At 50.2% G+C, this 136,986-nt stretch overlaps 1 protein-coding gene across 6 annotated transcripts; it reads right to left on the bottom strand.

Annotated features, from left to right (window-relative positions):
* Positions 1-33,944: 33,944 nt before the first annotated feature.
* NRP2 (neuropilin 2) lies at positions 33,945-124,658 on the bottom strand. Of its 6 annotated transcripts, none has more exons than XM_037397718.1 (17): positions 124,309-124,658; positions 112,510-112,687; positions 95,386-95,567; positions 90,794-91,024; positions 90,063-90,218; positions 88,044-88,213; positions 86,818-86,973; positions 78,206-78,350; positions 77,554-77,903; positions 76,281-76,425; positions 72,414-72,530; positions 69,747-69,899; positions 59,658-59,920; positions 57,650-57,746; positions 55,157-55,198; positions 38,045-38,113; positions 33,945-37,416 (listed from the first exon to the last, which is right to left on the bottom strand). In XM_037397718.1, exons 1-17 carry the CDS (start codon positions 124,379-124,381, stop codon positions 37,112-37,114), a joined length of 2,832 nt encoding a protein of 943 aa, XP_037253615.1. In that variant the 5' UTR covers positions 124,382-124,658; the 3' UTR covers positions 33,945-37,111. The 6 variants fall into 6 exon arrangements, with proteins under 6 accessions (XP_037253615.1, XP_037253617.1, XP_037253616.1 ...); XM_037397720.1 differs by having other exon boundaries at positions 33,945-37,365; XM_037397719.1 differs by having other exon boundaries at positions 55,178-55,198.
* Between the last annotated feature and the right edge of the window lie 12,328 nt (positions 124,659-136,986).

The following is a 136,986-nucleotide window of genomic DNA, read 5'->3' as shown; positions in this document are numbered from 1 at the left end:
GCTTGTGCAACAGCTTCAGGTTCCTGCCTGTTTAAATTTAAAAAGCAAAGCCTTTGCTTTCATGCTGTGCGACTCTCGGTGGAAGAAACCCCCTGCAACCAGCCAGCAACTGTCCTAGGGGGCTCTTGCAAATGTGATTTTCAGGGCCTGCTACTGTGATGCCTACCAGGTAGCTGACACTGGTTAGGCTGCTGGTACAGATGTAAAGGCTGTCAATGCTGACCAATATTTCCTCCTCATAGCTTCCTTGTGTTCTGCAGCTCCACATTTTCTGGGTGCGTATCATGGACTTCAGCCACTTGCATCTTTCCCATTGCAGTCATGTTGATGCAGTGGGGCCCTTTGCAGCAGGAGAGAAAGTGCTGCAGTGAGAGGGTCTTCCAAGCTGCAGACAGGTGCTGTGAGCCTGTGCTGTGGCCCTAGGTCTGTGACCCAGTAAGGCTTGCCAGGAGCACAGCTGGCATCTGGTGCGGCACCCTCCCCTGCCTATATAGTCCTTCATCAGAACATCCGTGTGGTACCTGGTACAACGGGGTATAGCTCATACTAAAAAGAACTTCACACATGCAAAAAAATCTTGGTTGCTCTTGGGGTTTAAGTGTGTTGGAGCATTTCTCTTTAAGCTCTGGATTTCTTGCACTGAGGTTTTGCGTGTACCGAGAGTGGCAGTGGTCATGAAGAAATGCATTGGGCCCAGGCTCCAGCTGGAAGGGTGGCAGCAACTTTGCCTGATGCAGTGGTGCCAAAGCACTGGCAAGAATACAGAGGATGACTTATGTCAGATTTGCACCGGTACTCTGCCAAAGTTTGATTTTGAGCTGTGAGTCTCGGTTACAGTGCTGCCACATCAGCAGAGCTTCTCCATGTTTGTGCTGGTGGAATTTGTGCAGAACTAGACCCTGGAAGTGTTCACAGATATTTCCTGAAGTGACTATTGTCACCATTTATTCTTGGGTACCTGGTTACAGCTTCCCTGTGTCTCTCCATGGTGGTGCTGATCCCTTCCAGTGCTAGGACTGCTGCCTGAGGCCAGGGACCTTGTTCTTCCAAGGTTCTTACAACCAGTTTTGGGCAGTCTTCAAAATAATGCCTTTGTTGGATTTTATTTTCCTTTGCTAATGAAAAATGTTTTTGCCATCATCCCATTAGGATGAACCCAACTGGGATGGGGAGAGAGGTTTAAGGGGTGATTCTTTAAGTGCCTAGAAGCATACAGATGAGTTAAATACAAGACACATGAGTCATCTAGGGTTGTTCTTCACATATTCCTGCTGCCTGTTGGTGCAGACATTTAAACTTACTGCCTGAATCAACAGAGGATGCTTCCCTAAGTGTGTAGTCTTCTATAATTTGTGCTCTCAGCAATTTGCATGCATTTGCTATGGCTGCTTTAGTAAAGAGCTTTTTCAGTCCAGCTGAATGTTCAAAGTCAGTAAAGTCACCTGACATATCTGAGAGCACTTGGTTGCTGGTTTTTTAGTTTGGGGTTTTTTTCTTTGGTTTGGTTTTTTTTTCCTGTTTTTTGGGTGGATTTTTTCCCCCAACCGGTTTAATGCCTTGTTTAATCCTGCAGAACTTAATTTTTCTGTTAACCAGCATTTGCTCAGTGGAGCCAGAGAGTTTCCTCTGTTATTAATCTCAATTTTTCTGCTCTCCCTTGGGTCCTACTATTTAATAAAGCTTTTGAGGGTGGTTTTTTTTCTCCTCCTTTTTTGCCCAGTGTTTTGCCCATTCCACACTATGTTTTTGTCTTGTCTTCTCCATCTCCTTTCCCCTCAGACTGCAACTAAAATTGTTGCTGAAGAGATTCTGGTAGGCAAAATTAGATTCCTGGAAGTCTGAATTGTTCCTTGTCAGACCTTATCCTCTTCACTCAGCTCCTTTATTCTACCAGCTCTGGCCAGGTACAAAGCCTTGCTTGGCAGAGCAATTCCTAATACCCCTAATTAAGAAATTAGAATCAGTCAAGCTCTTGTACAAATATATATGTTGTCTGAGGTAGGCCCTTTCAAAGATGATGGAGATGAGTATCATGACAAATCTGTCTTGCAAGAATTTGGCAAAGCTGCTGTGGTATTTCGCATCCCTGCAAAGCTGGCTGCCTGTAGCAAATTGCCTGTGATGACACGCCAAAAAGGTGATGCCTTCATCAGACACCGTTTACCATCTAAAACGCTCAAAAAGCTAGCAGTTCTGCTCCCGTCGGTTCCCGATTTGCTGTGGTGTTGGCTGCTTTCATGCAGCCCTCTGCTACGGGGAGCAGAGTGTTTCAAGAAGACCACGCTGTGTCTCTGAGTATGTCCCTGCTTTGGGGCAGACTTGCCCACAGGCAGCACTACTGCCATCTGCCTTTGCCAGGTGACAGAGAGCGGGGCTGGCGGGTGGCAGCTTAACTCTTAATTAATTGAATACTTGCAGGCACTCTTTTACTTAATTTCTCCCCAGTAACAAGGGATAGTTATCTGCAAGCTTTCTACCTGTCTCTGCCTGCTTCTGCCTGGATTTTATGACTGGTGCTCTTAACCAGCTTCTGTATCAGGTTGCTCTAAGCGGAGTTTGTAAGAGGCAAACGAAGCATGGATCTTCTAGTGCCTCTAAGTGTAATCTAAACTGTACAGAAAATGGTGGAGGATATGCGCAGAAAAGAGCAAGTGGCTCAATGTGATGGAATGCATTCAGCACCGGTGGGTGACACAAAAAGACACTGTCCTTGTCTTTCAGTGCTGGTGCCTGCATGTGCTTTGGAAGCCCATCACACAGGCTGTCAGTTTCCCGTGCACCTCACTGTGTCTGTGGCAGCTGGCAGCACAGCTGGCTTCACCATCACCTTGCATACTCTGCGCTCCGCATCTTCCTCCTTGTCTGTGCTGCCCAGTGGCTGTCTCCTCTGGTGGGCATCCTGCAGATTTTGCTGTCTTGCACCCCAGCCTAGCGGGGTTCAAGTGGATCCAATCTCTTGCTAGCAGCTCTCTCTGGTCTGCTTTTGTCTCTTGTCCAAAGCTTCGGTTTGCAGTCTGTGGAGGTATGACAGACTATATTTTTCACTCTCTTGCTGCCTTATCAGCACCCCCCCCTACTCTGTTGCTCACCCTGTCCTATATGGGCAGCCATCCAGGAGCGAGACTCCCTGGCTGGAAAACTGGTGGATTTTAAACATCGTGTTCCCACCATGTTACTCTCTGGTCTTGTAATTGAAACACAGCCTGTGATGCATAATTCTTAACTACATCAGAACTATGTAAGAAAATCCTCTTTCTGCTTTGGTCATCTCTAATGCCATAAAAATAAATCCATTTGTTCATGTAATTCATAATTCAGACTTGTTTTCCTTCTGCCTCCTTTTTTAATACCAGCTGTTTGGAACTTGATTTGCAGCGGAAGGTGGTGTTTGATGGAAGGGATACACTCATGAGAGCAAACGGCTTCAACCCCTTGCACTCAGAGTATTAAGTTTTATGGCTTTCCCAGTGCTATAAAAGCAACACATCCGATTTTATTTTTCATTTTGGACATAATTCTGTTTATTTTTCTTGCAAGGTTTTATACCAAGATAAGCATTCTCAGAGGTTTTTGTTTACTCTGGGAAAATGGCTTGGCAAAGAAAAGTATTACTGTGCAAGGCTCGCATTGTGGAATTGGTTTATGGCTGTAATTTCTGTGTGAAAGATGCCAGACCATTAACAAATGGAGAATCAAGTTTTCTACTTCTATTTTCAAACAGGTAATTTGCTGATTATTTACCTAGGTATTGTTCCTTGCTAATAGCCGATCAGAGTCCATGGCGTGCTTATAATAATCCTGCTGTCATGATCTATGCAGGAGAAAAATGCAGCAGTGAGAGGAGGGCAGCGGTCCGAGACCTGCCCTGCTTTCTTCTGCAGTTGCCCTGGCTGCCTCACTGTGGATGCATACGGCATGCAGCGGTCAGCAGAGGCCCAGTTTCTCAAGAGAGGTAAGCTAGCATTAACGCAGCTAACTGCGAAGGTCTGTTTTCCCCAGCTGCAGGGCAGGACTTGGGTGGATGCCTGCTGGCTTGCTGTCTGGGCAGAAGGGGTCTGCCTGCACACGCACAAATGCACAAAGGTGGAAGAGCATCGTCATTACGGATTCAAGTATGGCTAAGGCAGGACTGTAGTATGTCCTTTCTTGAGATTCAGGCTATTTTCTGCAACCCAAGACCGGGACCTGAAAGCCATGTTTTTGAATTGTTTTAACTTTACAGCTGTAGTCTGCTCCGGGTCTCAGAGCGCACCACAACACAATGACCGCCTGTCAAACACTCCCTGATGGCGAAACCTCTCTGATGGATCAGAAAGCTTCACATCAAAAAGGTTTGCACTTTCTCTTTTCTTCACCAATGAACACTTGTTGGCAGTGCAACACAGCTCTCCTGTTTAGTCCCACCCTGTCTGAACTGCCCCCAAATGGAGCTGTGTCCTCCAGACCAGCACTGGGGTTGACACTAGCCCTGACCTGTGCCGGGCTGGCAGGGCTGTTTGAAGGGACCTTGGTCAGGAGTGTGGTCCCCAGCAAGTGCGTGGGAAGTGCTGTATGTGGTGTCAGGCCCTGGGAAGGAGCAAGTAGCGAGAACCCAGGCAGACAGCCAAGGGCAGGGCAAAGCTGCTGCAGCTTGCCTCAGAGGGTGACTTGACCTACTTGGTCCACCAGCTTTAGTTTTGCATTCCTGAATTTATTCCAGGATGCTCTACAAGGAGCAGCAGACCATTGTAAGAGGTTTTTGTAATATAACTATTGCCTGAATTTTTAATAATCAACCCAAAGTCATTCCTGACCTGTGCTGGGTTTTTTCTAGAGTGTCCATGCTGACACTGCTGGTGGGCACCTGGCAGCAATGACAGTGACAGCGTGTGAGCTGCAGGGCTGGGGCTGTGCAGGGGATGCTGAAGAGCAAGACGGAGCCCTCAGTTCCAATTGTTCTTTTCAAACCCAGAAATTACATTCTGCAATATGTGTTACAATCTGTGCAGAGGCTCACATGTGCAGAACCAATGCTCCCCAAGCAGCGTGAGATAAGGGAAAGCGTGGGGAAGTGGAATATCTTTATTACTTTTTTCAAAGGGAGATTCTCTTTCACTTTTCATTTCCTCTTGTGTTTCCTTTCTGTATTTGTGCTTTAACATGAGGTTTGATTCTATCTTGATAGCATTCAAATGAAGGCTTACATATTTCATCAGGATTGTCTCTTTTGTTTTCAGGCCTGAAAGTCCCAAACAATATGAAGCAGTCACAGCCGCGTACACATCTGGAGTCCTTTCATCCGCTCCAAACGGGCACTTTCCTTTATTCCTATTCACCCTCATTACTTAATTTCCTAAAGAGGCTGCAGCTCTTTAATGCCTGAGTGATGTACGTCAAAATGTCTCGCTAGGCTCTTCCACTATGTGGTAATTCAGTATATCCTGTTTCCAGAGCTGAGGAAATACGTTTCCTTCACTTTAGCTCATTACTCTTTAGGAAATTGCTTTTCTTCAATTATCCCGACAACCTGGATTTTGACAGCTCCAGACTCGCTGGGTGAAGTTCCTGCAGTCTCTGCAAACGCCTTTTTTCCTTGGGACTTCTCTGTCTGTCATCTATCATGTCCTTCCTAGAGAGGACCCTTTATTTGGGACTTCTTTTACCTCTGCCAATGGAGGCTGGGTGTCAGGACGCAAGTTACAATACTGATCTTGAAGGTTTACAAAAAACTTGCGGACTGTCCCCTCTCTGAGAAGGTAATGCGTTCGTTGCTTTGCAGGCTCACAGAGATCTCTGTAGGTGAACTTGTATTACCCACTCCTGGGTTAATGTAACTTTTATGGCCAAGTTTTATAAAAAAGAGTCATCATTTGCATTGTCTGGAGCAGGATCTTAAAGAAAGCATTAGCAAAGATAAACTACAGGGAGCACCCCTCAGCACTTCCTAATCTAAAAGCCACTTAACCTATCCAGAGGAAAAACCACAGATTATCTTGCAGAGAGCTGTCATGGGAGCTTTCACTTACAACCAAATACTGATGAGCTGAAACTCTGGCGGTCTGAACATCACTCTCCTTCCTCCTTTGCGCTATTGCTTATGCATGTGGGAAGATGGGCTTCCCCTTTCCCACACCTCGTGGTCCCTGAGCCCCCTCCCCAGCAACAGCTGAGGGAGCCAGCGCAGCCCTCGCTGTGCTGGTTTGCTCAGTAACTCTGGCATCTTCTTGCTGGCCCTTTCCCAGTGCTTTGTGGTGTCCTCTCATCTTGTCTTAAAAGGCTCATGTCCAAAGGGAGGGTGGCCCCATGCTGAGACAGCTGGTTATCCCACAGCTAAACCAGAAATGTCCTGTGCTGCTCCTGCACATGCTTCTTGATGCGGTAGGCTGCTAACAGCCACCTCTTGGGGACACAGAAGAGCACGTGCCTATGAGGAGTTCCCATGCCATGCGAGGGAGGAGGCGGCACAGATGGAAATCTAGACCAGTTCATAAGAACAAAACACTGTATCAACATGAAGGACTATTCTTGCATTTGAACCCCAGACCTTAGTGAGCTCATTTCTTTCCTCAAAACTGCTTCACTTCACTGGCACAAGGGTCACGATTCCAAACTGCCCCACCTCTCCTAGAGGCTGTCCTGACCCAGTCAGCCATCTGTCTGCTGCAGAAATCCCATCTGCAAACAGAGTGATGCTCCTTGTTTTCAGTTTCCATCAGCTCTATGTGACAGGCTGGAGAACGGCAGTCCTTGGCTCCCCCCAGCCTCGCTCGAGAAGTAAAAGGCTCCTGGCCCTTCCCTTTCACCACATCCCACCAAGAGTTATGTACTTTATGGCCTTTTTTAACCAGCCGTTCACCAGTGACACTGGGTAAAATGCATTTATTCACTGGAGAGCTGCAGACACATGTTGATGTTGCTCCCTTCCTAACTGCTGCTCTGAGCATGTATCTCATTTTCAGGTGTAATGAACCTCTCGAAGCTTCTCCTTGTCTCATCTTCAATTCTGAACATTTTTTGGCAGTTTCCTGTGACAGGCTGATGGGAAAGAAGCTTTACTAGATGAGTGTACCTCTTGCTGATTGTTTTTTTCCTCTTTTGTGATGAAGAAGCTCCTGTTGGGTATTCATCACCTGGGCTCCCTTTCAGGAGAGAAGGCAGACCGGCTGGTGGCAGATTCAGCTTTAACAGGCTGTCAGGTAAGTGGGCCTTGGGGGCCTTTTAGGGATGTGGCAACTGTGCCTGTCTGGCTCCGCAGCGGGGGTACCAGCTGCCCTGTCCTGCTGGTGTGGCTCTTCTGCAGGCTTCACCGGCTTGCCTTACTTTGGTCCTGGTTTCGTAGCTATTTTGTCACTTTTAAGGCAGCCTCAAACCCACAGGTGTGCTCTCCCGTTGACAACTTCTTCACCTCCTGTTAAAACCAGACACCAAACTGTGGGGAAAATTAATGGCACCTGCAAATTACACGCACTTAAATACTGAGCTGCATCATTTGCAAGTACAATCAAGTATTTTGGTATCTAAGGTCTGCACCTCATGCATCTGCATATCTTAATCATGTGAACAGCTGGAATTTGCTCCACAGGCCTGCTCAAGTTGGCAGGCTGGCATGCTGGTGTGGCTGTGCAGAGCATGGTGGAGTCGACTCCTCTGCACATCTAGCATTGTGCTTGCAATGTTGGTGATCCCTGCTGAAAAAAAGCAGCTCTTGCTCTTCCCCTGTCCTCCAGTGGCTTTAGGAACAGCTCTCTGTGGTTCCCTTCACCCACCTGATTGTTGCTGAGGACCCAAGATTCACCTTGGATCTCACATCAGGGTATCCCAGCCCAGCTGTGATCCTGCACCCCAGCCAGAAGATTTAGGTGAGATTTAGGTCCAGGAGACCTGCCTGGCCTTTGCTGAGCCCAGCATAGCTTTGGCCACTTATGAAGAGGACCTACATGCCCTTGGCCAAGGGTGCGGTTTTCTGAAGCCCACCAGGCCCTCTACATTGCCTCAGCTTTGCAGCAGGGCAGCATGTGCATGGTGTGCAAGCAGTTAAATCGAGCAGGGATGTGCTGCTCTTCCTCTCTCTGTGTTGTTTCCCTCCAGCTAATCTCAAATCATTTTGAAAGCTCATATTTTGATCTCCCTGTATACAGAAAACTTAATAGCTCCAAACCCTCATCCCAGCAGCACACAGGATCATCATTGCTGTGCTCGCTGTCAACACGCATAGCTTTCCATCATGTCCTGGGGCTCAGGGCTGTGGGCAGAACTCTCCCGTGATACTTGCAGCTCCAACACCTTCGCGGCCTCTCCAGCAGTACCTCATGCCAGGGAATATGGGTGGAGGTTGGTTGCTCACCAGCTTCATGTGCCCCTCAGAGACAGGCAGTGGGAATTTCCTGGAATTGTGGGGAGAGGGAGCTGCAGCAGCAGGGCAGGGAGAGGGTTGTGTTGCTGGCTGAGGCAGCAGCTTGGTGTTGCCATGCTCATGGCAGCCCTGAGCTGGAAATAGCGGGGGCTGTTGGGGTGAGGGCACGTGGGGATTTCCAGGGTAAATGGAAAATGCTGTCCTTTGAACCACCCGGAAACCACCCCAGGTTGTTTTGTAGGTGGCTGGAAAGTTGGAGGCTCATGGCACTGTCCCGTGCCTCGGGCTCCTTGCTGCCCACAGAAGCACAGCTGTCTCCAGGGCTAAGTGCACAGTCCAGCACTTAGCAGGACCAACACTGGCTCTTCAGTGTAATGGACATGTGGAACACAACACACAGAAAATCCTACTTTTAATTCTAACATTTGTTTGCTGGAGCAGCTGCTTGACCCCCAAGCCCCTCTTGCCCTCCATCCTGTAGGGGCATAGCTGAAGGGCTGCCTGCAGTTCCTCCTGCAGCTGAAGCCAGTGATGTTTCCCCAGCAGAGCAGCCCTGTGCTTGGCCAGGGGATGCCAGTTGCCCTCCTCCTGCCCCAGCTTCCTCACCTCTCAGAAAAGGCTGAGGCTGCCATCTCTGTGGTCCAGCTGCGGGCAGTGCCATGCAAGGCTGGTGTTCATAGCCTTGCAGCCTGGCCCTTGTGCTGGCTAGCAGGGAAGCACATTTCTTCGGTTGGACTGCTGAGAAAATGCTGGGCTGAGCATGCAGGTGGGACAGGCAGGGCAAAAGCTGCTGTGGGGCACCTGCCCTGCAGAACATACGGACGGTGTGAAAGCATTAGACAGGCGAGCAATCCATGATCAAACAGAGCAGAATTACCTGCAAAGGCAAAAAAATCGAAGCGTGTCAGGGAAAGCAGGAACACAGAAGGGATAAAGAGCTCAGCGTTAGCCTCCTCTTGGGAGGAGCGTCAGGGCAATAATAACTTGCCAGGGCTTTGATTTCTGGTGAATGCCTATGACATGAGTGATTTGTTCGCTGCTGGCAGAAGATTTTGTTGGGGGTGAGGAGACCAGGGTGAGGGTCAGCTCTCTCCAGATAAGGAACTGTTTGATGTTGTGGCACCTCTGCCATTAAAGTGGGGAGAGCTGACGGGCTGCTCTGCAATGGGCACTTCAGTCCAGCAGCTCCAGCAAAGTCCTGTTATTATTGTTTCTTATTATTGCTGTAATTGTTGTTATTGCTATTATTTGTTATTATAGGTACCTGCCAAGACACATAGGCCAGTTTTTCTGCCTTCCTAAATGCCAGCACCGATTTTGTTAGCCATGAATCCATGGGCATGTAGGTGAGCAAGCCACAGCCTACCCTGCCTGCGTGCTGATGTGGGGGTGTTCATAGGGGGCTCCTTGGCGTGAACTGTACCAGGCATATGGGTGTCCATGCACATATCTGTAAGACAGACTGTCATTTCTTAACTGTCTTGCTCTTTCCTCCATACTGCATTGCCCAGAGCAGGTAAAACTGAGCTCTAGCATGTGGAGAAATGCATTTCTCCATATCCTTTTGGATGCCCAAGCCTTGGTGTCTCACAGGACTGTGGGCTGGGTGTGTTTGTGTCAAGTTCCTGATACATCCATGGGAAGTCAGAGCTAAAAGAATTTAGAGTGATGACGTTTTCAGGTGCAGAAAAACTAAGGCCTCCTTTGCATGGGACTTCTGTCCTGGAGCATCAAAAGTAATTTGGAAATCAGGTGTCCCACACTGTTTACAGGGAGGATCAATGTACATTTACATCCATGCCCCAGACCACGCAGACAAGGGTAGCTGGGTTCGGGTTCCCTTAAAAGCAAAGCAAGACATTGCAGTGACTTAGCTGGCATGGGATTGAGCCTCAGGCCAGGAGAGATGTGTCTCTATAAAACAAGGTCAGAGCCAACAGTGCTGTGGCAGACGGGCAGCCAGGGCGCAAGCAGGAGTACCATTGGCAAAGCTCTTGCAGACACTGATTTACAATTGCTGCTGTCTTTCCTGGCACAGAGGTGCACGGAGGAGGTGGGTGATGTCTGGATTCAGCTGATTCACAAGGTGGAAACAACCAGACAAGGTCTCTGCTGTGCCTGAGGTCTGTGGCACCCTGTGAGCTCAGCTGACAGCCCTCCCTGGGCCCTTTCCAAGTGCAGGCACGGCATGTGGAACCGGCTCTGAAACACACCGCACATGATGGCAGGAGCACTGCGAGACCACAGGAAAGCCTGGGTTGCAGATGAGGCTGTTAGCTCTCTTTCAGTCACCTAATGTACAAGTCCTTCTGAGAAGACACTGGCTTAATCTCAGCTCAACTGGAAAAATGCCGATGACTGGAAATGTCATCAGCTGCCTGTGGGCCAGGCTGGCCCTGAGCTGATAAGGAGCAGTGCAGAATAAAAATGTCAACACAAAACTGGAGAAACACTGAGGCCAGTTGCATCTCTTCTCCATCCTGCAGGAAGAGGGCCGCTCCGCTGCCAGTATTTCCAGTGGCTGGATTTTCCCCAAAGCCTAAGCAAGCAGCTCGTCTTGCTAAAGCAAGAGAGCAAGCGGCTGATCTCAGCGCTGCAGACAAAACCTGGAACTTTGGCCCCAGAGACTCAAAGAAGAGGGTAAGTAAACCCTACTTTTGTTGCTTTATAAACTTATTAAGGCAAATTTGTGATGTTCTGGGTTGGAACCTTGTTTACTTGAAGCTCTGGTAGATGGTGGGGGAAGGAGGCCCAACCAGGAGAGGTGACCCTCCTTGGCCACCACATTGGAACACCAAACACTGCAGCCCTTGGGCAAGGAGCAATGGCAGGAGAAACTACCCAACCTTCCCTCTCTGGCAGGAAGGACACGTTAATTCTCCACGGCGAAGTAGGTACAGAGCTCACACCTTGTGATTTCTGGAGCAGAACAGTGTCTGAAAGTGTCACCTGGGCCTTGAATCTGTCCGTGTCTCTTCTCCAAGTTTACAGAGGATATAAAACCGAAGGAAGTTGAGGGAAATATACATGCACAGCCCGCTGATGGTAAGTGCCTTATGAAGGCATGAAAGCAGCCTGTGAGCTTCTCCATCTGTGTCTCAGTGAGGAGTTTTTGAAGGAGAGATAGGAGCTGGAGAGAAGAGAGGCAGAGAGCGGTTTACAAAGGCCGCAGCTGACGTCAGCACTGGCTTGATGTCACCGAAGCACGGGGGTTAGCTGGGGGGTGTGCCTGTGTTCCTCGCGCCTGGATTTTCCCCTGGAAAAGGACCCAGCCCTGGCCCTTGCTTGCTCTGCCCCGGCGGAGCCGCCCGGGCTGGTGTCCCCCGCCCCGCGGTGCCCGGCCAGGCGGGCGGCTGGTGGCGGCTGCGCTGCGCCCTGCGGGGGTGCCGCCGTGGTTGTGGGTGGCCGTTTAGAGGCGGCCCCCGCCCCGGCCGGGGGTGCGGGCACAGGCCCCCGCCAGCTCAGACAAGCCCCCCGGCCGGGCTTCCCCCAGCTCCCGCTGGCAGAGCCCAGGGTTTACGGGGTCAGCTGAGAGATCAGGCGCCCCGGCTCTGGCCGGTGCCGCTCTCGGCCCCACATCCGCGGGCCCCGCGGGCAGCCGAGCGGCGGCTCCCGGGTTACAGCGGGCCGGGCAGGGCCGTGCCGGCCGCCCGCTCAGCCCCGCCGTGCCCATGGCCCCGCGGAGCGCTGCCCGCCCCGGCCCCGCTAGGTGGCGCTCGGCGCACACGCACCGGCCCGCGGGCCGCGCTCCGCCCGCCGCTGCCCCGGTGGCCCCAGCAGAGCCGCGGGGGCGAGCGGGCGGCGGGCAGCGCTTGCCCCTGGCCCGCTGTGCAGCCCCGGGGGTGGCGCGCCGGGGTCGGGGCGGGCGCGGCCGGGCCGTCTGTGCCGGGCCCCCGCCGGGGCGGGCGGGCGCCTGCCGTGTGGGGCTGCCGCCCCAGCCCAGCCGCACCCGGGCGGTCCCCGCGCTGAGGAGCTGAAGGTGGGAGCGGGGGTCGGGGGCAGGTACCGAGGGGCGGGTGGGAAGCGGTGCTGGGACAGCAGAGGGACACGGCGCGGCCGTGGCGGTTGGTGTGGCAGATGCCACCCCGCTGCCATGTGCCTTTGAAGCGCAGTGGCAGAGACTGGTCCGAGGGGAGACTTAAGGGTGCGCAGAGGGGTGGCCTGGCAGGCGCTGAACTCCTGATGTGTGGAAGGAAGCAGAAAGAAAAAAGCTTTGCTGGAACCCTTGTTGTCTGAATGGATAACTTAATCAGTGACATTAAGTCCTCCCAATTATTTCTTGCCACGGGTACTGCCTATTTATTAATAGGCATCTAAATCCATCAAGCAGTTGTCACACAGCAAGTAAACAAAAGCACCCCAGAGTTTTGATGGAACCGCATAAAAGTAATCAAAGTGGTTAATTATTGCCATTAATTACTGGCTTTGCAGATGGGGTGGCCACAACGAGTCGCTTGGTGCCCTGGGTGTTTGACAGCCAGGGCAGTGGGGCTGAGGGCAGTGGGGCTGGGGACAGCCAGGGCAGTGGGGCTGGGGACAGTGGGGCTGGGGACAGCCAGGGCAGTGGGGCTGGGGCAGGGGGCCCTACCAGCAGCAGGACACTCGTGGGGGGCCCGACGGCTGTGTGTGGGTATGCCCAGGCTGGGCTATGGAGGTTTGGTGGAGGCCGCTGGGCAGCGGTGGCGTGGGGTGCCGCTGTCCCCTTACCTCCCAGAGTGACTCGCTTCATCAGCCTTGGCTTCCTGCTCAGTCAGCAGCTGGGCAGCGGCTGAGGGGCTGCCCTGGGAAAGAATATGGTTCAGAGGCTGGAAAACTTTCCCTGGAGGAAGCCATGAAGGAAGTTTAAACTAATTTAGCATAACAAAGGAAAGGTTAAGAGGTGACTGAATCATCATCTCTAAGTACTTATTTAGGAATGAGACTTCTGGGAGCAGAGGGCTGTTTAATTTGGAGGACAAAGGCATAACAGCATCCGATGCCTGAAAGATGAAGACAGGCAAAAAAAGGGGCGTCTCCCTTCTTAATGCTTAAGGTTATCTACTAATGTGCTAGGGGATAGTAGAGTTTCCATCCTTCGATATCTTTAAATCCAGATTGAGGATGTTTCTGAAAGAGGTGCCTGGGGTCAGGCAGAAATTATGGACTTGTGATTCTGTGGCCTGTGTCTTGCAGAAGTTCGTATTAAATGACTTTCTCTGATCCTTTGGCCTTAAGATCTATACATCTCTTGCGATAGCTAACAGCTGCTGCAAAGCTGCTAAATCCATCTGGTAGTTTGTAGATGACAATGACACGATACACTTTGTGTCCACCTACCCTAAAACATGGTCCTGACATCTAGCCGGCACCACTGTGCCATTGCAGACAGACAGCAGAGCATCCCTTGAACCCCCCTTTTTCCCGCAAATGGCTTTCAGTGGTGTAGCATTTTTCCCACACTAGTTTTCTGTCCAGGGATGGCTCAAGACTTGCTGCTGCTGCACAGTTTGATTTCTGTGGTCTGGGGTCTGCTGTTTGCTGAGGACTACTGAGGTATATGGCATCATCTGCAGGGGCTGTACGGCTTTACTTCTGCTGAGCTCTGGCTACTCTGAAAAGTGGCTGTCACTGCAACAGTAGGAATGGATACCTGCTTTTACAGAGAACTTCACAGTTTGGGAGAACGAGTCCTCTCTTGCCCCCAAGAAATGTTCAGGCTTCTGTTGGCCAAGTCCGAATTTGCCTGATGGGGGCACAGACCTAAAGCTCTCAGCTGCCAAATCCTCCTGATCCAAGTCTGCTGCATGGTCTGAATTTCTTCTCCTCGGAGTCCTTGAGTTGTTCAGCTGAATGTTGTGTTAATGCTGGGCTTTGAATTTGCTATTCCTCCCTTGAATTGCTATGCTCTGTTGCCCAACCATGCAGTAGCTCCTCAGCGGATGTAAATCAGTTTAGCTCCGCTGCCTTGGCTCCTCTGTCACGTACCCTGGCTCCCACCATCTCCCCGCAGCCCTGTGCCTGGAGGCAGCCACCACAGCAGCCTTACTTGCCCCCACGGGCCCTGCATAGGAAGGTGAGGTTTAGCTGGAGATGCCAATCTCCAAGCCCAGTTGGCTGAGGCAGAGCTTTGGTGGAGCGGTGCTCTTGGTAGGACTGGGCTGTTGTATCTCCCACCCTTTGGAACAGGCAGGTGAATTGTTGCTGTCTGTCAGGCCCCTCGGTGCTGGCTGTGTGGAGGATTCACCCCGGTGAACAATGTTGCCACGAGCAATAGGTAAGACAGCAGCATCTCGGCACTAGGTCCTTGACTTCAGCAGGCTTCCCAGCGGATTCAGGCTTACAGCATGACTCAGGGTATTGCAGTGTATCCTTAAGATAACATCTTTTGCTTGCCAACGTGTAGGCTGGCTGCCAAAGGTGGGGGAGGAGATCTGTTGTGAGTCTTTTGTATGTGCTCATAGTAAATAGATACATGCCAAATTGATTGCATTTGCCTTTCTATTTCTCCACTAGGAATGGAAGGAAGGGAAGAAGTAGTCCCCCTTGGTCTTCCCCAAACCAGTGCCCCGCACCGCTTGGTTCCTTGGGTGCCTGCAGCCACCTGCCACTGCTGCAGCCAGCAGGTATCCCAGAAACAACGGCATCAGGATCCAGTTTCTGCAGCGTGCTTTGAGATCCTTGACCTGCCAACCAGAATGCTCTCCCACTCTGCATCTGAACATACTGCTGGGTGAGAGAGGTGCTGGTGCCCCTGGTTACGGGTGAAGGGAACTGGGGCAGCAAGGCAGAGTGATGTGGGGGTGTCACTGGCTGGGGTCAGCCCTCGTCCTGCAGAGCTGGGCTGTGTGCTGGGCCAGCTTAGCCCCACCTCATGCTTGCAAAACCCCAGGACAGCATCAGTTTTTGATCTACTGCCTCGTTGCCAAACCATTAACTTTTCCAGTTTAAACGTTTAATACGATGGCCTTATTTTGAAGACTGCCAGCTGAGCTGCCTCTGCTTAGGACTATCATTTCCAACTGTTCCCTGGCAAGATGCTTTCTCAAATGATTTAAAACAAAATAATCAAAGTTGTAACCACATCTGTGGCTGCCTTTATCTCTGGGAGCAGGGAAAATTAGCTTGGGGGCTGTGAAGTGCTTTCTGAAATGGAAGTCTTCTCCTGCAGACAGCACAGCTCCTGGTGGTGGAAAGACCAGCCGCTAATGTGGCTCTCGCTGGAATTCCTGGCACTGGTTGCTGTGGCTGCGTGAAAAGAGCAGTCTAAAAGCCACCTGATTTAGGCTGTTATCCTAAATCAGCTGTGAGTTCTCTTTATGCACACCATTCAGCTGTGCTGATACATTGGCAGGCCGACCCAGTAAGGAGCTCTATAGTGTTAGTGAGTGATTTTGCCTAAATGCTTCTCTGTTTCTATTAGCTCTTCCTAGGCAGCAGTATCGCTCCTCCGCCCTTTCCTAGCACAGCTGGCAGAGGAGGAAACAATACAAATGTTTGCCTCAGTGGAAGAGAAAAGCAAAGGTACAGAGCGCATCTGGAGCTGTCTCCTGTGCATTGCTCCTGAATTATCAGGCCAAATCGTCTGCTGGTGTAAAAAAAAAAACATCCCCCTCAATGGCATACCAATGAGGGTTACACCTTTTTATTGCAGCTGAGGCTCTGTCCCCGTCATCTCTAGGAAAAGTTGATTAGGTCCAGTGGATTGCTGACTTCTTTTATGAAGAAGCTGTAAAAAGTTCTTTTCTTCTGCTAGTGCTTCTCTCTGGGGAGTTGTTGGCAGAGAGAGGCAAGTCTCTCAGCAATAATACATTTCAAAGTTATTATGCCAGCAGAAAAGAAACACAAGGATTTGAACTTGGTAATATATATTTTTTTAGGACAGGCCAGAACACTAAAGGGACCCTTGCGCCTCTGCACTGCACAGACCTCCCCGGGTCTGCAGGGCGCCTGGCTCGCTGCATGGTGGGACAGTGGCAGCTGCAACTGGGACCCCATTTCGGGGCTAATCCTGGGGGGAGATCATAAATGCTCTTAGTTTCGGCTGCTTGGTCCTGCCACTGAGCCGGCTCCTGCACTGGCTGGGAGGGACGGAGGTTTGGATGGAGCTTGCCTGGCCTCTGGGCATGTCCTTCATTCTGGCTGCAGACAGGCTCACCTTCCCCCTCCACCCCACTGAGGTAACGAAGCGACTGGACACGGTGACACATTCACGTAAGGAAGAGAGCAGCTGAGCCCGAATCTTTGTGCTGCTGTGGTAATAATAGTGCTTTCATATAGGAAATGAGTAAATTGTCAGCCGAGACCTCCTCTTTTTGTAATGATTATCCCTCCACTAATGATTTGATACAATATTGGGTGACGTTGAGTGCTGCAGTATTGATGTTTAATGTAGTCCAAAGCAAGGGCTCAGGAAGCAGTAAAGATTTACTCCAGCTAATGTGTGAGGGCTGGATTGCGCCTGGGCCCCATGCTAGCCGATGGCCCGACATCTTTGCCATGGTGTGGCAGCCTCACCTAACAGCAGCTGCATTTCTGGCTAATGATTTAATGAAGGCTTCGCTGTATTTCCAATTACTGGAAAAAGCCATGATTCTTTTCTGCTACGTGTTATATAATCAACACTTGACACTCCGTGGAGCCAGGAGAGAGCACCTCATCTCTCTCTGTAAGCTCCTAATCAGTCTGCAGCAAAGCCTGCCCACCCCGCAGTGACATGCTGGGCTGTATGGAGCTGCTGCCCATGGAGCCAGGAGGTGGCTTCCCAGCTGGGGGGGGGATAGCAGAGGTAGAGCACTGCGCTGGGGCACCTACCCAGCCCCAGGACCCTCTTTGCCCCATGCATGGCTGAGATGGATGGAGCTGACGCAGGCTGGCGCCACAAATAAGGTGGCGTGGGAGGAAAACTTGGAAGGACAAATTACTGCGAGTATTGATTCCCCCAGCTGCTTGCAGAGGGATTTCACTTAGCAACACTGCCAATGACATTATGTGCAGGATCTTGTCCACGGCTGCTTCGGTGGCATTAAGAGAATTACTTTGGCCTAATGAATAAGAATAAGAATATTTCAACCTCCTCCCTGGAAAGTAATGGTGGATCATCAAGTGTGCAGCCAAGTTCAGGTCTAGTCACTTGCCAAGTGAATGCAAATGACAGGTTGTTTTATCTAATGGAGGCCATGGTGTGTTGGCCAAAACTGTTGTCTCTTTTCTCTGTGGATTGGTTTTCCCCCCACCCCTTCTAAATCAGACTGTTGCTGTTCCTGATTGGCTTTTTTTGATCAAGCAGAAGAGTATTTTGCTGACTCTTGCACTGAAATCAGTCTGTAAATTTGCACCAAAACTCCTCAATCAGCTGTATTTTATGCTGCGCTGTGGGAGGAAGCAGGAGCTGGTGTGCTAGTGGTCACTGCCAGCCTGCAATGGAGCCAGAGCTCCCCGTGTTCTTCCAGTTCGGAGCTGGTGAGACGCTCCTCAATGTCATTGCTGCCCCATCCCACCGAGACCAAGGGGACATTGTACAGCCAGCCCCTCACCCTGGGATTGGGCCCTTTGCTGGCACAGTGCCATGGGAGCACCTGGGCTGTGGTGTACTTGGCTTTGGGCAAAGCACTCACTCTTCCAGTACACCAACGCCTTAGCTGTTCAGCTGGGCACCCGCCAGCTGCTCGGCTCCAAAGCTCACCCCTCCTCTTCCAGCACAGCCCGTGGAAGTGCCAGTTCCCTGAGCTGCTGTTAGCAAGGTGTTTGCAGGGTAAAAGCCCCTGCGAAGGGCCAGCCCCTCCGCTGCTGTGCACGCACACAGCCTGAGTGCCAGGTCAGGTGCACTGAGCTGGGGGGTCCAGGTGGTGCAAAAACAGGGCTGCCCCCCCAGCCCAGCGCAGGGTCCAGCAAAAACTGGTGCTGGGGACTGGGTGGATCCTCTCTGATCAGGGCCTTAATTTAGTGCTACACTTACAGAGACTTATTAAATTCTTTGAACACAAGCCATCCCTCACCACAGCTCACAAATTACACGAGCATCAGACAAAATGCCATCATGAACAAATATTTTCAGATGGGACATGGCATTTTGCTTCATACAACAGCGATGAATTGTCATAGCAATGGCTGAGGGTGGGGTTTTTGCCCTGTTCTTCCATAAAAAAAACAGCAAGTGTTTGCAAAGTAAACTCTTGACATTTCAGACCAACCACCTTTCAAATGAAATGGCTGTGACTGCTTACTGGCGGTTAATCCTTGCATGGAGATTTTTGCTTAAAGAGCTGGAGAGAGGTAGGGTTTTGTTTGTGTGTTCAGAATCAGGGTTCTGTCCTAATTAATTTCTTAGTTGACAGGGAGAACAGGTTTCTGCTTTGTTTCGCCAAGTGTTTTGATGTATGAGCAGAGATGTCGTGCGGGATGTGTGTTTGCAAAAGAGGCTGATGGGAAAGATCAAAACTGATTTGTTATGTTTGCAGAGAAAGAGGCTCCATATCCGCAAAACAGAGCAGGGAGTGACTGAAAGCCCCAGATGCTGGCATTCTGGAGCTGAAATTGTGGCTGTAAGCTGGTGACCAAAGTCCTGTTGACCGTGCAGAAGCCATGATTTCATGCCAGGTGTCTGTCACATCCTGGTCCGCCCCTCCCAGGCCCAGTGTCTGACCTGCCCTGGACGACACAAATCAGCACAGCTCTGGGCCCCTCTCCTGCAGGATGAGCTCAAGGGCTTCTCCTGCTCCAAGGCTGAGCAGAGCAGGGACTGCTGGGTGATTTGGGAATGAGCTGGGCTGGATGAGAAGCTAGATAGGTCTCGGACCATTTGCAAACAAGCTGCAAAATCATGCTGACAATAGGCTTGCAGAGCCGCCTTTTGGCTGGAACCACGCCTGGAAAATGTATTTCCCAAGCGGGGACTTCAGCAGTTACAAATCCCTGATTGATGTGGTTGGAGGACATGGCAAACACATGACCTCTTAACCATGATCCGCCAGGCTGAATTCTGCTATGTGCTTCTTTAACCCTCTCTGACACCACCCAGAATCTTCTGCCTCTGAGTGTCTCCAGCATCGGCCCATCCTGGTGCAACCCCCCCCATCCCCACGGGCACAGGCAGATGGGAGCTCCCTGGAGGAGAGCTGACCCAACTGCTGGGAAAACGGCAGTGGAGAGCATGGGAACAGGGCAGGAGCTGTCTGCGTTGCTTCCATGGAGAGCCCGAGAATGACTGCTTGGTGCGAGACATCGCCAGGGCAGTGGCACTGATGCTGCTTGGGGTAGGACAGGGGATTGTCATCTCTTTCCTGACATGTGACTCTTTCTGATGGCTGTCAGTCCCTCTGGCTCTTTTTCTGCTGCCTAATCCTTTGCTTGCAGCCTTTGTCCTTTGTGGCAAACCACTGCCAGTGAGGGTGGGCTGTGGTGTGGGCGCCTCTGCTGGGATGGGTGGAGGTCCTGTTTGGACTCCACAGCCAAAACCTGTGCTTTCTAGCCATGGCAGCATGGCTTTGGAGAGCCTCAAGGGCATGGGCACTATGGGGGGAACTCCCTGTCCCACCCTGCTGATTGCTGAGCATGTTCAGCCTTCACAGGCAGGCAGCAGCAGGGGGCTGCCATAGTCCACGGGCTGTCCTAACCTGTTTCTAACAAGCCTCTGAGAGCACAGCCCTCCTGGACTGACTGTCATCCACAGCAACACCGTGGCTGGGCCTGAAGTTGGTGCCAGCTGAGGTGCTTTGGCCAAGGTGCACGGATGGGGAGCTGGTCGCTCTCACCACTCCAAAGGGCCATGGCAACACCTCCTGCTCTTGGCGTGAGCCGGCACTGTGCTTGGTAAGTTCAGAGGATGTTTTTAGGCAATTCGGGCTGGGAAGGATTCAAGAGGCGTTCTTTATTCTTCCTCTTTTTAAACAATAAATAATGGCAAAATCCATCCCCTGCCTTTTTAAAAAAAACAGCTCCTTTTCCTGATGGATAGATAATGAGATTCTCAAACTCATAAATCTGCTCCGACTTCATTACCTGTGTCTGTTGGAGATGATGTGAAGAGAACTTCATACAGAGGGGACTCTTGAAAGGTTACAAAGGGAACCAGCGGTCTTCAGAAAATCTTCATCCAGAGAAAACAGCCAAGAAAACCAGCGCAGAAAAAAGCACTCGAGCTGGATGAATAGGTGTCAGAGCTGAATGCGAGCAACACAGGATGCCTTGCTGTGAAAGTGAGCTGAAGCTGGTCCTCTGCGTGAATAGCTCTGGTGCAGCAACTGACCTGTGGCTGCCATGCACAACCCTCACCCCCAGCACCAGGCGTGCAAGGATGTGGCAGGCACCCTGCCATCACACACTTGAAGCCCCTGTGCTGGCTGGGGGGCCACAGACAGTGGCAGTGTTAAAGCAGAAAGCAGAGCTCAAATGCGCTGTTACTTTTTTATTTTCCCTCTGGTGAATGTGCCACCGTTTCAGCCTCTGCCCCAGGGCAGGGAGGCTGGTGAGGGGCAGCCCCGGGGCTCAGGCCCTGCTCCGGGCTGCTGGGTCCACTGGGTCCACTACAGTGGACAGCCCCATGAGTGGGGTGATGGCACATCACGGCCTTGCCACATGCCCGTGCTGCCCCACCTTCCCACTGGGCTCTCACGAGATCACCAGTGGGTGTGTGACATGGGAACGAGGAGGGATGCGAGAAATGGGCACGGGAAACAACTGTTTTTTAAGCTGGTTGGTAGATCAGTGGGAATCTGACCGGCTCCCAGGTGATCTGGTGGCAGCTCTGTGCTTGGTGTGGAGCCCTGGCCCAGGGACTGGCAAAACCCTGGAAAGATTCCAGTAATTCCTGAGCAGGGTGGCCATTTCTCAGCTGAGACAGGTGCCTGCTCGATGCAGCTGCAACCAAGAAAGCATCAGGTAAATAAGGATATGCCAGCCCATGCCTTTCCCTGGGGCCAGTCCCAGTGCTGTCAGGGGGCTGTGATTGCCAGGTGTGGTGAAACTGGGCTGGAGATGGTGCTGGAAAGTGCAGCCTGCTCCAGGAGCACAAGCTGTCATGCAAAGTCATGTCTGCGGTGTGATGCAATGATGTCTTGGTGATGTCATAATGCAAGCTGGCAGTTATCTTAGTGGTAGAGAGTCAGGCTTAAACTTTTCTCTCCCTGTTGCAAGGGGGAAATTAAAAGGCACTTTGCTTGCTGTCCTTTCTCTGCTCCCACTGACACCTCACCTTTTTTGAGCCAGGGAGGCAATCCAGAAAGCAGAGTTGCAAGCAGGGAGAGAGAAGGCGACATCTTTAAGCTGTGATCGTTGCAGAAGAATAACTGATCTCAGGCTCTGTGACTGCCAAAGAGTGATGCTTGAGCAATGTGGCGCCAGGAATCCTGAAGTCACTTTTGTAGCGCTGGAAAATGCAGCTGCTTTGGGATTTCAGCCCAAGACGGCTGTTATTATCCGCTGTGCAGAATGAAGCTTCTGTTGGGAGCTTTTACAAAGGCCATCAGTCTTCCCAAACAGTAGTTGTTTTTATCACCTGGCAGTAATGATACTCTCTGGTCCCTTTAATATCTGAGTGTGTTCCCAAAGTGAGACTGGGAAACTCATTTAGGGCTCGCACCCTCTGAGGGAAACAGCTTACAATTTTCTGCCAGGTAGCCCTTACCGTTGTGAGAATGGGCACAGCTCACCTAATAAAAACCTTGCTGACAGACACGACCTCCTGGAGGTTTATCTAAGTCATTTGTTGTGGAGCAGAGCAACATATATCATGGCTGCAATATGCGCCAAGCAGCAATCCTAATGCACGCGGTGTCTCTGCTGTAATTGATTTGCAGGCAAGACAAATACCTGGTGGAGAGTGTGAGTGGCTATGTGTACTCTCCCAGCTAAACCATTATAATGGTGTGTGAAATGGTATTGCTGAAGCCTGTGGCTAAAATCCAGCTGGTGGGCCGGCTGGCTGCATGCACTGGGTGGGGCACCCAGGCTGCAGTTCAGAAAAAGGTGCATTAAAAACTGGAGCAAAAGTGATGACCCTTGCCAACAATACATGTGCAATGTTGCATGTGCATTGACTTCCAGGTTTTGGCCAATGCTGAGATTTATTGTTCTTCCAGGTAAATGTTGGATGAGGAGAGGCCTTATCCACTTGCTTGTTTCAGTTGGTACATGCAGCAGGTGCCCTGGGTGGGAGGCAATGCCGCCTGCCGTCTGAGACCTGTGTGTCCAGACCCACCCTTTCCCAGAGATGGGGTGAGTGATGGGACCGACGCCACTTAAAATCACAGGGTTTTAAGTGAATTAGGGATGGCTGAAGTTGATGGGGATGGCTCAGCGTGGCCCCGTGGTTCCTCTCCCACCCTGGCTGTAAAGCCTGGGATGGCTCTTGGCACACCCAAGCCCCCTGCACTAGGAAATAGCCCTAAATGTTGTTGCTCATCTGGTATCTCACAGGCACGGGTGGAGGCAGCCGCGGTACTGGCTCTCCATCGCTCAGTGATGGGTGGATGTGGGGTACGGAGGTGCCCAGAGAGGTGTGAAACCTCTAATACCACTAAGCAGCCTCCCCAAAGATACGGGCTGGTGGGGGGAGCGGGCAGCAGGGAAAGGCTGCCATCTCCCAGCGAGCTGCTTAGTTTCATCGGCTGCACGGGGTGGCTCTGCGTCCCCCTGCATGGGATCAGGCAGTATTAGAGACTTGATCCTTGGGAGGTGCTGTGGGGAAAGTCTTATGATGCGAAATCGGAGGAGCTCAGCCTGTTTAGCTTATTAAAAAGAAGATCAAGAGGTGACTTAATTGTGCTGTGTGAGGTACCTTCACGGGGAGAGAAAGGCAGGTATTAAAGGGCTGTTTAATCTAGAGGAGAAAGGCATTGCACGAGCCTGCGCCTGGAAGCTGAAGCCAGACAAATTCAAATCGGGAATCAAACAGACCTTTTAAAACGTGAGTGTTAACAAAGATTAAACTATGCAGGAGAGCAGCCCATTCCCTCGCCTTTGATATATTTAGACCCAGACAGGATGCATTTCTGCACCATACACTTTTGCCAAGCAGGAGTTACCAGGCTCGGCACAGGAGTAATTGGATGCCAGACCTGGCCCTGCATCAGGGAGAGGTCAGCGAGATGATCTAATGGTCCCCGCTGGCCACTGGTCCTCCCGTGCCCCGCAGCTGTGATTTGTGTGCCTGCGGCTGGCTGGCTGACAGCAACGCAGCTCTACCAAGAAAAATTGGTGGGGAAATGCAAGGAACGTGGCATTGTGTCAACAGGGAGAAGAAGACAACAGGCGAAGACTGACAGGCATGTGGAGAGAGTAAAAGTATTAGAAAGGAAAGGCTTTTAGTCAGAAAATGGCTTTTTATAAAAAAACAGATCGTGGACTTTAGCAGATGTGGACTTTTTTTTGTGCATAGCCACCCCTGATTTTTCTCACAATTCCTTAAAAATAAAACCACCTCTCAAATTTTATATTGACTGGAAAATGAAGGTTTCAACAGGAAAACCTCATTTGGGGAAAGAAAAAGACAAACCATACCCCAATTTATGTAAGAAGGGTACAGTGAAACAATACCTGAAAACCTCAGCGAGACCCAAGAGCAGCTTAGGAACCACTCACTTAGCGCTAAAGTATGTTGTGAACTTATTTTCCTCTTTATTTTTCATGATTTGCTCCTGAGGGCTGGCAGGTGGGTATGGCTGCAGAGAGGACCTGCCATGGGTTACCCCTTGTAATTTTTAATAACGCTGGGATTCGGCAGAGCTCGTCTCTCACTCGGTGCCTGGAGTCACTGCCCCAGCCCTGTGGGCTGGCATGCCAGGGGCAGGATTTTGAGATGCAGCAAAAAAGCGTGGAGGGACATGCTGAGCCTCAGATGCCCCCAGGCTGAGCAACAGGCTCCTTCAGCAAAGGATGAAGCCTGCGGAGGGCTCTTGCTGAGTTGTTGTTGTTCAAGGTGCTTTTCATAATATTTAAAAAATGCGTTTGCCTCCGCTTGCAAATATTCAAACATCTTTAAAGTGCCTGTAGTGCCAAGCTGCTTCTTGCTCTGTTTTAGGAAAAATAACCTTTCTTTAAGGAAAAAGACCCACAAGCCCAAAGTTAACAGCGAGCAGACCAAGACTAAATTAACACCAGCAAGGTTTCAGCTGCCCCTCCAAAATATTGTGTCTCACAGCAAGGGGTCTGGGAAAAGATGGGAGAACAGATTGTTTTAGTGCATCTTTGTGGTTTCTCTGTGGCACAGATGAAGCTCAGGCTGGGTCCCTTTCCCCTTGCCAAGCCTGCAGTGGGGACTCCCAGCTCCCAAGGGTGGACAGTCGGAGGCATAGGCTCGGCAGTGCTGTGAGCTCCCATGGGTCCAGCGCTGCAGCGGCGATGCAACTTGGGACACAGCAACCAGCCAGTTTGAAGAAGCATGACCTGCAAAACCAGAGCACAAGCCCAAAAGGGGACCCTGGCAGTGAGAAGGAGACAAGGGACAGGGAAGGAGAGCCTGGTCCTTCTCTACTGCCATAAAGGTGGAGGTGAGAGAGCAGGAGAGTTAGGAGCATCAGCTGTGGTGTCATAGCTCTGTGAGGATTACGTTGGCCAGCTTCAGCAATGGAAATAGGCAGCTAACAGTGAGCTCCTCTTTGTAATAGAAAACAGTCAAAACAGCTTGAAAGCTATTCATAATGAGAGCTCTGAGAACAGCCAATGCTACACACACACAGAGCGAATACTGTCATTAAGTGCTCTTTGAATGACAGTCCCAGCAGTTCATTATCCCACATCACTGCTTGGGGAGGGTGGAGGAGGAGAGAGAGGGGTGAAGTTTTTTTTAAATAACGTTTCCCCACCCCCACCCCCCCCACCCCAAAATAATCTCCACTGCAAAGCAGAGCAACAAAGGAGCAGTATAAAGATGGCATCCTACCTTGCTGGTGCCTTCTGAGGCTGTAGTGTGGGGCTCTTGTTAGGAACCGGTCAGGGAAATTTGGCACGGACTGGCAGGGGAAGGGGAGGGCCGCCTGGTGAGCATGGCTGAGGGCCCTCCGCAGAGCGAGGTTACGCAGGATTACCCCCTGCACAGGGATCCGCTGCTGTGGATCAGTTAAAGGTAGGCCTGCGGGGCTGCAGCAGTGGTGCTGGGAGGGCAAAGGCCAGGCTGTGGATAGGACACATGCCTGCAAGCCTGTCACTGCTAACAGCAACCTGCGCACCTGGGCAGCAGTTTGTTACGCTCGCTCTGCGTGGCTGATGTGGCACAGTGCAGCGTGGCACGGCGTGCGGGATGCTCTGGGCAGGCAGCCTGCTCTGCTCTGCTCCTGCACCCCATGTGGGTCACCCTGCATTGGGCCAGGGAGGCAGGAGTGCCAGCAGTGTGTCAAAAACCTGCACAGCAGGACCATGATGTTTCTTGGGGCATGGAGCTGGCTGGGGGCATCTGTCTGACCCATTTGCCACATGTGCAGCCCATCGCGGGGTGCCTGCAGGGCCTCGCTGGCTGCGATAGCACCTGGCAGCGCCTGGGCTTTTATAGTGCTCCGGGCATTCCATAGCCACCTGACATAGGGCACCTGGGAAGGGGACAGGTCTCCAGCTCTTCCTTTTACTTGCATGGGTTTTTATTGTTCAGCCCACAGCTGGCACTGCCACGGCTGATCACACCCACCCCTGCCGGCTGTGGAGCGAGAGCCTGCACAGGGCTCTGGCCCTGGCGGCACATCTCCGACAAAGGCTTTGCCAACCAGTGCCACCAAAACACAGTTCCAGCCTTGATTTTATTTCTTTTATTTTGTTAATGAATTGTATTTATCTCCATGCTTTCCTTTTTTTTTAAGATATGGTTTCTAGGTGTATTTTTTCTCTCTGGAAACGCACACAGAAGTTTACTCTTAAGACCCTGGCTAACATTTCTGACCTACATTAGGCAGTGGCCCCAGCCGACATCAGCTCCAGCCCCACCACCCGTTCACATCGAATGATGCACCGAGTGCTGGGAGCCTCCTCCTCCTTGCGAGCAGGTTGTGACTTACGTGGATGCAGGTGGGTGTGCCAGGCTATGTCTGAAGCCCCTGCACATAAGTAGTGCCCCCTGCACATGGGGACTGTGGGACAGGGGGGCAGCCAGGAGGAGAGTGGGTCTCCCAGCTCTTGTCTTGCAGTGGATCGGATCCTGTAGTTACCTGTGCTCAGGGAGGAGGTGCAGGATGCCGAGCCTGATGCGGGCAGAAGGCTGGCAGTGCTGTCTGCATTTGCAGTCTCAGCCAAAGTGTATCCTGCCGAGGCTAGATGGGGGCATCAAGAGACAGTGTTTTATGATTAGCCTCCTTGTTTGAAAAGGAAGTTTGTTTTTGTCAGGGACAGCGTTACAGTGCAGCTGGGGTTGCCTGGGCATCCCCACATGTCCAGAAGAGACCTTTTACACCCTGCTTGCCCCATTAGAGGAGCCCAGCACCTGGCTGCTGCCATCCAAATTTGTCAGGACATCTCCTGGGCATCAGGAGTAGCGTGGATGGGGCTTGTTAAAACTTGTGCAAATATTTTCCTAGCTGCCAAGTTGCCTGGGCAGCTGCAATGAGTCACTGTGGCTGCACTGTCGCTCTGTCCCCGTGCTTCAAAAGCATTACCTCCCCTTCATCTCCAGTATCTGGGGGAATCATCATCACTTATTCCCAAATCGGGATGCTTAATCTCTTAAATTCCTGCAACAGTGCTGTGTTCACAACCTTGCCATTATCCCGAGGCTGATAACCTCAGGCAGAAGTGTTCATTTTTTAAGTCATTGAGCAATGTCCTGTTTGTGACACCGTAGATATCCAGAAATACAAGATACGGCAGGCCTTTCCATCCTCCCAAATCACCTGCCGAACCCTCCACTGTTCGACCCAGCCTCACTGTCCTGCTTAGCCCTTGAAATAGATCCCGGTTTAGAGCAGCTCATCTGCAGGTCACACTACAGCCCCCTCCTCACGTGCTGCAGTCTGGCATCACTGCACAGCGGGGCCTGCCAGGGACTGCAGAGTGCTGTTTTAATGGTTTTATCATGACACCCAAAGCATTACACCGGCTCGCTCCCGAGTGTGGCACTGCTCTGTTTTAATGAGCTTTGCAGATTGCATCGGCAGCGTGGACCCGGCTGTTTGATGGTGGTCAGCGGGGCTAATTAATCTGGTGTGCGCCCAGAGCCCTGTGCCTGCCTGCGGCCCCGGCTGGGGCGATGCTGATAGCGCAGCTGGGCTGTGGCTGAGATGTGGAACTGCTTTAGACAGTGTGCTTAAAGGGGCCTGTTCTCACCCAGCTCTCCCCTGTAAATTGAGGCTACCACTGTTTCTAATGTCAAAGACCAACTTCTTCCTTTGGGGAAAAAAAAAAAAAAAAAAAAAAAATAATAAAAGACTGCTTTTGAAACAGCCCCCAAGTAGCACACTGTGACTCTCTCTGTGATGCTGCCAGGCCCCGATGAGGATGCTCCTCCTTGGTACCTGTGTCTGCATCTGACCTCGGCAGAGCTGGCAGGGCTGATGCTGGGGGTCTCTGTCCCAGGGAGATGGGCTCATGTGCTTTGTAGTCCCTTTCCCCCCGAGCCCCCGAGGCACACGGCCCACAGGGTGCCTGCGGGAAGGCTTAACCACCCTGCTGCGTTTCCCCCAGCCCTTCAGCGTGTGTTGTGCTGAAGCTGGAAGGAGCTGTTTGGATGGCATTGAGGTGTTTGTATATTTGAAGTTAAGAAAAGGGAGAGTTGCCGAGATGGCTTTTCCTTTCCAGGAGAAAAGCCAGAGCTGGGGCTGGGCTTTTCTTACTCCTCCTTCCCCCTAAACCAAAAAAACCCCAAGTTTTTAGCTGCTTCAGCAGGTAATCACTGCCTGTGTGTCAGTGAGCCATGGAAAACCCCCTTTGCTCCATAAAAACTGGCAGACACATCTGTCACCCTCCTTTTGACGTCTGCCTTACCGCAGGTTGGCAGGGAAGCGGCACTTTCCAGGCACTGGGATTTTATTGCAGTGACAGCAACAGGCAGTGGCGGCGGGGCAGCCGTGGTGGGAGGCAGCACAGGTCCCCTGCCTGTCCCCATCCTCGTCCCTGTCCAGGCTGTGAGGGATGGGTGGCCCCAGCGCAGTGCTCGGCTTGGCCTTGGCGCAGGGCTGGGGGTGTCTGGGCAGGACCCCCAGCACCTGGGAAGCCCTCCCGGCAGGGGCTGGGCTTCCATTGTCCCCCACTGCGGGTGCAAGAGAGGGGTGCAGCGGGGACAGGTGGCTGCCAAGCCCACGGCTCCTAGTGACCCTGGCTAAAATGGCGTGTCACCCATCGGACGGAAGTGTCAGGCTTGGTTTTCTGTGTGTTTGCAGGGTGTCTCCTCATCCAGCAAAATAAATCGATACATAAGAATTGCCGGGCGAGACGTGGTGGCAGGGTGCCAGTCCTAGCCCAGCCAATTAATTTGCAGTTCTCATTAATCTGGGCTAACCTTTGCTCACATTTCCACCATGAGCATGTTCAAAACAAGGCAGACATTTAACTTTGTTTTGGGCAATGTTACTCTAATGTGGCTTTTTTGTGCATAGCTCTCTCTTTTATGGTAATCAAATGTACTGCCAACTTTTCTCTTGCTATGTACACTAGCGAAAGGAACCAGATGCTTCGTGTTTTCCTCCGAAATATATCTGAATGTTGTTTTTTGTTTAGTGTTTTAGAGGGAGGGCTGGCTTACAGACAGCATTTTGCAAATCCAGCCCTTGCTGCACCCTGTTTCCCAACTTACGGTGGGTCCCGGCTGTGGCTCCTGGATGGATTTGCAGTCTCTCCTCAGCACAGTGGGGATGGGAGGCACCGCGGGGCCGATCCCCGGCTGGCCTGGTCTCAGCAGGGCACGGCTGCCACTGGGGGACAGCCCCGTGGCACGGGTCTCTGCTGACGTGAAGTGAAAGATGTGGGGGCTGGGCAGGGTGGCCCACTGACTTCTCGCACCACAGAGCATCTGCAGCCTGGGCATGTTGTGCAATCGGCCACGGCGCTCGGGGATGCTCTGGGGTCAGCCAGGAGCCACGTCCTGGAGAAGCCGATCCCCAGTTCAGGAGCAGGTTGAGCTGCTCATGAGGAGCAATACATGTGGATTTGCCTAGTCAGTGCTGGTCAGCTTCTGGAAATGGAGGAATTTTGCTGCAGCACACCCAAGGATGCTGGAGTTGTGCAGGGGTCCTTGTGCCCACCCCCCCTCTCTGGGTGGTTTGAGGCTGGTGCTCTGCATGGTGGGCTCTGCACCTCCTTATGCCCACGCAGGGTCTAAGCTGTTGAAGCTCACCCAACGAGTTCTTGCTGTGAAAAAAACAAGCAGCCTCAGGCAAGATTGTCAAAAATACCTGTGCCACCAGGGCACTGCTGGCTATTTTTAATAATTCTATCCTCTACCTCCATCTGTACTACTACTATTTTTATAATCGCTTCTCTGCTTTCAACTCCTTATCTTCTTTAGCTTTCCCTCTCCTTTTCACTCTTTATACCCTAAAATCTTTTCGTCACTTTTTTTTTTTTCTTTTTGGGGTCTGATTGAGCTTTATTTCTTCTCCTCTGCCAGATTTATGTGAGTTGTCCTGTCCAGCAGCCGTTTGTCTCTGCCTGATGACAGACTTGCCTTCCCATCCCCCCAAATCAGATTCATGGCTGTTCTTTAAGGCCCTTTAATATTTTAATACTCTGACTATAAATTTCATTTTCTTTAAGCTTCAATCCTTCTGTGGGCCTTCCCGCGGCTGGGTCGGTGGCTGCTCCCCGACGTGATTTGCGGCGTGTCACAGGCAGCGTTTGGGGTGGCTTTGCTCCGTGCACGGGAGCGGAGGACAGGGGAGGGAGTGTAGCAGGAATTCGCTTTTCCTTAAGCTCAGACGATTCTTCAAAACTTGACAGGAATTGACTTTTTTTTTTTTTTTGCTTCCAAGCTGTGATTTGTTGTGGGCTTGTGGTGCTTTTTATTAAAATGCTCTCGTAGAGTGCTTAAAAAGGTTGGCTTTACACAGCCCCAGCTTCCTTCTTTAATAAATGCAGCCTTGGCTTACAGTTTTTCCCTCTGATGTGTCAGCTGGGGAACTTGCTCTCCATCTCAAATACACCCAGACTGCTTAAATCATCCTTATTTCTCTCGGAGGGAGAGAGACTTTCTGCTCTCAGAAACTTTTCATACCCTAAGTTAATAAAACTTCTCTGCTGAAAAGGACAGATGTGACACTGTGCTGAGGATTTCATGGCCAAGCGCTGGATTATTGCTGTGGTGTAAAAGGCTCCCCAGCTCTGGTAAGCATATTGGATGTCTTCTTAAAATACGAGGTTGAAACGCATTTGGCAACAGCTGTCCCTGAAAGCTGGTGGAAGACCTCACCCCCTTCACTGGTGTGGTAGAGCAGGACGTGTTGGGGAAACGCTTCCCAAGGGACAGCACAGCCCAGGGCTGCCTCTGCATCCTCCAACGCAGCCCACCGGTGAAGCGGTGAGGTGAGGGAAGGGCTGCCCTGTGCCTCTGCTGGAGGCCACTCCGCTCAGGAGTGTGCTTCGAGGACTGCAAAGCAAGCTGGGCTGGAAGCCAGGGCAGAATTACTCTCTGTATAAACCCGAGAGACCAGGAGGGCAAAAATAGTGCTAGAAATTTTGTTGGCGTTTGTAAAGAAGTCAGTCATCTCTGTTATTAAGCATGAGATTGGCAGCTGATCCAAAGGGTGACAAATCAGCCCTGCACCCCACCAGGAGGGAACTGATAGGAAATTATCAGCAGCATCTGGGACAGCTATTTCCTCTGGGTTTGTAAACATTTAACCGAGGGAATGTTAGCAAAGTCTTCTGCAGCAAACAGTCCTGAGCTGGCAGCCCATGCTGGCTCATTCCACAGGCCTCCACCCACTGCAGCAGCACAGGGAAGCAGGACTATATTTTTTCCTTTGATTTTTAGCACCCAGACCAAGGCGGGGGTAGAGCTGCTGAGTGTTTAATTTGGTGCTTTCTATTTTGGATATTAGTGGTGCAACTGAGTTATGATACAGCAGCCTAGAGAGGAGTCATCCCCCTTCAACAAATTAAGGATTATTTTCCTTATTAAACTGCTTTAGTCACGGAGAGTTTGTTGCCTTAAATGGGTTGCTGTGTATAACTGGCATTGATAGGAAAGCCTAATCCTACCTGATAAGTGAGAGTGACAATAGAGACCTACTGAATTCAGTGCAGATTTTGCTATGGATGTATATGGACCAAAACTCAGTGTCACCCTCTGTATTTACACCCACAGGGCTCTGCTGAGCACCCACTGGAGCAGCTGATGTAAGGCTGAAAGGACACAGTGTGGACAGAGCAGTGTGACACCAGCTGCGGTGGGGTGCCTGTGCTCAGCTCACCAGGAGTCAGCGCTTGGGGGTTCACCAACACCTTTTGTGTCCAGGTGGGTTTAGCCCTTTGGAGGAGTAAAGGGGGAAGGTGTGAGCTGTTTCTGTGCAGCTACAGTAAAGAGAGCAATCAATCTTCCCCGGGGAGGGGAAGTGGGGAGCTGCTTGGCAGAAAGAAGGTGCCTTTATGGGTGCTAGTCATCATGGTTTGAGCGCAGGGAGCCTGGCAGATATGAGCTGTAAAGGCAACGTGCTGCATACAGCATGCTCCCTGTGGTCCCCATGTGGAGGGGATGGGAGCACTGGCCTCCCTGCCTGCCAAAGTCACTGTCCAGGGTAAAGCCAGCGCCAGGTTTCGCTCAACCCCTTTGGATGGTTGGTGATAATGCCAGGCTCTGGGAGACAGAGGAGCTCTTCAGAGAGAGACAGGAGAGAGAGGTGACGGGAGGCTCCACTTGCACCTGCCTGCAATTAATTAATTACGAATCTACTCATTAGCTCAGCCCCATGGCTCCCCCTCACTGCCAAGCCCCCAGCTGTCCAGAGAGCAAGTCATTATTTGAAAAGATTTCCCATTAAACACAAAAGCAAAGGAATATTTCCAAGAAGAGGCAAGAGAGACAGCGAGCGTGTGTGCACGATTGCAATCAGCTCTCAAGGATGTGCTGGAGCGTCTGGATTCCCATCTCGGTGCAGCCTGAGAATGGTGAAATAGATTTCATTAGCCCGCTCAGTCACTGATTACTCTCGTGCTACACGGACCGCCCTCGTGGCCCCCCCACACTCCAGCTTCCTCTGGCAGTGGGTGCCCGTGTGTGCATGGCAAGTGCACACAGGTGCCTCTGGGTCTCAGCCCATCCCCCCCAAAATGCGATCCGAGCTAAAAAATACACCCTGAGATTCCCATTTCCTGAAGCGGGTGCCTGCCTCCCCTTTGTGCCCAGGTGGCAGCTGCAGCCCGGCTTTCAGGCTTTTAACCCAGCCAGTGCACACATCTGCTTTGCCACCCGTTTTTCTATTACCTGCTTTCTGCTCCTCGCTTTAGCGGAGGCGCCTCTTTAACCGCAGTGATTTACAGGCGGTGTTACGGCAGGACGGGTCTGACACTGATTGAGTCGCTTATCTGCCGTCTCTGTCCTGCTCTCTGACAGCCTCTCCCCCAGGTATCAATCTGCACATCAGTTCTTTATTCCTGGGTAAGGGAAGAGCTGTCAAGGTTGCAGCTACACTGTCATCTTCATCTAAGCTGCCAGCTGCCCTTCATCGCTTAAAGACCCTCTTTAACACACATGTGCTTTGGGAGGGGGCCACCGTGTTGGAGGTAAGGAGATGGCAGAAAAATTTCATTTGCTCTCAGGGTGCCTGGGGCTTGATGGATTGGCTCTCCTTTGTCAGACTGCCCGTAAATAAACAAGAGTTTCCATGCCGTAGGTTCAGCCCCACTGCTTCTCCAGCTGGCTCCTGGCAGTGCGGTACAGGGAGAGCAGCAGGGTGCTGGGACCCTGGTGAGATGCGAGGCTCCCTCAGTCCAGAGTCACCATCAGGGCAGTGGGAGAGAGGGTGGAGAAGGCAAGTGCATGGGGCCAGGCTTGGCTTTGGCGTTTGCCTGGAGTCCTTGCTGCTGGATACCTCTTGTAACTGCTGAGCACAGGGCTGAAGCTGGATGGCAGAGGGCTAAGCCATCCCGGTCACTCCCTGCCATTGCAGGGCCGTGGGACCAGGACAGGGATAAGCTGGCACCCAGCTCCTGCAGGCTGGTGAGGTGGCTCAGCTGGGATGGTCTGGCTCCCAGTACAGCCTGGCAGAGAGGGTGCAGGCTGCTCCCTGTGTGGTGCCTGCACAGCCATGTGCTGTGCTAAGTGACCCCCGGCCATCACCACGCTGCGCAGTTGCACTGCAAAGCCTTGACTGCACCTTTCTGCTCAGCACCAAGCTGTTTTAGCCTTAAATGACATTTTTCTTAGCCTAAAGCCACACTCCTCTCCAGGATCGCCAGCAGCACCGTGCAGCAGTGCAGGGTGGCAGGCAGGGACATGTGGCTGCTTTTGGGTTTGTGTTCAGGTGCTGTTCTTTGGCCAGAGCAGCTTCCAGCCATCCCCAGCTCTGGGAGGACAGGCTGTGTCCCAGTGGGAGGACATGTGTGTGCACAGGGTCTGTGTAAAGCCCCCTGTCACCTGGGGGTGACTCGAAGGGGTGGGCAGTGTGCATGGCCCTGCGTGCCTTCAGCTGTGCCTCGGCTTCCCTGGGGTTTCTAGCTGCCCTTGGCCCTCTCAGTTCAGTTTCCTTACTGCTGCTCTTTGATAAATAAAAAAGCCACTGAAACATAATCTCTACCATAATGTTTATTAAATAGTAATTTTAAAAGGTTTTTATACAAATCATATAAACACAGTTTGATTTTTTTTTTTTATTTTTTTTTTTTTTTACACCGAAGAATCACAGTAAAAGCTCTTTAAGTCCGTAAGTCCTGGCTCAGCCAGTGAATGGTCAAACACCTTGAACTGCAAACCTTGGAGAAGTTCCATTTCTGCATATAATTTCTTAATGGTTTAATTCCCATGCTCACCCCGGCACCTTCCCACAAAACGAAATCACCCAGCACTACAGCCCGCCTGTTAGCAACACGTCCTCACCATGGGAAGGGTGTGGAGGCAACAGCCCATTTCAGCAAAGGCATTAACACCAATTTCTTTTTTTTTTTTTTTCTTTTTTCTTTTAGGAGTTTCACAGAGGGAACTGCGATCAGCAAACCTAATCTATTTGCAGAGGAGGATGCAATGAGTTGAATGCACTGATGACTTTTTTTTTTTTTTTTTTCCCCTGTTGAAGTTACAATCAAACACAGTTTTCTGTAGAAGAACAGTAAAGCACCCAGCAGAGGTAAGTGAGGTATCGGCTTTGCAGCATTATTGGCCTGCTCCCGCCCGGCAAGCGCACACGTGTGGGCCCTGCCCCATCTGGAAGGGTCAAGCAGGACATGCAGGGCGGACACTTCGCTGGGCCTGTGCCAAGTTAGTGCCAAGATCAGCAGTACTCTCCTGCCCCAGATCAAGAGATATATTAACACGAGTCAGTCCCACGGAATAAGTCACATACACGATACATACAGAGAATTCACGTGCGTGTGCAAACACACTATTTCTGAATATATGTATATATGAACTCTTCTCTCTGTACGCCTACTAGACACCATAACGTCACCTTTTTAATTATATATTTTCACCTATTGTTTGCCTAAGTCGACTTTTCTACTGTATGGTCCTTTCCCATTCATCCTTCCCCTTTCCTGTGATTTGAGGGGGATAAAATCACCAAGCAGCAGCAATGCAGCTTTGAAATGGTCTGGTACATTTCCTCTTACTGCCTCTGTTTCTTTTGTACAGTAAAATAACTCCCCTGTGGAATCTGTCCGTGAAGAACGCCAAAAGAAATAAGGTGATTCGAAAGGAGAATCTGAGTAACATTTACTGCTGTTCCTGTTGGGCGCACAGTGTGAGTTTAAAAAAACGAAGGTCTCTGTGTGTGCATGTCTCTGTGTGTGCGTGTATGAACTGTGGATGTTTTGATGACACAGCTGCCCGTATCTGCTTCCCCACTAACACAGGCATCTGCCTTCAAGTGGAGAAGTCTTTTTTTTCCCCCTAAAAACTTACTGTCTGATGGAGCTCTGCATGAAACACTAGACAAATATTCCTGTTCCCACTACACCAAGGAGCAGCTGTGGCACTGTCCGTGCTCATCTCCTCTCCAGATGTTGCTTGCCTCCCCAAACACCTGGCCTCCAGCGGGATGTGTTTGCAGGGGCTGTGCAGACTGAGCTTCACAGCACATCACACCTTCGGCTCTCTGCAGTTAGCGAGAAAAAAAAAAATAATCCATCCTCAACCCAAACTATTTGGTAGGCAAAAAGTAAAATCAGGACATGTCAGGTATTTCCAAAGAAAAACCCAACGTTCTGGAAAGGTTTCTTGCTTATGTATGTGCAAGCTGATAGGGGTGATCCGTCTGCACTGAATTGGAAATGAAGGCGTCGGTTTCGGGTCCAGCATTTGAACTCTTTTTCTCCATTAAACTGTTTTCATAACACTCCTCTCCCACGGCACAGCGGTAAGTGGAGAGCTATCAGCTGCCAGACAATGTAGCCAGACCACTTGAAAGTAGAAGGACCAGACTTCTTCAGCCGGGCTCTACCCAGTAGAGAGTGGCGAAGAAGAGTGTTTTGCCGGGGAAGGATGAAGGCCTCGCTTGTTGTTTGATACAGCACTGATCATCAGACAGAGGAAAAATACTTCTTCTAAGGCACTTGTTCAAAGTAAAACAAAACACAGCTCATAAATAAAACTTCGGGTTTTTGCTACTGATGAGGAGCAGTGCAGCTTTGCTCCGAAGGAGATACAGCGCAGCCCTTTGGTCCAGCGGGGCTGGCGGCCCCAGGGAGATGGGGAGCACCATGAAGGGGAGGGGGGCTGGTTCCTGGGGCTGTGGGCACGGCTCCAACCTCCTTCCTTGCTCATTTTCCCTCCTTGGCACTTTGGACAGGCCTCGGCACTGTGCCTCAAGACAAACCCCGAGTGAAGCCCCCTTCCCAAAGCCATCGCCTGAGCACTGGCAACCTGACAGGCTCTAGCTTTTGTTTGCTGCAATTTTCTCATTATAGCAAAAACAAAACAAAAAAAAAGGGCAGGATCAAGAGGGGTGGGAGATTCAAAGAAAGGCCTTCCTGATGAAGGCCTCAGCTGTTGCAGTCCAAGATCTGGATTTAATAAATGGCTGTTATTCACAAATCACTTTAAGGCTCTTCAGCTTCTCTCCAAGAGGTGCTTCTACACGTAGGGTTTCCTTTCTGTTTTATTTCTTAATGATTTCAGAAAGTGCTGCTGTTACCATCGACACTAAAGCCAGTATCCCACCTTTTCCCCCTACCAGGAGAAGGAAAGTTGAAGGTTACCACATGCTTCCATTTTCAGGACTGGAAACTGCAGCTTCCTGGACTTAGTGGGAAGTGCACAAATCCCTACAGCCAAAATGATACCTGGATGGGGTCTAAAATGGACAGGGGTGTGTGTGTGTGTTTGTTTTTTATTTTGAAAGACAGAATGGCTGAAGAAATTCCTCAGCCGTCTCAACAACTCACCAGAGAAAGGAGGTGGGATATAACGATCAACATTTAGTTCCTCACATCCAAAAGGTAAACCAGTCTCCCCACCACATCCCAGCCGCTCGCATCAGCAGAAAATGAAGATGAACCAACAAACAAGGGTCTCGGTCCCCCCTTGCCCAGCTCAGTCAGGTTTGCGGGAAAGCCCGCTCGGTCCTGGCAGAGCACGACCCACCAGCGGGACCTGGCAGCAGGAGTAGCGCCTCCCCTCGCTCCTCCCGCAAGCCTCCTTTCCCGTTATGGCATTCAGTTCCCATAGAAAACAGCAAAAAAATGTACCCCCCCGCCAGCCCATCTCACCGGGCACAATACCAAGGGTGATCCCCAGGGCACACATCAGGCCTCCGAGCAGCATTTCTGGTGGTTCATCTTGACTTTGTGCTTGATGCCGTCGTACAGCTCGAAGTTGTAGTTCTCCAGCGTGGTGGAGCTCCGTGAGGACAGCCCAGCGTACGAGCACGTGCAGTAGAGGAGCAGACCAGCGCAGATGGCTCCAAGGAGGACGCCCAAGGAGCTCATCGCTATGATGGTCACCAGGATGGGATCAAGGGTGTAGAGCCAGCTTTTTTCTTTGTCCAGCTTCGGGGTTCCTGGAGAGTTAGTAGAGAACAGTGTGTCGTTCCTATCCGATCCAAAGTAATCTGCAGTGGAATGGGCACTTATTATCCAGGGATCACTTTTTTCCCCCCACCTTCATGCATTTCTTACCCAGAGCTGTGGTGTCCTTACAAGAGTATAAGCCCACCCCCACCCCCCCCATAGGTATATTGCAGTGGGATTCACTAACCCTAGTCTAGAAGCAATGCAAAGCAGCAAACTACCAAGTCAGGTGTCCTGATTCACTTTTACATCTCAGGCTATGTAAACAGCATGCCAGCATTTTACACCCACTGAAACTCTGTCCCTTCAAGTGCCGTTGGGTTCAAAACTATGGAAACAATCTGTCACAGCTCCCAGATTTAATTTTCTCCATTTACAAGTCTAAAAGCCACGCAAGCAGCAATTAATGCTTGAAAGATCAGTTCCGCTTGTCCTAACACAAATACAATATATTGACTTTGCAAGGTTGCTGGCTGTTGAAAAAGGAAAACAAGAAAAGAAAATGAATGTCTTTGTCCAGACACTAAGCCACCACTTCAGCGCTCATTCCCAATCGTGTTCTAGCTCCTAACCCTCACTGAAGCTGAGGTTTGTGAGTAATTGTAGCATCTGATACTGAAACACATGCTCACATAAGATAAATTATCCACATGGCATTTGAGTACCAACCTGAATCATCGTTGTCTTCGAAGTCTTGCTCAGAGATTGGAAAGTCATCCTCCATTCTTGGGAAGTTCACTAGAACAACAAAATGGGAAGCGACATTTGTTAGAAGAGGCCTTTTGGAGACTTCATTGTTACTGGTCACTGGACTGGGAGACAGGCCAGAAGCAATGGTTAAACTACTGCAAGGCTTTTCCTCATGGGAGGAGGAAGAACACTTCCTCTTTTTCCTTTGGCTGAAGCCAGTGAAGACACTTGTATACTTGAGAGAACAGGATCTTCTCGCTACATCACATTTCGTGATCACCAAATGACCAGCTTTTAAGAAGAAAAGAGAGCGAGCGAAAAGCAAAGAAACCAGATAACTTGAATAGCACTAAAATATTGTCATTGGTGCCTGCATAATGGCCATAATTCACTATTAACATGCTCATGGGTATTATCCCTGCAACTGTGAATAGGATCTTAGTGCCTATCATTACTTGCCACTAATGCTAGATCCATTTAGCACACTCCACTTTTCATCTTTTCCCATACATCTTACTGGACACAGAGCTTCAATGACCCAGTTTCTCTTTGGGTTTCAGATAAATTCATAGTAATTTGAGGAAGTCATGTATCATCATTACATGTTTTAATGCAAAAGCTGGTTGAAATGGGGAGAGCAGCAAATGGGTGTCCATATCTAGGCATTTATGTTAACATTTCTCTGATCTAAATTCCTTTTAGTGGTGACATTTCTTTTTATTGTTCAGCACAGATCAAGCACTAGTAACCAAATGCACATGCTGTAATCTGAGCAGAAGTTATTTTCCTGTGCAGTCTTCCTAGCATTATCTCTACGTATAGTTACTATGGCTCTGTCTCAGTTTTCCAAAAGAAAATGTCCTTTCATTTCGATCTGCTTAGATTTTTCAAAGCTGGCTGTAACTTGGGGTGCTTAACTGAGAAGGCACCTCAAAATGATCAGGAATGCAGAAAATCAGGGACTACTAGAAAGCGGTAGAAGTCACATCCTTGAAATAGTTGTGGTTAAAAACCAAGGCTACTTTGCCTCTTGTGCAAAAACAGCAAGAAGAGTTTAAAGAGGTTACTCATAAACAACCCAAAGCAAAGAATATAACCTGTGCCTAAAAAGCCATGTGCAAAGAAATTTTGCAAAACCTTAAAAAAGAATATTTATACAGAGATTTAGGACTTGAAAAGGCCTCCTGGATTGTCAAATCCATTTTTTTGCTATCCCAGGCAATGGTATCAGGTAATCCCTGTCACTTGCAGAGCAGGGTCTCTGCCGAACACCATGCTGCCCCGACACCACCTTACACCTGGCTGCAGTGATCCTCTGTGCTGGTACTAATGATACCTTCCCATATATTCATTCTTTGGGCAGAATTGTCTTTTGCCTTCTGCACTCAAAGGATTAAGGGATTTCTTTGCATTTTCAAGCGCATCTAGCAACAGGAACACACAAAACCCAGCACTTGCCCCTCCTGACGATGAGCTCTGTGTCTAGCGAGCCAGGTAATTAAGCCGACTCGAGGCTGCTGGTAGCTTGTTGAAGAAACATAGGTGCACACCATCTTCTGTAAATCCTCACTTTAGTGGCGGGTTCACATGATTTCTCAACACTTCCAGAACTGACAGGCCCAGATGGCAACATCTTAGGGCTGGGAGAACTGCCTGAGGGTCTCTTGCAAACATTTAGAGCTGAACATGTGGAAAAATAACTTGCAAAGCAGTTTGCATGCAGAGACGTCTGCTTTGCTAGTCCTCTGTCAGAAGACAAGCAGTGAAATTTGCCATCCGTGTCACCCACACAGCCCCAGGGAAACTGTAGGTTGCTCGAACACAAGCAAAGGTTGAAATCGGCCCACAGTCCGCCCAAGGAGCCCATGTGCATGGAAGGGCCGTTGGAAGTTTTTTGCCTTTCCGTATTGCAGCTCTCTAAATTTTGTGTGAGAACAAGCTAGCAATTTGGTGCTTTTTTATTTTCCCAGGGTAACCTTGAGGGAAAAGCCAGAAAAAACAAAGTATTGGTTAATCAACACTTTCAAAAGAACACCAGTTCTTCCAGGCTGAAAGGAATGCGCGCTGGGAAAACTTAAAAGGAGAGAACATTAATACAAAAAAGTCCAGCCCAAAATCTATTTACTCTTTTAGCAGTTTTCTCAATTCCCCATGCTAATACGACTCCAAGTCCTCCTTAAACGATATCTTCCTCCTCCTCGCCCATTCTCCTTCCTCCTCAGGCCCACGGTAGGCCCTCATTCTTCTGCTCCCCGCACACTATTTCATTGCTATCAGATTCTCTGTTGTCACACCAGCTTTGGAAAAATACAACTCAACGTTTCTTTTTCCTTAGTGGGGTTTCTCGAGCCATTAACGAGTCGGCTCTAGCAGTGCGGCCACCTGTGGAAACTGAAGCTGGAGGTCTCAGTTCAGTTCCTAGGGGTGATGGTTTCCCGTCACAGAAACCAGCCCTCTATTTGTCATCAGTTAGGCTCCTCCGTGACAAGCCTCAACAACATTGTCACAAGCAGAGCAGGCCATGGAAAGCGGTCCCCAGAAAAGCCCTGCAAGCTGCTGGGCACAATGGGAGGAACACGCGTTGCCCCGTGCTGTGGAGAGTTGCTTCCTTAAAAGGCAGCTCTCGGGTGCAATTTACTTTGCATTTTAAAAGGGAAAAAATATGCTGGAGAAGGGTCGGCAAGAAGGCTAGGGGAAACTGTATTTAAACATGATGAATGCTTTCTCCTGAGTGAAAGGTCCTTTTTAAAGCACGTGTGCTGAACAATGGCTGTGAGCACCTAGCCAGTTATGCCCAAAAGATGATGTTAGTGATGCCGTTCAAAATGGCCGGATGCCGAGAACGGCTGTTATCTGTTGGATCTGAGAGCGCTGCCAGCTAAAAGGCTAATTTATGGGACCTGAAAAAAGAAAGATGAGATTCTAATCAAAGACAAGGCGCAACTAAAGTACCATGTTCGTACGAACTCACATGGGGGGAGAGTAGGAGAGAATTAGTATTACTAGAGGTTAAGGAGCTTCCATGTACATCTGTTTCAAAACAGCAGCAGGGGTGGGAAGGGCTGGGCCAGGGAGGGGGTTACTGGAAGGGGTGTGCCATGTGCTCCATACGCCTCGCCAGGGCGGATGGGGGAGGCACAAGAGCTGATGAGGGTCTCTGGTGTCTCACCACAGACATACACTTGCCTCTTGCAAGAAAACTCTCCAGATGTGCCGGAGACAGCTCACCTCTGCAAAGCTGAGGTCAGCGCATCCTATGGACCAGCACGTACCTCCTGCCAGCACACATGTCAGTGCCAGCCTGCCTGCGTGGGCTTGCCAGCAGTGCCCACCGCCTCAGGCAGCGACCTTTGCACAAGCCAAGGGCTATTGCTTTGGAAAGGACACCCAGTCCCAACTGCTGGAACCTAGGCACATTCCTCCAAGGCAAATGACCATCAATGCGGAAAAAAATGCTGTTTCTTTCTAGACTGACTTCGTCTGGTTTAAGTCCAGGCACAGAGCGCTGCCTCCTGCCAGATCCCTTCATCCCAGGGCAGAGCTGTGTCTATCACCACACATCTCTCTGCACACAGGCATTTACAGATGTCTTGGGCTCTTTCTAGGGGAAGAAAATGAGCCTCTCAGCAGGAGGTGCCTTTCCCAAATGATATATCAACCTTGTAGCAATTTCCAGCCCTTCATGTTGCCTGCCTGCAGCCTCTCAGGGAGCACAGGGGAGCCTGGTCCAGCGAGTGCCTGGGATGCACTCCTGCCATCCCTGTGCTCCTGCTCCCTGCATGGGTCTGGGGGCTCTGGGACCAAAGGGGATGCACCAGGTGATGGAAGTTTGTGGACTATGCTACGTACTGTCTTTCACTCCCCAGTGACATGACATCTGTGGCTGTGCCTCCCGCTGGCTGCCCTCTGGTCCTCTCCACAGTGGGGAAACAACTGTGTTGCTCACTTCCCTGAAAACAGCAAGTGCCCTCCTGCGTGCACACCCCTCTCTCCTGCTGCTACAACATCCACCTTGCCCACTGCTGTCCTGCCTGGCAAGGCGGGTGTCAGAGGTGCACAGCTGCTTTGCTGCCAAACAGCACCCACAAAGGCCTGAAACGTTAAATCCAGCTAAGCCCAGGAAAATGGGGTCAGAAATTACCGCTCCCCAGCCTTGGCAGAGAGAGGCAGAGCTCTGGCTCCACTCTCATCCTCGCTTTTCTCCCTTTGCTCATTCCCAGCCCTTTTCTCTCCACAGCAATAGCGTGACTCCAACACGCGTCATTTTGTTTTGACACAGCAGAGCAGCCGCCGTGGCCTTGCCTTGACACCGCTGCGTTTGGCGCCGCCGCGCTGCTCCTTCAGCTGGGAGCCCGGGGCTGGGGGCTGACACCTCCCACCCTCAGCGAACGGGGGGAAGCAGCACCAGGCACCGGGCACAAACACTCCCTCTGAAACCCCCACCGCTCTATTTCCAGCCGAAAATCTGCCTCACTTCTCTCTTCCCCGCTCCTCCAGAAACACAAAACAACTTTCGTTTACAAAAGGGCTAAATCCCTGCCAAAATTCAAATTGAAACAGTGCTTTGGCTACAGCTGAGCATTAAAGAAAGCGAACATGCAGCCTCTCCCCTGGCCCGGCCGCCCTCCACTGCACGGGAACCCCTGGACCTTGTCCTCAGATTGCCTCGGGGCTGCCCCAGGAGTGCTCGGTGCACACCGTGGCACCGTCTTCAAACCGAGGGATACTAAGGACCCTCTTGCACTCCTTGGCCTTCCCGCATGCAGACAAGTTGGGGAAGCATAGCTAGTCAGGTGAAGACGGCCACTGAAAGCACTTAGAGGCTCAAAGCCAGGCTGGCTGCTTGGTATGGAGACAAACATGAGCAGGCAGCTATTTCCAGCCCTGGCACTGCCCTCCGACGCGCGGCACCCTGCCCTTGCTGCCCACATGGCAGGTGGCCAAGGTGGCTGCCCAAAACACGGACCCTGCCAAACCCTCCCTGCAGCAGCCACATCCCCTGGTGCAGCCCGACCCTTTCCCAGCCACGTCTCGCTTTTGCACCTCTCCTCAGAGCCGGCACCAGACAAGGGAAACTGGTGCCGGTGTGTGCGTGTACGTACGCATTACAGTGGCACTACACAGCGTGGTTTTCCTCTCCCTCTCTCTTAGCACTGGACTACCCGGGTAAGGAGCCTCCATTCGGGTTCACACCGTGCTGGAGCTCACCAGTCCCAAACGGAGCAGCTCACCAGTGCAAGGGCAGCGCTGCCAGCCCACTACTGCCGTGCAATGGCTTGGAGCTGGGGGAGAAGCTGGCAGCTCTGCAGCATCTTGATATGTTTACCTCCCTCCCCGTTGTTGCTGTTTGTTTTTACAGCGGCAATGGCTAACGACATGATTCCTCAAACTGGCAGTCACGCCTGCAATCGCTGCTAAGAGCCGCCAAGGCCAGTGATGGAAGAGCTGTGGCGGAAAGCCAAGAGGCTGTCCGAGCTCGCCTCGGGGCTCTCGCTTGGTGCTTGTGCACCTCGCTCTGCTGCCCTGACACGGGATAAGCTGGGGCCAGCCCAAATAAAGTCAGTAGGTTTTCACAGGGTTTCCAGAGGGGCAAAAATCCCAACACGGCCCCATGCACGATCTGGTTTCTACCTTACTCCCTTGCATTCACCAGCAGAGGCATTTCAACCCTGCCCAGGAAAAGCCAACCTCGCCCTTACAAGCCTGGGGGAAAGCAGCTCTGGGCTCCCTGCACCAAGTGTCATCTTGCAGGTGCTTGCCCCGGCAGGAGGCTGACCCGGCCATGCGTCCCGTCTCCAGGCTGGGTGAACACGCACTGTGCTTTGCAGCCTGCTCCCGAGCGCTCATCTATCTCGGGCACACTGACATTGCCTGGGCAAGGTGCAGCATGGCGCTCTTTGCTTTGCCAGGCCATTGCTCCCTCTTTTGCACCCTCCATTAGCCACCAGCTTTGCCCCATCACTTACAGAGTGCCCGTGGGTCCCCTCCTGCCAGCCGCACGGAGTCGCTTTCCCCACAGCATGGCAGCAACTGCAGAGATAAAAAGACTGAAACCATCACCCCCCACACCACAGGAGCCACGTCCTGACTCTCCCCGTGGCACACAGGAAACATCAGGCTTCTACCATAATGCCGCTTCCTGAAATATGGAGCCCCTACTGCTACCCCAAAAAGTTTACCCCCTTTTTTCTAAGTGGACTCTTAAATGCCTGCAGTTACCTGCAGAAGAGGTTGCATCAAAATCACATGAAGTCGTACTTATTTTCTTACAGTGTGCTAATTTTAGCTGCTTTCTTCCCTGTGATGTGCGGCAGCCTGAGCAGCACCCAGCTCTCCGGTCAATCTGGCTGTGGCGCACATACAGAATAATTAAACCCTGAACGATTTCTCCTTTTCGTCTGTTTACTTAACAGAATTTTTTTCTTCCTTGTTGGGAAGCCATCAACCAGTGTCTCCCTCCCTGTTTTTTTGCATGTGCATATTTGTTTTGAATTTTGCTTGGACAGTCACTGAAGTGTACAAAATGCAAATTACAAGTGTATGGGCTTTGCTGTACAATTAGAGAAAAACAAAACCCACCAAAAAAAAAAGTGGCGTGGGTCCTCAGCTTTGCTTGTGTTTGAACAGCCAAAGCGAGGGATCACATTGAATTATTTTTCTGTTGATGGCCTGAATTCCTAGTAAAGCCAGGAAGTTTCATTGAAAAGCTGAGCTGTATGCCAGGGTAAAGAGTACAACAGAAGGAAAATAAATGCAGGAGGGAAATAAAAACCTCTCAAACTGGCAGCAAAATATATTTCACATGAAACGTGATGCTGCTGACTCGTCTGAGATGAGGTGCATCTAGAAAAGATAGGAAGGAGAGCGATGCTGCAGCAGAGGTCCCTGTAACAAGGCGGGAGGACTCAGGTGAAGGGAAGGCTGGGGACACACACCTCTCCAAACCCTCAGTGCTGCGACACCCGGGATGCTCCCACACAGTTCTCCTGTGCAGTCCGACACGCAGAGGCCCGGCAAGGATTCCCAGAAGAGGAATGCATTGCCTTTTGGTAACGGCTTACCCGGTTTTTTGTTGTTCTCAGGGACAGAGCGCGCGGCTCAGCTGAGCTGGCAGCCGAGCCGGCCCCCGGGGCCCTGGGAAGTTGGATGTCCTGTCTCCCGGTCCCGGCAGGAGAAATTCTGCATAATCACATTGAGCAATTTAGCACTTAAGCAACGTTAGCAAAATCCCCAAACAATCCCCAGTGTCAATCCAGCCACCCAAAACTCCCACTAAGGACTGGTACAAATGTAATGCATCTAAAAGCTGCTATTAATGGCCCAATCCTGAGTGCAGCGAGGCAGGGTGCACACACCAGCTGCGCTGCCGGGAGCTGGGGCTGCGCCCGGCAGGAATAGGCACTTCACTTTGCTAAAGAAAATAGCCCTGATGCTCCAAAAGAGAACATGGAGTTTTGAAAGGCCACTTTGCTTCAGCTGACACTGTTCTTATTAGCAAAGAAAGAATAAGGAAGAAAAACCCCAAATATTTGTATAAAAATATCATCATTTTATTACATTCCACACAATACATCTTCAAAGAGTTTCAAATTTCCACAAGATACTTTTCACACACAGGCAACTGGGCAATGCTGGGGATGTAAGGGCTCGAGGAGCGGGGGAGATCTGGGAATAAAAATCTTGAAGTGACCTTCTGTTTTGTCTTTGGTGATTTTCATTTGAAAGACAGGGTGCCACATTCCTCTCTGACACACCGATGCACACTGGCTAAGTTCATGGGGGCAAACCTGGTTGAAGTGAGGGGATCGTCTGACCTAGGGAGATTGAACTGACTTTGGAAACATGATGGTACTATCTGCTGACATGGCTTGGGCTGACCTGAAAACGCAGCAAGCACATGCCCTTACTTCATATATTCTCATGTGCGGCTGGCTGAGGAGGGGTGGGATTTCGCATCACAAACCATATGCAACACCAGTGTAACAAGGAGGCTTACAGAGAAAGTGCACTGGCCCTGCCTGCAAGGTGACAGGACCCCCCCAGGCTCCCTTCCAGCTCTGCTGGGACAGGCATGTCCCTCGAAAAGTTCCTGGGAGCCAGGCCCCGGTGGGATGCTGCCCCGAGCACCCACCACCCCTACCATGCTCACCATGCCAAATCACCCTGGGCTTTTCTGTGCTCCCTGCATGCTTTAGACACTTGCTGCTGCAGCTGAGGGGGCCCTGCTGAAATCTGTGAGCAGCATGAGGAGCTGAAACAGCCTGCATGAATAAAGGCAGGAGGGAGGGGAAAGCGACACCCCCATCTACAGAGAACCCCTGGGGAGAGGGCTCCGCTGCAATAGGGGCCAACACCACATATGCACAGCACCATTTGTGTTTCCACTTTTTCCCCAGACCAAAAGGAAGCTCAAGACGGCAGGGAATTTAACAGAGCTGCTTGTCTCGATTCATTTTATGCAATATTCATGGACAAAGGAGGGGTGGGGAGCACTAGCAAGTTTAGGAGGGGGGAGGGAATCTGATCACTCATCACAAATGAACACAAACAAGATGGAGAACCTTGCTCACCGGAGGTACTTTTTTTTGCCTGCAAACAGATTAGAGTTAACGATTCAAACCACTTTTGCATGTCATCATTCAGTAATTTATATAAGGCATTTCCACTACAATACGCTGGGCCATTCAACAGTCGGAGGCGTGTTGGAGGCTCCATCTCGCCTCCCTGGTTAAAGCAGCAGCAATAGCTGGGCCCCCCAGGTGCGCCTGCTAGGCTTTGCTTGCTAGATGTTAGATGCTTTAAGAAGCAGAACATTAGCAAACGGAAAACTAATTGACATTCTAGAAAGTCAACTGGCAATTTTTATGATTCAGCAGCTATGAATTGGGCAGAGGAGAAAAAAAAAACAAACCCAAAACCCAGAAAGGGGAATTATACTTGTCCCTTGAACATTTCTAGTAGAAAGACAAGAAGGAGCCCTCTCCCCCTTCCCTGTGTAAAAGCAAAACCATCAGCACCCAGAGGAGGATACTTAGAAAATAAATAAACCTTCAATTCCCAAGAAACTACAGTATTTAGCATCCACCTTAGACCTGCTGAAGTCTATGTGTTACCCTAAGGCTGGCTTTAAAAGATACAAACAAAACATTCATTATGAGCTTCTCTAATATAAGGCAACTTCAAATAGATTCACTTGCGGGTGGGGGAAGAGGAGGGATCCTCCCCACCACTTCCAAACAATGGCTGTGTTATCGTGTTGGCTGCAGAAATAATAAGATGGAGAGATCTTACTTTTTGGATGTCTATGAACCTCTCTGGATTCTTCTAGCCATCTGAGGTGGACATTCCTACTGTCCAGCCTGGCCTCTTCTTCTCATTTTGCACCCGAGACATTAACGCTATCAAACAAGAAACCCAGCCAAAGCTAGATAAGGCAACAAAAAAGCATTGCTCTCTTCCCCAAGTAAACAAATCAGGGTATTCACCACAAACACGTCCCAGACCTTCCAGAGGGGAGGCGGGAAGGGGGAGAAATAATAATAAAAAATAATAATAATAATAAAAAAGCATTCCCTGTGCAAGTAGAAGCAACAACAAGCAAATATTAAAACGGGGCTGTTTCTAAAGATACATTCAGTCAGTCAGACGAGCACACTCCCATGCACACTCGCAGACACAGATTTAGCACACACTCACACGCACAAGCCACGCACACAAGCTTCCAGGCTTGCCATCAAGTTTCCTTGCAGGTTGCCTACTGGGAGGAGATAAAAACAAACCAAACAAGCTTACCGACAAAAAAATATTCCCCAAACAAACGAACACAACAAAACAAAAAACCCCCACCCAACACCCCAAGACTCCTTGAAAAGTTATCGAAAGGGAGCGTTCACTTCTGAAGTGAAGGGGCGGTGTGTCTCTTCTGGCGATCCAAGATGCAGCATTAGTTTAGAGTTTGTAAAAGAATCGGGGAGGGCTGGGGGAACGGAGAAGGGATGGAGATGTCTAAGAGTTCACACGTATGCTAGGTAAGGAAAAAAGTGCAAAACTGAGGCAACGTATTTGAAGTCTTAGTTTCTGTCTGTCTGTCTGTTTTGTGTTTTGTTTGCTCTCTCGTTCCTGTTCGGCTCTCAGCAGCGCAAGTTGGGGTCTTGCTCTAGTTTTATGGTTAGGGTGGGCTCCACGGCCACAGGGGCCCCGTTGGCATAGTGGGAGGTTTTGTAGGTGATGGAGTGATCGCTCTTCTTGGCCGCATAGCGGAACCGGTGGTAGTGGAGCACAAGGGCCAGCGCGACGGAGACCAGCACCACAACAGCACCTCCGGCGGCAATAACGTAATACCAGTAGGCTGGGATGGGCTGCACTGACACCGTGTCCACTGTGGGCTCGGTCCCTGGCAGGAGGGTTGCCCCTGGGGAGGAGACACAGAACAGGGTTGCTAGGTGGGAGGCATGCAGACGCACAAAAAGAAACACACATGCTTTCAAGAGTACAGCACGGAGTAACACGAAGTCCCAGGGCCACCTCCGGATACGGGGCGTGCTCCTGGCAGGGAGCACAGCCTGGCATTTGCTGAGCCCACATATTCAAGGGCCTTTTTTTCCCCTTTTAATTAATTAGGCTGCCTGGATCGCAACACAAATTCCATATGCACGCTATTATTACTGTTATTTCTGGCACCAACGAATGTTTTTTCCCCTTCTTTTTTTTGGCCTTCTCCAGATCAGCCGCCTGGTTTTGTCTCTACATGGCAGATGTTGTCAAGCAGTGACAAAACACATCACGTTCCTAATTGGAGGAAGAGAGTAATCTCAGATGGCCAAGGAAGTTACCACAGAAGACCGGGAAAGAAATTACAGGGAGAAGCATTTGTCATTCTTGCGGAAAAGACAGAGAAGAAGATCTCTCTCTGAAAGTGCTCTGTACACAGATCAGGTCTCACCAGGCGCCCCATTCACAGACTTACAGATTTCCTTATTATCTTTTAAAGCAAGAAAGGATGGTTATGATTATTTACACGGCAGAGGCTGGGAAGTTCAACCCAATGCTCACGTAAGAAACTCATGCTCTCTGCAGCTTAAGCAAGTCAGGACTAGGAATTCATGCTGATAAAGCAAACACACCTAGGGAGGGCTGGAAAAGCACCTGCCTGCCTTGAATTCGAGGGCAGGCAGCGCCCAGGCTCAGCCCAGTGATGGCTAACCCTTCTTTCTCTTGCAGCTGCAGTGTGACGCAGGGCAGGGCTGCAAGGCGCTCTCTCCCTTCCCAGGTCATCCCGGGACAGCTCAGCGCACATCTGGTGCTCAGCCGCACAGCAGCTCGCTGCCAGTCCGCAGAAGCATGCACACACACGCCTCGGGCAGCCGGTGCCTGTGCGCACACCCACGGCCCCAGACCAGCTCTGCACCGCTCCTCCTGCACATGCTGCTCCCACTCCCCAGCTCTGCTCTCGAGGGCGAGCTGTAAATAACTTGCGAGAGATGCACTTTTGCACCACATGTATTTACTGGCGGCTTCAAGGGGGCCAAAGGAGGGGAAACTCTCTGAAGGGTTCGCTCTGCTGCCGTACCTGCTGACCCCCGCGTCCCCCTCGCCCTCTCCTCTTGCCCCTGGCCCGCTGGTGGGGGCAGCCCTCTAGCTAGATGCTGGCAAGAAGAATTTTGGAAGCTCCGAATTTTTGGAAAGCTCCAGTTTGGTTTCCTGAGCAGTCTTGGAGGATGCCAAGGGAAAAAGACAAAACGGTGCAGGATGCACCCAGCTTTGCTAGCAGCAAAGGCATCTTGTGGCATGGCCTCCGCCCTCCCTCCAAGCACTGCCCTACCAGCAGAGCCACTGGCTGGTGAATTTGGGATGGTGACAGCTTTTCTGCTGCTGGTGGCACACAAGATGAAGCAAAATGATGGTTCCTCTGCCAGTCACAAGGCTTTCCTCCCCTCCCTATCCCCCAAAATCCAGGCACAGGGAGTAAGAGCGAACACTGCACCCAGATGCATAGGTATAACAAAACCCCCCTCTAAACCAAGGAAAAAAAAACCATGCAGGCAAGACAAATCCTGCTTTTACAGAGCAGGAGGCTGAGAACCACCCACATATTTGTCACTGTAGGCAAGAAATTTGGATGTCTCAGGGGAAGGCTACCTGCCAGATATGCCGCCCTCGCCCCATCTCACCCCAGTCACCCCTCACTGCCAGGAATGGGGGTGGCCCTGTCCTCTCTACCCCTGACGGTGCCTGGGGAAGGGGGTACACAGGCTGGGCTGTGTGCTGGGGGTGGTGAAAGCAGGGTGCAGACAGCCCTCCGACCTCCTTCTCTACCTCCACCAGCCACCCTGGCATGGGGGAACAGAAGCGGCACATCCCTGTGTATCCCCAAGCAGCTGCTGCTCCTCTCCCAGCTGCACAGGGGGTAGCAGTGTGGGACACCCCATGGGGGCTGCCACCAGGGTGACCATGTTCAACACCGCCCTGAGCTTTAGGGATAACCCGCAGCTGCCTCCCACCGCAGATCCAGCCGGCTGAGCTGCCCCAGACCCGTACAGGACCCACCACCATCCCTGATGGATCAGCAACACCTCGCCTGGTGCCTGACAGTGCTGGGGCACGGGGCTGACCCCTGGGAAGGTCACAGGGCTGCTCACTGTGCAGAGGCCACTCGTGTTTACACTCAGTGACAGTCTCTGCTTACATGGCCTTGCTCCAATGAGGGATGTACAGGCAAACAGCCTCTCACATCACTGACACGCATCGGGCCCTGCCCCTGCCAGTGGAAACTGTGGTGGGGAGAGGGGGTTGGTGTCAGGATGCTAATGGCTCCCAAGCCTGTGGGGGAGCAGCGCTCTCCTCTGGGAATTGGAGGGGAAGGTTTCCATGGCCCCTGATGGCTGTACATTGTCTGGTGCAGGGCTTGGGAGTACAAAGGGTGGGTCTGGCCATAGAGGAGGATGTGCCATGGTGCCCAGCTGGCACCTCTTGCCCCTTCCCCACACACCTCTGCCCTCTGCCTGCCTGGGCATGGAGGGAGGCAGCGTGATGCACCCCAGATGATCCCACTTGTGCGAAGGATCCCTGGGGGATTTCAAGGCAGCTGTTGCTTCAAGACAACCTCTACTTGGCTCTGACCCACTCCAGATGTCCCCATGCAGCAGCCAGGGCTGCAAGTGTGAGGGGTGGTGCAGAACCCCACCTCGACCCTGTTTCCGCACCTCAGGGCCCTGTTGAGGAGACTGCAGAAATCTGGAGAGTTCATTTAGCAACTGAAGTCATTAAGGAATCACATTCAGTTGTCTCTAAGCCCTAACGAAGCCAATTCCCAGCATTAATGATTGCTCTTCCTTACACTGTCAGCCACTAAATATAGCTGCCCATCCACTCAGCACACAGCGCTGATGTTATCTGCTCTGTTTTTACTGGCTCTGCTGCTCTCTGGAAGTTTTCTCTTGTATCAGTGGAAAAGTTCTCTGCTCAGGGAGATGGAAAAGAAAAAATCTATCTTCTCAACCCAATAATTTTTCCACTCCCCTTTGCCTTCTCACACACGCGCACACACACACAAACGCGCCCTTCCTCATTTACTCACTAAGGCTCTTGTCTTAACAAAGAAATGCCTCCTGCTGTTGCTGTCAAGTTTGTGGGTGCTGGATTTATGCACAGCTTGGGACACCGGTCAGTGGAAACCTGATTTAATCTCTACAGGGTCGATGATTTCACATGGGTATGCTGCTGTGGTCACACCTTCAATCTGGCCAGGTACATCCCCCTCCTCTTCCCAACAGGGGAGACTCTACAGGGACCAGTTCTAGAACTGTGCAGCAAAAATCAAAACTCAAAAGAAGCAAGAGCAAAAGTCACTGGGGGAAAAAAAACGGAGAAAATCTTTTCCAGAGAGCTTCCTAGAGGGCTGCCTGCCTTGCTCTGCCACTGCTGAGTGTCACAGCTCATATTCCTTTCTGAAATCACTGACATTAACTGGTGTGGACAAGCAATACAGCTGGACTTTTCATAGATGGCACAGATGAAAGCGAGTATTACACTCATCTAACCCGAATACCACAAAACCAGTGTGAGCCTCAACCCCTTAATTGCTACGTGTCATTTCTCCAGGAAAATATCCCTGTCGTGATTTCAGGGTACCCAGTGTGGGAGAATGCACAGGTCCCAAAGGCAAATTCTCCCCATGGTTTGTCTCCACACTCTTTGGAACGTGTCTTTTATTTTTAACCTGATATTTATATAACTCCTTGCTTCCAGCCACTTGTTATACCTTTTCTTTAAGGGTGAGATACGTCAAGTCTCAAATGCAGCACAGTTTAAGCACACTTGACTGGTCTTGTAAGATCCCGACCCACTAGCTGAAAGATATTCCACCCACGCAATTCTCTCTTTTTGTTATTTGCCTTGTGATCCTGGAGCCTGGAAGGTGCATATTTTCAGCTTTGCTCCCAAGCCCAGTAGAGGAAGGATTTGCTATTATTTTTAATGGCATCTGACTTTTTCAGCTCATCATGTAATTGCAGGAGTGGGGGCTACAGAACTTCTCCACTTCCTGCACAGCCTTTCCTCTCCAGCTCCCTTTTTTTCTCCAGCCAGGGACTTCTTCCCCTCCTTTAACCCTCTCCTGTTGGAAACCTCTGTCTTGCTCTCATTTTAATTACTATCTTGCAATCTCCAATCTTCACCTTCACTTCTTCATCTTTTCCCTCTGCATTTTGCTCTTTCCATGGTCACTCCATCCCTCTGTTCGAGCTATTCCTGTCAGCCAGGGAAACCTTTTCAGCCTTTTGCTGCAATTTCTCCCCTACATGACCAGTACTAGGATGTCCTTGAGGGAGCTAGCAATGGGCAGGACCCCACTGGCACAAGCTGGCAAGCTCCTGTGTGAAGGGGAAGAGTGCCTGTGTCCTGGTTTTGGCTGGGATAGAGTTAATTTTCTTCTCAGCGGCTGGTACAATGCTGTGTTTTGGGTTTACCATGAGAATGATGTTGATAACACACTGATTTTTTTAGTTGTTGCCAAGTGATGTTTATACCAAGTTAAGGACTTCAGTTCCTTGGGCCCTGCCAGTAAGAGGGTTGGAGGGGCACAGGAAACTGGGAGGGCGCACAGCCAGGACAGGTGACCCAAACTAGCCAAAGGGATATTCCATACCATAAAAATGTTATGCCGAATACATAAACCGGGGGACTTAGCCAGGGCAGGCCAGATCGCTGCTCGGGGACTGGCTGGGCATCAGTCAGAGCGTGGTGAGCAACTGTATTATGCATCACTTGGGCTTTTTCCCTTTGCCTTTGGATTTTATTCCTCTCCCCTTCTCCCTCCTTTTCATTACAATTGTTCTTGTTGTTTATTATTATTATTTTCATTTTATTTCCATTATTAAATTGTTCTTATCTCAGCCCTCAAGTTTTACCTTTTTCCCCGATTCTCCTCCCCATCCTGCTGGGGGAGGTGGCAGGGAGTGCGTGAGTGGCCACGCGGTACTTAGTTGCCAGCTGGAGTTAAACCACGACAGCCTGCAACAGCATCTGCCTGTGGTGCTTAGGGATCTCACTGTGCTGGGCACAGCAAACGCTGTCCCTACACAGCCAGCGTGCCCTGGGGAACATGATGGGGAAATGGAAGCTATACAGGCAGCAGGGCGCGGGGGGAAGAGGAAATGAAACAACATGAGTTAACTGGGCTTTGGGATAGACTCAATTTGAGGACTCAGAGGGATGTTCAAACTGAAGATTGCCATGCATGTTACAGGCTCCAAAACATAAGGGTGGTGTCTGCAAAACAGATACCAGAACAGAACATAGAGCAATAGCGTAAGTAAGGAAGGGTTGTGAGGCTTCAACTGTCAGCTGAGAATATTGCAGCAGATTTTCAGTACACCACAAGCCTGAGTAGCCGATAAATACGCAGCCTACAAACAAGCAAACCCAAATTCCTAGTTATTACAGTATGGGCATGACTGTAAAATACAGTGTTACACCCTATGCATGTCCCTCCCATTGGTAATGCTCCGCAGCCTGCATCGCACCCCACGGATGGAGGTGTGCATGTCACTTCAGTCTCAGCGTCTACTTTTTCTTTACTGCCACACACATGCCCACCAGAGACAGTTTCACCACGCACAGAAACGCAGCTGCTTCTAGGGTAGAGCCCAACCATATCTTGCAGCCCACCAGCAGAGTAGGGGATGGGAAGAATATGGACGTCATGTCCAAGTGAAAGCAAAGGGCGCATTGATTGCACTGACAAAACAACTTTCAAAGTTAAGGGGAGCCCAAAGTTTGCTCTTCATCACAACACAACACCCAGACATGTTCCTGAAGGGGCGGGCAGGAAAACAAAACCCAAAATCAAAATGTGGGGAAAAAAACCCCTCAGACAGACTAAACCGTTCTTCCCCGCAAAAGCAGACAGCTTTTCCCAGCCCAGAGCAAGACGAACAGCATCCCCACTGACTGCTCAAAGAGCAAGGCAGTTTTTCTGAGTTCCTCACCTTTTCTCTTACTCTGTAGGTTTGATCGGGGAAATGCCAGTTTCTATCCTCCAGGCTAGTATTAAGCTATTAAATGCATCATTTCACCTTGTTTTCCTTTTATTGACTGTCACCTTCAGAGCTCTTCATGGCAGTTTGCTCTCCCACTTCTACCTCCCAACTCCCCTTCCATGCAGACCAGCCCCACCCTCCCTCCCCAGCAGTTTGACCACCACTGCCAGAGCATCTGTAACCAGCCTCCCCCCACAGTGATCTAAGTCATTGCCACCTCATTTCACTTTTAATTGGCTACAGGTTTTTCATTTAAGTCAGTTGATAACTACCCTTTACTTCTCTGCCTTCCCATTTTGGGCCAGGTGCCCCATGATGGCAGGTTTCCTAATGCTGTTCAGCCCCAGGACAGTGGGACTTGTCTGTTTGCCTGCCCCTTGTCACCTAGCGGGAGTCAGAGGGTGCCACCTCCTGCTGCTGCGGTGGGGGAGGTTTAGCACACACTTATCACTGCTCAGAACTTTTGCTGTTTGTACAAGCACGCACATCGCTTTCCTTTGACATAAAAGCCCATTCCAGCAGAAAGAAACCACCAAGAGAAATGCAGTTTTACCTGGAAAGTGGAAGTTCTCACCTGGGAAAGCTGTGATGGGTTCTGCAAAGGAAAAAAACAAAACCCAGTATTAAAGAGGGGAATATCACAGACAAGGCCACAGCTCATGTCTCCCATTGGCGTGCAGCAGCCGAGTGGAGCAGGCATGTGGCTGTGCCCCACAGAAGCCACTGGCTGGGAACAGTGTGGGGTGCTAGCCAACCTCACCAGGATGGGGAGAAACCTTGTCTCAGCTGGGGACTGACCAGGCACAGTATGTTTCAACTCAGACATAGACTTCAGAGAAAAATATGTCTGAGGTTGAGTGTCATTTGGATTCAGCTGGCTGGCCTGAGTCATCCAAAGACAAAGCTCCACCTGGCCCAGTGGTGAAACCCCAACCCCCCCAAAAATTTCCAAGAGCAATTCAGTTTCTGGCTCAACTCTGGCATTGTTATTCACATGGGAACTGTGTTGCTCCTGGACATCCATGCCATGCTCCTCCTCCACCTCACAGTGACAAGAAACAAAGGCAAGTGATTTTTTTCTCCTTTCAAGATACTTTGAAGAAACCCATTACAAATTACTGGATCCGAAAAGCAATAATCGGTACTTATTACTGATTACTTTCTCGCAGAAGTAATAGGCTTCTGATTATTTTTAGATTACTTCTGCATTGTGCCTGTGAGTCACAGAAGCAGACTCTGGCTCTACAGAGTGCTATGAAATCATCACTCAAGTTCAGAATGCAAACGACACATTTGTCAAAGGAAAAAATTATTGTGACTTATTAGTGTTCTTTCACGCTAAGAAGGAATCAGATTACTTCCCAGGATTACATTTGAAAAAACAGTAGCCTGTGCTGGAGTCAGCCGTTCTCATGGCTCTGAGAGAGAGAGTGCAGCAATGTATCTCTACCGTTTCATTATTATTTTGGTGACATCGGAAATGACCCATGAGTTATGTTAAAGTTTGCAGTGGGAGCCCTTTGTTAGAAGTGACCTAAAACAAACTATCCCTATAGATTTTAAGATTCACATTCAGCTTCCTAGAATGGGACAAATAATTTTGTGTAGCAGCTTGTTGTTATTTTTAGGGCTGGCAACACATGAACTTTATAATTTATTAATGCTTTTGTTTTGAAATATTAAGCTTTAGGTTCATGAGGCCCTAGACACAGTAACACTGGTGCTAGGTGAATTGCTGAGCTCAAAAGACGTTAGATAGGAAATTCTATTAGTGTTAATCATCACTCTTGCTTCTTTTTAATGCTATAGAAGGCAAGGGATTAAAACACCACTGTCAAGCTTTAAATACCGGGAATTTGACATACAGAGTATTAGCTCCTTTGGCAGATGGAAGACAAGCAGAGTTCAAAGCATCAAAGAAACTAGGACCGACGGTGCTCAAGAGCACCTCTGGGGCAGTCCCAGTCCTCTGTTCTATTATTAATGCTGGTTCATGCACCATCTTCACCATTGCCTGCCTGCACAGGGTGGCAAGTGATGGGACCAGCCCTTCCCGGGCACCATTTGTCCCGTGGCTCCTCCCCTGAGATATACCCCCCAGAAGAAAGGCTCTGTCCCACCTGGCTTAGGAGGCACTGGGATCCTCCCCTCCCTTAGTGAGGGAGAGGAGAGCAGCTTCACTGAATGGGGCCTTTCAAAGCCCAAAGGGAGAGAGGCTCTGCTCCACCTGACTTTTTCCACTGGCTTCAGGATGGGTTGGTTGGACACTTTGTGGGTGTTTAACCATGAAACATAACCTCCCCCAGGTCATGCAGGAGAGCAGGGCCTCGCTGTTGTGGGCAGCTCTCAGCACAGATCCCACTAACTGAATACTGCTGGTCCCGTGCACAACTGGGATGGCTCTAAATCCAAATCCAAGCTAGACAGTGACCAGAGCCATCAGAGGGTGTGCATGGATATGCTGGCTAGAGTAACAGGGCAGGGCAACAGCCCCACCAGCAAACCGCTAAAACGTACTTTTTCCACTTCTTTTTTTTAAAGTCCTCTGTCTTTCACATTGAATGAATCCACCTGGCTTTTGGCCTGGTTTGGGGAATGGTGAATTCTAGGACAAAAATTCCTTTTGTTATTCTGTTAACATTGCTGTAAAACCCCTCTGCTATTTTATTTCTTATTAGAGAAGACTCCTTTTGAACTCATTGGCCCCTCTAAGCATCCAATACTGATGGACAGCTGATTTCTTTTGTCCAGCACTTTCCTTTTAAATTTGGTGTATGTCCTTATCACATAGAATAGTCCCCTGGAAACCCTCAGCTGCTCTACCAGCCTTGCACAGCAGAGATGTGCTTCCTGCCTCTCACACCAATGCAGCCAGAGCCCTTGTCCCCCAGAGACTGAGTGGCCCCTCATTTCGTTCATGGGCAAGGAAAGTCCCAGCTGAGATCCAGAGGCTCCCAGTAACTCAGGCAGGTGAGAAGTGGCCCACTGGCAGCCCGTGAGCAAACGCTCTCCAGCCCCAGCTGCCCTGTGCCCCCCCAGCACGTACCCATGCAGTTCTCCAGCGGGATGTCGGTGCCCAGCCGGATGTCATCAAGGGCGAGCTCTCCCGAGTGGCCGCTGTGTATAATTCCCTCAAACACAATCTATGAGAAATCAGGACAGAAATGTCAGTGCTAAGCTGGGAGGCACTGGGTGGCTGCTGCTCCTGGGGGAAAGGGTAAGAAATCTGCTCCTGGCTTTCCCTGCACACCTGCGGATGACCTGAGACTAGTGCTGCTTCCTTGCCCTGCCTCTGCCACCCCTTCCCCAGGGAAAGGTGCTCTGCAGAGATGGGTTCAGCAGAGAGATCGTTACCTGGCCTGGCAGCACTCGGCTTGCAATTTGTTCAATTAAATGCCTCTTGCACGGAATAAAAACTCAATAAATCAATGTTCCGCATCGCAGGCGACCCCCTGGCCCTTGCAGAAGTGATGCAAGTGGCATAACACTGACTTACAGCAGCAGTAGATTTGGCCCACGGTATTAACTGGGCTATGATCAGAAAAAGGAAGGTAAGGACACAAGATGCACAGCTACATTAACTGTAAAGTGCTGTTCCCATCAACATTATGTAAGAAGTATTGAAAATTTAGAGGAGAAGGGTCAATTTATTCGTACTTAATCACAGGCAAAATGTATCTGCAAAAATAAATAGTCATTAGCTCTAAGAACTGCTGAGTGGAGAGACTTGCATTATTTACATAATGACGCTGTTATTTAGCTAATGCCAGTATATTCACATTTAACGCACAAAGTAGTCAGCCAGCGCCCATCATTCTTATCTGAAGGCATATTGCGTTTACTGGTATTTTATGATAAAGCCAAACACACACATGCAAACTAGTCACACGGCTCCAGTGCAAAGCTTTTGCTTTATATGTCCCTGCCTATTCTTGAGCGTCCAAATAGTCACCTAGGGCTAAGTATTTCACAAACCTCCTCTCCACATTTTAGGTGCCCCCCTTCATCTGGGGTGCCTGGGTGGCCCAGACCCATGCCTGCCTGCAGGGACACCTCCCTGAAGGGCTGCCACCTGGCTGTGCAGGGGACACTGTCAGAGCTGTTAGTTCCAAGTTTGAGCCATCAACCCATGTGGGAGGCAGCAGTTCGGAGGGGTCAGTGGCCTGAGAGCGGCAGCACCCCAGGTCAGGGTTGGGGCTGGGAGCCAGCTGGAGCAAGGCTCCCTGCCGCAGTGGTCATCAAAGTGCTGCCTCAATCCTGCGAGCATGTTTCCTTCTGCTTTGGAGGCTGCTGGATGCCATGCTGATGCTCATTAACAAGTGACAACAGTAGCCCTGGCTCCCTGGCAAACGGCACGCTGCCCAGAAGGGCTAACCACGCCAAAGGCACTCCTGGAAGCAGCAGCCTCTCCACGGGGTGCTAGCACGGCCGTGCCAGAGGGGCTCAGGCGGCTGCGGCAAGCAGCAGGGCTCCCTCCAGCTCATCCCTTCTCTTCCACTGATCTGAGAGGGGGACAGGGCTGCACCCAGCCCTCTGATCTGGTCTAAGGTATGTGAGAAGTGGATACACAAAGGAGCCTACATGCCCTCTTCCTTCTCCCCCATCAGCACTTGCAGCCGAGGCTGGAGAAGGGCTGTTTGCTGCCTGCCCATAAGAACGGGCTGTGCTCCCTCCCATCTTCCCACTTCTGGCTGAAGGGTTTGGGTTTGCTCCCTAGAGCTGTGCACCTGCCTCTGGTCAGACTATCTGATGGCCATCAACGGGGGAGGGAATGCACAAAACAAAATGAAAAAAAATAAAAAGAAAGAAAAGTATTTGCAAAGTGGGAGATTTGAGGAATATAAAAGGCAACAGGCTGAACAAAGGCCCAAGTCTGTGCAGAAGACAGGCACTCTCTGAATAACAAACAGTGTCGTTTAGTTACTATGGTAACTTGAGAAACACAATGAAAACAGCCAGTTCCCTAATGATGAATGGGCCCTGGCTCTGCAACGCTGAAATAAAGATGCTGGAGATGCCTGCCTGGTCCAGCACACCTTCCCCAAGCATCTTACCCTGTACTCCATGTCATAGCTCGGCAAGATGATGCGGCCTTCCCTCCACTCCTCCCCTTGGTCTTCTGCGATGACCCACAGCACCTTGTGCTCCTGGCTGGCTTCCCGCCAGACCCGCAGCATCACTCCATTGCTGCCCCACGCCTGGTACTGGAAGACCATGCAGACAGCACTTTGGGGCAGATAGATGGTGGGGCTGATGAGCCGAGCTCGCTGCCCTTCCCTCCTTCCACTGCTTTGCAGCTGCAGGTAATTCTTGCCATCTGTTTAAAGAGAAAAATACGTATTATTTGTTGTGGCCACTTGCAACAAGTGTCTCACCGCCTGCCAGGCAGCTTTGGCAGCGCTGGGCAGGACCTCACGGCCATGCCTGCAAGAGCAGGGTCTCGCACTGGCACCCTCTGAGCGCAGCAAGCCATGCTGCTGTGGTGCCCTGGGCAGCCTGGGCAGGGCACCGAGGAGCACGCTCCCCTCACCAGCCACCACCATCTGGTAGGAGACCGACAGCAAAACCAGAAAGCGGTAAGCTGAAGATCAGCATAATTAGGAGAAGTTAAAGAACAGTTATTGTCAGAAGAAGCGACACCATGATAATGACATTGGCGGGTGGGTGTGTGTGTGTGTTTATTCCGCTGGGAGCCTGCTCAGTTAACAAGCCTGAGGTGGGTTTTTCTAACCGCCGGTACTGAAAACTCATCTTATGATGGGGATCTCAAGCTGTGTTCATCCTGCCTCTTTTCATCCCCAGCGGTAAATACTCCACCATCAGGATCTAGCTGACAGTTTTGTTTTGAGGATACACATGACAAAATGAAGGCCTGGCTCTTAGTTTTTCCATAATGCAGCAAAACAGCCCCTAAAGCACAGCACAGAGGAAGGACGTGGTCCCAGCAAGTGAAGTGGGCACAGGCGACAGCCGGGTATTGCAAACTTGAAGGTAGCTGAAATACATGCAGCAGGGGATTTACTTGCTTTAATATTACATTTAAATTGTGCCATGCTTTTTGTGAATTCTCAGGGAGCAGATTTGGTATGTTTGATATCCCAGGAGAAGTTCAAGGCTGAGAGTGGAATTGGAGATACTTGATCTGAATACCAATAGCAGCAAAAGCCCGTGGATACAAATCCCTGGGCACAGCTGATTTGGTTTGGAATCAGTGGTTTCCAGCCCTCTCTGACGAGAAGCCTCCTCAAGGAGTTTCCCATTTGCAGCTTGGATGCCTGGAGTCCCTTAGCACAGACTGAAAGCCAAGCGTGTAGCTGACGTGGTCCTTACCTCCCCCCACTTCATGACCAATAGCAGGACAGAGCCCCTTGGGTTGCTCCAGCTGCAGTTCCTGCAGTACAAGGTGACACAGACAGGCCAACGGCAGATATTGCTGTATTTGGCATTTCAACAGAGGGATGGACATGCTACAGAGTGGGCACGTGTCACTGGTGCTTCATGCCAGCATGTGCATGCCACCCCGCAAGCCCAGGGGGGTTACCCCTGCCCCAGGACCACGCCTGGGGATCCGTCGCTTCCCATCCCCACGTCTTAGCCTGCTGCACTTGACGGGCAAAGCTCTGAGCAGCAGCTTGCCTCCTGCTTGCCCTGCTCCCTCTGTGGCTTCAGTGCCCACAGCAATGGCAGAAGAGCAGCGTCTGCACTGAGAATGTTCACTAAGTGCACTGAAAACACCTCCAAAACTTAAACCAGAGAGATCAGAACTTAGAACCCCAATCCTGAGCATCGCAAGTCACGTCCCACTTGGAAAAGAGCATCTGACCTTGCTGCCAGTCAGCAATCCGGTGACATGCCAGCCCAAGGGAGACGTATCAGTGGTTGCACAGCCACTGGCCCTGCTACAAGTTTGTCACTGCCAGAGAGCTGGGCTGAAACCCATGTTTCATGTACCATGAGTGACACAGCTTTCTAAAATAAATTTAGGACAACAGCAGAAATATTTGCCATCACTCTACTCCTGGGATGTATGATCAAAATATTTCAAAAGCGTATCCACTCCATATGAACTTTCACTGATTTTGCTCCGTGAAGGACAAATCTGTCCCTGACCAGCCACATAAAGAGCAAGCAATATTTTCCAGCACCTATGAAATGTACCTGGGCCACTTGGCACTTTATGCCAACAACAGTAGCAGAAAAAACAGACGAAAGCATGTTTGCCCACTCCTGCTTGAGTGAATCACTTGAAGAAGTAGCATGCCGTTCTCTAATGGAGGAGTGTTCTTGTGATTTACCTCGGAGTGGTAGCGGTGGAGGAGGAGATGTGGGAGATAAATAAGTGGAGGAAGAAAAAAAAAAATGAACAAGCTGTACTCCATGCCTAAGGAGCGATAAGGCATAATAAGTCATCAAGGTCTCCTGAATTAAAATCCTCTTTTTGTAATTCACTACAAGCCTCTTCAAAGAAAAAAGCAACAACAAGAAAAAAGCAGCAACAAACAAGGTAGAAGAGCAAATCAGACAGTGATCGTACGGTTATCTCACAGCTGAAATGGTCTCACAGGCAAATCTTTAACAAAAGCACCAGCCAGGCTCAAGAATGATCAAATCCAGGTCCCCAAAGTTCAGGACTGACTTTTGGTGCCAGTGTTCAGGCAGCCTGATCGAGTGCAGGGATGTTAGCTATCCTTGGATCCACCAAAGCCCACAGCTGACCCCAGGGGGCTGTGTTAATTGTGCAGCTGGACACCAGCCACGATCTGCACCCCTCACTGGGAGCCAGCGGTACCCAGCGTAGCTGCCTCCACCACTTCAGCAAAAGAGCCTGTGTGCCTCTGAGTCATACCTCTCCTTCCAGGGATGACACCAACCTCCTGTTTGTTCCCATTCCTATCAGGCTGTGAAATCAAAGAAACTCCTGAACTGCAGCCAAAACCAATGCCCCACTCAGCCACACAGGCTCTTTCAGAGCCATGGGAGCCCTCTCAAGCCCTGCATCTCCTGTGGTCCCCACCCAACGCTTGCTGGGGCCCACAGAGCTCTCCAGGGACCCAGTGGCAGTCCCAAGGGCTATGGGAGGCTCAGTCTTCAGGTGATGAACCCAGCTGCTCCCCTGCAAGTAGCAGTGGGTTTGGGCACCACATGCTCCCGCTCCTGGTACCAGTTTCTGGAGCAGAAAGCTGAGCACAAGCAGGCAGGACTTTCTGCGTCATTTGAAGATGAAATGGCTGGATCACTCTAGTGGCTAGTTGGACCTTCTGAAAAGCCTTATGAATTTGCTGAGACTGACTGAACAAGGACACTGTGGAGCTAATTGTTGGAACAGCATGTGGGAGCTTGGTGGTTCCAGTAGTCACTGTTTGATACAGTAAATGGAAGCCTTTGGCACAGAAAGCACCTGACAGGCTGATTTCCCCTGCTAAAATGCTTGAAGGGAGCCTTGCAACGATGAGCTGATCGATTCTTCCAGGATCAGAAATGCATTTTAATCTTTTTCCCAGAACTTTGCTTTGCAGCCTCTATTTCAGCTAATACAGCAGCTGCATCCCCCACTGAACTGGCACTGGTAGTTCAAAGTGACGGCTCAAAAAAGGCAGAACAAACCTGCTCAGGCATTTTAACCTACTGCTGGTTTTTGCAACTGATGCTACAGCATAAATCTCATGGAAGACTTATGGGATCATCTGGATGTAGGGGAGCCAGAGGAGCGTGAACATGCAACCACCCCAGCCAGACGATGGCAGTCACTTGTATGTGCATGGCAGTGAGTCCAGGATAAATCACCAGCTGGGCTCTGCAAACAAACCATCTGGCCAATGCGGTTTCCTCTTGGCATGCCCGTCCTCTCCTGCTAGCAAGCCATCTGAGAGGACATTAGGGGCAGCAGGGGATGAAGCCTCGCAGTTTCAGTCAGGCTGCAAGCCTGAGCCACGACAGCTTCCCCCCTCTGCAAGGTCAGCCTGCCTGTGCTTGGGTCCTACGCATCTCACTCCCTCTCCCAAGAAAAGCACCTTCCCTCACTGGTCTCAGCAGCACATCTGGAGGTTTTCCAGCAAAACCTGTCGGGCAGGATGTACACAAGCAATTACTGAGATTTCAGATTGCCCCCCCGCATTTCCACCTTGCTGGATATGGTTGAGTTACAAGCTGCTGCTCCTATGGAGGACCCACGCTGAATTGCCTTCACTTACGTCCCTCCAAAGGTCACCGCACTCTTCTTCATTGCAGAGCTTGTTTCACTGTGTGTTTCAGTGGCAGCGCTGTAGCCTGCTGGCAGCCACCTCTTGTCTGTCAAATCCCATAGGTGACACCTTCGGTCTGAGCCCCATCACCTGCCTGCACAGCCCCAAATGTCACTCTGGCCATGCTGTGCCAGGGCCAAGGGGACATCCCAGTGGGGTCTGATCCTGCCATTCTTACGGGGCATGTGAGCTGGAGGTTGCATCAGTCCTTGCCTTTCCCAGGAAGCGGATCAGCTCAGATCCCCTAGTGACTGCAGGGTGCTCTGGTAGCAGGGGGATGGCAGCTGCATGAATATGCAGATTGAAATTGGATAGTTATTATTTTTTAATTTTATTTTATTTTTTTTTTGGCAAGTCATACAAATTCACCTCAAAAGGCTGCCACCATAATTTCAGTGACAGGCCTCTCCTCAGTGACAGACTTTCATTTATGGAGGGAAATCAATCCTCCGTAAAACTAATATTTATATTAACTAGATCACTGTGTCTGCTGGAAAATCCCCTCAATTTTGATTACGTGTTAATTAGCCTGCCAAGTCCTTGCCGTTTCAGACTCTAAATCAGTCCATGAAAAGGCATAAACCCCCACACCTGCCCAGAACCAAGCCCTCCACCTGCTCTCTGGAGCCTTTCTAATGGATGGGCCATTACATCCTCTCTCTTAATTAAGCCTCACGTCCTCAACAGCATGGCATGATTGTGAGTCCTGCTGCCTCCCCTGGGAGTGCAGGGAGGGCACAGTGTCCCTGACAAACCAAATGCCAATTAGAGCCTGACATTTATGCTAAGTGAACTGCTTGCCACCACGCCGAGTCCACTGCCAGCCTGGCAGGCACCCTGTGTGCCCCTACATGAAACGGTGTGCGCAGATCCACCCGCGCCCCGCGTTTGTGCATGCACAATTAAAGGCATTAACAGAGCCATTGCTTCCACCACACAGGCTGCACATTGTGGCTTGCTCATGCATGCGTATGCTTTCCTAAACCAGGCTCTGTGACTCACAGGCTGCCAAGTCACTGCTGCGAAGTGACGGAGTGATGCACACGCTAAGATTTGAGAGACAGTGTCTTGTTTTCCAAAGAGCATTCCAGCCTGGTTTTATAGGCAGTGTGTGTCACTGGTGTCTGGGTCCAAAAAATGACTAAGGATTGAGACAGCAAGCAATGAAGAAATGGGTGAGCCGCAGAAGAATGGTTTCCTCTCTGCCTCCAGCCCAGCCCAGTGAGCAGGAGCTTTGCTGGCAATGCAGAGGCAGATGGTGCCTGTGCCCCTTCTCTCACGAAAGACAGTACGAGCATGAGGACAGCCACAGCCTGGCTACAGCCTGGCCCCAGCCCGTGGCCAGGACACTTGCACATCCCAGCCGACGCTAGCAAACCTGCCGTGATCTGGGTGCTGGGGCATCCCAGCTCCACCGTGCTGCAGGCAGCCAAAGCATGAATGACTTTTTAGAGTTTGCTGTCTTCACTGTGCAAACAAGTCAGGAGAGCTGCGTACAGCTTTGCTGAGAGGCAATCTGCACCACACATGGGGTGAGCAGGGAGAGACAGAGCCAGCTATGTGGCCTCCTTTCTCCTTCCCACAGTGTGCAGCTGCTCACTCATTGCACAGAAGTGCTTTACTTTCACACCACCCCACAAGCAAAACTCACTCCTACTTCAAAGGGGACAGGATTGACCCTAGAGGTCAAAATGTGTCCCCAAGGCACAAGCTCTGAGAGTAGTCTCATGAGAGTTAAGTGCAGACCCAGTTCAGTCCATTCCTGCTCCATTAACACCACGAAAACCTTTCTGCTAGTTTGCACAGAGTAGGATGAAGGCCTTCAGGCAGAATTTCTCATGGATCGCAGGAAAAATATGAAACTTTCCCTTTTAAGGATCCCATGGGAAAAACACAGGAATGGTAAAGGTTCACCATTGGCTCAAAAAAAGTACAACATTTGTTTTCCTTAAAAAAAAATAGCTCTTATAAAACTTCAATGCACTACAAACACCCCTCTGCTGGAAATGCTTCGAAACAAATAAACTTTTCCCTGCAGCGCCTGCCACCCAAATAAGCAGCATTCCTCACCCTCAAAGCCAGAAAGGCCACGGCCCACAACAGAAGCCCTCGGTGGGTTTTTGCAGCCCAGCCCAAGAGCTATGTGGTCTGGAGAGCCGCAAGGCTAAAATCGCTTTGTTTTCCGTGTGCATGTACAGCTGCCGACATCCGAACAACGTGGGGTTCACAGTGCTGCCAGGGCTCTGACCCTGCTGCCATGCTCCCCCAAATGAGAAGCACTGTGTGGTGGAGGTGCAGATCCCACAGTGCTCTTCTAGGGCCATAAGATATTTACTTAACGACTGCAAGAAAACTGGAGGGGAAAAAAATGACTTACACGAATTCCAGCTTTTCAGTGCCGGCTTGATAGTGTAGCACCACTGAGAGCAATGCAACTGCACCTACCCGCTGCGGATATAACCCAGGATTTTTACACCCTTCAGGATCAAGACCCTGGTGAAATTCAGAGTTGGTGAAGAGTTGAGGTGCCCAACTTACCAACCCAGATTTCTTTTCAGGTCTTAAGACCTCTCTCTATCTTGACACAAATGGCACATTGACATTGCATGCAGCAGGAAGGGGCTCGAAACCTCACTGAAACCTGAACTTTTTGCTCCTTGAAGCTTGCTAGGTGCAGCTAAGGGGAATCTTTCTACAGATAGGAAGCATCTGAAAATCCATAGAGGGAAAAATCCTGGCAATCTCTTGTGGGGGCATGGAAAAGGGAGAAACAGTATTTTCTAGGCTTGCAAAGGGCAGGGTAACAGCTGGAACCATGCTGGGTTTCTGCTGAGTTGGGCACTTTGGGTCAACTTCCACCAACAGGGTCCCCAGACATGTAACGGGAGCCTGCAGGAGAGGACGTGGAGCTAATCCATGGTGTGAAGAGCCCAAGGAACAGAGGGCTAAAAAAAGAAATGCAGAGCTGCCTGAAAGAGTATCTTGGAAATAAAAATAGTGGAATGAGAGCAGTGGGTGTCTTGTCAGTCTTGAGAAGTCCTCCGTGCCAAAGACGAGGAGGAATTGCATACAGCGCATAAAATGAAATCGGGAGATATCTGAGGAATTCAGGCCTGTCTCTCAGCAGACTTTTCTAATCAAGTGCCTCACAGAGGATATTTCACCATGGTCATTTCCTCCCCCCCCTCTCTCATGCAGACTGAGCCAGGGGTCCTCCTTTCATTATTTTTTTTTTTTCCTTTTAATTTTAATTCTTGTTTTGCAATTTTCAGAAGAAGTAGAAACACATCCCACATGGCTCTTAAAGGCACAGCACATTTCCTTGCTACTGTGGAGCAGCCCAGGCTTCTAGCCCAGGCCAGCACCTTTAAATCACGAGTAAATTGGGATCCAGCAGCTTTGAGTTCCCGTTAGCTTTTGCCCTGCCCCTAAACCAAGCACAGCTGCTCTCCTTCACCCAACTGCTCACCCCAGGGTGGGGAATTCACAAGAAAAGACCACCCTGAACAAGGGCTTTTCATTCCTTGCTCCCTGGAGTCTGAAGATGAATTTTCTAAGTAGAAACAAAACGCTGGAGGGAACGTGAGGGAAAGGCAGGGGAAGAATGGGGGAGTGTGAACTAAACAATGCTTCGATTCTGTCCCACCGAGGGGCTGGCATCGCTTCTGTTTCATGTTTCTTGAGTTGCTTTTAAAAGCTGTGTGAGGAGGAAAAAAGCAAATAGTTGTTTCCTTTTGTGTCCTGTCTTCTTCATTTCTAAGAGCAGGACCAAAGCGAGGCAGGGCAGCGATGCCTTTGCATGCCGGCCACTCTGCAGCCTGGTGCGGCATGGGCAAGGCAGCGGCACAGCCGCCGGCAGGGCTCATCTCTGCCCGATGCTGATGCCACGGCAGTGCCAACAACCAACCCTCAGCCTGTGCCAGGTGCCTGCTGCTGGCACCCTCCAGCACTGTGGGCAAGTCACTTCAGCCCTTGCAGCAGCCACCTCCTCTTCCTCCTCCTCCCCTGCCCATGACTTGCCGAGCGCCTGCACCCCGTCCGTGCTTCAGTGCCTGGCTCAGCCCGGCGCCGTAACCCAGAGCTCTGCGCACCGGCACGAGACTACATCACTGAGCGCAGTAGCAGAATGTTCCCCTGGCCACAGCAATGAGGTTTTGCAGTTCTTAACTAACTAAGAAAGAGAAGAAAGGGTAGAAGAAGGGTAAAACCCCCCCAAAACTGCCTGCTGAGCCATCTGAGGCAGCACCAGCCTCTCCCGGACTGTGCACGTGCGCACACACGCGCATGCGCACATACGACACAGTCTTCTAAGAAACTATGGCCAACTAATTGTAGGGAGACTCAAGGGAGAGGAAATGAAATGAAAAATTGAGTCTGAGTTATAAAAATAAGTAATTTTTATCCTACTTGCAGGAGGCTTATATTAATTAAACATTATTACAGCAAAAGAGATGGGGAGGGTTATTAAGTCTGGGGCTTGCTGTAAGTGTTCTCTCCTGTTGCCTGAGGCTGCACTGAGCTCCAGATATTAATCTTCCAAAGCACTCAAATGCTGAAGAGATAAACACTTGAAATATGAAAATATTTTTCTCCATAGCAGACACAGTGTCCCTATGTCATGCCAAAGAATTTGTCAGATGTCCATATATGTTGCACTTAACAGCATTACCGTGTCTCTTGGAAAATGCCGAGCACCTCAGGAGCTGAAGAGAGAAATGATGTGTGCATTTATGTGGGGGTGATTTGTGTGTGGAGATGTAGCAGATTCTCCTCTTCCCATATGTTTCTGGAATACATATTTTCCTCTTTAGCACTGCCTACCAGGTGTTGGCTGCACGGCTTTCCAACTGGCTGGCAGCACTGCCAATCTGGCCAGTGCCTCTGCCAGGTGGCTAACAGGTTCGCCTGAATGTTTGCATCTCGAGACTCAACCTCACTGGGGGGAGGGCGGGGAGGAGCCCACAGCATGCATGGCACCCTGGGTGCATGGCACAGAAACACTGGAGTCACCAGGCATCGGAGCAGAGCTGCAGACAGGTAAGATCAGCCAGCTCTCCCTGGGGGAGCCCTGAGTTTGATAAGCAATGACTGATAGTGAAGAGAAGCGATGCTGCAGTGATGCAGTCAACTGTCACAAGGAAACTGGCAAATGTTCTTCATGCCACCCATGCCACAAAGTCAGTAAGGGTAAAGCAAGGGCACTAGTCCCAGGGCAAGTTCCAAGATGTGAGGCTGAAGAACCTGATCTATCAACCACACTGCCAGAGGCAGGCTCCCTTCCAACCCATGCCAGCACATCTCAGTGAGGTCCTCCATACATTAGGCTCTGCCATGCTCATGCAAATCTTCTGCTTCTAAAGCACAGTAGAGAAAAAGAGCAAAAGTCAAACAGCAAGATGCTGGCATATTTCAGCATTTTTAGGGCTTAGCTCATCTTTCACTTGGAGGAGGTTGAAATCCAGCCTATGCAAGCCCGGAGTGCAGAATAGCTGAAGACTATAGGCAGCCCGAGCAACATATGGGAGGAAGAAATGCATCTCTAACAAAAGAGGAAATGCATTCTGCAGAAAAAGCACTGGGTCCTACAGAAGATGTTTGGAACAGAATGTGGAACAGAGCCTGGGCTAACCTTCATAGTCACAGGGGGTTCAAAGCCCAGTGTCTGATTCAAGGCTATCTCAAGAGGATAGTTAGTACAACTCGGTGCCAGCGGTCACAGACCTATAAATAAGTCATGAACCATACAGCAAAGCATCTGAAAGCTTCCACAAAAGAAAACGTTCAGCTCTGCACAGCCTTCACAACTCTCGACAGCTGTCCAATAATCAGTCATACTGTTCACACGGAGAAAGCCCCATCAGCTCCCTCTTCCCTGTTTTGGTACGGTATTAACCGTCTTACCAGGCACAGTCTCAGAGCTTGGTTCAGAGTCGCCCATCCAGGTGCTTGTAGGCTGCACAGACCACGTATAACCCATTGCCAAGTCATGTGACCAACCACAGAGGTCTTCAGGGAGATCAAAGTTGCAGTTGAAGTTCACAGGGAGGTGGAAATCTTACGAAAAGAAATAGAAGCAAAATAATAAAGTTGGATTAAAAAATGACCTGCCCGTGAAGGGTTGCTATTAAAAAACAAGCCAAAACTAAAATAGCTGGCAAGCCATAAATACTGAAGAAAGCATGAAATCTCACTCACGCTGATGCTTTTAACCCATCTCACATTTCGTCAGCTCCAGGGATCAGCCTTAAATTCTGCATCATCAAAATGCTCACACCACGTCCTGTGGCTAATCCACCAAACTAAGCAAATATAAAAGCCAGTACCAAACGCTTGCAGACTCTAATCAGCACCTTCTCTTCAGCCCCTGGAGTGGTCAAATATTAAATGCCTTCTTAAATGTCAGGGAAGAGCGCTTCCTGAGTGCCCTGTGCTGATCAGTTCCTGCTCTGGCTCCAAAAGGAGAATCTCAAGTGCTCCAGAAACCCAGCTCCTGAGTGACAGATCTAGCCACTTGCACCAGACGGGAGCTGTCTGTCAACGTGGTGAGCTGTCACTCACCCCTTCCTACCTTCTTGTGGAAATGCTACCAGGGGAAACATGGGGCCACCATGAGCTCAGGCTTTTGGATTCTGAGTGAAAGGAGCCAGCCTCTATTTCTAGCTCCACTATGGACTCACCACATGGTCTTTGGGCGAGTCATTTAATTTTTCATCTGTGAAACAGAAGCAGAGTTAATTCCCCTGTGTCAACAGCTTTAAAAGCTCTGGAGAGCTTTCCTGCAGAGACAGGTCTGTGGGCAGGAGGGCATATACCAGAGGCTGCACGTAGCAGCAAGGCAGCTGCTGGCTCCTTCAGTTGGGGAAACAGCCAGAAGGCACAGAGGCTGCAGAAAAGATCCGAGACCATCCCAAAGACTCAGCGGACATGCACGTCAGAGTCCAATTATAGGCCGGGTTTTTCCTGAGCAAAGAGGAAGTTTTAAATCACAGTGCCCACAAAGTGAGTGATAGCCAGGAGGAGGTGAATGACTCAAGCGATAGGCATCAGGGAACTTTGCTGTGAGGGGCAGAGGGCTTTCTTTACATGCTCCCACTCCGAAATAAAACAATGCAGATCATGCATCCTTTTATTCCAATCTAATCTCATACCCTGGAGAGCAGCATTGTTTCTGTTTGGCTGTCATAAATCTGATTGTCCAGAGAAACACACTCATTGTTTATGGAGTACCAGAATGAAAATTGTTACTAAATCTGAGGGAAGCTGATGGGAAAGCTGCTTCCACGCTCCATGGTATACTCCGCTTGCTCTCCTGCCCTGGACTGCACCCAGGAACTGTGTTGTTGCAGAGATTATTACTGGCCTAAATTTCCTCTCTGCAGTTTCCCACATGCCTCAATGGTAGCAGGGTTGCACAAGTTTATCACTGAGGCAAAGCAATAAGCATCAGGCCCTTTGAGATACTTCTGCAACTTGCATTTCCAGAACTGAACTACAGCAGAATCCTGATGGGAGGTGTGAAAAAGCCAGTTAATGTTCTTTTTAGAATTTATTTATTTTAAATTTTTTCTCTGGGGCTGGAAGCTGAAATGACAGAAGTCCTAGGAGATATCTCAAAAGGCAGCTTTTCCTCAGGAGATTTCTTGTTGCAGTCCTTGCATAAATGCCTCAGCCCCAGCGCTGAGGCCCAGGCTTTGCTGTTGTGCCCAGGGGCACGTATCTCCTGCATACTGCACAGCTCTGCCAAGCCCTCTCTCCTTAATCTGGACATTTCACAAGCTTTAGATGCTCACATCCCCCTTGCAAGGAGCAGAATATGATGTCTGTTCTTTTACAGGTAGGAATCTGAGGCAGAGAAACTTAGCTCCCCCAGCACTGGCTTTTAACAAGCACAGCACGTAGTCTAAACTAACGTTCAGCCTCTTCTATAGTCAGTAGAGGCAGGCAAGCACCACAGATACCAAACCATTTCTGTATATCTGACAGCCATCTAAGGCCAGGAGGACAAACTCCTGCCTGGAGTTAGTGTTCCCCTCTCTCTGCTGCTGGCACAAGGCGCTCAAACTGTCCTCCGAAATTTTAAGCAGCTGATATTAGGGAAGATGATCCTTAACAGATAGGTGTTCAGGACATCAGCCTTCTCTACGTGTCGTGATTTACTCCCACAGTTGTGACCTCTGCAGGAGCTCAGCATACCGAGCAGCCTGAATCTCTTTCCTGAATCACCTTCTGAATTTATGACATCCAGCCAAGGGGATCTGGAACACAGGTGACTCTAAACAGGGCACTAAGTGAGTTTCCTCGGGTCACGTAAGGAAGCTGGGAGAACAGCTCTTCAAGTCCCGTACCGTAGGGACTGAATTAGCTGCTATCTCTTGCTCTTGCATCCTTTCTTGATATAACTTATCAGATTTTGTTTGGGTTTTTTTATCTTGGCCTATCACTAATAATATTACACTAAGCTTTCCAGGAATCAGCCCCATGTATAGGAACTAATGGGAAGATAAGAGTATTTGCTTAGCTCTTAACCCATCCCTTATTGAGATGAAGATGTGCTGCTCTGATACATACCCTCCTCTTCTCCACAGCTATCACCACACTCTGTTGCCTCTTCATCAGTTGGGTATGGGGTGGTGGTCTGTTCGCTCTTCAAAGTGGGCACCAGTGTCTCTGCAGTGGGCTTTACATCTGAAAAAAATGGAGCAGAGATGCTATTTGCCACAGACAGTACAAAAAGCCCAGGTAGGAGGAAACAAAGCAAAAAATCTTTTTCTCGTGTTCTTATAATGTTAGGAAGACATAGAACAAGAATACCATGAGATTTCCACGTGTTACAAATGTCAGCATGGTTTGAACTTCAAGTGAACTGGCTGTTTCCATATGGGAGTTCTTTTGATTTAGAGTTCCTGTTGGACAAGGCTCTCCTCTAGACATACATGCTACTTTTTCTCTTAATTTTTTAAACGACACTGGTGTTGGCAATCCACTTAGCTGTCATTACTGGATAAGAGAGATCACAGGCAGAATGTCTTTTTCTTTCATAAAGGCATATGACACGTTAAAAAAACCACACACAACATTCCCACCAATTGTGCCAATTTATAAAACAAGTCACTCAAACCCACAAATGACGTAACCACAAGCGGACCCAGAGGATCCCCTAGTGCGCTCTGGCTCGCTGCAGAAAGCATCTGGTTTCACACTCCAGGCTCCTGACTACGCTTTCAAAGGGTCTCTGTCCAATTTCCCTCTCTCCAACATGGCCCGTGTGAAACAACCTCCAAGCAGGTGTCAAGGGAAATTTAAGCAAGAAAGGGAAGGATATTAAGATCAACAGTAAACGACATTAGGTTCCAGCAGTCTCTCCTTTTACGGGCGCGTTAACTGGAGTACAGCAGGCTTGATTCTTTCCACTTTTAAAAAGAGGCTGCTTTGCTCAGTTATGTGTGATTGTGTTTCTTTGTCGGCACCCTTCAGGATATCATTTAATAAAGCCAGAAGCAGGAGGAAATGGCTAAATACATTGAATATTTTCCATAGGCTCCTTTCTGCCCTTTTATTTTCCTGTTATTAAACATGTTGCACATAAACTCTCAGCATTCTTTTACTTTTTTTTCCCCACTGGCTGTCTTTTGTTCAGGATAAAATACCAAATAACCTCAAAGTCTTTTAATTTGTCAGTTCAAATTTGTTACAACCCCATAAAACTCCAAATGCAACAAAGAAGCAAATTGCAAGCAGCCAGGCACAGAAAAATGTCATAAAAAAGGAAACAAAAAAAAAAAAAAAAAGCAGCAGGTGAAGGCAACATATCAAAAGCTGCAAGTTATTTAGAGCTGGTACATTTTTTTAGGTTGTTGTTCTTGTATATTGAGATTTATAGCTGAAATATGACAATGTGGAAGGACCTTGAAAGCCAAGTCCCATACGGGACACAGATGCTGAGAGGATGTAAATCAACAGTGCTGCATTGCCCTGGACAAGCCACAGATACGTATCTTGAAAAATCAGTTACCATGGCAGAGCTGAAACACGATGGTTACAAGAGATAATGAAAATAGCAGGCAGGACAACGTGATGTGTGAAATGGAAAGTGAAAAAGAGATCTTGCTTGCTTGCTTTCTCTCTCCCTGACCCAGCAAGTGTCTGTGCAACTGGTGGTAACTGCTGATCAAAATGCAAAGTCACTGTGCAATTGAAACCAGATGTTGGGAACTTCAAAGGAGAGAAAACCAGCTGCAAGTAAACATTCATCAATCTCCACTCTTCAGAGGAAAAATTTTGGCAGGTCTTTGAAAGAAGCCAATTGCTGACTCTCTGCTTCCCAATTTTTGAGGTACTAGCCAACTAGTTTGTGAGCTCAGTTGCTGTTCAGTTACCTGTTTGACTTGGTAATTAAGATGCTTGTTGCCGATAAGAAAGAGAAACAGCTGTGCAGGGTACATATGGGCTTAGGCCCTCACTTGAAAATATTTTCAATCAGCTTGTTTTAATCCATCTCTTAATCTTGTTCCCAAGCAAGTGTGGTTGCCTGGGTTTTCACAGCCAGTTCTGTAACTTGCCTGGGTCCTCCCAGCGAAGGAGGGCTGTACCTTGGCATTGTCGAGGACTGCTGCTTGTAGCCAGCCTGGGTTTAGCATGCAGATAATGCTATGGGCTATCTCTGCTCCCCAGGTTGCATCAGGGATACAAATGCTTTTTATAACATGGTGAATCCACAAGATTACAAGCCCTGCTCTGATTAGAAAGCTGAATGCCTTTAGATCAATAAAGCTACGAATATTTATGACTTGGCAGTTGAGTTTTAAACATTGCAATGTGGAAATGATTAGACAGCCACACTGAGAAATGACCATAAACCACCCTGCCTGGATAAAACATGGGCTGTTACTGCTGATACTGAAACTAAGCGTGGACATAGCCATAGAAGAAAATTTGGAAAAAATAGCACAAGAAGTTGGGGATGCCAAGTCCCTCTTATTCTGATTTGGAGGAGCGCAATGGTGGGGCTGACGTGTACATGGTCAGAGGTCTTGTGCAACTGCCTCCCTTTGCAGCAGTGATGCAGCACTGTGATGCACCAGCCAGCAGCGGTCTGCAGAGATGGGGCTGCTGGAGACTCCCGGGAGCTGCAGGCAGCAGCAATGCAGGAGCTGCCTGACCACTTCCACATGGAGCCTCAGCTCCCGCTGCTCGCATGAAAGCCACGGCGCCTGCTTCTCCTACAACATCCCAAAGATGCTGTAAGATTTAAATTCAGATCTAATCTTGATTTAAAGTCCAGATAATTTACAATGGATTCCCAGTCCAGGGGGAGATTTGCCATTGATTTCAAAGGTGAAAAATGATCATTATTAACTGTGTGTACGCGTGTTGTCTGATTTGCTGTTAAGTGTTTGTAATGCATCTCACAGCACATCACCCAAGGAAAGGGTAGTACAGACTCCAGAAAAGGGTGGAAAAAACCTCTGCATCCTTTAAGCTTCCTAGAATGGGAATTCTTATGACAAAATGCCTTCTACAGATGTGTTTATAAAATAGAAATCATACCTCTTTATCACTGACATCTGGACACCAGATTCAGATTTAAGCAGATTATTAAAAAATAAAATAAATTTTAAAAAGGGACAACTAACCACTGGCACTGAAAAGCTAGCATCAGACCCAATGAGCTGTTGGGTGTGTTTTTGGCTTTTGGGGATGAAACCATGGAGCTATCAATCACCACTGGGCCTCAGAGGGTCAGAGGCACAACCTTTGCTGATCCCAGTGAGTGTGTTAGATAGTTTTCACCTCTGTATTAAAAACAATGGTGGCTGCAAGGCATAACACTTGTGAAAAACAGGTGGGCAAAAGTGAACAAACTTCCCTGGTCTTAGGGATGCTGTAGAGATGTTGTAGAGTTAAATCCCCAATCTTTTTTCTGCAAAAGGAACATGGGGTTCAGTGAGAGAGGGACGTTTCTTTTTACAGCAAAGCCTTATCATGGCAACTCAGGTTACCTGTACTGGTTACTGCACCCCTCTTCTGCACCTCTGTTTCTCTCCCTATTTTTTATCTTACCCATGTGGATTAAAAAGCCCAAATGTTATCTAACACAGAGACTGGGAAAGCCTGCACATCCAGATAAAAAAATCTGAAAGGAGGGAGAGGGGAGCTGGGGAGAATTCCTGTATGGGGCTTTGTGTGAAAGCTTAGATTAGGGTCCAAACATTGCTGCTACATCCTGCATCAAGGCCAGTACTTTTTAGGGTGGAAGTAAAAAGATGGGGTCAGGCCACACTGCAGGGTCTGCCTTCGTGGCTGCAGTCTCCCTGCCACGGCACGGCCCTGAGGTGGGACTACAGGGAGAGATATAACCTTACACATGCACCTTGCTCGTTCAGTGCCTGCTGCAGCCCCGATGGAGCCAGTGGGCAGAGGTGCAGGGGCTCCTACCTGTCCAGTCGCAGCCCAGCACCTCCAGACGCATTCCTATTCCTGCTGGGGACCACCTCTCTGGGTGCACTCGGACGTATTGGGCAGGAACAGGATCAAACCTCCGGACTTCAGGGATATCGTAGTGGATATTGCCTTCAAAAAGCTAGAGAGAGAAAGAGAGGAAGGGGGGTGGGGAAGGCAAGTGATGCGTGTGTCCCACATGCTCTCCACCAGACTTGATAATTTGGGTCTGGCAGGATGCAGCCACAGTTTGAAATCGTTTAGCTGTCCGACTAGCGGCCATTGAGTCCATCTGAACAGAAATTGGGCTGTTCCTGCTCAGTTTCATAAGGACCAGATAGGCTGTTTTTAAGAAACTTGCACAATCTCTCTTGGCCTCTGCTTTATACCCAGGGGTCAGATTCTGATCCAAGCCACACAGGGGAAGCTTGGGAAATATCCACTGACTTCACATATAAATAAGATCAGATTTGTCCTTTGGCAAATAAAGAAGCTACTGCATGTTCTAATATAGTGTAAACGCTCATTCTTCCTCACAGTCCAAGTACTGCTGCTTTTCAGCTTACGTGCATGAACTCAAGTCTGTGGGGAATAAACAGAGGGCTAAAGATAGCATCAGGCCTTCTAAGACTCATTTGTAGGATCAGGAAAAATTAAAAGTTACCCAAATTTTCAGAAGCAGATGAGTTTGCATAAAACCAGAACAGACAGGAGCAGAGAATTCATTTATTCCTCAAGCCCCCTGTCACTCCCATACTGCTAAGTGGAAAGATTATGGGGAACTCCAGTGATATGGGAAAAACATGGGGAATTTCAGGGTCACTCCAGTGTGGCAAAAGGGACTTAAGATTTAGCACATTTCCCAAAGAGAAGTTGTGATTCATCTTCCTCTTCCAGAGGTGTAAGCCACAACAGCAACATCTTTCCCCTTAAAATGCGTAATTAGTTTCTGTCAAACATAACCAAACACACCATCTTGTGCGCTCCGACCTGCAGGAGCTGGGAGGACCAGCAGGTGATGTCCACATCCCCAGACCTGGTCCACAATGAGAAATGAAGGGAAATTGCCTTCCTTCAGGCAAGGTGGAACTACAGCCTCCAGGGCAGCTTAGGAGCCACACCAGGGGACACAACCTAGGATTTCATGGTGACAACCCAAAGTCCCAAGGTCTCTGTGGGGACTGACAGCTGATTTCCCAAGACCTCATCAGGCAGACTGAAGATAGCCAGAAAGATATCTCATTTTGCAGCTGCTCCAGGTACTGCTTACCTTGGCTTGCATTGTTTTAGGGTCCTGGATGAAGTCCCAGTCCTTTCCATTCATGCTGTAGGCCACCTTAAACTTCTTCACGAAGGAGCGAGACTCAGTGGTGGTCACACTGTCCCCTCCACGAGCCCCCTGGATAATGACGCCTTTGATATTCTTTGGGATGCCGAGGTCCACCTGCAGCCATTCCTCCCCAGGCTGGGCTTGGGGGACGCGGGGAAACCAGCCTGAGCGGCTGCTCACCAAGCGGGCCATGCTGGGAGACCAGTCATAGCCTCTGATGGAAGAGGCTGAGATCTGTGAGTCAGGGATAAGGCCAGAAAGCATTCCCAGCAAGCTGGAGCAAGGTGAATCTGTAGGGAAAGAAAGGGCATGAACAGCCAGGGCAGCTGAACAAAGCACTCGTGGGTTTCCCCACAGGTTTAAGGTCTGAGCACTGAACCAGCACCAGCACTGGGTGCTTCCCACTTGCCTCTGGGGTCTGGGTGCCTGTTCCCCCAAGCACATCCCTTGGGTTGGGTGCCTCCATGCTGCTCATAGTGTCACCATCCCCACCCCAAGCAGCCCATGACAGCTGCAGGGGACAGCACCCCAGGACAGGCTGTAAGAGGGACAGAGAGGAGGGCTGAGGCCAAGGAGAGGAGAGGACCCTCACCAGTGATGCGGCAGCCATACAGCTCCAGCCTCAGGGCAATGCCGTTGTGCCAGCTCTGGGGACGGATGCGCACGAAGCGTGTGAGCACCGGGCTGTGGATCTTGTTGAGAACCACCTCTGTGGCATCCTCATTGGCCTGAAATGTCTGCAAGGGAAAGAAGGCAAAAACAGTTATCTTCTCCCCAGGCAGAAAGAAATAACCAGATCAACAGCTAAAACTGTTAACAGGGAAGACTGAGGAGAGGCTTTCTGGGCAAGGCCAGCCTCCAGCCAGGGCAAGCACCCAGGGGCAGGCAGGGAGAGCTGAGCCGCTGGCAGGACAGCATTCCTCAACTCACCCATCAAGCAGGAGACACAGGAGCTTGCTGCCCCGCTGCCTCTCACAGCACCCTGAGGCACCTCAGACTGTAAGGCCACAGCTGCTTTGAGCTCACCCCCAAACCTAGAGCTGCTCCAACAAAAAAGCCCAGATGCACCTGAACAGTGCGTGAGACCTTGCCTCCCCTCTGCAGGTAAACGGGCTGACAACCTGACACATCCTCCTGCTGAGCTCCACCGGGAAACATCGTGCGCAAGCAGCAGTGTGAGCAGGGAGGATGCTGCCTCTGCCTGGGGTGACAAGATGCTGTCCCAGCCAGCCTCTCACCCCTGCCTCTCCCGCCAACATGCAGCCTACCACACAGAGACAGCTTTTCGGGAGAGTTTATGATGCGACATGATATGAAAAGGCTGTTGCCTTACCAGATGGCCATAATCAATAACTACCAGATGGACGTTAGATCCACCCCTCCTGCCCATTATTTTAATAGGCTGGACAAAGGCTGGATACTTGTGGTTCTGTTTCAGGTTGCACAGCCATAGTGCAGAAGAGAAGAGGGGAAAGAAGAAATAAGTACCCAACCCAAGGCAATTTTCAACCCTTTCTCTGCTTGCAGCATAAAGCACTAAAGCTCACAGACGGAGGCTGCAGGCATTGCTCGCTTTCCCTCCAAGCGCACAGTCTCTCAGGACAGGCTAGAGCATCCTCTAATCTCAGCTAGGAGCTGCATCCACACTGAGAAGCTGGCTGGGCTCTTCTGCAGGCTCCTACCCTGCATATGCCATGCTAAGCACAGGAGCTCCCACTAAGTTTATTTTGGAGCAGATCAGGAGGGTGTTATCTCTGGCACTGATCTTCTGTCAGAGACAAGAGTCAAACAATTCAACTGCAGATCCCCACGATCCACAACAGAAAATGGGGCGAGGTTGTATCCTGGTCTCTCACCCTGAATAGTGGTTAAGAAGCATTTTATAAGCCTTTCACTGGTTTAGGCCTGCAGACAGCACGTTACTGCTCTTCCCCCAGGATCCAGCACGCCAGGGCGCACAGAGAGTGTTTGCAGAAAGGGACAGCAGCTGTTCACAGCACTGCAACCAGCTCTAGGCTATCCAGCCCAGGACGGTGGCACTCCTGCCAGGGCAGGGAGCAGTCACCCCCCAGAGGGCCTTGGTTACAAATTTGGCTGGTTACTGGGATTTGGGGTTGATGTGAACTTGAGTAGAAATGCTAATCTGGAGAATATATATCATGCTGCTACCATTTAGCAACACAGCATGGTTTATGTGTTTTTAATATCCTATTTTATCCTGTCTGACCCCACTTCCCATCCTTTTCCTTGCTCAGCAGACACCAAACACCCTTTTTTCCAGCAGGAGGTCTATGAGAAGAGTGGTTACTGTGAAACACTCCCCAGGCATGCGTGTGTATGTGTTGTAAACCTGTGGGAACACACACACAGGCTGAAAGGATACATTTCCACACCACAGCAAAGCCTCCAGGTTTATGTCAACACAGAAGCTGACACACAACACCTTACCTCTGAACCTAACACCGGAGGACAGGAAATGTTTATCTGAGCTGGTGCAACTATTATAGCATGAGGAGCACCACGTCAGGTCAGCCCAAAGATCCCTCTGTCCCAGGGGGCGGCTCCTGATGGTGGCCCAGCAGATGCCCAGGGGCAGCAAGCCCAGAGGAGTTTTCTCCTGGCAACCTCTTGCCTTCCCACAATCAGCAGTTTGAAGACTCCATGAGCCAAAGGTTGCATATGGACCAGCATGTTTTAACAGTCACTGACGAGGTTTGCTGCTCTTTTTGGTTTAACATATTTCCAGTTTTGTTCTTTTTTAGCTCTCTTCACACATATGAGTATCAGGGGCCAGAATCCAAATTTACACCAGCGTAATTTGTTGCTGACTTCTGCAAAGTCAAGCTTGACAGAAAGCAGAAGCAGGACTGAGCCCAAAAACTTTACCACTATCACATGCATTGCTGAAAGCATCTCTTACATGACCTTAGTCCCAACCACCTGCTTCCAAGGAGCGCAACCTCAATTCTGCTTTAGATCTGGGGCCCAGTAATCTCCTCAGATTAGATGACATTCAACAAGCTACATAACTCTGAATCCGGGGCCTTGACACCCTGGACTGCCAGTTTATAAGGGCAGAAACGGCACCTGGGTTCCAGCTCTCTTATCAGCCACATTGGCAGGATCTCCCCAGTGACCCTTGTTTCTGTAAAGCCCCAACTGATCATAGCACATCACTGCTTCTCACCCCGTTTAGCTTCAGAGAAAGGGGACATGTTCAGAGGGCAGGTGCTTAGTGCTGTTAGAGAAGTGGGGTCCCCCCACATGCCGGGCCTTTCAGCCTCCTTCACAAGTGGAAACGCACTGTGAGCCCTCAAGTCCCGACACTGCTGACCAGGGTCTGACCCTGAGCATGTGGTTCCTCTGCATTGAAAACACCAACCCCAGAGCCCGAGTGCACCGTGGAGAGAGTCCCATTGACTTGAACAGGCTCTACATCGTGCCTCAAATTAGCACTCACGGCATGGGAAGAACTAGCAGGAAAATGTGTGAAATTGGGAGCGCCAAGAAAGCAAAGATTTCTTTCCCCTTACCAAAATAGAACATTGCTATTCCTCCCATCCTATCTGCTTTTCATCCCACTCAGCACATATTTTGAGCCAAGTCTTCAAATGGTGTAAATCAACATATCGCCATCGAAGTATAAGAAGTCACGGTAATTTACACCAGCAGGAAAAAAAAAAAAAAACCCTGGCTGTGATCTATGGAGATAGATAGATAGATATACACTCAGCAGAGAGCATGTATGCGCATGCACACGCACACGCACTGAAGGGTGACAGAGCCAGAAGACAAATGGGAAAACCATTAACAAATTAAAAGCACCTTCCAAGAAGCAGTCAAGGGAACTCATTTTCACTGCTGCCTCAAAGAGCTGCCTGTACCCTCCCCATATACCTTACGTTTACCTCTGTTTTAGTCCAGTCGGCAGGTCTACATGTAAAATTAAATTGATAATCAATGAGAGCTGACCTGCTTAATTAATTTGCTGCAGAAAGCAAGTGCTGGGAGATGATGTCTAGGCTAGAGGAGGACTGGGCAAGTTTTCCGTGTGCATGCACTTGCAAGCTCCACATCAACACTTACAAGTTGTATTTCTGACACGTTGGAACTGCCACGGGATGATGGGGGGATTTCTGAAGCTGCATTAGTTCCAGTGGGTACGGGACTTGTGCCAATGGCAGTTTGGAGTGAAGGGCAAGCGAGACAAAAAGTGCCATGAAGTCAAAGAGGCAGCAAGTCAGGAAGGGGGCAGACGGTAGCCTCTCTCCCGCTTTATTTATTGTGCTGCTTGGCCCCTATGCAATTTCTTGTGGAGCTAAAGAAAGAGGCTGGGGGAGGCAGAGGAGAGGGCCAAGGATGGCAGCAGCCCTGCCTTCGTCTGTATGTATGTGTCTCTCTGGACCCACTAGATTTACTGCAGGATTATGTTATTCCCGCGGAGACAGAGCCCTGGAACAGAGCATGCTAACAGGATTAGGGCTTCAGGATTTAGACAGAGAAGCATGAAGGAGAAAAGTAGGGGAGATTATTTTCCTTGTCAGATAGGGAAGGCATAAAATGGGGCATGTTTGATGGTGGGAGGATTCTGGCTCAAGTGGAGGGTGCATAGTTCTGGATTTATTAAATCCAGGAACAAGGAGGTAAAAGAAAAATTATACTTGGCAACACTCAACGAAGCACAGCCGCCTGAGCAAACCACAGCGTGCTAGGCTGGGCTTGCCAGCACTGTGTCTTTGAGAGGCTCCACTCAGATCTGGGAGACACCAGGGACATGAGGAGTGGCACTCTGTTAGCCTGCAAAGGAGATATCAGGCTCAGAAGTACAAAGCTGCAGCCTTGCTAGGAAAGCCAGGGCTGTAATTCTCCCCTGGTACTGCACCAAGGGTGAACGCGCAGGATGCCTTTCCCAAAGCCTGACATCTTTGTCCTGCCTGCAAAAGCAGCTGAAGCAGGCTGGGACCTGGGGATGCTTCTGGACAAACCCTCTGCACCATGATGTCTCTGTGCAGAAGCACTTGTGGCCCTCTGGCTGATCACACAAGCTTTTCCTGAGTTTTCCAGATAAAGAAGCCACAGGACTGAACACTTTTCTCTCCTGCTCACCGCCCCCCAGTGAAAGAACACAGGAGGCCTCAGCAAGAACAGAAAGGACAGAGGAATGCTCCTAAGATAAAGCACAAGGGTCTCCAAAAAGTCATCCTCAATATTCCCTGCCAGCACCAAACACTTCTGACATACCCAGCTCCATGCACAGCTGAGATATTCAGCTCTTTGCAGCAATTCAACCTGCCTTCTTGCATCCACCTAAAATACCACCCAGGAAGGTTAGCTGATAACAAGCACAAAGCCATCAGAACAAGTATGAAATGGCAAATGCACATCACCTGGATCTTGCCACCATTTCTCATCCACTGACTGCTATAGGTTCTCAAAGCAAACGTTTCAGTTAAGTCCTCCCATTTTACAGACAGAGTAATGGAAGCAGGGAGAGCACCCATCACAGTCCCAACCCACCCTGAAACCCATCCTGTTCCCCTATCCCTTGCCACACTGGATGATCCCTGTGAGCTGATCTCCAGAGTTACTAAGACAGAGTGGCTCAGACCACGCTGAGCCAGAACCTGAGACCCTGCAAAGGAGGAAGTGGATCAGAATGGATGAGCACTTTGTTTTCTGATAAAATCCTCATAGTTGAATCTGTCCAAAGAAAATGGCCAAAAACAAAAGGTCAAATCCTGCCAGGTGAAGAAAACGGCCAAAAATAAAAGGTCAGATCCTGCCAGGTGTTCTTTTCCTTCCTTGAGTTCAAGAACGAGTTGTTTTCTAAAGACATTTGCAAACCGCTAGATAAGACCTCAGCGGCACGCACACCAGGGGTTGGTGCCTGGATGATAACCTCTGGGGCCATCGACCCCGGATGCCAGAGGGGGATGCAACAGAGAGCACAAGAGCCAGACCAGCCTTTTGGGGGCAGGGGTGGTTCGGCTGTTTCGTGGGGGTGTGCTAGTGGGTAGTAAGGGGCAAGTGTGGGGCAACACATGGTGGTGGCCACTCTTCTCCCCGTCTCCTTTCTCAGGGGTCACACAGGAAGACAGCTCTGCACCTTTGGCTGGGCTGCTGGGTTAGCCTCTCCCCTTGATCCCATGTCCCAAGCAAGGACAGACCATCACCCCCTGGACAGCGGGACATCTGGGATGTGCTGGGCTGGGCTTTGTGCAGAGGGGGCTGCCAGGCAGGGGAAAAGCCCAGTAGGGTTGGGGCAGGAAGAAGGTAAACATGGGGCTTTTCTCCTACTGGCTGCAGATCTGCCGATGCCTCCCAACCCCAGAAACGCAGCAGCACTCAGCACGGAAACAGACCAGCCAGCTCTGTCTACTGTGAGCACGTATAAATCTTGTTTTCCTCTGCTTCATCCTGCCTTTCCCACTTCCCTTGCTGTGAGTGCCAGCAGCTGGGGACTCAAAAGGTGAGCCATCACGTTTCACAGGGAAACATCCTGGCCCCACTCTCCTCTGAAACACTGCGGGGAGGGGAAGCCGGAGGCAAGAGACCATCATGCCCTCCACACCCCTCTTGCACTCTCTGGTTTTCTCTTGCTTTTTAGTTCCCTGATGAAGATGTAAATGTTAGCTGACCTGCCTATAACATGACAGAGCTTTGCTTTTGGCCCACACAGCCAGCAGAAATTCAGAGCAGTGTTTGATACATCCCATATGCCTATGTGTGCATGTGCATATATATATATATGTGTGTGTGTGTGTGTGTGTTTGTCTGTGTATATATATCTGTATGTGTATATATATATGTAGCTATCTGCATGTATATAGAGGAATAGAGAGAGAGTCCCCGTCTGTCCGCCCCCTCTCCTCCCTCCCCACTGCTTATGGCACCAAATCAAGCTGCGGCAGACTTGACAAATCTATTTGGCATGGTTCACTCCACCGTTGCAGCCTGAACCGTGTGGAGCACTGCACTGATGCAAGGAGGAATCTGCACCTTGAATACAGACACCTGGGAGCTTGCCTAATGCAGGAACAGCAGGGATTAACGTGGGTGGGGAATGCAGGGGCAGAGGCCTCAGGACTAGGCCCACGAGCAAGAGCTTTGCCCTGGCCCTGCTGTGGCTCGGTGGGCTGGCAGCCGGTCGTTCGGCAGGGAGGGAAAGCAGTCACCTGGATGCAAGGGGTAGGAGAGTCACCAAAACCCAATTACTTATCCTCCAACCTCGGGAGGTATCTGCTAAATGGAAGCCAGAACATGGGAATGAAGCAAGACTGGAATAAAGGAGTGAAAAAGGAGATGTTTGATTTTTCCTCTTTTTTATGAAGAGAGAAAACAGAGCCGAAAAAAGCCGATAGGACTCAAGGACCAAATCCTGAAATGGTGGCAATTCATATGGCTATGGCACTGCTTTGGGTTGACACCAGCCAGGCTTTAGGGTCTTGCTGGAGTGATGTAAACTGGCCCAGCAGTACTGAAACCAGCTGTACTGTCCTGCTCCATATTGGCTAAGGATCCACTGCCCAGCGCCTGGGACTGCAAGATGGACCATCTACTCTCCCCTGCAACTAAAACTCCCCTCCACGCCAGACTCCTGCCCCAGTTAGACTCCAAAAGGTAAATTTATTGCCAGTGGTTATGTGAAGCACTGAACTAACTGTGTATTGAGCCCGTGTCTCTGCCCAGCATGCTGCCAATCTCCCATCTGCCTTGGCTTGCAGAAACAGTCCCAGCGAGACCCCAAACTTGCCCATTTTCCATGGGGTGAAGAGAGATGACCCTGGTTCACAAAATGGTCTGCCATGGCCAGTGGGTCCTGGGAGAGCACAGAGCTCCCACATCAGCACATGGCCACCACGTTAGGTTTATACATGAGCTCTGCCATGAGCTATGGCCCTGGAGCCAGCGTGCCTGAGGTCTCGGCGAGCCTGGCTGCTGACTCTCCTTATTGGGGAGCTGGGCTGCCCCATGCCTCCATTTCCCTACCTCTAAAATAGAACTAACACCACCTTACTGGCATGTGAGGAGCTTAAATACTCCAAATATTGGAGGTATGGGACCCTGCTAGGGGCCTCTGCACAGAGAGGACTCATTCTGCGAAGCAAAGTGAATTTGAACCGTGAGACACACTTGTGGGGAAGGGGAAATCACATGGCCCAGAAGGGAAGGAAATGTCTGGATGAATCCTGGACAAGGCAGGGTACTGCGTTTCATGCCAGCAGTGCCTGTGCCAGCAAACGGAGGAGACAGCTAATTTAACAGAAGAGCTGAGCAATCAGAAATTGCTGGGACGTGTGTGCAGAGGGAGGTGTGTGGGACCCCAGCCACTCTGTTCACACAGCCAGATTATGGCACATCAACAGGGAGGACCCGAGCTGCGGCAACAGTGCTAGTGGGCACCACAGAAGGGTAAGGAAAGGCTCTCCCAAGGTGCCCTTAAGCTGGGGACAACCACACGACCAAAGCAAGTGACAGAGCAGGACCAGCCTGGCACCATGGCTGCCTTAACCCCCCTCCCCATACGCCAAAGGTCCCGTGCAGACTGCCTTGAGCTTGTCTTGCCTGGCCATGCAGCAGCACCTGCAAGGCTTGGAACAGCTGAACACCCTTGCTCCCGTCTCTGTGTGCTTCCTAGAAACACAGCAAGATCGTGAAGCAGCTCCCACAGCTCAGTGCACCCTTGCTGACCGTGCCTGCTAGTGCAGATCCCACAGCTCTGGCAGCCTGAATTGCTCCTCATTATTTATTGTTCATTTTGTTCTCTGGGATGGTGTGATCGCCTCTTAGGATTTGTGCCCTTTCATTTCCAGGCCTCAGTAACTCCTGAACTACAGTTTCATGTGGTTTTGTGATTGTTAACCCAGCATGCAGACAGGGCTACGGCCATAAAAGCTCAATGAATCTTGTATAGCAAAACACAGGCTGTGAAAGCATTTTCTCCTTCATTTGCAGTCAAAGAACATACTCTCGCCACCACGAAAGATACAACAGCAGCCAGGTTTTCCAAGGAATAGTGTTTCCTCATTGCTGTGCAGAGGAGAAAGGACTATTTCTGCTCAGAGCAGTATCAGTCTTTTAACCCTCATCAGGAAAAGGGTCCCTCACAGATTAAACCCTCTAGGCCTATAAAATCTCTGTTTTCCCTCCTGTTGGCTGCAAGACTCACCACGGTGCATGCAAAAGAGACAAGAAGGCCTTTACCTTGTGGTTCTTCCCATGTCGGTACATCATCCAGTCCTCACCATTGGTGCTGACCTCCAGCTTGTAGGTACGTACGTAGTAGCCATTCTGGGTTTCTCTTGAGATGGCACCCTGTGTGGCAATGGCTGTGAGCACAGTCAGGAAGTGGAGGTCCACCTTTTGAAGGGAAAAAAGGATGAGAGAGAGCGGTGACCACCTGAGAGCCCAGGCTGGCTAGCTAGTTCCTCCCTCTGTCTCTGAAAAAATGAAACGGTGTGAATTCAGTCTGTCTCACTCCATCTGTGGGAGCACATTTGAACAGGCACAAACCCCCCAGGCTGACTTCAGCAGGATGCTCGCAAACAGTGCCATGGGACAAAAGCAACTAAGGATCTTGATGTCTGTCCATATGGGACCATCACAAAGCCTTCTTTCTGCCTCAGACGAAGCAACAGGATCTGCACAGAAGCTCACGTTCATTAAAGCATGACAGAGGCTGACTTTTTCCATGTAAAATAAAAGCATGATGTACAATTAGCAAGTGCTGCAGTTCTTGGTTTTCCCTTGTTTTGTTTTGGGTTTTGGTTTTTGTTTGTTTGTGGTTTTTTTTTTTTTACAACGTGGGTTGAGAAAGGTCAGCAGAGCTGGCTTGGTAGCACTGTCATGAATGAAGAATGAAATGTCTGCTAGAGGCAATGACATTCACCACCTCTTGTTCCTAGGGCCCTTTAGCAAGCAGTGTCTCACAGCAAAATGACACAGCCAGAAGTCCTATGTGGACAGAGACTGTGGCTCTAACCAGCTCCCAGGGAAAGCCTTTGCTCTGTCATCCCCCTACCTGACATTACCCCACTCATGCTCTCTGCATCACTGATGAGATAAATATTATTCTAGTTGGTTTTCCACATGCCCCCTGGAGACTTTGGTTCTCAGGCCAGTGGCGGAGTCAGTAAGTGGCAGACGTCCCTTAGTCTCTGTCAGTATGCTGGGAAGTCCATCAAGGTTTTGGGGAGGAAGGAGGGGGTGGGAGAGGGCCAGCAGGTCAAGTCAGCCCTCACGCTGACATGCTAATGGGAGAGCCAGCCAGCTGCATTTCACGGAGGCACTTGCAGCTCCCCTGCTGCTTGCTCTCCGTAAGCCACAGAGGCAATAAAAAATTCAACAAGCCTTATGTTCAAGGGTCAGTTTAACAGCGTGGCACTCCATTTGGTGGGGGAAGAGGTGAGTGGGCTGGAAAGCATGCATACCTGAAGGTACTCTTTGTTGCTGTCTACATTGGGAGTCCAGCCATTGTCATCACTGTTGAGTCGGCTCTGTTGAGGGGTCCATCGCCCATCTGAGTAGGTGGAGGAGGCACTGATCTGCATGTTGGAGATCCTGCCAGACTCCATCCCCAGCGGCACATTACACTGGAAGTCTGGAGTGGACACACACACACACAGATCAGCTTACAGTCTCCGTACTTCACTCCCAAGTGGAAGGCAGTGCTGAACTATCCTCCACAGCTAACCCTAAGCAAAGGTGCTGGCCTTTATGGTGCAAGATGACCATCTTGCAGGCTGTGTGTGCTCACAGAAGGCACTGAAAAATTAAAGATGGGGCAGCTTTATGTTTGCATGTCCCTCTGAAAACTAATACAGTCCAGATCTTTCTCCCTCTATCTCCTTCACTTTTGCAGTTTTGACACAATTCTGTCCTTTCCCTCTATCTCCACCAAGATGTCCCAAGTCCCCTTGCCACAAAGTTCCCCGTCTTCCTCAAGGCTGGAGGTGAAATCTAAGCACTGACAAGGCAAGGAGTATGGGCAGGCACAACGGGAGGGTGCTTACTGCTGTGCTGCCAGCTGGAATGTCAAGGCCTGGAACAGGCAGGTCTAAAGGTTTCATGTGCATGTAGAGTATGGATGCATGCGTGTACAGGGCTTTCTATATGTGCATGAGCTACATGTGAGATCAGCCCCATAGGAATTAATCAGCCGAGGATATGAAAGACTCTGATATGTTTTCATTTGGGTTTCCTCATTTCTAAGACTTTAAAAGTCACAATTAGCTCAATCTTATTGCACATCTCATGTATTTTATGGCAGCTGTCCTGTAAAAACAATAGCAAAGAAAACATTAATAGAAAATACTGCATGGGCCCAAGCATGCCATTGCTGTAAACCAATGGGGCTTCACCAAATTGCCTGTGTTTTTAATGTGGCCAGATCAACCCTGGGTGGAAATGATGGGCCAAGTTAAGATCTCAGTGGTATTATTAACGTTTCAATTTACACCAGCATAAATCAAAACAGGCCTGGCCCTTTAACAGTTTCTTGTGCTCGATTTCTCAAGCTTTGTGTGTCATTAACATTTTATTTCCCAATCTGTTTAAAGAACAGAATAGAAAGAAGATTAAAGAACAGATCAGCTGAGTGTGGAGATAGGTAATGGTGAAGAGCTTATGCTTGTCTGTAAGTTTCACAGCCTCAGCAGTACATTCCTAACTCAATCACAGAGCAAGAGCCTGTAACCCAGCTGCCCTCGTGCTGCACCAACCCCTGCTCTACCCTGTTCTCCATCATAAGCGTTCAGTGTCGGATCAGGGACCCCATCTCTTTCTCTGGGACTGAGGGGTGTCCTGAAAGCTTATTTTGTTGTATCACAGGTTCACCGTGAACAGAGGTCAAGAACTGTAGCTCTGATACAAAAATACCATGGGAAAACAAACTGAATCTTTCTTCGCCCGCAAGTGTTATCACAAAGAATCAAAATGTTCTTAATTCTCAAAACACACAACTTACTTCCTCACTCTGTATCAATTTAATTCCCTTAATAAGGGATCTAAACCAAATTTTGGTTTGAAAATCCTAGAGCTTTAGGCATTTTTTAATTAGACAAATTAGACAACCGAGAAATCCCGATTTGTAGTTTGGGGCTGCTGCACACACTGGGCTGAAGTCTCCCCCTAAATCCTTTGGGCTGAGCACACACATGCTGGATTCTATCCCAAAAGGTATTGAGAAGACTTCATGAGCAAGTGAAAAGTCAAAGGTCAGAAAGTGTGATTCTTACTGAAATACCACTTCTATGAGAAACAGAGAACACACCTAGTGTAACTGCTGTCTGCATTGCTGCGGGGGGCGGGGGGGGGGGGGGGACGGACGGGGGATGGGACGGGACAGCCCCTGGACACACTCCTGCCTGCCTCAATCTCGCATGTGCCAAGTGAAAGACTTGGGAAAAACAGGTGACATGACTGCCTCATACACACATGTTCCAACTTACTTTCTGGGACTTCCTGCTGGATCAAGTAGTACTGAGCAGAGAAACCATCTTTAGCCACTGCCAGGTCCGTGTGGAAGGTGAGCGAGAGGACGCCGGTGGTTGAGCGGATGTCCGATGGCATCTTAGTGCCACAGTACCTGCCTATCAAGGGGCCAACTGCAAAAGAAAGAGCAGCAAACTAACATCTGCTTTTTCACTGGCCTCCTGGGTCACCAGCAGGTTGGCATCACTCAGCAGGGATGCCTTAGCCAGGCTGTTAGGGATAAAAGCAAGGCTTTGAGGATGGACTATGTTTTACATCTGCTGGCCTGGTGCCATGCAGTACACACCGTACAAAAATATCCACTGCAGCGGGCGTTGCTCTGCAATTTCTGGGAAATGCTCCAAACTGCTCGGTTTCTCAGTGGTTGTACAGGGTAGGGAGGTCCTCCCAGCACTGCATGAACCCGCTGCCCTTCCCTGAGGGAGAACTGGTGGTATCTCGGAGTGTCCCATGGGGCTTTCCAGTTCAGTGGTTACAACAGATCAGTATTTTGGGGTTTAACACATGCAGCCTTCTACGAGCACACTGTGCCCACAGCTGGCCACGGAGCGCCGCAAAGGCAGGTTGCACGCTGCAGCCACATGTGAGGTTAGGCACATTTGGTGTTCAGATGCAGACTGCACAGTGTGGAGCTTTGTGAGACACCAGGAGAGGCGAGGACAGCGGGGTGCAGCACCCCATGACTTACCCTGAGGGATACCGTCCCAGATGTCCAGCCAGTCGTACTTGCAGTCTCCTTCCCCTGCCTGCAGCGGGTCATGCTCGAGGTCAAAGAGCAGGAAGTGGAGGAGGATTTCTGTCTTTGGCTTGGCTATGATGGTGAAGACACAGTCCAGGTTGTGTGGATACTTGTCAGGGAAGCCAGGAGACTCAATAGTGCCGTTGGTGGCAGTGAAGTTTCTGGAGCAGTCCTCAGAACCTGTAGTGGCAGGGAAAAACCCACAGCTTTAGCAGCAATGCAGCTTAACGCCAACAGCTTGATACTGTGGAAACCCCATTTTGAGCTTAGAGGAGTTGTGTATTCACTTCTGGAAATGTTCTGTAACCCAAGAGCTATGTGAATTCCTGCAAGGACTGAGAGGGTGATTTTTAAAGCTTTCCACAGGTGAAGAGGCACGGTCCGTAAGTTCACTGGGGTGGGCAGCATGGTTCTAAATCCATCAGACAGCTCTGTAAACATAACCTGTACACCACTGCTTATCCTCCTGCCAATTACGCCAGAAACAGGACTAGAAGAGCGATCCCATCTAAAGCCACCCAAAGCCACGGCTGCGATTCAGCAGGCCAGCACCCCGTCATGTCCCTCCCAGGCAGTGGTGATGGCCTTGGTGGGGAAGGGAGCTGGGCTGGGGTTCCCCGCCAGCCCTATCCACTGTAAGCTGGGCCCCCAAACAGTGACCTGCCAGGAGACCTGTGTCCACCACCCCAAAGCCTGCCGAGGGGCCGGCCAGCCAGCGTGCAGGGGGCTGCCGTACACCTGCGGCTGCCACCCGCCAGCCATGCTGGCAACGGGCCACAGCAGTTCCAGGTCTGATGGAGGAGCCCCTGTTCGGGGAGGGGGCTGCCTGGGAAGAGGCAGAGTAACAGGGATGTCATCTTTTTGGAAAAGCTGTCCCCAGGGGCTGGTCTCCTGTAACCTTTACCCCTCCAGAACAGACATGTGTGCCTCAGTTTCCTCTTGAGAAAATCAGGAAGCACAAATATTTACACAGTGAAAAGGCCCGGGGGAGGGTGCCAATGTCTCCACTGTTAGCTGGAAACCCTCTGGAAGTGTGTGGTTAGCCTGCGGCCCCCTAAGACCCATGCAAGGGACAAGGGTCAGCTCCAGCATACATCCCCACAACACGGCCACGCCACGGCAAGAATGGGGGTAACAGGGGCTGTGGCAGGGTGAGCTCTGCTGAGAGGAGGAACAGAGCCCTCTTTCTCACAGGGTGAGCTGTCTGCACCAGAAATGCGAGTTATTTCTATCCTTAAGGAAGACCTTTGCGTGGCGAGGAAGGCAGACAATATTGCCTCTTATTTATTGCTGACCTCAGCACTGGCCTCGGCTGCAGCCAGGCCAGTTCAGTGCCCTGTCTCACACAGCCAAGGTGCCTCGGGGTGTCCGGGGAAAGGAGAATTTGTGTCGTATTCATACCACGGTGACTTTGAAACTGCTGCGCTGAGGAGACAGGACAATAGGCAACAGAAATCTGCAGCCTGGAGCTATCAAGAGTCAAAAGGGGATGGTCGAGAGGCTGCCGGCCACTGCTGCAACCCGGCATCAGCGTTTGCAAAGGTTTCTGCTTCAGTTTTACTGGGACACCCTCCTTCTCCTCTACAAACCCTTCTGCTCCAGCTCTTCCAGGCAGCACGAGTCTTCCCGGGACTAATGGAAGACTTGTTATTCAATTCAGCATTAACCTACAGGAGTCAGGCCAGCAGCCCGCAGTAATAGCAGGATCCCAGCACTGCATTATGCAGCGCCTAGCTGGAGAGCTACTCAGGAGAGGCTCTTAATTGACTACCTAATGAAGCAGCCAGCTTTTCTGGTGTGAACCTGTGGGGTAAAATACAGAGGCAAAAAATAAGGCCAAACACAAATCACTCTATAACGCTGCAAACAGGGATAAGGGTGTACTTCGTTCCAAACAGCTTGAAAGACAAATAGATAAATAGGGAAAATAACACAAGCTCCGAGCTAGGGAGAAAATCAAAGACTAAACCCAGAGTCAGGAACTGTCCTCTGGAGACAGGAGAGCGACATAACTATGTCACCGCCTTAGACAACAACAGTTTCCTCATGTGGGGGCTCTTATCGCATTTGGCATCTTTGTCTACAGTTTGGCTGATAGCAGCAAACACAATGATCAGCTTTTTATAAGGAAGCTGCAGATAATCAACGGGAGTCATGCTGACTTCGGCAGCACGGACCAGCCTGAGAGGAGGCTTTGATGCCCAGCGATGGAGAGCTCAGGCGAGCCCTGCCAAACCGACTCACAAAGTGAGCAGCAGGGAGGCTGGACCAGCCAGGGCAGGCGGCTCTTTTGTCAGCCCACAGACCACTGACTGATACCCATCAGGGGATTCAAAGACTGGTATGCAGTTGTTTGTATGCAGATTGCTCCTCTCTCACACAGTGATAAGGGAAATTTAGCACAAGGTGTGGAAATAAATGCTCAGTTGAAAAGAGTTGTTTTTTTAGGTCACCTTTGAGAAAGAAAGAAGCTGCAGCCAAGCTGCCTTTACTGATGTGGACAATGACAATCCGATGATGACCTTTAAAACTGATGACACCTTGCTGGCTACCCTGATGGCTCAGACCAAAACTTCACCCGTGCCTGCCTGCCTGCAAACAAAAGGCAAGGTATGCTTGTGCTGCGGTGGCCCCGCAGCCAGCACTGCCCACCGCCCTCCCTGGGAGCCCCGCGGGGGACAGGGGCTGGGTAGACGGGGTGGGCTGGGGGTGCTGCCAGATCACAGGCTCATCCCCGCCCCTGTGCCAAAATCTCTCTGCCAGGCTGGGTTTTGTGGGCGGTGGCTGTTTCTGGCTAGGATGGCTGCCTGCAGGGCAGGGTGGTGGCGAAAGGAGCCTCAGCATCACTTCAGACCTAAGGACAGCTCTGCGGGGACCTACATCGAGGGAGACAAACTCAGCTCCAGCCTCTGTCTAACACCCACTCTCTCCCAGATCAGCCCTTGCTTTCTCTCCCTCCCTACCAGCAGCAACAAATTCTCCTTTTCCCATGAATTTGGTCCCTTGCTGGCTCCCCCCCAGGCAGAGACGGTTCCTGCCTGCCATCCCTTCCCACAGCCACACTCAGCCTGGCCTGGCCACCTCAGCCAGCTGGACTACTCCTCATTGCCCGGCGCCCCCAATCTGGGCATGGACGCGATGTGAGGACAGGCACAACCCAGCACATTCTGCAGGGCTCGGAGGGGAAGCTTACAGACAGCGAGAGGCAAGGGCAGCTGAGGTGGGGCAGCAGCCTTCCCACCCAAACACAGGCATTCTTTGCCATCCTCCGTGCTGGCAGCTGGCTTCAGCAAACCCCAATAGCTGGATGAACCACTAAACTCTTCCAGGGCTCATATGCATCCTAATCATTATCAAACAGCAGCAGTGAGCTGGCTGCACCACAACAGCTCAACGACCAGTTATACAGCCCAGGCAACCACCAGCAACAGCACTTTCCTCATCCACCTGAACCTCCAGCCACCTCCTTCCTCATGATTTCACAATGAATTTGAGAAGTCCCATTCCCATCCTCTTGCAGTAGAGTCTCCACGTTCACATCTACCTGTGATGGGGTTGTGGGCTGTCTGCGCACCTCTGCCTGCTGCACAGGTGGGCCGAGGCCCCCGGGCACTGGCTGCCTTCCCTTTGAAGAGGCTGGGTAAGTGACACTGTTGTGCTCCTTTCTGGTTCTGCACCAGGCACAGGCATTTTTCATGCTGGATGCAATGACGTGGAAGCTGCGTGTGTGTTTTCCTCCAACGCACCACTGAAGGAATGTGGGCACAGGGCAGGCACCCGCATCCCCATGCAAAACACACTCTTGTTCCCTCGGCACGCAGGCACACCTCTCCCACCCGCACACAGATAGCCGGTTTTATTTTCTCAAGCCTCCTTCTTCCCAGGCACACAATAGTGGCAAATATTTAGACAGAAACACTATTAAAAGGCCTTTGAGCAGCTTTTCCTTTCCTCAATAATAGTTTGGTATTAAACAGAATTATGAATAGTTCCTCTTATATCTGCCTGGAAAGGAGCTGCCTCAGCCCTTGACAGCACTGCTGACAGCAGTTCCTTGAAAACCACAGCTCCCCAGTTACAAACCCCTCTTCCACCGACAGAAAACACAGTGTTATTGATCAGCCCTGAATTGCAGCTCCACAGGAGGGGGAGCTCCATGCACTCCTAACAGAGGGACAATCTTCAGCCCTAACAAGCTCCACACATGCCAGGAAGATACATGCTTCTAGTCCTCAAATACAAGAAAGCATTGAAGGAGGAACCTTGCTTTTGATGCCACGCTGTGATCCAAAAATGCACTATGGTGCTCCACTAACATCTTTACCTTCTTGGAAATGTGATCCAACAGACTTGCTTAAATTAAAAAAAACCCAAAAACCACAAACCAACAAAAACAGCCCACACACAGGAAAAAAAGACAAGAGCCCTTTATCTCTGAGGAACATGTTAAAAATCATACTGAAAAGGTGGCCAAAGACATCTCCTTGTAAAGAACACCGTGGCGAACAGCCTGGGAGACAGGCAGTGACTCAGACACTCACCGGTCTTGTAGATCTCATAGCGCAGGGAGAAGCCAGCACCTTGCCGTGCGTAGTCCGAGGTGAACTTGATATAGAGAGAGGGGCCAGAAGAGGTGATGGTAGGAGGTGCTATGTTCCCACAGTGCTTGCCCAGCAGGTCTGCTGCTTCACTGTCCCCATCTCGGATCTCAATGTAGTCATACCTGTGGAGGCAGGTGAAATGGCAGTGAAACCATCTGTCAGGGAGATGCTTCAGGATGCCAGGAACAAACAAAACCTACTTTTTGTATCTGTGTATTTCACAGAACATCTTCCAGACAGGTACCTTAAACTGTCACACATACCATACCATGCAACCCCCAATACAATTTCTTCCCTTTTGTCTGTCTGGCTACATTTAAGTCCCTTCCTCTGTTACTCCTCACATCATTAATCGATTGCACCCACATCCACTTCAACTTCAGAGCCAACAAGCAAAATTTAGGACACAATTTACCTCCATTTCCACAAGACTTCTTTGGCATGGGAGAAGCTCAGACAAACTCTCCTGGGGCTGCTCTCCTTCCCTTACCTCTCTCCTTAAGTGTGATTGTGCCACTTAGCACAGCTCAGTTTATTCTGCTATTGAGGTGGGGGTTGGCCAAGTACACACCAAGCATTAAACAAATAGCCAGTGTTCAATCCCAGTGAGCAGGTAGCTGTTTTGTGCACTGTCTGACACCACACCGGTCCCTTTAACAAGTGCGGCCAGTACACTTACTTGGCACTTGGACAGCAATACTCATCATCTTCTAACAAAGATTTTCTGTGGATGAGAAGTGCTGCACATCCACTATTGCCTGATCCTTGTACACCCTATAACAGGCAATCTGCCTTTGTTAAACCCTGCCTGGAGATGTCCCACCTGCCCGCTGGCATGGCTCCTGGGCATCTGAACAGTCTGGGGGAGAAATGTGGAGGGCTGGAAGAATTGCATCCTGGTGCAGGACAAAAGGTTGTTGCAAAGTCTGGGTCAAAGGTGAAACTCCTACAGACTCCTTCATATTTTCTAGGCCATTACTAATGGCAAGGTAGTATCAGACTCTGTGTGCTGTGAAGAAACAAACAGCTTTTACGTGAACATCTTGTTCTTCAGCTACTTTCTAACACCCACGCTCTCCCTCTCCTCTTCTCCTCCTCTCTGGCCAGCACGCTGCTATTTACAGAAACTGCCCATCTCTCTTCCACTGTTTATTCGCTTTGTATCAACCTGTTTGAACAACATGCTACAGCTCTTCTCACGGGGCCAGGAAGGGAAAAAGCATTTCCAGGCTGCCAGAAATCTGCCTTTCTTCTTTGTCACAAGATCTCCTGTTTGGGAATGGAGAGTTGAAAGGAGAAGTAGCTTGCTGGATACAGAATGATCCTCATGTGACTCATTCCAGTTCTGCAAAGCACACATCAGCAGGCAACAACCTCAAAACAAACTTACAGGGACTCAGTGTGCTCCTCCACAAAGAAAGATGGCTCGGACAGCTTTGGTTTCACTCCTTTCTAGGACTAACTCGGGCTGGGAGCCAGAAGCAAAATGCCTGCAGATAAAATCCTGTCTACACTGGACCGAACAGCTAGCTGCAATCATCCAGCCTTTAACTTCATTACAAACTCAATTGGCTTGGCCAAGGTGAAATCCAAGTGGTCTTAAGAAGAGGCACTCACGAAGGAAGAGCATTTGTCTCAGCTGGTGGGTGGATGCACAGAGATGTAAATGAAGATCCAATCCATTCCCTCTGCTCTCTCCTCATCTCTGTGTAGCTCCCTATCACCTCATGACCCCTTATTACCCTGACACTGTCCAGCAGCACCCTGCATGACCCCACTAATGTCCATCATGTGTGGCTTGATCCCACCATCTCCCCAGGGAGGAGGAACGAACAGAGGGCAGTGTTAGTGCTTCTTTTAAGTAGAATTTTTTCCTCCTTGTTTGTCTATTTGTTTAAAGTAGTGCTGAGCAAACATTAGGGACATTTTGTTCTCTAAATAACTACTTGCTGTCAGTGTACTTGCAGCCCTTCCACATCCGAAGTACACATCTGTGCCCCAGGACTACTGGCTACTAGTGAAATCGTGACTATGTGGCAAAAAATTAATTTGGCGAAAGCGTGAATGTTGACAAAACACAGTTAACGAAGCGGATTGTAAAAGCTGCTGTTTGCATGGCACAGGCAGAGGTTAGTTGCATCCCAGGGAACCACATCTGTTTGTGTCCTCATGGGGTTAAAACTTGCCAACACAGGCTTCAACTACTTGACTATAATGATCAGTTCCTGCTGTAGCCAACACACCAAACATCCTAGCACTGTCCGCACAGCTCCTCAAACCACCCAGTGCTGTAGGAGCCCTGGCAATTTCAGAAACAAATTCTGGACCAAGAAATAGTTGCTTATTGAATGGGTGAATAACTTCCAATAATACATACAATTTGGGAATATTGCAATCTGCTCATGGGCAATCTGCAAATGGAAAATTAAAAGAATGAATCTAGTAAGTAAATCATCAGGAAATATTTGCCTCTCTGAATTAAATCCTGTTTGACTTCATCCAAACATCTAACTGAGCTTTCTCCTACTAGAGCTAATCCTTAATAAATCAAATGTTACAAATAACTAGAAAAAAGAAACCCTAGGAGAAAGTCAGGGACTCATTTTTGCCAAATGTAAAATTAATATAAATGCATAAGAGTATTCCTCTTTAGCTAAAAAAAAAAAAAAACTTGGCCCAAGCCCTCTGCTCCTCAGGAGGCAAAACTCTCTTTCTTCAGGTCATAGAAACAGAGTGTGAACTGGGAGAATATTACACTGGGGAGATAACTCCTGCCCAGATAAGCAGGAGCATCTACGTCCTCTCCAAGGTAGCAATTAGGCTTTAGACTTTCAAAATGAAACACCAAAGCTGCCCGGTCCAAACCGTGAAACTTTCAAACTTAGCAACAACACTGGCTAATCCCCACCACAGCCTCTTTTGGCATCATGTGCCGCAGTCATGTGCATGCCTTGGCCCGCAATCAAACAAGCTGATAAACTCCATTCTCCTCACGTTGGGTCACTGGCCATGTTAAAATCCAGTTTGGCCAGACCTTTGCTTCTGTTAAGCCGAAGCATGGTTTCCAGACTTTTTCTTCCCGTGTGAAAAACCAGAAGAAAAACTGGAAGAAACCCCACCTCTGGGGATGCTTTCTACTCTAACCATTTCATTTCCAGATAATTACAGACTCGGGCACAGCCGGGTGGGATGCTTTTATGCAGCAACAGCATCTAAACTGTCTTGACCAGTGCCCAGCAATTTGCATTTCACTCATGTAACCAAATCCATTGTTTCAGTCAATGTGGAGAGGGCTGACCTCTCCGGCACTACCTCCACTGGGCAAGCTGCCATCTCCAAGCACAGTTCATGGCCACTTCTCCCCATCTAGGCATTGCTCCAATAAGCCAACCATAAATATGTGAGGGCAGGGTGCAGCACCCCATAACCCACGAGTAAAGTCAATGGATTAACCAACTCTTCTTGCCAGGAAGGTGACTGTAGTTGGCTGCTCCTCCAGTGGCAAAATATTTTCAGCTGCTGCTCGAGTGGGAAGGCCAGCCAGTTGGTTTGAAACTGCCTCAAACAGGTTTCCCCTAAGGAGTTTTAAGGCAGGGAGGCAAAGCTGAAGTGCTTTTAACTGCCCAGACAATGGGGGGTTTGAGAAAGGAGGGAAATGCATTGCTTAGATGCTCTTCTTAGAGCTGTTTAACAAAATTAAATGGAAAACATACAATGCTTACAAATATTGCTGCGTTTTTATTAAAGATTTTTAGTAGAAAGTGCTTTGCTGATGTTAAGAGAGCTTTTATAAACTAATTATAAAGCACTTCTAATGCCTGTATTACTCATGCTTGCTTTTCCACTCCAGTCAACCCTCTCTGCTTCCCAGTCTTCCCTTTCTCTTTATTTTCTCACAGTCACTTTGCTGCTGGCTCTCGAAACAAGTCTGTGAGGCATAATAAAGGCAAACAAGCCCTAAATGCAGTGATTATGAGAAGACTTCCAACTTTTCAGTCCTTTTCTGTTGTGAAATAGCTAATCTGCTCCCTGGCCATTGAGCTATGCTCCACTGTCCCCTGAGGCCAGCACAGACCTCCCAGGTGCCCACCCAGGCACTGGTGAGATCCAGAAACCCTACGACCCACCTGGGGAGCAGCTCCAGAAAGCCTGCACCATTCCTCTGGGTGCTCCTTTCCTGAGGCACACTGCTGGGCACAAAGCAGGGTTTGGGGACTCACACTGTTCCACACATAACCAACAAACCTATTGCCCCTCAGCCCCAGGTCCTAAGAGATGCTGAGTCCCTCCCCACCGAAACACACTTCAAGGACATTAGAAAGACATTAGCTTAGGATGGAGAAACACGAAAAAATAAATTATTTATATGTTCACAGCCATAACATGCGTCCTCTCAATACATAAGCTTGTGTGAGCCTTGCTTCAAAGCCCGAGGAGGGCTGCCTGCCTCCCTACACCAAGCTCTGACCTAGCTGGCAGCTTTCTCCATCTCCTCCTAGGGCTACTATTTGAAGTAGGTGAGGGCTGGCACAGAGCTAAGCCTGGTTTCCAGAGCTTGCCAGAGCTGAAGAGAGTTGCTAGGCTCTAACCTGAACTTCCCAGATGTTTAAGTGGGAGATACCATGTATAGGCATTTCCATGGGGCAAACAGCAACGATGGGATCCTCACGAGACCCTGCGAGGTAGGAAGGCAGGGGGGACCACTGGCTGGCCCAAGGTCACACAGGAAGCTTGCAGCACAGCCAAGAAGAGAAGCCAGCCTTCATTAGACAGATTATATCATATGGGAGGAGTCTGGCCCAGAAGGACAGAGAGACAAACAGGTACTGACTGCGTGCCAACAGCCCTGAATTTGGAAATGCCCAGCGCTGGCTTAAGCCTTCGAGACCGCTGGTCTGCTCGAACCATGTCTCATGGTGTCTTGAATGTAGGTGCTGAGAACAGGAAGAGAAACTGCAATTCTAGTGAAATTCAGCAGGTGTTAATACTCTGCAGGTAGCTGAGGGAAGGTATGGGGAACCTGCTTAGTTAGCCACAACGGCAGCTAGTAAATGCAGTTGTTCCCTTTGAAAAGGTGGCAGGTGGTTTGTTTCTCAGGAACTGTTATAAAAACCATAGTTTTTTAAAATATCCTCCAAGAAAAGGCTGTTTCTTAGAAATTAAATAGCAGCTGCAGTAGAGATGGTTAAAAAATAGTGAACCAGCAGCACTGTGCTTTTTTGCAATCAAGGGGTGGCTAGAGTTAATGTCCATTACATGCTAGCTGGCTTAGTCGATTTTTCTGTGTCACCACCCATCTTCATGCTCTTTCATACGCCACCTCCAAACCAAATTCTTATTTCATGGGTGGTTACACTGTGAAAGACAAGAAAACTTTTCTGTCGTGTTTATACAATCTTGAGCAACGGCAGGACGTACCCTTCAAAGGTTAAATAGCTGCAGAAGCCACTGGGGCCTTTTAAATGATTTTTTTTATAGCCATGATAGCAGAGGCAAACACCACTGCTGTCTGATGAAGCAAAAGCAATGAAGTTTAGCTGCCAGCACTTAATCAGAGTAATTAATTATAAATACAGCAGATGAATTGGATTCTCCTTTGACTTGAACTGGTTTTACACATGTGTAACTCATCATTTTAAGGGTAATCACTCCTAATTTATCCTGGGGTGAGAAGAGAATCAGTCCTCATAGACACAGATCCTGATACAGATTTGTGCACAGACCTAAAAAACTTGCATCATATTTAGCTTTAGCCAGCTACATGTCCTCTGCTCTCAGTGGAAGCAGACTCCTCACACTCAGCTTGGGATGGGATTAATCATTCTTCTGCCCTGACGATGGAGATAGTTTAAATCACTCTCGCTGATTGGACCTGCACTTTGCGTGGCTGAACATCGAAGAGATGAATCTCTGTCTGCAGCTTGTGGGGCTGGTTTTGCCCATGCTGAGGCAAAAGATGCTCACAGAAACAGGCAGAGCTTGTCCTTGTCTTGCCCTGATGGAAATAACTAGCCCTGGCAACAGCAGAGAGAAATAGGCTACCATTGCTCTGAATCTGAAGGGATTTGACTGGATTTCAGTGACTAAAATGACCAAAATCCAATGGCAGCAGGAGGAGACCCAGAGTGGGGGAGGGGGGGGGCTAACAACACATAATTGCTTAGGATTTCTCGGAAGTTTGTCTTGAATTTGTTGCATCCAATTACATCTTTTGTAATCACAGTATTGTGGGGTTTTGTAATCATTCCACTGTGCTTTGGATTATTTTCTTTTCTCCCCAAAAATCTCACCAGAATTTCTGAGAAATGAGAAAAATGCAGTCATCCAGTCCAGAAAAAAAAAAAAAAAAAAAAAAAAAAAAAGGAAAAAAAGACAGACAGAGAAGGAGAGAAAATAACCCTAACAGATTGGAAAACTTCTTCAAAAATGCCTTGAAGACAAAAAACGGAAACTACAAATAGCCTCTATTTATACTCCTTGGGTTGTTTTCACCCCCGTACAAGCACTGCCGATGGGAAGTCTTTCAGCAGTTACTGCTAACTTATGCTGGGGGGGGCAGGGGGGGCAGGGAAGGAAGAAAGGTAGCCAAAATACATCTTGCAAAAGGATGAAGAAAACATAGATGCAAACTGCTCCTGTGGCACGTTCTGATTCAGGAGGGAATTTCAGCTCCTAGCAGGCTGCATGCTGCTGTCATCCCCCCTCCCCGAGACCAGAGAGCAAAGGCTCCCCCGTGCTTTGCCCTTCATCCTTAGGTTGCCTTCTCCAAGCTGTGTTGCCAGATCACTGCAGAACCGTGCGTTGGAGTAGAGAAGCACTCTCATCTGGGGCATGTCTGGAAAACCGTTCATTATGTAAGAAAACAAGATGTGCTAATGTGCACTTTAGGGGTTTTCTGCAGGCTGTTGTTCAGGAGTTACACATGGCTGTTTAATTTTATTTCTATGAATTCCTCACCCTTCTATCTTTAGCTACAGGGGTCTTGCGTTGCAAGATGTTTCGGGTATTCTTTGGGGGGAAAAAAGTCATGGTGAAACCAGGAAGAAAGTATATAAAGCATGTTAAGAATAAACCCCCTTTCCACAGCATTCTGCCTCCTGTTTCTGCTCTAAGGCAACTGAAGCAACTCACAACACTTTCATACTCCAAACCGCAGGACACTTGAGAAACTGCATTTGCACTTTCCTCCTATCTATCTATCTGTGGAAAAAATTAGACTTTGGTTTCTGTGTCATTTTACTGTCACCACTCACAGGCACTTGACCACTAATAAAAAGGAAAAAAAGTATATAATAAAAGGTAACAACCACAAAAGGAAACTTTCCTGTTGAAAAGCAGCAGAGCAGGCAGAAGGCAAGGGGGTACTTTGCTTGCTTTGCAGTAAGGGGAACAGGTGAACAGGCTCCCATCTCCTGATGGGATCCAGTGCCCTACAGCCCAGCCAACAGATAGAGACCAGTCTGCACCAGGTTAGTGCTAGTGGCTGAAGGTCTGGGGACTGGCTGGTAGGTGCTCATAAGGATTAGGGGACGTGCTCACACGTTCTGCTGACATGTTCTGCTGTGCCAGCCCTGTTCCCAGAAGAAAACTCCCTCCACAGAGACATAGAGAGTGATGTCCCACTGCACCTCGCTGGCACAGTATCAGTCATGGCCTTAGACACAACATGCCGTGAAATGCAAAAGAGCTGGTAATAACTGGGATCAGATGGGAGCTTTGCAGCTCGGCATTCCACATATCATTCATTTGCACTGGCTTTTTTCAGCACAACAGTGAAACAAACACCTCATTAAGCACCTATTGTATAAAGGAGGTTGCAAGAACAGAGCCCTGAGCAGCCCACCCTGATGTTCCTGGCTGTCTGCGTCCCTCATTAATGATAGATGGTGACCCCAGAACCAGCCCACCACAGGACAGCTTTCTGACCCCCACAGTCTCAGCACAGCCTGTTACAACCCAGCTCCTGCCTTAGCTGAAGCACAAGTAAGCAAAGCTCTGCCACCAAAGCTGGCCTGCAGCCTCTGCTATTTGGACGCTTCCACAACAATCCAACTGTGCCAGCTTGTAGTAAGAATGATTTCTGGGGCAAACAGCACACCAAACCTGCCTGATCCTCCTTCTACGTTGTGTAGGTAGCACAGCATCTCCTGCTCCCTTGTCTCCCCAAAATATGGGCACTTGCAGCTCAACACCCTTCTGAGCCTCACCTCACTGAGGGTTTGAGCACAATAAATGCCTGGATGAGGGCAAGTGCTGTGCCATGCACACACCATGCCTTTCTGCATGTTCACAGCAGCGGTGGCCTCCCACTTTGGGTCTTGGAGGCAGCAAAATATCTATCTGGGGGCGCGGGAGGAATTAGCTGCTTGTAAGGGCTGGTTGGTACCCCTGAGGTGAGCTCTGCCCTGCCTGGGACAGCAGGTTGGAAAGGCAGGCATGCCGAGGCAGAGAGTGAGACAGAGATGAGGGAGTGGGCTGCTGCATGAAGCTGGTTGTTACTTTTGCTCCTTAATGCACTCTGGAAACAGGGGGATGGGAGCATCCCTGTTTCTCCCACAAACAAGGGCCCTGCCACTGCTTTGTTCAGGAAAATTTTCTTTGAAGCAACCCTTTGTGTCACACTCTCTCTCAGCCACGGCAGTGCGCCTGCTTTGTCCTGCCAGCTCAGCCATGGAGTGTTTACAAGCCTCCCTCACCCTTCCAGGCTGTGGTTCAGCTCCATTGACACTGAAGGCAACAGACTCCTCTCTCGGCGTGTGATGAATCAATTACTTCCTCTGACACTCTATTACTATAGCCCTTACATCTCCAGATTGCAGATGAAAAGAGAGGCTGAGAAGGGGGACAGGGAAGGGGAGAGGTCTCCTGAGGTCTCCTTCAATTGAGTTGTTGGACATCTGAAGAAATCCCCATCTGCCATATTTAAAGACACAGAGAGATGTTTTGCTCCTGAACGGCAGAAAAATCAAGAAGATTTTCACAAAAGAAAACCTAAGAAATCAAATGGGTCAAAAAACTTCAGCAACATGCAGTGAACATAGATCAATGGTGAGTCAGTCCCCTCTGCTGATGGAGATCCCAGACCTTGTTCCTGCCCGTGATTATCAGCCGAACATCGGTGTTACTGAAGGCACAACGTGTGAGAGCCAGGCGTTACACCTTCCCTTTTCACTGCAAAATAACAATGTAAATGAAACCTCACACCAACACTGCAGAAGAGGAAGGAAGCTGAGCACATGCCTCAAACTCTCGTGCTGCTGGCAGCTGGGAGTGTGTGTCCTGCTCCTTCAGCATCCGTCAACAACCCCAGTTCTGAGGGTTCCCTGGAGGTTTCTAATAGACTGAGCACTCCCCACGCAAACACCCTGCATGAGGCATGGCCTCAGCAGGGACGGGACTGAGCGCAGGGGCTCTCTCACCGCCAGCAAGCGAGGACTGCCTGTCTCAGCAAAGTGAGACCCCACCTCAAAACACGGGGGCACGCCATTCCCCACACCCACCGCAGTGGCTTCTATACCTCTGCAAGATGCGACATTTGGGGCAGCCATAACGTACACAAAGAACAGCTGTTTCTGTGCCATTTGCAACAGGACTAGGTCTTTGGCATAGGATTTCTGCTGTCAGACCTCACTACTCCAGGCTCTGCTTCTGGCACTAAACACTAATACCTCCATGTCTGACCCTGCGCTACTGTAAAACCACCACCACAGTACTGGACTGTGATTGCTCAGCGACACTGTACGCAGTCCTTGGGATTCGGGGGGGGGGGGAAAACAACAAACCCCCCCCAGGTTATCCATTCTTTCTAATGATCTACTGATCTACTCACTGAGGCAGCATAAGGAAGGCTTTCTATGGTGTGTTTGAACTGATATATCAAAGACAGTTGCTCAAAACATCCTAGCTGTGATTAGTGGACCATGACTGCTATTAACTTATAAGGAATTCCAGGATCACCAGACTGTGGTTTGCAACATATTATTACATTGCCATTCAATGGTGGTGTGCAGCCTCTTGACTTAAAGAAAATGGAGAACTAGTCTCAGACTAAAAACTAACCTCACCCAATTCTTTCAAATAAGCTCTGCACTGAGCTCTGGCCAAAAGCAACCAGAAATTTCTTCTGTTTTCAGTCTGCTCTTTGCAGTCTTTTTCTTTTTTTTTTTTTTTTTCATTCATATTTAATTGCAGAATTCACACCTGGCCAGAAAAGGCTAGGAATGAACCAGTCATCGTCTGCAGTGCTCTGACCTGCTCCTGTGTGATGCTGCTACGCGGCAGCCTTTTGAGGGGCGTGTGGAATGCACTGTTGCTATCTAGACTGGATTTTATGCCTGCAGATGCCCAGGTTTTCTCTTCTTTGTAAGGTGGGGAATGTAAAGTGATTTGCCAAAGCAGGAACAGTAAATCAATAGCAGAGAAGGGGAAAAACCCAAATCTCACAACACTCAGACCTGATATTGCTGGTGAGTCTGCCACTCCCCTGTTACAGCCTGACAATAGGGATGATATCCATTAAAAAGGCTGTGTGTAGCTAAGGCAAACAGTTGCTCATTAAAAACCTAAACCAGTTCCTACAGAAATCAAGGTAAAGCCTCTTACTGCCTTTACCAGGCTTTGGGCCTGTCCCTTAACAAAAAAAAAAAAAAAGCCCCCAAAAAAAGCTAATTTTTTTTTATATCATTCTGGAACCCTCCTTACATTCACTGAACCTTCTAACTCCTGCATCCAGACAGCAAACCTGTGACAGAGAAGAGCACTGCTAACCCCGCTGTGTGATGAAAAAACCCGCAACCAACACTCATACCCCCACAGAGATTTGAGACCCACCTGTCTGGGATGAGCCTCTGTCAATGGGGTTGCCCCCAGTGAGCTGCAGCACTGTTGCAAAGACAGCCAAGGGCCTTGGGCTCTTTGCTGAAAGCACAAGCACCTCAGCGCCGTGGTTATCATCAGACCGTTTCAGTGGGATTGCTCTACTACTGTCCTATGGCATCCATGCTAAGTGGGGTCAGCAAAGATGCAAGGGGCTTAAAGCTGGAGCGTGGCTTACGCTGCACGCTCAGTAAAGGCACATGTTCCTGACACTCTTAGCTGGATCCTGAGCCCAGTTAGTGAGGAGCCACCACAGCCAGCCCTGTGCCTGCTCCCTCCCCAGAAGCTGTGGGGGACTCACGGGTCCTGCTCCCTCCCTCGCTGGCCAGAGAGGCTGAGTAATAAGACAGTACACCACCACCTCCTCCTCCTCACAATCAGGAAGGAGTGGGAAGAGGTCTCTATCTCTAACGCTATTGTTCCCAGTGTCACCAGCTGGCCCTCAATTAGTCATCATGCCAACAGGAAACAAGGTGCAAAGCCAGATCTGACTCCTATGTGCCGGATGTCAGTGAGCTGGCGGGACACAGGAGACTGTCCTTGAGGCCATCACCTTCTGCAGAGCCTGGGCTTGGTCTGTCCCTCCAGGGAGAGGCTCTGGGGCACAGGGAAGCACAGCTGTGGAGCAAGGGGTGCTCTCACAGCTCTGCGGGTGGGCAGCAGGCAAGAGAGATGTGAACAACCTTGAGCTGTTAACCTATGCGCTGGTCTAACGCCATCACAGCTAACCCATTCACTGACATTTCATTTCAGAAAATGACCTGGGCTTGACAGGAATTATGAACCATACAGCGGATGCTGGACAGAGTTAGAAAACGGTAGAAGCTCATTTGAAGAGAAGTTGAGCTGCAGTGTCATGTTACCCAGACTGAATTATTTCCTGTAAGTTAGAAATGTTGCTTCTGGCTACCCAGGTCACAAATGTATGAGCAAGCAAATGCCTTCCTCAACATCTCATCTCTGACTTCCCCTCTTTGCAAAGTTAAAGCTCAACTCCCCCAGTGCTGCAGGAGATGCAGTCACTTCCCCTTGCATCCCAGCAAAGAACCCTCCCCAAGCTCTGGCGTTCCATAGTGCTCCAAACATATTTCTCTTTTCTAAGCATGTTCTCAATCTCAAGATGAACTGCATTGTTTCTAAAATGTTTACTAATAAGCTAATTATACATACTTTTCAAAGCATTTACTAATTAGCTGTCCATAATTGCTGCCTTGTCTACTCTTAACCTTCACTGATGGAAGGATGGTTTCTTGCAATATTATGCTCGTGTTTGAAGGAGATGGCCAAGAGAGCCAGGCTGAACGCTGCAGCCACCAGCTGCCTGCCTGTCCGTGGGCACTGGGGCTGGCTGCAGCTCCCCCCTGCCGCCTGAGCAAGGGACTCGGGCCAGCATCTGTGCTGCTCTCTAGGAAGGATGCAGAGCTGTTGCATTCCAGTGCCAGGCTTCCTGGAAGCACAGGAGATGGCCACGCTGCCATAAGAGGCCTTGACTGAGCCCACGGGCCTCACCCTTTGTACTGTGGCCTGGGAACACCAGCATGTTACTGCCAGTGTCCCCTGGCAGGTGGTGCTCTGTGAGACGGGCACTAGGAGTGTGGTGTCTTCCTGTGCCAAAACTTGGCCCCTCTGCCCTTCAGGCTGGGAGCAGGGGCATCTCCTGCCCTGCCCACCCAGTACCCAGCACAAACCGGGATGCTGAACATTCAGCTCTTTTGGAACCGCTGTGACACTTAGGAGGTCACAGTGACAACTACATACGTCTTCTCATTATGGTGGCTCCTGTTCCTGCTTTTGGAAGCCCTCAGGGCTTGACATGGGGAGACAAAGTCAGGAGGAAGAGCCCGACTGTGCACCTCTGGGCTGTCTCCAATTGGCCCGTTTTTGGAGCCCTGGGCCCCTGTCTCCAGAAACCTTTGCCAGCATTTGGCATGTGCCACCAGAGGGGGCTGCAAGCCACAGCAGCAGTCCCCCAAATCCTCCCCAGACAGGGATCCTACCGATCACATGCAACCCAGTTGCAGCATGGGCTACAGCAAAACCCGCTGGCATCTTCTGACTATCAGTCAGGGTGGGTTTTTATTAAAAAAAATACCATTCCTCTGGCGCAGATGTTATGATTCAGCTGAAAGGTCTTCTGCTTGCAGCGGGAGCACGAGCTCATCCGCCGTAGTCTGGAGGGAGTGTGCCTCTGCGGTGTCTGTACAGCCATGTCCCGGCACTCAGTGGCAGCTCTGCCCAGCCTAATCCTCTGGCAGAGTCAGCCGAGTGCAGCCAGGGATGGTAGAGCCAGTAGTAAAATCTCAGGAGGGAACTTTTAATAGTCCAAAGAGAAGCCCAGCAGTGGGAGGGAGGCACGAATGGAAAAGGTGGTTATAAATGCAGTGATTCACTCAGAGCTGAGGTTTCTGACATGTATTTTCCAAACAAGCAGTGCAGATAGAACAGTGAAGCGGCAATTAGGAAGGCGCAGGCAGCTCAGCTACACAACTGCACGAGCTGGGGGACAGCCACCCCTGTTGCACACCTATTGCAAATGGTTCAGGTCTCTCCCGAGATCACAAATAAACCCCAGCATGCACAAGGCTGCCCAGCTACCACCATGCCACGTGGGGAGTGGAAATATTTTGCCGCCACAGCAGCAGCAGCGTGCTCTTCTCCACTGGATGCCACTTCCCTGTTCAGAGAGCAGATACTGACGGCACGGGGCTGCAGTGCCTGAGCAACAGCTGCGCTTGCAGCACAGAGAAGAAACGGCGAGCAGACAGGCCATTACGAATATTTCCAAATAGTTTGGCAGGTCTTTTATCAGAGCATCAAGCTTCCCTTTTGGCTTTGCCATTACTGCTGTGGCCCCATGGCTGCAGGACAGCATGAACAACAGCCCAGGTCCCATACTCCCTGTCACAGTGTGCCCACCCTCCTGCAACAGGGATCCCTGCTGTGCTGGCACACAAGAGCCACAACAGCAGGAGGCCAATTTTCTTAACCTGAAGTGCCTTCCCAAAGTAAGGCACTTCCTCAGAGCAAGGATAGAGTATGAGAGCGAAAGAAAGAGCAAAAAATGTTCTGGGGCTTCAATTACACCAAATTACGTCTTTCATGATAGTGAGGTGGTGGCAGTGCAGTTACTTCTTAATGCAGCTGAACACAGCCAAAAAAAAAAAAAAAAAAAAAAAAAAAAAGGAAAGCCTAGATGTGCCTCCAGAAAAACAATAGCAACAAGCAGCACTGAGCAGCTGCCCCTGGCTGCCACCTCCAGGGCGTCCATCCCCAGCTGATGCTCCCTGGCTCCAGGCAGGGAGGGCTGGCTGCCCAAGCTGCTCTCCCCAGCCAGCGCCAGCAGCACCAGGTACACAGCCCCGTTCTGGCCAGCTGCTCACCGAGGGGAAGTCACTGACCCTTCCGCAGAGGTCCCCAGGGTGCCAGGCACTGTACCGAACACAGGAGGAAACGCCTCCTGTCCCAAAGGGAAATCTAAAGCAGATACAAGGAAGGCCAGAAAGGGCATAGTAAAACTAAAAAGACTTTTTCAGACACTTTTCTAGGCCTTGGAATGGGTTTTAGGAATGTAAATGTTATGCTTTATGAGGGAGAAACTTTAGCCTAATAAGGTAAAATGAAATGTTGAAGGAAGAAGCAGCACAGGAAGGGGTTATGGTGTTTACCTCTGGCAGCTGGAAGCACACAGGGCCCCGCTCCTGCTCTGAGGGCTGCCAGGTAGCAATACCAGAGCAGGGGGAACCTTGTCTGCCCAGAGACAGAATGCCATAATGGGGTTCATCAGCGTGTCACCTTTGTGTGAATGTGCTCTGTATTAATGATCCAATGTCAAAAGAAAGGCTCTGCCCTGAGATTGTTTCTTTGATGCTGAACTCCTGTAAAGGTTCCCACCTGCAGCTGCAACGAGGCCTTTACTTCTTAAAAGCCCCTCTGACACTCAGATGAGATATATTACCAGATGGTCATCTATTAGTACTGCTTAATGCCCAAGCATTACACAGTGTTAATACTTGTCTCCTGGTAGGTCACTTAAAAACAAAAATCTCTTCCTCCTATCAATTTCTTTCAGGCCATGTTTATCACGCACTGTTTTCATTTGGTTTGTCATGCTTCCTGTCCAGCACTAGCACTGTCCACAAAGTTCTTTCAAGCCCACTCCTTTGCAGTGCTGCATCTGGGGAGCAGGCACCCAAAGTCAGTTTGGCTGGGGGCTGGCAGAAGCCCAAGTGGATGAACCCTGTTTCACCTGCGCACAGGTTTGCAGCTGAGGGAAAGGAGGCGCAGGCAAACTTCACTTTCAGGAGAGGTTTGGTGTTAATACCTCGTTTCTAGAGAGCCACGTCGCTGCAGGAGCTGACCTGAAGGGGAGACCCTGACAAACGCTCCACCATTAATGTCCCATATTGGGGACCAAAACCATCCAACTCAACTCTTTTTGCTTTAACTAAAGACTCCCTCATGCACATACATGCAAAACAGGGAAGGGTGAGACCACATAGCAGCCACTCAGATATGACACGGTAAAGTAGAAAGCAGCAAAGGGACAACATCTCCGGCATTCAGGCAGCCCCTCCAGCACGCACCACCTGCGGCTTGGGACCAGATCCTGCTCTCTCACAGGCGGCAAAACACAATAAAAGTTGTCGAGGGTGCTTAGAGCTAAAACTGACAGTTTCCTACATGTGCAGGAGATGCGAGGTGCCTGTGGGGGTTTCTGGCTCTCTGACCAACCTGGCTTTGCTTGCCTGAGACCTTGGAAAGGCAGAAGCTGGAGTCCTTCCTACCCAGCTCAACCCCTGCCCTGCAGACAATATTACCCTGCCCAATACATATTGCATACTCTGCAGACTGCGAATATAGGCCTATAAAGCTTTTATTACTGTGAATTTGGGGCAACTACATTAGCTATGAGAAGGCTATACAGTTCAGCCTGTGCAAGCAATAATAAAATCTGATAGCAACCATCATTCTCATGTGCACTGCAGAGGCCTTGTTGTGCTCACCTATGCTCACATTAAGCCTTTTGCTGCCTTCTCCCCTCTCCAAACACAGGCCTCATGCTGCAAAGTGCTAAATGCCTTGCACACACCATGACTTCAGGAGAAGTTCATGGTGCTCGAAGCCTTATTAGCCCAGGCTTTATCTGTAGGGGGTGATGAGATCCCCAGTGACATCAATCAGCACACCTTCATTAAGAGTTAGAGGAGCTATGCTGATTTATGGTGGCTGAGGATCCAGCTCTACATTTCATAACCTTCAGTACATCATCAAACCCATGCAGAATTCTTTGTTCTCCACAGGACTGAATCTACAGTCCCATAAATGCTTCCGCTGTCCCTCTGTCCTTTTTGCAAACAGAGTTCCCCTCTCCATATATAACCCCTTTTTAATCAACAGGACCAGCATGTCTGGCAAGACTGCTGTGTCAGACCTGTTTTAGGAGACTCCAAGCTCCTTCACAGCTCAGGCATCCCTGTAGCTGGCTGTGGATTCCAGATTAAACACACAGGTTTATACGTCTGCTGAGACCATGTTATTAACTCAGCCTTTTATGGTGCCCTTTGATGCCATTAATTACTCTTTACTAGTTGTTAATTGTTTTTCCCTGACATCTAGTTTCCGAGTCCCTTCTTAGAAGGCCAAAAAAAAGCAAACAACCTCCAACCCCCCAGTTTACCAAACACAGCAGAATAAGCATTGTGGAAAGTCAGATCTAGCCCAAACAGCTCAGATCCCCAAGCCCCCAGCCTCACATAGTCCAAGCCTGGGTCTCCAGCCCAAGGGCTCTCTGTGCCATACCTCTGCTTAGTTAAACACGAGGAAATTGCTCTGCTCTCTCAGCATGGTTTAAAAGCGAGTCCACTTCAACACTGAGAAAAACAAGCTGCCTTTTAACCAAAGTCAAACTCAGGTTGAAAGCCAGTTAGCTCTTGCTTTTAGGTGATATCAGGCTGAGTTAAGAACCACCAGTTCAGTGCAGAGTAGACTCATCCTATGGGTCCAAAGCAGCATCTTAAAACCCCCCAGCTGGTAGGCACACTTCCCCCTGAAAGGCAATGAGATACAGCACTATGGGGGCTCAAGGATGATGCTTGTTTTCACACGCAAGGAAGCATGAGGCTCATACTGCTAGGCAAAAGCAGGGAGAAGAGGTGACTATGTACTAGAGAGGAAGGGGAAGGCTCTTACTTGCAGTCGTGCTTTTCAATTTCAAAGTGAGGGTTGAAGTTGAGGATAATCTTCTGGTTGGATTCAGGGGCGTAGATGACCCACTCGCAGTTCTGGTGGGAAGGGTAGTCATTGGGGTACCCCGGGGAGGTGATGTACCCGGCATCCTTGGAGTTCAGGCGGCCCCCGCACGGCTGAGCTGCAGAGACACAGAGGGGAACAAGGCATTGAAACAGGTTCTGGGCATCGGTTGTGCACAGCAGGTCCCTCCAGGCCACTGCTAGGGGTGGTCTGATAAAGGTCATTTTCTAGGCCACTGACATCCATTTGGTACTCTAACATTTCATATTAATCTCTGGGCAAGGGCAATTATCCTACACAACAAACTACTCCTTTTCCCCTCCACCTCCTGCCACACTTACACACCACATTTCACACAGACCAGGAAAGATAAATAAATGCTCTCGCTGAGGCAATTACAGAGCCATAAAGTAAAAGACAGACTGATATCAGATCATCTGGAGCTGCCTCATTTTGTCCATTCTTTTGCCTTCTTTGCAAGCTGCTCTGTGGCAGTGTCCCACAGCTGCCTCGGGAGAAACCAGCATTTGGATCCTGCAAACTTGATACAGCTGCAGGAGTGCAGAAAGCTTTGCCGTTCCCAAGGAAGGAAACTGAGGCACAGTGGGGCTGATGGCGAGCTGAGGCCCACCCATGTGGCCAGCGGCAGAGCTGAGGACAGTGTCCAGCCCTCCCGGCCCCAGCCTGCAGCCCCACGACAGCCCTTCTCCGCTTGCTGTGCTCTCCCTCCCCAAGCCCGTCTGCCCTCACAACCCCATCTTGGCAGACTGGCCTCCCAAAACCTTTCAACCTAACCCAGCCATTGGAATTGCAGACACAGCAGTGGCGGTTTTGTGGGGCTAGCCCACAAATGGCTGGCAATGGCTGCGTGGTGAGCAGAGGAAGCCTTTCAGCTTTGGGTTAGAACAGGCCCTAGAGGGTGATTTCATCTTCAAAAAAACATTTAATCTCATGAACATTGCAAATCAGATTTATTATTACATTACTTGCTGGGAGGAAAATCTGCATCACAGGGTCAATTGATAACGCACTACAAATCCCAACAAAGTCCCTTTCTCCACGGGGCCCCTACTGCGTGCATCTTGCTGCCCCCCCTCCACCCCCTGCCACCACCCTGTCCCAGCACCCTGGCCCCACAGGCTGCCCCAAGAAGACAGCACTGCCTCTTCACACCCAGCAAAATGGCCAAACCCCAAAATCCTCCAGAGATCGGGCTGTTCCTGTCCCTCCTGCAGCAGCCCTTGCTGCAAAGCCCCGGCTCTGCCCAGGAGAAGCAAAGCAGCGCAGACTTGTGTGGGTTCAACCCTACACTGCAAGTCTGGCTCTGTCCCTCTGCCACGGGGTCCACCAGGCCCCGGGGGTGTCCCCTGTCAGGCTGTCACAAGTCTGCCTGGTCTTGGTGAGGACATCCCAGCCTGCCTTCAAACTGCCCTCTTGCTGGTGCCAACGCCAGCAGCAGGAGCGAGGCAGGGCACCTCGGTAGCAATGCTTCCTGGAAAAAAGCACTGTTGAATAAACAACCTGCTGCTTCCACGCTGCCTGCAGAAAATGCACATGCCCTGGGCAGGAACAAGGGCAGCAGGAAGGCCCTTTGAGGGGGATCAAGGCTTCCCTCACAATGAAAAAACGCTGTCTCAGTTTCCCCCTTGTTTTTCATGCCCTTTAGCACATTCATTCTTCAAAATAACTTTCTTCTCACACACCCAAAGGCAGCTCTGCAGCCCTCCCTTTTTTCTTAAAATAATCCTGTAAGTATTCTGAAAAATACAAGGGGAAAAATCGCAACACTGCCATGGAAGAGCTGAGAATACCAAAAAACATCTGGTTTTGTTCCACAGGAGAGCTTGCTCAACACACAAACATTTACAAACCTACGTTCTTGCACAAATCTCTTCTCTCAGCAAGGCATATTTGCCCACACACGTGTCTATGTGGGCTTGGGGGGCGAGAGAGAGAGAGAAAGGGAGACATTCACATGGAAGACATTCACGGACTTGTTGACATCAATGTACAAATAGATGTGTAATTCACACTTCACTCATGTACGCACTTTCACACCTTCTCCTAAAAATTCACACCTCGTTTGCACACATGTCCACCCCCTCCAGCAAAAAGAAATATTCAAGCTGCAGATTATTTTTCTTGGAAAGGGCAAAGTCTCGAAACAATGGAAATACAGTCAATCCTTCCACACCTCGTCATCCCCTCCCTGTCTTTTCAGCTTTCACACACATGCTACCCGCTAGGCTGATACCACCAACATCACCCACCACTCAGAAGCTGCTAGCCCCTTACTCGCGCCGGATACTGTGAATACTCTGAGCCGTTGCAACTCAGCTCGTTGGAGGGGAACTGCAATGTGAACAGGGGTGTCAGGCTCCTGCTTGCTCCGGCTCTTCCCTGATAAATGAACTCAGGAGCAGAACCCCAGGTTTACCCTGACCTTAAGACTAAGGAAATCCCTAGGCTTGATCCTGATTTCAGGTCGGCTTGGTGCCCAAGTTACACTGCTGGTGCTGGTGAGGCCAGCCTGAGTGGGGGGCTGGAGACCAGCTCTCTGCACCTGTGGTCTCTACAGCAAAATGAGTTGAGCAGGTGAAACCACTGAGCGGACAGGAGCAGCGGCCACATTGCTCAGGTGTTCACATACCACCAGGAAAGTTTCACCATCTTTCTGCAGCAGGGAAAGCTTTCCACCTGTAGGAAAGTCTATCCGTGTCTCTCAGAGGAACAGATTTTGTCCTTTTATTCATCCCTCCCCAAGAAGGACCAGAGAAACCAAGGCTACTTCAGTACAGTGCTGCATTGTCCACACACAGCACCAGCCTGCATGGTAGGCAGCAGCATACCAGGGAAACCAGGCCTTCTTAAGAGTTATGAAAGTAATTCTGCCTCTTCAGATGTCTTTGTAATTGTTCTGTCAGGCTTTTTCTCTTTTGATTCACCGGTATCTAACAGATAAACACCTGCAAAACCACCACCACCAACAAAGTATCCATCACTGTACTGACGGGCAAAGAGTTTGCCGCAGCAGACATGCCAGCCACTGGCTTTCTGTATAAAATCAGGCCAGTTTTGTACACCGTAGAGAGCCAGGCTTCTACATAATTGTGTCCTTTCAAACAGACACACTGAATCCATGCTAAAAGAAAAAAAAGAAAAAAAGGTGAGCAGCATGGCTATTGCCCAGGCTGTATGCTTTGGAAGACAGACATGCTCCACACCCGATGGGCTCTGGAAGGTTTTGCCAGCCCTGAATCCACATAAAATTAAACTTAAATTCTGAAGCATAAGCCAAGTATCTCAGGAGCATGGGACATCCCATTGCTCAGTAAGCAAAATGTAGTCATAGAAAGCAAACTGCCGGGGCGCCTGCCAGCCTGCATGGTGCAGGGGCCAGTGGAGTGCTGTGCTGATGGTGAGGCCACAGGAGAGCAGCCAGGCTCCTCGATGGGGGCTACGGAGGTCGACACTTCCTGGCAGCGTCAGAACAGACTGTGTTCAGGATGGGAAATCCCAAGATCCCCTCCTTCATTAAGGCCCACCACACGACTTGCATTACCTCAGCAACCCTCTCCTTGCAGGACCATCCCAACAGGGAAACTACACCAGAGGGCAACCACCAAGCCGCAGGGATGGGAAAGGAAAAGGACAACAACTAAGCCACAGGGATGGGAAAGGAAGACCTGGAGAAGTTCATGAAGGCAGACTCCTGCAAACGCCACACTTACAGCAGGCAACTCCAAAGTTTCCCACAGAGATGGGTATCAGCAGCTGAGCTCCTCACCCTTTGCAAGGGACAGACCCCTCTTTCCCTGCCCTGACCCGCTGGAGACATCCAGGCTGATGAAGTCTCCCCCAGGCTGCAATGAGCAATCATCACTCCAGGGACCCAAAAATAACAGTGAGGCCCCGGGAACCTCCACCCACACTTGGGGTTTTTCAGCTCTGCAGCTCATCAGTGCATGCTGAAAACTTAGGCCAGGAGCAGAGCGTTCTCCTACTTGAATTTCCTGCCTATTAAACCCCTCTGGATTTCCCTCTCCCCAGGAGAGCAGGGCTCACTGTTATTGTTGGACCTTCAACACAGAAGCTAAAGCCAACTCTGCCTGTAACAAAAATAATCATCACCAGAGAGGCCCATTTCATAACAAACACATACTACAGCCTCTCAGAGCTTGTAGCGTCCAGCAGAAAACTATCATGTGTTTTGATCTGCTGGGTTCAGTTTACTTTGAGGATGTTAATCTGGGCTGCGCACAAAATTTCATGTGTTCTTGTTGCCTTAGAGGCAAGCAGCAGGCACTGCTGCTTGTGCTGCTCAAGAAAAGCAGCCTTCCAGGGCAGCAAAGGAGCAAGGGAGAGAAATCCTGGGAGTTCCATGGCAAAGGGGTGCATCACCTAGCCTCATCACTTATTTCTCTTCTTCACATAAGGGCCTCACAGCCCAAGTCCACACTCTCATCCAACCACTGCAGATGATTTCTACATCCCAGGATTCAGCGCTGGCCAGAAGAGATTTGCCCTGCCAACCCTCCAACAGTGCAGCAAAATACGAGTCCTAGCACACATGACCTACTGCTCTCAGAGCTGCTGCACGTGGTGGAAGCCCTTGTGCAGCAAACCTTGTATTTCAGTCCCACTAAGAGTCAAATGGCTCTTCAAGAAGTTAAGTTTTTCAATGTCCATGTGCATCCAAGCACTTGGCCAAATCCTAGTAGGGAGAGGACAAACAGATCTTTTCTGCTGAGGATTTATTACCATTAATGTTCATTCTGCCTTGTTCCCCAGGCGCTGGCTCTGGGGGACAGTCCGGGCACGGCTGATGTGGCAGGGGTTCTCACCCTAAACTGGTAAGGTATGGCACCACTTGCGCATCGGGCAGGAACACAAATGCAAACTCTCATATTTAAATGATACAGCTTAGCCATTGGCCAAGGAGACAGACATAGTGCAGAGGAAGCTAATACAATTAGGTATTTTATCCCCAGTAGTATAGATCATTTTAGCAGAAGCATGTTTGCTTTGGATTGAGAGATAAAGCTTCAAAGGCTTCCTGAACAAATTAATGGACAAACACACCCAAACACCACAAAGCACTTACACACACATTTCATCCCAGAGTAGCACACACATCCATGTCCTGGGATTTCACACAACCAGGGAAAAGCCCCCTGGATATTTCATTGCGGGCCTTTACCAGTTTAACTAAAATTTCACTTAAAAGTGGAGGCACAGCAAAGCAGAATTTAAAGACTGCTTTTGTGATCTAAACTAGGGTTTTGTTTGATTCAAAGTGTCTCAAGCCTGTCACGAGACAGGCTCATAAAAACACTGTCTGGGCTTAAGCAAGAAAGGAACGCGCCAATCCATCAGTTGAGGAATGCAGCCATTTGACCACTTCCTAAGGCAACCAGGGAGGGATGCAATATATTCACTTTATAGCACTGGACAGCAGTGAGAGGGGAACGCCGGAAAGCTCAGCAAATGGAACAATTTAGCTGTGAGCCTTTGCAAAAAGGGATAATTTAAAATTATTTTTAAATAAGAAGGGAGTGTTGGAGGAAGGAAGAGAGAAGAGGAGATTCTGAGATTTCTGGTACCTGCACTTTCTCTGCCATGTTAATCCACAGATGAATTAACTGCAAACCTGAAACAGAGACCTACTCAAGCTTCACTGTGGAAAATGAGAGGGCCAAATCCTGCCTGCAAATCCAGGTAATTTGCTTTGAAATCACTGGAGTTGAGCTGATTTCCACCCCTGCAGTTCTGAATAGCTGCCTTCTAGGGGCTGGCATCACTTTGTACCACTTGAGTCAGTGGCAACCTTGACCTTTAAATGTTGCCACTCCGGGGTTTTGATGGTGTCCCTGCTGCACCCCCAACCTTGTATCTTTGATGACATTTTATATCCTGGTTTTACATAGTGCCAGCTCTGCTAACTTTGTTATTTGTCATCTTCTATCACAGGCAAATGCAATTCCAATAGGGCAACTGGCTTAATAGTGTTAGTCTTTATATAGATACATGTGCACACAATTCTCCCGGCTTGCCTGCAAATGTAATCGGTGGGCCTGGAATTACAACTCCTGGCTACTCTGGTAATCATTCGAGAAAGTGCCTGAATGTGTGAATGCACATACAAGGGAGGGGGATAATTGCACATTGAACTTGCAGGAATCATGCCCATTTCTCCTGCCTCTGCGTTAGGCTCCCCAAGGGTTTGAAGTCTCATGGAAACACACTGCCATCACTCAGGAAATAGGTAGCACCTCCAGGAGACCTTTAAGCCGCAGATCAGGCAGTTTCTGAAGAAACCTTGCTGGTACCGCAGGGTGAGGAAACGGAGACTTGAGGAAGCTTGAAGGCTCAGAGCAGAGGCAGAAATAAAGCAGAGGCTCCCTGCATGGCAGCCTGCCACCCTACCTACAGGCCACACTAGGAAATAAAACAAGGAGGAAATAATGTGTTGAGCCACCCGTGTGAATGCTATCAATAACAGGTTGGTTCGAGGGCCATAGAGGAAAAGCAGGAAACATTTCTAACTCCACATGTTGGAGAAAGAGCCAGGGATTCACCTAGGATTCCTCTCTAAAGAGCTTCAGGCTTCATGAAAGGTGTTCAGTGCCTCTGAAATACTAATTAGTATTACTATTACGGTGATTCCAAGAAGGGGAAAAAAAAAAGCGCCTATCTCATCTACCCCCCACACCCTCCCAGCTTCCTTGCACCTTTTGAGTCCATCTGTCAGGGTCCACCTGAAACAGAATCCCGGCTTTCCCCACCAGGCAAGGACAGTTTATTCATGCCTCTTCCCAAAGTGGCTGGCAGAGGCTCTCTGAATCCTGCAACACCCCTGCCTCAGCCCTCCCTCCCAGGGGCCCTGTTGGAGCTGCAGAGCAAAAATTCAATGCCTTGGCAGCAGGCAGCCCCATGGATGGGATGGGATGGGAAGCAATGCCTCTGGAGCCACCCGGGAAGAGGCCCCGCTGCAGCTCGCTCCACGCACGCTGCTGAGCAGCAGCGGCAGCTTCAGCCTTTACAATGGCTTGCTCAAATCCAGCTACTGGTGAGCCTCACTACTAGTGCCGAAGCTATTACACATTCTGGCGAGTGTCTTAAACACATTGTTTCCTGCTGAGCACATATTCAGCGGTCAAACAGAAAGAGAAAAGCAGGAGTGAGACTGGGGGTGTGCATGAGGGGGAAAGTTGCCAAGGGGCTCTGGGCGCAGGAGGGGCAGCATGGGGAAGGGAAGGATGCAGGAGCATGCATGAGTCTGCAGCAAGGTGGAGGGGACCAGAGGGGCTCTGTGTGTAAGAGAAGAGGTACAGATTTGCATGCTTGTGAAAAGAGGAGGAACCAGGGAGATAGTAAGTCTGTGTGTATGTGCCGTTGTCCACAAGGGGTTGGGGTTTTTCCTCTGTCCGCTCCCCACAGGCATCCCCTAAAACCCACGGTACAAAGGAGCCTTTCAACAACATGTAAGCAGAGTGACAGTGTCCTTTTGGTTTCACCATCTTCCTAGGAGGGTTGCAGGGAAAGGCAGGCACATTCAAGCCCCACACAGACAACACTTCACAGCTAGGGATGACCCACCAGTACAGCTGGGGCTGATGTCTTGCCTTTGTCTCAAACACAAGGGGAGAAATCAGGGCAGGTTTCAAAGACTCAGAGCCCAGCACCTCATCTCCGGAGCCCATTTTCTTTGGCTCATCAAGTGTGAAGAGAAAGGGAGAAACATTCAGACAGAAAGTCCCTACAGTCATCCATCCCTGCAAGTAGTACTTCAGGCTCACTACCTGTACCCCTTTCCCCCATCCTGTCTGGGGAGAGGCTGCCTCACCAAGGCTGTGGCCAGGGCCCCAGCCCCCCAGTGTTACCCTAGCTGTCCTCCCCCATGAAGTCCATGGGCACCGCCTGCACGTAGAAAAGGTTACAGAGCCGAGTTGTGATTTCGAGTGTTTGGCCCTGTGCCTGCTGACCTCGTGCTGACAAGCCTCTCGTCTGTGTCTGTGCTTGTGTCTTTTCACTGCACAGGCATCGAGCCTGGCTGAGGATCTGGCCTTCTGCGATTGCGAGTTGGCTCAGGCAGGGAGAAGGCTGACCCTTTGATTCTGAGTATGATTAAAACCATGCTACTGTAGCGCTAAGCCGTGCGCAACACTGCTAGCAACAGCCCTGATTTATGTTGTTGCTAGTATTGCGGTTTCTACCAGGGTGTAGACAGGGATTTTGAAAATAGCCCAGCTACCTCTTTGTCTGTGTGTGTATTATAATTAGAAATGTGTCAAAGGGCTGTTACAGAGTGAGGGTAGACCTGGAAATGTTCACACCCCACTTCTGCCCCCACCTCCGTGCCTACACCGTCAGCCCCAGCTTGGGTGTGTGCAGGCACATCAGCTCTCTGCACTTCCCGGATTAGACAACTGTATTCCTGAGACCCCATGGGGACACAGTGGCGGTGACTTCACCACACAATGGAGAGCAAGTTTAGCAGCTTCCAGTTTGCTCTCAGGCTGCTGCAATCTGCCTCCACCACCATGGCTAAATGCTGACTTTTTCTGTTTCGATTTCAGATAGGATCATGGGTCTCAGATATAGACGATTTATTTTCCTAGCACAGCTGGTCTGTCGGAGGTCATGTAATTTGGCAGCAATCCCAGTGCTTAAAAATTAATTTTTCCTTATTAATACAACTGGGGGTCCCACAGGATAGTATCCCAGCCTTATCTGAACCTGACAGCTTCCTAAACCCCATGAAGGATGCTTTCTCCTCTCTGGCTATCTGCAATACAAGGCCACCATGTCCTGGAGCCTGGCGGCACCGGAGGTTTCTGCTAGGAAACCAACCCACCTGCCTGCCCAGAGCAGCATGCTGCTGGGATGGGGAGCGCTGCCTTCTATGCCCCAGCAAAGTGGGTTGCTTTCTCATTTGAACCTTCTAAGCCATGCAAGAGGTACCAGAGTAAATACTGGAAAAGGGGCTGGAGGGGGGAGAAGGAGCAGGGCAGGGAGATATGAAGCATCTCCATAGAGCCCCCTGGGACCTATATGCCTGCCTGTCACTGCGGACACCCTGTTTTTTCTGCAGCAGGAAAGTTAGGAAACCAAAATGCAGCATCCTGTCCTGGGTCAGAGCCCCCCACTATGCTTGTATCAGTCGTTTTCAGTGATGCTCCTGACAACTGTCTGATTCTTAGGCTAAAAAAGCTTTTGTTCCGAGTAAAAGCCAAGTTAACAGCACAACGGGCAAAAGGCATTACACTCAGCGCTTGAGTGGGTGTGTGTGTGCATGTTTCCATGTGTGCAGCCAAGTGCCTGCTGGGCAGCAATTTGTTTTGGTCCCCCTCCCCACCTTGCTACATCTCTTAAGACATTACCAAAAATACTAGCTTTTAAGCAAACTGTTTGGAAGACTTCAAGAGTGAGCTGAGTGAGCTTTGCTCAGAGCTGCATAAACATCATCTGAACAGCTCAGTACTTGGGTCACTCAAGTCTGTTACTTTCTTACTCGATTGCTTTTTACGGGAAGATTAAAAACACACAGCCATCCAGCCTTCACATTTGTCTTCCAGGGTCTTCTACCTACTCCCCTCCACGGTTATCTCAGGGTTTGCTTGGCTAGATACAAATTGGCAGCTGCGCTGTTTATCTCTTACTGTAGAAATATAGCATGAGGGTTTTTTCCGTGTGGATTATCATATTATTGTCTATTAAAAACATCTCCCCTCGCTACTAACCTCCCTTAGGGAACCTTAAGAGGGACTTTCGTAATGGGGGAAGGCTTTCAGATACACCAGACTGAAACATAAATCCATCTACTTCTGGCATGTTTTTCTTACTAGGCTGGCTAATTTACTAGAGCCGAGCACATCCCGATCGGGGTTCGTGTCCCGTTACCCCATACCTCTGCTCGCTAAGCTAGCAGTAAAGTCATCTGACAGGGCTCACAGCACCACAACATCTCGGCAAACAGCCGCTGGTGTCAGCCTCAAGGAGACAACTTCCTCGCTGGCTCCAGCACCATGTGATGCTCTGCTTAGCTGGGAAAACCCCGTGTTCAAATAAACATTTCTTGCAGCGACTGAATGGCCTCAGAGACAGGGTTGCCTCATGCACCCCTTCCAGTTAGAAGCCCTCACCCACGCAGGACAGAAGGGGACGCACACAGAGGCAGGCACAGGCGGCCGGCCGGGCTCAGCAGCCGCGGGGATGCAGCCGGGCTGGCAGCGCACCCTCGGGTTACAGCCCGGGCTGCCTCCGCGCAACACCCGCTCCAGGACACCAGGCGCTGCCTCTGCGACAGGGACCCTCTGAAAGCCCGTTGCGCTCACTAGGGGCCTCCCAGGACTTTGCCCTTTCTCTTCACCCCATCGAGTGCCTATTCATTTCTTTTCCTATTTGAACAAAAGATGGGATTTTTTCCTTTCCTTTATAACCATAAGGAAGGACGCGATGCCAACCGGCAACTGAATGCACACGGCGTGTGTCTGCCGAGAACGTCTGTGCTTCGCTGCTGCTGCAAAAACGAGGGACTTTCTCAGGCAGCAGAGCCTCTGCCACCTCCCTTGTCAAGGGGGAGCTGGCGGTGTGCCCCCCGGGGCAGGAGAAGGCAGAGAGGCCGGGGGAAGGGCAGGGGCCGCCGCACGCACACCGCGCCTTTGCCACCTACCGCTGCCCGGGTCAGACCGCGGCTCAGGACCCCGCGTCCCCGCGGGCTCCCGGAGGCACGTCCCCAGGCCCCGGCTAACGGGAAGGGAAACCCACAGCCCAGCAGCTGCTGGCTTGGCACCGCCGTCCTGCCCGGCGGCTCCCGGGCTGCTGACCGCAGAAGGAGCCCCAGGAGAGCGGCGGGCGGCTGGGTGAGGCATATCCTTTTCCTCCAGTGACTGCTCCAGGTGGGGACCCTGCTGCCCCCGTTAGCCAGCCCCAAAGCCAGCGGCCGGGGAGAGCAGGGCCCAGCTTCAGCCCGCCCTTGCCCCTCTCCTGTCCCCAAGCCGAAGCTACGCAAGCACCGGGGCTTCATCCCCGCGCCTCCCGACAGCCCAGCCTAGCGTTTCAGCGAATACCAGAAAAACACACTCGCGCCCCAAAACGTGCCACGAACCCGGCAGGTCCCGGGACACCTCGGCGTTTGCGAAGTGAGCGGGGTCCCGCACGCCCGGCGGGCGGCCTTTCCCGGGGGGCTGCCCGGAGGTGCCTCCAGCGGGCGGGTGCCGCCACCTCCGGGCAGCCTCGCCTGCTCCCAGCGCCGCCCGGCGCGGCTGCCGGCTCCCTGCCAGGCGATTTTAAATTTCTCGCCTAAAGTTTCCCGAGGTTGCAACCGGGCATACGGGGCCGCGGGCATCCGGATGCGGGTGTCCGAGATGCGGCTAGTCCCTAGCGCTTCCCCTCCCTTCCCCGCGCCCCCACCACAAACACCCAGCACGCAACTTTCCAGCGCGGCTCCGTGCCCTCGCCCCTCCGTGCCGGGCGACGGGAGCTGCGCGGTTTCACCGGCTGCGCGCCTTGCCGGGGGGCTGCGCTATCCCCGCCCCGCCACACCCAGGAACCCCCCCAGCCCCGTGCTGCCAAGGCTGCGCGGCGCCGCCGATCCCTCATTTATTTCCTACGAGATGCCCGAGGCCAGGCAAAGCCCCTGTGCGTCCGTCCGGGCGCCCGAAAGTTGGCCGGGCCGGGCGGGCACCCTCGCCCGGGCGCGGCTGGGGGCATCCCCCGCCCCGGGGGGCGCCTTACCTGTCTCCGCCGTGCCTCCGGAACCGGGCAAGCACAGCCCTAGAAATCCCCACGCGAGGAGAAACGTATCCATCCTTCGGAAGAAATTAAAAAAAAACAAACCCAAAAACCAACGCCCGAGGCTGCGGGGCCGGGCGCGCCGCGCCCGCGTGGGCGCCCCACTCGCGAGCGGCTCCGGCGGGGCTCAGCGGGGGCCGGCGGCAGCGGCCTCCCCCGGGCCGGGGCTGCGGGGCGGGCGGTGCCGGCCGAACACCTCTCCCCTAGGGCGACCCGCGGGGCCGGCGCCTCGGCATCCCCCGGGGCGCGGCGGCGGTGCGGGCTGGGGCGCCGTCTGCGCCTCCTCTCCCTCCCCGCCGGCGCCTCGCAGCCTTTTCAGGCAGGGCGGCATGTGGCTGTCAGCGCCGCGCGGCGGCCCCGCCCCCCGCGCCCCCGCCCGCCCTCGCCCCGCCCCCTCGCCCCGCCCCGCCCGCGGCCGCGGGGAAGCGCGGAGGCTCGCGTGGCGCGGAGCGGTCCCGCCGCGCCGGGCGCGCCCCGGTTCGTGGGTACCGGCCGGCCCGTCCCCCGGGCGGCCGCGGCCCCGCGGCGAGGGCAGGCGGGCGGGCTCCGGCAGCGCCCGGCTGAGAGAGCTGCGGGAGAGCCGGGCCGCGCGAAGGGAGACACCCAGACATTGTCGGATGGGGGAGCATCAGGACAAGGATTGTCCCTGCTCCTGGGCTGCCGCCGCCGCCGCCGGCCGAGGCCCAGAAGCGCCGTGCCTCGGCCGCCGTGCCGCAGCGGGAGCGGGAGCGGGAGCGGGGCGCGCACGCTGCCTGGCGCTGACGCACCCGTGTTGCGGCGCGCAGGCTGGTGCGGGGGCAAACGCCAGAGCTGACCGGGAGGAGCGGCCACCGAGAAGCCCCCGCAGCGGCTCCCCCGCTCCCAGCCGCTCTCCGCACGGCGCTCCGCAAAACGCCAGCCGAGCGCGCTCGGAAAGTTTCCTCGCCGTGCCCCTGGGCAGGCCAGGGGTCCCTGCCTGGGCCGCAGCCGCCGGCACCCCGCCTTCACTTGCAGCTTACCCAGACGGACCCCAGCGGGCTCAGAGGCCAGTGCCTGGCAAAGTGGGGGTAACTCACACCTTCCTGTTTGGGAGGGGACATTTCAAAGCACACAAGTGACATGAGCCCTAAAACGCCACACCAAAACAAATCTTTTATGCTGTTGATCAGTCCCTAGATTATAGACTCCAGCTTCCAAACACACATAGACAAAGGGATTAAAACTGCGTTACCTCCGTTCCGTTTTTTTCAGTTGGTAATTAGTAAAGAGATACTGACATGTGGCAGAAGTGAGATACATCATTGTGTGGGTGAGAGGGAAAGTACAAACGTTTCACTGGTATTCGTTTAGGGTGATGAGACTAATTATTTTGTACTCTGCTGTCTATCAGTTAGGGGTAGCATCACCAGCTCGCGTCAATGAAATGCCAATGCCAACCTGCTTGAGCACATGCACACAATATGAACGCACTGAGTTCCTCCTAGGCCAGTGGAAGTTCATTGTCAGCAACCGATCTGGCCTGACAGATGGATCGGGTATTTCAGCCGTTACCCCGAGGGCTCTAGCATCCCTCTTCCCTCTCTGTGTTTTGATACCTGATTTTGCATCTTCCCTGGCTCAAATGTACTCCGACACCTGTTGAAGTCAATACAAAGCCAGTGGCAACCGAGTCTACTACCTTATTTACTGTATTTTGATGTGGAATTATGCAACTATTATTTACTACTTGCTTATAGTTAGACTACTATCAAGCTAGCAAAGTGTGATTTTTTCTGTGTATAAATAGCCCTCGCATATCATAACACAGATATCAGAGCATAATATAAAGGCACAGCATGAATCGTTCCTCTCTTGAGATGTACGTGGAGAAGGAAGAGGTTACCAAGCCCTAACCAGCGATGGCCCCATCATGCACACCATACACTGCAGGGGCAATTCTCCACCCATTACACTCAGATTTTCCCCTGGTTAAGGCCAACAGAAGACTGCAGACACAACCCTGAACTAATATCAGCTCTGATCTGCTACTCAGTGAAAGGAAGATAACCCTAGGAAAGAAAATGGTGATGGGAAATGAAGTTAACCTGCTGCTCCACAGAGGTTTCTCTCAGCTGCTTTTCAACCGCTCTCCACAAATCCAGCCCTGCGTTTAGTGTCAGATCTCAAGTCTCCTCTCCACAACATGCCGCTATCAGGAAGAGAAAAGCACAACTGAAATACCAGGCAGTGCTACTGCCATTCCTACCACTTCAGGTATTCAGAACAGGATGATGACCAAACTGATGACACCTGCTAGTCCAGCTCAGGTACAAGAGTGACGAAAGTACTTCTTTGGGGAGCATTTAAGACTCAGAACCTTTCCCAGGTTTGAAGGAACTGAGCACAAAGTAATGCTGTGCACCTTGAACTTACTTCTGCCTGTTCCCAGGGGCAGCTGCTGCTGCTGTGGGCATTGCTCTGTACCCCAAGCAAGGCTGGACCTCATCAGCTCTCCGTGCCGGAGAAGTCCTGCTTCTGCCAAAGGGCTCAGGGCTCTGGTCTCTGTTCAGTCCTCCTGCGGATATTTAAAACCCACGAGTAAGCACTTGCCAAACCCATTGGGAACTGCAGCATTTTTCCATATCTGTATGTCAGAAACATCCAGAAAACCTCACTGAAAATGAGACAATATGTAATGTAATGGTACTGTAACATTTAATGTACCATCTGCATTAAATTTGGTTGAAGAAATTTTGCAGCCCAAGCGTTAGTCAGAGCTGTGATGCAGTGAAATTTCCCCATCTCTCTTCTCCCCTCCAGCAGAAAGCATTCCCCTCCTCAAGCGGTTGCTTAGTTCCCTGCTGCTGACCCAAGGGCCCGCATACCTAGGGCTTTCCCTGGCACTCTTCAGCTCTGCTCTTCTCTTCCCTCTAATTGCAGCTCCTTTTCAACATTGATCATACAGCCTCATTTATTTTCAATCACAGCTTCCTCTTTCTAAATGAGTCCTCCTCACCCCATGAACTGACCATCAGGAGGTGTCTGTAAAGCAGGAAAACCCCCAGCTTTTGCTTAGAGCCTTTCTCAATCCTGATTTAAAAGAAAATAAAAGCCAGGCATCATGTATTCCTGTAACCTTCTCTGGGCTCCAGAGTAGCTGGACAAACAGGGTCTCACCTCTAGTTTTATGTCAAAACACACTGTTTCCAACGCAGAACTTGACAGCCTTCCAGAGAAAACAACACGGCGGGACTGAAACAGGGTTAGGAATGAGAGTGGGGAAAAATGATACCCGGCCTAGATAAAACCGTAAGTATTGTCAGTCAGCAGGAGAGCAGGGACTCAGATGTTTTTGGCAGGAGAGCCGAGGAATGGGAGCACAGGCCATGGGGGCTGACGGCGTCGGTTGTCTCCGCAGCTCCTTGCAGGAGCAGAGACTTCTTGCTGCAGTTTTCCTCCTCCAGACAGTGCTTTGAGATCCTCAGCTAAAAAGCTCTAAGTGCATCATATAAAGTGTTTTTATTAGTCTATCAGGTGCATGATTATGAGATTTCATTTTATAGCCACAAATAGCCAATAATTACCTTAGCATCCCATTAGCCCTAGTCTTCAGCCAGACTATTTGCTCGGGAATTTGTCCATGTTTAAAAAGCAGGCCAATACCCCAACTTGGAGAAAGACGTTTGGCACGTTGCATTCAAGCTCATAAACTTCCACTGTAGAAGTGGCTTAATTAGCAAGCTGCCCAGTTAATTTTTCATGGGCAGTAGCACCACGGCTGCTAATCTGCAGCTGAAAGCAGCGGCTGCAGGGAGAGCTCAGGGGCTGCCCCTTTGGCTCTGCAGATGCTGTAGCAGGTCAGCACTTGCCTACCCCACTCCTTGCCCACCGTTACCGCTCGCCTCCTCCTAACACGTCTCCCCCCTGGATTTTTCCAGCTGCCAGCCTGACTGCAGGGCAGCGGGGAGCTGCTTCCTCCCCCGCCTCTCCTGCTCAGATATTTCATACAAGAGCAGCGCTGCTGGCGCGCAGAGGCTACTCCAGCGTTCACGCTGCCCAGCTGCGGTACGGCCTGAAGCTCAGGCGGCCAACTGCGGACTCCTGGCCAGTACCGCCCTGGCCGCAGTGCCAGGAGCCGGTGGAGGGCTGCGGGGGCTGCCAGGGAGCAACACCTCTGCAGGGAAAACACGGGGATTGCTGAGGCAACCTGGAAAGGAGAAATGAAAAGAAGGGAGGAAAAAACAGAGGGAAAAAAGAAAAGTGCAGAGAAGGGAGGTGGCGAAAGAAACAAAGAGACGGAACAAGGGGATGGGGGAAAATTAATAAACAGCAAAAAACAGGGAAGAGAACAGAGGAAGCAAACTAATGGAGTTAAAATCCATCATCAGATTAGTGGAGAGAGGGAGAGCAGTTCCTCTCGGCTTGGGAGGTGCTCAGCTGCGGGAGGGGCGCAGGCGTGATGCCGGGAGCCTGTGCGCGGGGGTCGGCAGTGCCAGCTGGGGGGAGGAAAGCCCCTGCATCTTCAGAGTTAATAAAAAAATGCTTTCAGACTTCAGCAGGCTGACTAAATTAGGCTGAATATAAAGGTGCTGTATTATTTCTCAATACGGCAGCAGTATGAAAGGAGGCAACGGGTTTCTTTTGAAGCAGCTGCTGTGTAATCCAGGGCTTTCAGGTGTACTTCAACCAAACGCTCTCCTGGTTTCAGCAGGTTAACTTCATTAAAGGCTCCATCTACTGCTTTAATGTTCACTGAAATCCTGCTGGGTGGGTACATTAGGCAGAAATAACCCCCACAAGATGATTGCATGCTGTTGTTTGGCACAGTGAATGGACCTGGAAGGGGAAATGGAGTAGTGGAAGGGGTCACACAGTGACCCAGGCTGGAGAGGACAGATCTTGAACTACTGTAGCATGCCAGCAGGCCTGGCCCTTTGCTAACGGCAGCAGAGCCACCGCAGCAAAACCCCAAGCCTTCAGGGAGCCATCCCTCCTGACCCCATCTCCACGAATAACCTGCTCGGTTCCCACTTCACTTTGGTACCTTTCTCCACACAGCCACAGGTGCTGGTCCCCAGCTTGCAAGGAGGGTGCCAATCCCCTCCTCAGCTTCTCATCACCCGCAAAGAGGAGACCATGGAGCTGTAAAGGCTGTCTGTCCCTCCAACAGACCCTGGCAATTCTGTTGCCTTCGCTACTGAGGGCTTTGAATGGGCTTGAGTTTCTTACCCCACTGTAACAGTGGGGTGCAAGTTAAGCCTCTTGAAAAATCAAGTAACTTCTTGCTAGTGTGAGGTTACCCAAGCTCTGCATGTTCTTCTGCTAAAAGCACCCAAAATGGCCCACCGACCGTGGTCTCTGCAGGTCCCTACCCCCAGAGCAGCATCTGGTCAGCTTCACGCTGGAGAAACGCCAGTTGGACCATACTCTACGTGGGGTCAGCAGCACATTTTCCACAAACTGAATTAGAGGGGAACATTTGTGGACCCCTACCTAGTTACAGTCACAAACCAAGGGCATCATTTAAAGTCTGCTGAAGCTGGTGAGAGCTCATCCATCAACTTCACTGACGTCTGGATGTGACCCAAGTGGCTGAGCCCTGCAAAGCCAGCATGACGTCTTTAACTGCAAGTGCTGCCATTGACTTCCGCTGGGCTGGCTTCCACGGTGTAAGTGTCATGCTCTGTAGTAAGTACTTACAGGGCTGTGTGCTCGGTGTTATAAAGGGCCACGCCAGCAATCTTATTAAAACACCTCCTTAAAAATACACAAATTCCTAAACCAACAAGTCATTTAGGCACCCCCACCCCCCCTCGCTTGAAACTTGGCAAAAAAATTCTTAGGCCAGAAGCGATTTCTTTTTCCTTATAAACAAAACACCATTACCACGCTTTGGCTCTTGGCTTGATAGATCCTGGCAAGAAAATGTCTGTGTGTATTCTAAAAGGGCTTTCTCCTTTGCTTATCATGCTTTAGCTTTTGACCTCTCCCCTCTCCCCCAGTGCCCAGGCACATTCCGGCATTGGCTCCTGCGGTGGTACGTCGCACAGCCCTACCAGCAAATGGGGCTTAGACACTCCCTCCAGCAGATAGCACATTCTTCTGGAGCACTGTCATGGGGGAAAGCTTTGAGCTATGAAAGGTTTTCTTTCCCTTTTAATCTTTTATTTTCTTTGATGTTCATTTTAAAATAAATTATTGTGCCTTATTTGTATTACGGTACCTGGCTCTGCAAGGACTGGGACCCCTCTGCTGTCCAAACACAGAGTCAAAGACAGTTCTTGCCTCAAACAGTTTACAATCTCAAGAGACAAAGCAGACAAAAACCAAGAGCCAGATACAACATGGATGACAAGCCCGTGGATTACTTTTGCGTTTAGTTAAGTTGTAAACTGTTGAGGGAGAGATTGCCATTTGACTACGCCTGTGCAATATCAGAGGTAGGAACTTTCTTCTGCTGCTGCTGGATACCCAGTTGTTTGGGGATGGGTTTTCAACACAGAGCTCTTAGGTGAGGATGTCCCAGAAAGTCAGTGATTCCTAAGGGAGCTACTGTTTTTCACCTGACATCACCAAGCATGTGTCGGCGATCCCCAAAAACCAATCTCAGAACTGAAAAAGCCATGTATATTCTGCTAATAAAAGACAGATGAGGACAGGAAAGGGAACAGACCTAGAGGATCCCAGCTGATAGCTGGAAGCAAGGCTGAGCTGTGTTTTCATCACAGCCAAACACCCCTGTGTTCAGAGAACATTTCAAAGCATGCTTGGCACAGAACTTATGTACATGCTTACCTTCCTAAAAATTTCATAATGGTGCTGTGATCTTACTGGAGACAGCTCTGCTGGATGTATCAGGCTGAAGGTTGTCTTCATAATCCTCCCTTTGACATACGTGCACATCTCAAGTCAGACCTTGCATTTACGCTGCTTCCTAGACAAGAAATCCATAGTCTCAAAGGAGTTCTACCCTGCTTCCTTTCCCTTTCTGTGAACGTTTTGAGGCACAGTCTTCATCCCAGAGGGAAACTCTGGGGACAGAGCGGCTTCCTTATTATTGCAGAGTAGCTCTTTTTCCCAAGAGGTGTCTTCCCTCTCTCCCCAGCATCCTACACGCAGACCCCATTGATTTTTCAGTGTAACTTCTCATGCAAGTCAGTGGTGCTGAGGCTGCTTCACAGTCAACAGAACGGCACTGAGGCCCATGCCTCAAATAACTACACTGGATGGTCCTGCAGGGACCTGGGACCTGCGGAACAATAGTCAGGAAGCTGCCCATTTTCTGGGCAGCTGGTACAGCAGGGCTGTGTTTTCTTCTGCTCAGCTGCCTCCACAGGACATTGGAGCATGTGGCCCTCTGCAAATTTAACTTGTGCTTCTCAGAAGTTCAGACTTAGGGCTTAGCGCCAAGAATTTGCTGAAGTAAAGAGGTACACTAGAATAACAACTATCAGGGACTCTGAAATGAGAGGCAGTTTTGGGGCCATGCAAGCCATAGATGAGGACAATCAGTAGGGTCTTTTGGTCTTCCTGAGCCAGACAAGTGGTCCAGAACCCAACCCAGTGTAGGCCTGTGGGCAGTATTGGACCTTTACCATTCTTTGTCTTGTTTCCATGTTAGCAAAGTGGAACGCTAATGCCTTTTCTCTCCCATCCCTTGCCTGACTTCTCTGCTTGATTTTGAACTCCTGAATAGTCTCTCCCCATGAGCAGCCGAGTGGATCCAGTGGCTACTGTAATACAAACAACGCTCAGTTGCAGGTTTTTCTTTTTCCTCTTCAGTGTGCTACATTTATCAGCATCAACCACGAGCTCAGCACAGTCAGCCTTTCCCTTGCTCTCAGCACCTCAGAGCAGTTGGAGTCGTGAATCTTGCTATTAATAATACATTGTACAAACTTGGTAGAGAGCTCAAAGTTTTCCATGTGTGTGCTGGAGTTTGATTGTAACTGTGGGTATCATTATCATCAAAGAGACTGAGGAATGGCAGCTTTTAGTTAAACAAATGGAAAGCTGTATTTAGTCTCTTTTGCCACATTGTGATAGGAAAGAATAAAGGCTTTTAAATATGTTTTACAGCTGCTGTTTCTTAGGTTTTTCTGCCTTACAATAGTCTCCGTGGTTCTGATTGGGAAGTTGTTGCAAAAGCTTTTTGTTTTTAAGCCTCCTATTGAAATAATACATATTAATTGTCTCATTCCTGAGTTTTTTGTTGTGGCGGAAATTTTAGATGGGGGGGTGGAGGGACGAGCTGTAAAGCATCAACAGCTGAGAGGGGGCGCCCTGGGTGAGTAATGAGAGAGGGGGCTTAGGGGACACACTGCTAGCAGAGTGTGAAGGAGAAGATATGTCTCCCTGGAAAGTGAGAAGACAATTGGCAGAGGAACCCAGCGCTCTTTGGGGGAGAGCTGGGAAGGGGGAGCTGGAAATGCTCTGCAAGGAAGCTGGGTGGGAGCAGGGGCAATGCTAGAAAGGAGCAGCATGAGAGCGTACTCTTCTAAGAGAAGAAAAGAGCTGGATTCATCATACTGTGGCCACCAAAAATGAATACCAATGAAGCAATTAGCTCTGTAAGCAATGGGACAAATGAACACTGCTTTCCTAGAGGTGCTTAGCATGTGGCTGGACCCACAGGTATATAATAAAGGTGGAGCTCAGTTTTTTCCTGTTATGATGGTACTAACATGGTCTCTCTGTCCTGTCTCCCCAGATGTTTTTACAAACCTTGCAGAAGATTTGTATTTCTGATGAAATCATCCAATGGTTCAAAAGTTACTGTAGCAGCAGCAGCAGGGAATCACATACTCATATAGCATGTGTAAGTCTCTTCCTTTCCTTACAAACTTAAACTAAAAGTATATATGTATATCCTAATACTTGCAACACAGTGTTATCCCAAAGGGCTACGGGTAGTTTAGGAAAGCCATAGTGATTGCAACTACCTCCATTTTACATGACACAACACCGCGTTACTAGACCCATCCCAGGCAGAGCAGAGGCCCCCGTGCTCCTACCACCACTCACCACTCTCCTCTGTGCTCTAAGAAACATTTTGGCCTTTTACCTGCTGAAAAATATGGAGGCAGTGGCTTTCTCTTCTAAGATGTTCAGAATGGGGGTGCCGAGGAAAGGCAGTGTGAGCTCCCTTCTCTCTGCTCAGTCCCACAGCACTGCGCGCCAGGCCCGAGGTGGCTTGACTGGTTACGGTGCTGATGCCAAACAGAAGGTAAGCACCAAAGAAGCCTCATCTGTTAAACACGTGAAAGGTGAATTGACAGGAGTTCAAGCCAAGTACTGAAATGTAGCTGTGAATCTGAAAGCTTTGTTCCAAAGAATCAAAGTCCCACTTTAAAATAAGTCCAAAAAATCTCATCCTGCTTCCATTGAAGTCAATGGCAAAATTCCCACTGGTTTAACCAGGAACAGGATCAGGACACTTCCAGACAGATTTACAGCTAACACATGCTGTAATGCTCACATACTGCATGCGCTTACTTCTATTTCCAGCCATGTTAAAAAATTATAGCAAATGCCTATGGATTTGTGCGTATGAGTTATTGTGCTGCTAATGAGAGGAAGAATTACCCGAACATGGTTTAGATGGTCATCCGTTGCCAGCACAGATGAAATTGCTGGGTCATTCACTGGCTTCGTATTGCTTCATCCCATTAGCATTTCCATTAGAATTATTGCAAAATGTAACTCAATTTCTCTTTTTTTTTTTTTTTTTCTTTTGGCGGATGTGGGGAGGGATACAGGCTATGTTTGCAACTAGAGCTGCTAAGGAATTGGAACTGAAGCTGTAGGCACACTCTTGTGCCACGCTGCAGCCACTACCAGGACGCTCCTCTGACAGGACCACTTCTGCTTAACTGGGGGAATAGGAGAGGTTCTAGGTAATGAAACAAATGAAAACAACTTCTTACAGCTGAAGGCCACTACACATAATGCATGCACACTCATGCACTAGAAAGCTTTGCCTAATTCATTCCCACATGCTCCTTGCTTTGGGCAGCTGAGTCCATCCCTCTCAAACATAAAGAAGTTTGCAGTTTAAATCCCCCACAAAGATCTTGTTTTTCAGAAGTGCTGCAGAGAGCCACCAACCACTGGGTTTCTCAGAAGCCACTGTTTGCCAGTTCCTTTGGAAACGAGGCCCCATGTTCTTTGCAGCTATCATTACCAAAAAAAAAAAAAAAAAGAAGAAAATCATCTCATGGCTGAAGCCTCCCTCCCCTCTCACTCCTGCCATTTGGGGAAAAAAAAAAATCTATTGTCTTCCTGTAATTGATCAAGCATAAACATTCAGCTCTACAGTTTTACAACTAATCACTCTACTTCTAAGACACGTGTTTGCAGCTATGCAAGGCACCAGCTGCTGTCATTCCAATGGATATTAATTTATATTGTCTCCCACTCCCGTCCTCCCTGTGCCGATACACAAAGGGAGCGGGGTGGCGGCGGGAGCTTTAGATGAAGACATCTGCTTGAAAGGCAGACAGTAGCTGTGCTGCTGAGATTGCACCTGGACTTTCACTGGAAAACCAGACACACCAGTTGCTTCCTGGCACTTCAGGCTTCGGTACGCACACAGGGTTTTGACTACTATTATTTCCTTATTTACCTCAATCCAAGGGAAATGAAATGTCGGGACAGAGGGAGAGAGGGAGAATTCAGGAGCAAACCTGAGCTGACTGAAATAAAACGTGACAGATATGCCAGGGGGTGTGGTGGGGGGTGCGGAGGGGGAAGACGGAAGCTGGAGCCTCTGATTTTGCCCCCCAACAGAAGTTCTTTCATGCTGGTTGGCTCTGCCCGGCTCTGGAGAGGCTGGCAGCTGTCCGGGCTTGTGTGCAGCATGAACCCAGCCGCTTGCAGCCTTGGGAGGAGGAGGTGGAGGGGAAGAGGACTTGTTGGTTGCCCTTCTGTGAGGTCCCCCCCCCCCCCCCCCCCCGCCAGAGACAGGCAGAGCTTGACACCGGTGGCTCTAACCTGTGGCCCTGCTGCAAGCACACAAAGTTGGTCTCCCCCTTACCGCCCTGGCCAGCTCCCAATAACTGAACTTAAAAAGCACTGCACACAAATTCACAAGCTCTCCCTACCCGCAGCGTGATGGCTATAGCCCTGCACAGAATGGGCTCACGGAAGCTCACAAACCACCACAGAGTCTGCTACAGACCTCCTCTGGGACCACCACAAGCCACCTTCAGCCAGCACCCCTGGGGGAAAGTCCTGTGCACAGGGCCATACAGGGACTAACACGCTCTGATAGAACAGTCTGTTCTGCTAAAGCATTCAGATACAATCTCCCAGATAAAACAAAGCTGAAGGCTTGACCATAGGGGATATGAAAGATTTCTTTCTCCTAAGAGCAGGGCTGTTTCCCAATCCCTCCGCGTTCGCTAATCAAATACCAATGTGACTGGGGTCACATTACATTATGGCTGTCAGCTGTAAGCCCATACTGTATTTTTCATGTCCTGTCCTGGGCTGCTGTGTGGTGCTGCTGTCTCACCCCCAGAGGCAGCACTACAAGACTTTTCCTTTTACTAGCCTTGTGGTTCTGCTTGGAAGCCCTGATCCAGGCTTGGGCCCGGTGCTGCCACATCCCATACAAATGACTAGTGAAAAGTTCACCAAGCAAAGAAGTTGGTTAAGTAGTAGCTCTGTAGCATTTAATTACACCAGTAAGGAGCTGAGGGATGGTAATGTGCAGTTCAGATGTGAGGTGCTGTTTGCCCACATTTCCTGCAGCAATTTTTCAAAATAAAGAACTAGGCTCAAACTGGGGACATATTTCTCTTTTTTTAAAATGCAGATGGACAAGAAGGTTCGGGATTCTTTTTTATAATGTCTGAGCTAGCAGGGTTCCAGAGACAAATTTAAAAATCCTTTCTTGTTATTACATTACATGCCTGAATTCCCACTGCTGTATACCACATAAAGTCACTTACCCCCTGTGAGTGGGTATAAAATACTGCTTCTGGTGGAGAATTCATATCTAGGCATGTTTTATTTTGCTTTTTGCCCAAGGTAAATGAGAATATGAGTGAAGGGTGGTGAGGGTATCTTTCTTCCCTGTTTTTTTCATTAACTGAAGCTGAACCTATTGATTCTTTTGGTAATCGCCTCAGAGTCTGTAGTTATGGGAAGGTGACACAAACATCTCTTTTTGCTCTGCAAAACTTGCTCATGGTTTCACTCCTCTATTCTCCCCGCAGGTCTCCAGAGAGCTCTGCTTCCCCAGGGATGAGCAGGTTGCAGGGCACCAGCCATGTGAAATATTAGTGCTCCCTCTACACATACACCCTCGCATAAGTCAAGATATTTTGGGACAGAAATGTTATTTTTAGCATCCCTGTCCCTTTGCCGCAGCCACTGTGAGGAAGAAGCTAAGGAGCACTGACCATTGTGCCATTAGACAGTTCTGACTGACTAGTCCCACTGAAATATATGACTCCTCCATGATGCTGTTGGGAAGTAATACATTTTAACATACGCTCGCCACCCCCTTCTTTTCTATAAACAGATGACATCTCGAAGGGGCAGGCTGCAGATGGTATTGTTTGTCTCTTAGCGGCACGCATATCCCAGGTTGAAGTTTCATGGGGGATTGTATCCAGGCCACTGGCAAGTCAATATCTCTGAAGTAGTGTCCATTTA

Source organism: Falco rusticolus, chromosome 8 (genome assembly GCF_015220075.1).
Source record: "Falco rusticolus isolate bFalRus1 chromosome 8, bFalRus1.pri, whole genome shotgun sequence".
Taxonomy (NCBI): Eukaryota; Metazoa; Chordata; class Aves; order Falconiformes; family Falconidae; genus Falco; species Falco rusticolus.
Note: the sequence above shows the minus strand (reverse complement) of the source record. Positions and strands in the feature narration are given on the sequence as shown.

What these genes read in the sequence shown, in the direction of transcription:
- NRP2 (XM_037397718.1), bottom strand. Translation starts at nt 124,381, where the DNA reads ATGGATACGTTTCTCCTCGCGTGGGGATTTCTAGGGCTGTGCTTGCCC. An exon ending in CTGGGACGGTATCCCTCAGG is followed by an intron (nt 90,219 to 90,793) that starts GTAAGTCATGGG and finishes TTTCTTTTGCAG; the next exon opens with TTGGCCCCTTGATAGGCAGG. An exon ending in CGAAGACAACGATGATTCAG is followed by an intron (nt 37,417 to 38,044) that starts GTTGGTACTCAA and finishes ATTCCACTGCAG; the next exon opens with ATTACTTTGGATCGGATAGG.